This window comes from Lottia gigantea (assembly GCF_000327385.1).
Source record: "Lottia gigantea unplaced genomic scaffold LOTGIsca_7, whole genome shotgun sequence".
Lineage (NCBI taxonomy): Eukaryota > Metazoa > Mollusca > Gastropoda > Lottiidae > Lottia > Lottia gigantea.
This window is the reverse complement of record NW_008710370.1, coordinates 2,315,489-2,452,442: the sequence shown is the minus strand read 5'-3', so window position 1 is coordinate 2,452,442 and position 136,954 is coordinate 2,315,489. Positions and strand designations below refer to the sequence as shown.

At 34.1% G+C, this 136,954-nt stretch overlaps 8 protein-coding genes across 8 annotated transcripts; 3 read left to right on the top strand and 5 right to left on the bottom strand.

Moving 5' to 3' along the window:
• Positions 1 to 17,914: 17,914 nt before the first annotated feature.
• LOTGIDRAFT_155025 (hypothetical protein) lies at positions 17,915 to 35,667 on the bottom strand (the record flags this gene model as incomplete). Its single annotated transcript, XM_009065536.1, has 3 exons — positions 17,915 to 18,245; positions 35,335 to 35,388; positions 35,573 to 35,667. 3 exons carry the CDS (start codon positions 35,665 to 35,667, stop codon positions 17,915 to 17,917), a joined length of 480 nt encoding a protein of 159 aa, XP_009063784.1.
• A 2,012-nt stretch (positions 35,668 to 37,679) lies between these two features.
• Positions 37,680 to 56,989, top strand: LOTGIDRAFT_155024 (hypothetical protein; the record flags this gene model as incomplete). The annotated part of the gene is made up of 3 exons (XM_009065535.1): positions 37,680 to 37,696; positions 55,529 to 56,293; positions 56,350 to 56,989. 3 exons carry the CDS (start codon positions 37,680 to 37,682, stop codon positions 56,987 to 56,989), a joined length of 1,422 nt encoding a protein of 473 aa, XP_009063783.1.
• Positions 56,990 to 64,598: 7,609 nt separating this feature from the next.
• On the bottom strand, positions 64,599 to 84,515 carry LOTGIDRAFT_155023 (hypothetical protein; the record flags this gene model as incomplete). The annotated part of the gene is made up of 4 exons (XM_009065534.1): positions 64,599 to 64,935; positions 76,877 to 76,956; positions 82,962 to 83,099; positions 84,459 to 84,515. The coding sequence occupies 4 exons, from the start codon at positions 84,513 to 84,515 to the stop codon at positions 64,599 to 64,601; spliced, it is 612 nt and encodes a 203-aa protein (XP_009063782.1).
• A 9,234-nt stretch (positions 84,516 to 93,749) lies between these two features.
• On the bottom strand, positions 93,750 to 94,731 carry LOTGIDRAFT_155022 (hypothetical protein; the record flags this gene model as incomplete). The annotated part of the gene is made up of 2 exons (XM_009065533.1): positions 93,750 to 94,051; positions 94,242 to 94,731. The coding sequence occupies 2 exons, from the start codon at positions 94,729 to 94,731 to the stop codon at positions 93,750 to 93,752; spliced, it is 792 nt and encodes a 263-aa protein (XP_009063781.1).
• Positions 94,732 to 97,472: 2,741 nt separating this feature from the next.
• On the top strand, positions 97,473 to 99,596 carry LOTGIDRAFT_155021 (hypothetical protein; the record flags this gene model as incomplete). Its single annotated transcript, XM_009065532.1, has 3 exons — positions 97,473 to 97,642; positions 97,781 to 98,205; positions 99,433 to 99,596. The coding sequence occupies 3 exons, from the start codon at positions 97,473 to 97,475 to the stop codon at positions 99,594 to 99,596; spliced, it is 759 nt and encodes a 252-aa protein (XP_009063780.1).
• A 633-nt stretch (positions 99,597 to 100,229) lies between these two features.
• On the bottom strand, positions 100,230 to 102,452 carry LOTGIDRAFT_155020 (hypothetical protein; the record flags this gene model as incomplete). Its single annotated transcript, XM_009065531.1, has 3 exons — positions 100,230 to 100,447; positions 100,603 to 100,833; positions 102,314 to 102,452. 3 exons carry the CDS (start codon positions 102,450 to 102,452, stop codon positions 100,230 to 100,232), a joined length of 588 nt encoding a protein of 195 aa, XP_009063779.1.
• Positions 102,453 to 105,082: 2,630 nt separating this feature from the next.
• On the top strand, positions 105,083 to 105,664 carry LOTGIDRAFT_155019 (hypothetical protein; the record flags this gene model as incomplete). Its single annotated transcript, XM_009065530.1, has 1 exon — positions 105,083 to 105,664. The coding sequence occupies one exon, from the start codon at positions 105,083 to 105,085 to the stop codon at positions 105,662 to 105,664; it is 582 nt and encodes a 193-aa protein (XP_009063778.1).
• Positions 105,665 to 113,376: 7,712 nt separating this feature from the next.
• On the bottom strand, positions 113,377 to 125,785 carry LOTGIDRAFT_59292 (hypothetical protein; the record flags this gene model as incomplete). Its single annotated transcript, XM_009065347.1, has 2 exons — positions 113,377 to 113,457; positions 125,702 to 125,785. Coding segments are annotated over 2 exons (165 nt in total), but the record flags the coding sequence as incomplete, so codon positions are not given.
• Between the last annotated feature and the right edge of the window lie 11,169 nt (positions 125,786 to 136,954).

The following is a 136,954-nucleotide window of genomic DNA, read 5'->3' as shown; positions in this document are numbered from 1 at the left end:
AGTATCAACAGCGCAACAATCTTACCACCCTACGAAGAAGAATTCGAACCAGTTGATAATCTTCATTGGTCTCCAGAAACAGCAAACAGCATCTATTTGTTTTGGATACACCAGCTTCAAGCATCGAGTAAGTCTTTAAACTAATTACTGGGGATAAAAATACTGAGAGGCCACCGCTAGGCCAAACTGTAGTTAACTTGAGCCGCAAAATTCTCACACCCCTTCAGCATTCAATCTTAGACCGTGGACTTAAGTTTATTCCTACACCAAAGATAGCTAACTTGAATTATCTCCGACCATCCATTGAACGATTTCAACGAAATCTTAGCTGCACATATTTTTTTCGAAACCACCCCCCACGTGGTGCTAGAACAATGTTTATTCCTAAATCCACGTGGACACCCCCTCAGGCCGCCATCCATCCTGAAATATTGAAAGCATTTGCGAGTATGAATAGCCAAACAGTGAACCTTTCCATAACACACGAAAAGCCTAATCTCACACGAGTGGAACGTGAAGCGTTAAACTTACTTAAGAAAGACTATAGCATTGTTATTAAAAAGAGTGATAAAGGTTCATGTTGTGTCATTCTGAATAGGGAGGATTACGTTTCAGAAGCAGAGAATCAACTGAATAATCCTAAACATTATGCCATTTTACCGAAACCAATTTTCAAAGAAACTGCTAACATGATTAATAATATTCTTGCCGATTTAGTCAAAACTAGTTATCTCAAACAGAAACAATATGACTATCTGTCTGCCAAACCTGATTGCAAGAGACATTTGTACACTTTGCCTAAAATCCATAAGAATCCAACCAAGGAGTGGTTTATCTCGAATAAAATCCCTAAAAGCCGCCCGATTATATCTGACTGTGGTAGTGAGTCATATGCAGTGTCAGAATACATTGATCATTTCTTACTACCTCTAGCATGCCAACATCGCGCCTACCTTAAAGACACAACCGATTTTGTCAATAAAATAAAAAATCTTCGAGTTCCCTCTAATGCTATTTTAATTTCTATCAACGTTTCTTCTATGTATACCAATATCGATAACACTACTGGTTTAACGGCAGTTCGTAAAGCTTTTAATAAAAACCCAGATCCAAACAGACCCGACGATGCAATTCTACAGCTTTTAGAGATTTGTCTTAGTCGAAACGATTTCACATTTAATGGTAAAACATATTTACAAACTTCAGGGACAGCAATGGGCAAACGATTCGCCCCTTTGTACGCAAACCTTTTCATGGCAGAGTGGGAACGTGAGGTGTTGCCCCTCTGTCCATTTGACCCACTTTTTTACGCTTTTTGGATGACATTTTTATGGTTTGGACTTATTCTATCGAACAGTTTTGGGAATTCTTTGAAATTCTCAACAACCACCATCCTTCTATCAAACTAACCGCAAACGTGAGTGACAAAAGCATAGACTTTCTCGATACCACAGTCAAACAAATAAACTGGATATTAAAGTGTATTTCAAAGAAACTGATACTCATCAGCTCTTGCACAAGAGCTCCTTTCACCCAAAACATACCTTTTCTGGTATAATTAAGTCACAAGTTTTACGATTTCATCGAATTTGTACAAGATCTTCTGATTTCAACCAAGCCTGTACGATTGTTTTCTCAAAACTGAAAGAGCGTGGGTACTCTAGACGATTTTTACGAAACATAAAAAGTTCCACCTTAGCACAGATAGCAGCTAAAAACAGACTTTATGCCGAAGTACCTCCAGGTTTAAGAAGTGCTCCATGTTTGTCCAGTAGATGCAAAACATGTCCCTTTATATCAGAAACTCATTATTTTGTAAGCAACTCTACGAATAAAAGGTACCCGATCAAAGAACATCTAACATGTGAACATTCGAATGTAATATATTTAATTTCATGCAAGAAATGCCCCAAACAATATGTAGGAGAAACTAAGAATAATTTACGAACTCGCTTTAATGCTCACAGGTCAGACATCAAATTAAAGAAAGACAAGCCTGTTTCTAATCATTTCAACCTCGACGACCATTCAATAGACGATTTCACCCTAATCCCAATTTAGCGTATAGAAATTGACTTGCCCGAAGATGAAACTACCAAATTCCGTCAATCTAGGGAGGCCCATTGGATTGAGACATTGAATACAGCAAGACCTATAGGACTAAATATTCATCATAATGTAGGCATAGCACCCTTTGTTGTCCCGTTTAATACAACCAGCATTCGAGCAAGCAAGATAGTTCATGCCCACTATAAGAGCCTTCAAGAGAAATTCCCCCATGTCTATAAGCAGAAAATGATAGTTGCATATTCAAAAAATAAGAACATAAATGATAATATTGTTCATAGTAAACTAAAAACAATCAGTACATAACAGATACTATACTTCTCGCCCATTGGGCGAACACAGGGTTTTTTGTCCCTGTTAAATCTTTAATTAACGCTTATTGAAAATATATGTTAGGCTACCAGAAGATATCCCAATAATTTTTTCTTTTTCTGCTTCCACCTCCAGCATGACTAGTATTGCCTTCATTAGAAATGAAAAATACTTGATTTTGCTCACAGACGTGTATTGTTGTGAATAATTTGCGAAAACAAAAACCCTTCATTTCTGTAAGCATATTCAAATATTTGCAATACTTGAGAACTAATTCAGACTAGGCAAGCATGACATTCAATAGTTATACTGTAAAAAGTGTGCACTCTTCTGTAAGGGACACTTTTTGGGGTAAAAAAAACTGTATATTATACACACAAACATATGGTAAAAAAAATTGAAAAATCCATGAATTCCGTTTTTCAAAAACTTTCAAAAAACTATCTGCCAACCCTATATATCAGGAAAATATTTTGTTCCTGTATAGGGCCAATGTTCTGAAGTTGTACTGTATTGTACTTTAATAGGAATTAGTTACCTTTCCACTTGGGAGACCCAACTCTTTCAAACACTGCATAATCATCTTCTCTGTTTTTCCAGATGCAAATGTACGACTTATACTGGAATTAAAGCAAAATTCACAATTAGAAAGCCAACTTCCTATGCCCATAGGACAAGTTCTTTATAACAAGACAAAGATTCCAAATTTTTAATGCAATTTGTTCCAAACAATTTCTAACAATGGCCCATCGTAATACGCTCACCAAAGGCAGCCAATTCATCCAGGCAGTTAACAAAAACTATCAATAAATGAAATATTTCGAGGGTAACATTTTCTTAATGCACAAACTTTATTCAAAGGCTTTTTGATTTGATTTTTAACAAGTTTCGTCTTAATCAGTCCAGAATTCTGTCTACTGGAGTTACGAGCCAAAGATAGAAACATTTTCCAGAACAAGGGCAATTACCCATATTACATATTTTTTGCTTTTCAATAAGGTTCAGGTGATTCTTTAAAACCTGCCTTGAATGTGATTTTAAGAACAAGGGCAATAACTTATATTAAATACTTTTTATGTTTTTTTTAAATAGGGTACATCATTGAGAAGTAATTAAGAATTTCACCACATTTCATCTAAATCTGTCAAGAATTGTGCCTTCAAGACCTTTCACAAATTAAAAATTGAATGTGTTTTCAAGAACAAGGGTTCATGATAACAAGCATTGACACAAAATTTTAAAATCCATCAAAAAAACCACCTTTCTATCGTGTCAATTAAAAAAACCAAGTTTTGTCAAAATCTTGCAAGAATCATGCCTTTTAGTGTTTAAGAGTTAAAATTTAAAGCGTTTTCAAGAACAAGGTCAAAAACTTTTATGAAACATTTTCCGTAATTGTCAAAATATGTCAAGAATTGTGCCTTCTAAAGTGTTTACAAGCTAAAAATTGCATTCTCAAGAACAAGAGCAATAACTCCTACTAAATATTTTTCTATTCTTCTGATTTTCAATAAGGTCCATCCTTGGGCAGTTACAAACTCTCACACCAAATTTTGTCAAAATCCGTGAAGGATTGTGTCTTGTAGAGTGTTTACGAGCAATTGTGGACGGACGGACAGACTTGGGTGACGGCAATATACTCCCCCCATTTCATGTGTGCGTATTAAAAGGCATTACAGAATCTGCAAATGGTATTGTGAAAATTAATAATATCAATGAGTGAATGGGAATAGGTCAACATGTAGGCCTCTGCCTCTAGCTAAGCTGTTCTCAGTCTCAGCCTTGAACACAAAAACAAAATAATGACAGTAACAGTTTTCAAGATAGCTGGCAAGGTAACATACGCCCACTGACAGCTGTCAGAAATGATAAAACAGTCTTTAGCGACTAAAGTAGGAATTTTCTCATATTGAAGAAATTTTATTAGTTTGAATTCAATTATATATATATGTCAGTTATTCATGCTGATCTATTTCAAAAAAAATTTTAAAATCAATATCAACTAGAACCACTCGTGGTACTGACTGGGACTTTGCTCATGCGCCAATTTGCTAGAAAATCTGAAAATTTCGCTTTTTTGGAAGGTTGTGAAAGCGGAAGTAGAAGGAGAAGTCATTAAAGGTCAAGGTCACTAGATATGAGTCATCAAACTTTGAAAATACAAACATTATAAAACCGGAAGTTGACGTGGAACATCAAATATGAAAGTATTAATCTTTAGCTAAAGTCAATGACCTTCGATCCTACAAAGGTCAAGGTCATCAACGGTAAATGTTAAAAGTTGAAAATATGTAAAATTTAAAGCCCGTTCCTTTTTTTGAAATACGAAGCTGAAACAACTGACCTTTTGACACAAACTGGCTAAAAGGGTGAGGTAATTTTGTGCAAGGTCCTGTTTTGAACAGTTATACCCCTGATAAAGATAGCTTGCCAGGCAAGGTAATACGCCCACTGGCAGCTTTGATTTTGAATAAAAATATTTAGCAGTACAGTAACAATCACCAGTATGAAATATTCAACCTTCAGTCATACACTTCTTTTGAACTCTTTAGCGCTATACTGAAACTCTAGAAGGCAAATATTCAATCTTCAGCGTGGGACTGAAATATAAAACCAAGTTTGTCAAAATCAAGCAAGAATCATGCCTTTTAGTGTTTAAGAGCTAAATTTGAAAGCGTTTTCAAGAACAAGGGCAATAACTCATACTAAATATTTTTCAATTCTTCTGATATTCAATAGGGTTCATCCTTTGTTGATTACGAACATTCACACCAAGTTTCATCAAAATCTGTCAAGAATTGTGACTTCTACAGTTATTACGAGCTAAAAATTGAGCGCGTTTTCAATAGCAAGGGCAATAACTCATACTAATTATTTTTCGATTTTTCTGATTTTCAGTAGGGTTTATCCTTGGGTGATAACAAACACTACTGCCAAGTTTCGTCAAAATCCGTCAAGAATTGTGCCGTCTAGAGTGTTTACGAGCTAAAAATTGAATGTGTTTTCAAGAACAAGGGCAATAACTCATACTAAATATTATTGATTTTTCTGATTTTCAATAGGGATTATTCTTGGTTGATAACAAACACTCATGTCAAGTTTCGTCAAAATTCAACAAGAATTGTGCCATCTAGAGTGTTTACGAGCTAAAAATTGAATGCGTTTTCAAGAACAAGGGCAATAACTTATACTTAATATTTTAGTAATTGTGGACGGACCGACATGGGTGACTGCAATATATGCCCCCCATTTCATGTGAGCGTATAAAAATGTAAATAATAACTAATTTAACCCTAATGTGCCACGCCCACCTCAACTTTTTTGTCATTAGTTAATTCATATTCAAAATGTCTTGTTTCAAATTTCAAGCTTCTACATCTTACAGGTCAAAAAATATAGGTCAACAAAAGTCAACAAAGGTCGAAATCCAAAATTGAAAATATGGAAATTTTAAAACCCATTCCTTTTTCTGGAAATATAAAGCTGAAACAACTGACCTGTTAACACAAACTGGCCAAAAGGACGAGGTAATTGTGTACAAAGTCCCTTTTCGAAAAAAATATATCTGATGTGAGTTATGCCCCTGCCCCAAAATGTAAACAATTAGTAATTCAACCCAGATGTGCCATGCCCATCTCAACTTTTTTGCCATTGGGGAATTCATATTCAAATGTCTCGTGATGTTCAAATTTCTAGGTTCTACATGAAGATATACAAACACCAAGCTCAAAGAGACACATATATTGTAAAAGAACACTCAAATTTTAAAAAATATCGCAAATTTCAATTTTGTTTTAAAAAACAATTGTAATATATCACTGAAAAGCACATTATCCGAAAAATATATCCCTCTAGGTTGATTAGGTCATGTGGTAGAACAATTGAGTACTATAATTGTAGATGGTGATAGACGGGGTATTAAGAATCTAGATGGTAAAGAATTGGGTATTATAACTGTAGATGGTGATAGACAGGGTTTTAAGAATCAAGATAGCAAAAAATTGGGTTAATGAGAATCAAGATATGGCTTTGGCTGAAGTAGATGGCAAGGAACAAGGTATTTGTTTGTTATTTCCGTTTGTTATCGAAATGTCGATTCTTATTGTGGGACTTTGCTTTCAGCAAAGTCCCAGTTTGTTATCGAAATGTCCATTCTTTTTTTTTTTTTTTTCGAAATTTACACACCTTCCTGAGCCTAGACTGCAGTAGTTGCAGCAACCATTCAACTTCTCTAGACCTTCTGTAGTGGCAACGTGTTCCTTAAATATATATTGGGACATTTTTGCAAAACCGGAAGTGCCACAGTTCAACATGTGCAAAAAGTCGAAAATCGGCTCTAGAAGGCGTATTTTTGCATCGATTTTCTTCGGGTTTTCATTTTTACAATCTACCTGTAATTTCTGACCCGATAGCACTTGAAAAATTATGAAATTTGAAAATTCGTCGCTCATTTTTTTTGATCAAATTTTTCAATTTTTTTGCAACTTTTTTGCTTTTGCATCGATTGATCTGAAATTTAATATGCAAAGGGACATCACTAAAGCAAATAATATGTAGTTGTCAAATATTTAACTTTACTTCCGGTTTTAAACTGGGAATCAATTGAAAGTACAATCCACTTCCGGTCGGATAACTTCCGGTGTAATTAAAATAGGTCAACGAAATTAATGCTGATCGTAAGTAAATGCTATTACCAAAAAAACGAAGAAAATAAAATCCAGACCGGAAGTGATACTTTGGCCGCCATATTGAAAAAACACACTTTTGTAAAACTCAAAATGGGGCCTCAGGGTAAAAGTTGATATGCTCAAATTTGATGTGAATGTATTCTGCAATCGATTGCGCAAAAAACATTGGGAGCCGAATTTTGAATTTCGCTTTTGCTTTTTTGCAACTTCCGGTTGAAATTTTTTAAAGCTTTAAACGATCACACCATGTGACCTTGACCTTTGATGACCTTGACCTTCATAGAGTCAAAGGCCATTGACCTTGGCTATCATTTGATACTTTGACCTTTGACCTCCGACACGTACTTCCGGTTTTATAGCTATCCGTAAAAAGCCAAATTCGCAACTTTGGACTGCTCTAGCACGTGACCTAATTAACCTACAGGGTTAATTTTTTCGGTTTCCTAATGTGCTTCTCATGCACTTTACATAGATATAGAACAATTGCTTTTTTAAAGCAAAATTTGAGTTTTGTTTTACCATATTTGCGTCTTTTTGAGCTTGGTGTATGTATATCTTATGATCTATTTGATGTAGAATCTTGATATTTGGAATACAACTAGACACTTTGAATATGAATTCACCTATGACAAAAAAACTTATGTGGGCGTGGCACATCCGGGTTGAATTACTAATTGTTTACATTTTGGGGCTGGGGCATAACTCGCATAGGATACGTTTGTTAAAAAAGGGCCTTTGCACACAACTACCTCATCCTTTTGGCCAGTTTGTGTTAACAGCTCAGTTGTTTCAGTTTTATAGTTCCAAAAAAGGAACGGGTTTTAACATTTGGATATTTTCATTTTTCGATTTTGACCTTTGTTGACATTTGTTGACCTATATCTTTTGACCTGAATAATGTAGAAGCTTGAAATTTAAAACACAACATAACATTTAGAATATCAATTACCCTATGCAAAAAAAATTAAGGTGGGCGTGGCACATCTGGATGATAATACTCATTATTGATATTTTTGGCCAGGAGCATAACTCGCAAAGTATACGTTTGTTCAAAATGGAACTTTGCATACAATTACCTCATATTGTGAGCCACTTTGTCTTAGAATTTCGGCTGTTTCCGGTTCTTAGTTCAAAAAAAGGAACAGGTTTTGGAAATTCAAAATTTTCAATTTTTGACCTTGACCTTTGTTGACCTTGACCTTTGTAGGACCAAACGTCATTGGCATTGGCTATCTATTTGTACTTTCATATTTGCTGTCCTATGTCAACTTCCGGTTTTATAGTCGTGTGCAATTAGAAATTTTGATGACGTATATCTCTTGATCTTGACCTTTTTAGACCTTCTCTTTTACAAGATCAAAGGTCATTGACCTTGGCTATCTGTTGATACTTTCATTTGTGAGGTCTGACGTCTACTTCCGGTATTAGAATCTTCTAAAAAATGAAAATTTCTCAACTTTAGACTTGTTCTTGCGCTTGATCTAATTATCGTGGAAGGATGATTTTTTCGGGGTCTCTCGCAATTTGCTACATTTGCAAAGTCCCACTCTGTGCCACGAGTGGCTCTAGTTTTTTTTTTTTTTTTTTCCGTTTTGTCCACACCTTCCTGTGCTTAGACTGCAGTAGTTGCAGCAACGTTTCAAATTTCATAGACCTTCTATATAGGCGACGATGTGCATAAATATAAATTGGAACATTTTTGCAAAACAGGAAGTGCCACAGTTCAACATGTGAAAAAAGTCGAAAATCGGCTCTAGAAGGCGCATTTTTGCATCGATTTTCTTCGGGTTTTCATTTTTACAATCTACCTGTAATTTCTGACCTGATAACACTTGAAAAATTTCGAAATTGGAAAATTCGTAGCTCACTTTTTTCGATCAAATTTTTCGATTTTTTTGCAACTTTTTTGCTTTTGCATCGTTTGATCTGAAATTTCATTAATGTTAATAATATGGTACAGTCAAATTTTGTATGTCATTTCCGCTTTTAAACAGGAAAGGGTCTGAATTTCAAATCTACTTCCGGTGTAATTCATGTAGGTCAACAAAATTTAGCTGATCTTTAGCAAATAAAATTCTATGGCCGATTTTAAAATAAAATCCAGACCGGAAGTGATACTTTGGCCGCCATATAAAAAAAACACACTTTTGTAAAACTCAACATGGGGCCTCAGGGTAAAGGTTGATATGCTCAAATTTGATGTGAATGTATTCTGCAATCGATTGCGCAAAAAACATTGGGAGCCGAATTTTGAATTTCGATTTTGCTTTTTTGCAACTTCCGGTTAATTTTTTTTCCAACTTGAAACACCCACACCATGTGACCTTGATTTTTGATGACCTTGACCTTCATAGGGTCAAAGGTCATTGACCTTGGCTATCATTTGACACTTTGACTTTTGACCTCCGACATGTACTTTCGGTTTAATAGCTATCCGTAAAAAGCCAAATTCGCAACTTTGGACTGCTCTAGCACGTGACCTAATTAACCTAGAGGGTAAATTTTTTCGGTTTCCTAATGTGCTTCTCATGCACTTTACATAGATATATAACAATCATTTTTTTAAAGCGAAATTGAAATTCGTGATTTTTTTCAAATTTGAGTTTTTTTTTTACATTATTTGCGACTTTTTGAGCTTTGTGTTTGTATATCTTATGATCTATTTGATGTAGAACCTTGATATTTGGAATACAACTAGACACTTTGAATATGAATTCACCTATGACAAAAAAACTTATGTGGGCGTGGCACATCCGGGTTGAATTACTAATTGTTTACATTTACAGACAGGGGCATAACTCGCATAGGATGCGTTTGTTAAAAAAGGGACTTTGCACACAATTACCTCATCCTTTTGGCCAGTTTGTGTTAACAGCTCAGTTGTTTCAGCTTTATAGTTCCAAAAAAGGAACGGGTTTTTTACATTTGGATATTTTCATTTTTCGATTTTGACCTTTGTTGACATTTGTTAAACTATATCTTTTGACCTCTATTATGTAGGAGCTTGACATTTGGAACATAATGTAACATTTTGAATATAAATTAACCTATGCAAAAAAAATATTGAGGTGGGCGTGGCACATCCGGGTTAAATTACTCATTATTGACATTTTTGGCCAGGGGCATAACTCGCAAAGTATACATTTGTTCAAAATGGAACTTTGCATACAATTTCCTCATATTTTGAGCCACTTTGTCTTTGAATTTCGGTTGTTTCCGCTTCATCACAATAGGAACAGGTTTTGGAAATTGAAAATTTTCAATTTTTGACCTTTGTTGACTTTGACCTTTGTAGGATCAAATGTCATTGGCATTGGCTATCTATTTATACTTTTATATTTGCTGTCCTATGTCAACTTCTGGTTTTATAGTCGTGTGCAAATTGAAATTTTGATGACGTATATCTCTTGATCTTGACCTTTTTAGACCTTCTCCTTTACAAGATCAAAGGTCATTGACCTCGGCTATCTGCTGATACTTTCATTTGTGAGGTCTGACATCTACTTCTGGTAATTGAATCTTCTTAAGAAATGAAAATTTCTCAACTTTAGACTGTTCTTGCACTTGAACTAATTTTCGTCGAAGGTTGATTTTTTCAGGGTCTTTTGCAATTTGCTACATTTGCAAAGTCCCACTCTGTGCCACGTGTGGCTCTAGTCTATGTTTGTTTTATCTTGCCCCATATCGATATGATTTAGTCTGATCATAAGAAAAAAGGTATTTATATTGGCATTACAAAATTCTTGAAATGTGGGAAATTGTTGTTCTAGTACATTAAAACCATTATTGAAATTAGGTTAAACATGTTCCAAACAAGTCAGACAAACAGTATTTTTTTTTCTATACATTATTTTCCAACTGAAACATGGATATTGCATTTCATTGACGTAAGATTACCGCCAACATTGAAGGTTCTTAACTCTAAATGTATTTTTAGGACATGTGTGCCTTTGACAACAAATGCCAGTAAAAGAGGTGTTAAAATTTAGGAAAATAATTTTTTTTTATGTGTCTCTGATGGTTGTATGGATGGTGATGGATACATTCCGTCAATCGAGAAAGGTAATTATAACTACAGATTGTAGAAAGAACTTGTGATATCATTATAAACATGGTTGGAGCTTATCAGAGATTGCAGTCTTTTGCTCTTATATTTTTTAGAGATGTTCATGTTTTCCATTAAGCATTGAATGTTACAAAGTTCTGAAAGTGTGTGGAGCAGAAAATTTAGAATACATTTACTTTGATGAAGAAAATTATAACAATATAGAGCTGTGTCTACTGATGTTGTTTCATTATAGACCAATGAAAATGATTGAGCCATGAACAATTTTTGGGTGTACATTTTTTGGAATAAGTGTCTGTTTTTTTCTGTAAGCCCTTTCTCTTGTAACGTTCGAGATATTTATTGCCACAAGAGGGTTTAGTAAACAAAATAGTAGCGTTAGAGATATTCCTCTTATCTCCTCATGATCCTGTTTATTTTTAAGTCGAGGAATTTGACAATTATGATTTCATGATGAGGAGGATGCCCCAGTCGCAAAGGCAAGAAAAAATATATCATGTAAGTTATTTTGTCATTTTTAAGCTGCTCAGTTTACTTAAATAGATTGTTTTACTTTTTTAGCCTTATGTGTATCAGGGAAGGTTTAAATTTGCAAAATATACATTCTTCATTAAATGCCTGTGGTTCCTGCAATTTCAGAAAGAGTTCACCAGAAATGATGCAGCTCCTTGACTACAACTTACATTTTTTCACTTTTAACAGAGAGGAAGAGTTGTATCGCATTTGTGCAAATCAGAATACTGAACTTCCTTATCAATAATAAAATGATAAGTTCAAAAAAATTGGTGAATCAATAGCAGAAAAGCAACTGGAGTAATTTGATTTGCCAAATTTTTGCCATACTGTTCAAAACTTATCATTTTATCATTATTTAGGATATTCAGCATTCTGATTTGCACAAATGTGATACAACTTTTTGTTTCAGTTAAAACTGAGCAATATAAATCGTTAAAGAGTTATTTAAGGTAATAAGAATAAATCTGCAGAATTTTAGATAGAAAATCCGCCAATTGGTAATGGAATATGACATACATCAATACGTGATCTAGTCATGTGGTATTCTCATTTCTGATTAACTTTTTCTTGAACCACAGGAATTGGACAAGGAATTAGATGTGACAAATAGAAGCCAAAGGGTGAACACTATATAAGGCTAGAAATCTCTTTACAATCCGTTAAAAAGTTTTCATCATTCCAAATTCTGTCTAGTCAATATTTTCTGGACATGACTTACTGTAGGATGTCAAGATGTGTAAATTGCTGTTCTGTCTTTTAAAGTGTTGTACAAGCTTTTAAATATCATAACAGTCTAGTTTAGGATTTGATAAGGAATAATTTTAGCTTTCATTGTCTTCATGGCTTTACTGAATATTGAATAAAGTACTTGTACATATTGCAGGTGTTGGTACAAGTGTAACATCGTCAAAGGAAGAAATGATTGAAGTGAATTCCTTGTTCAAGGAAAATATATCAACAAATCAGACTCCAGGCATTAAAGAGTGTCTGTGCGCTAAAATAAAAAGCAGAGAGGTTGGTGGTACTTTGAACCTGAGAATTTGGGAAACAATCAAGAAAAAAGTGTGGAATATCATCCAAAAGAATAAAAAACTAGAGCCACACGTGGCACTGAGTGGGACTGTGTTACTGTGGCAAATTGCAAGAGACTAAGAAAAAAAAAAACTTTCTAGATTAAATAGGTCACGTACCAGAACTGTCTAAAGTTACGACATTTCCTATCTTTAGAAGGATGTGAAACAGAAAGTAGACGTCAGACATCAGAAATTAAAGCATCAGCAAATAGCCAAAGTCAACAACCTCTGACCTTGTAAAGGGGAATGTTAACAAAAGTCAAGGTCACGAGATATATGTCATAAAATTTTCAAACTGCATGCGGCTATTAAACCGGAAGCTGTCATTGGACTTCAATTATGAAGGTATGAATCTATAGCCAAGGTCAATGACCTTCGATCCTTAAAAAGGTCAAGGTCAACAAAGGTCAATGTCAAAACTTGAAAATATGGAATTTCCAAAACCTGTTCCTTTTTTTGAACTACAAGCCAAAAATGTCAATAATGAGTAATTTAACCCGGATGTGCCACGCCCACCTCATTTATTAGACATACCGGTAAGTTAATTTAAATTCAAAATGTTATGTTGTGTTCCAAATTTCAAGCTTCTACATCATACAGGTCAAAAGATATAGGTCAACAAAAGTCAACAAAGGTCAAAATAGAAAATTGAAAATATGGAAATTTTAAACCCGTTCCTTTTTTGGAACCATAAAGCTGAAGCAACTGAGCTGTTAACACAAACTGGTCAAAAGGATGAGGTAAATGTGTGCCTAGTCCATTTTTGAACAAATGTATCCTATGCGAGTTATGCCCCTGCCCTTTAGTGTAAACAATTAGTAATTCAACCCGGATGTGCCATGCCCACCTCAACTTTTTTGTCATAGGTGAATTCCTATTCAACATGTCTAGTCGTATTCCAAATTTCAAGCTGCTACATCAAATAGGTCATTAGATATACATAAACCAAGCTCAAAGAGACACATATATTGAAAAAAAACACTCAAATTAAAAAAAAAATCACGAATTTCAATTTTGCTTTAAAAATACGATTGTTATATATCACTGGAAAGAGCATGAGAAACACATTAGGAAACATTAGGAAAAAATAAACCCTCTAGGTTGTCAAAAGTTGCGAATTTGGCTGTTTTTGGACAGCTTTAAAACCGGAAGTACATGTCGGAGGTCAAATGTCAAAGTATCAACTGATAGCCAAGGTCAATGAACTTTGACCTTTTAAAGGTCAAGGTCATCAAAGGTCAAGATCACGTGTGATCGTTTAAGATTTGAAAAAAATTCAACCGGAAGTTGCAAAAAAGCAAAAGTGAAATTCAAAATTTGGCTCCCAATGTTTTGTGCGCAATCGATTGCAGAATACATACACATCAAATTAGAGCATATCATCATTTACACTGAGGCCCCATTTTGAGTTTTTTCATTATGTAGTCCTGCAATAGGAATTGGTGCGACTGGCCTATATAATTCAATGGAGTTATTATTGATAATGCGCTTCTAATAAATACAAGAGTTCGATTCATAAATTTCTTTTCTTACAAAAACACAAACAGTAAAAACCAAATAGGCTTAGGCCTATATATACATTGAAGTAATCAGGAGTACAGAAGAAGCGAATATACGAATGAAGCGATTAACAAATTTGTTGTTCTCCATAGTCTGAATTCCTAATTGCAAAACATCGAAAAGCGAAAGTGTCCAACGTAAAGAACTGTATTTTCCCACAAACCGGAAAACGTGCGAATTAAAGTCTCAATTATTTAGACACTATTTTTAGAATTGAAGGCAAAGTTCGTTTTGAACTCTACATTGGCCCTCTTAATTGTGTGTGTACAATACAATTAACTGTACTTAACTGAGAAACAACAACTAAGGTTTACAATTTTAACAAGAATATGGTTTTTAGAGTTGAAAATGCTATTAATAAAATGAAACTGCTAATCCTTATCCAATATTCCAAATATAATGAACATAATTATTATTCACATTAAGGCAATTCCTACTTATAGAAACATATAGAATATGAATTAACATTACAAAACTTAACATAAAACTGTAGTGATAACTCCTGTAACACTTATTAGAGATCTATATTGCCCAGGAATAAAGTACAACATAAAATATATGCCTTATCGGCTTCCATTAACATACATAATTTATGGATAGGGCGCTTTAAGGTAGAGTTTTTGGTTTTTAGCAACACTGACCGAACTAAACCATTTTTATCCATGTAAGTTTCTAAAACCATTTCAAGATTCCAATTATTTCTTACATTCCCTTCTACTAACAATACAATATCTCCAGTCTGAACATTTCTTTTCGTAGTCAACCATTTTTGGCGTTCTTGAAGGGATGGAATATACTCATTTAACCAACGTTTCCAAAAATGTTGCTTAAGTACTGCACTTGTCTCCAGCGTCTCTTAATGTAATGGTCGGATTTATCTGGAATAGTCACGGAAAAATCTCTTTTTTCAACACTAATTCCAAGAAGGTGATTAGGTGTTAGTACATCTAAGTCATCTGGTGAATCTGAAGCTTTAGTCAATGGTCTATTATTAAGTATAGATTCCACCTCACACAATAATGTTGCAAATCCTTCATCGTCATGTTGTAAAGATGCCAAAACCTTGCGTACTTGACGAATCAACCGTTCCCAGGCTTCCCCCAAGTGTGATGCCGAAGGTGGGATAAAATACCAATGAATACCATGGTGAATTAACTCCGAATTTATCTTTGATTGGTTCAATTGAAGAATGCAGGTTTTAAGTTCCTTATATGCACTAACTAGGTTACTTCCATTATTAGATCTAATCGAAAAGGGCTTGCCCCTCCTGGCCACAAATCTTCGAATAGCGTTTATGCAGGAGTCTGTGTCTAACGAACTGGCCACCTCTAAATGCACAGCTCTAGAGTTAAAACACGTAAAAATAACGCCATAGCGTTTTACATTTGACCTTTTATGACGTAACTCGAAAGGACCGAAGTAATCCATTCCAGTGTTATGAAATGGTGGATTAAGCGGATTAATTCGTTCTGCCGAAAGTTCAGCCATCTTCTGATGTAATCTCTGGGCCTTATATCTCAGTTACACATCTGGACAACTGCGACTTAATGGTACCACTAGCACCGATTATCCAATAGTTTGATCGAAGTCTAGACAATACCGAATTTTTACCCAAATGTCCAAATTCTGCGTGAATCTTTCGGACTAAAAGTTCTGATAGGCGTGAAAGTTTGGGTATAATAATCTGGTGCTTAGCGTTAAAGGTTAAGTCCACACACGCGCCTCTTCCACCTACTCGTAATAATCCTTTGGACACAAATGGATCAAGTTTTTAAGTGGTTGAATCTTAGAAATGCCATCACATTCGGAACTCATTAGTTTTAGTTGAATATTGAAATGTTTGTTTTGTTCATGTCTGATAATCAAACTTTCTGCACTTTGAATGTCCTCAAAACTTAACAATTCTGGTTTAAATCCTTTACGTTTAATTTTACTACAAAAGTTCCTAAAACACAGTTTCAGTAAGGCTATAGCCTTTAAAAGTCTATCGTAGTCCGAATAATGCTTTAGTAGCTTATCGAAAGGGTGATCAAAGTCATCTTTTGGATTAACAGTACACACACTGCGTTTAATATTTGGATCATTTTCTAACAGTGAAAAGTTATTTTGTGATTCCGACCAATCTGATTCTGGTGTTTGAAGAAATTGAGGTCCTTTGAACCAACGTTTCTGATCCAATAGCGATTAACAAATTTGTTGTTCTCCATAGTCTGAATTCCTAATTGCAAAACATCGAAAAGCGAAAATGTCCAACGTAAAGAACTGTATTTTCCCACAAACCGGAAAACGTGCGAACTATAGTCTCGATTATTTAGACACTATTTTTAGAATTGAAGGCCAAGTTCGTTTTGAACTCTACACATTATGGCGGGCGAAGTATCACTGTGGGTCTGGATTTTATTTTAAAATCGGCCAGAACATTTTATTTGCTTAAGATCAGCTAAATTTTGTTGACCTACATAAATCACACTGGAAGTTATTCAACCGGAAGTAGATTTGAAATTCAGTCTTCCTGTTTAAACCTTTAACTGCCAAATATTTTTTTAAGAAAATTGACATTTTGTGGTACCTTTTTTCAAAAGCATGTGGCTCCAAAACTGTGGGATGTAGGCACCAAGTGTCAATAAATAAAATGTTCAGTGATATATGTATGTTACCATGGAAATATTCATTTTTGTGATGTCATCATCTTTGACGTCAATGTGAGGTAACCTTGGCAACCATAGGTTCAAAACCTAAAATTAGTAGATTTTTGTTAAAATAACAATTTTCATAATTTTAGAAGTTTATGAATATTTGCATATTACCATGGCACTGTTTATTTTTGAAAAAACATGAGATCATATGGCAACAATTGGACTATTTTGTTTAATAAAGAAGATAATGTAGGGATAAAACATTTTCTTATCAACAAAATACAAGAAATACAATTCTTGTAAATCAACAAGTAAAGGAAGTAAAATTCAACAACTGTAAACAACCAATTAACTAATAAATAACTGATTATGTGTGTGTCAGCACAGGTTCTCAATATGTCACGTTTGTTCAATATAAAAATAATGAAGAAAGGATAAAACATTTTATCATCAACAAAATCCAAGAAGTAAAATTCTTGTAAATCAACAAGTACAGGATGTAAAATTCAACAATTGTAAACAACCAATATATAGATTAACTAATAAATAACTGATTATGCGTGTGGGTACTTCCATATGTTACTGAATACAAGCCATCTTGACATTTGTCTGAAAGTTTACTACATGCTCGATTTACTACAAACATGGTATTTTACATTTTCAGTAGCCAGACTCCGTAAGCTATTAAAAATTTTAAAAAAATAAATCTTGATTTTTTAGCTCAAAATTATGATCAGAATGTTATCGTGAAAAGTTTTAGAAAATTGTTCAGTTTTCTAAAAGTTATAAGTAAATGCAGTAATAAAGGAATTCTCTCTATTTACAATAATGCAAATCAAGAATGGTTTTACAATGTGGAGAAAAATTTAAGAATCCTCACACATGCACGGACAAGAAAAAACTTTGACATAATAATATTTGGAAGCTTTAAAATTCTAAACAATAATATTATAAAATCACATATTTGCATTCCTATCAAAACACTTTAGTGTAAATTCATAATCTGTCGAAATGACATTGTTTGAATAGTTTCCTAGTGTGATATATCTCATTACAAGGGGCAACACAAAGTCCGACACAACATTGTCTACATCTAAATTTGGTCTGCCTACGACCACCATTTATAGAACAATCAGAACACACAATACAGTCTGGGCGATCAGATGCTTCATCAAGCCAATGCCTTTCTACTAATCTTGATAATTTCTCTCCTAAGGCGTGTCCAACTTTAATTTTCTTTCTAGCAAAACCATCCAATAGTGAACAACAAATATTCTGTAAATACGACTTCAAATCCCTGAAAGGCATACTACCTCGTCTAACTGACCTGTATATAATGTGTGAATTTACCATACTGATACTCATAAAAGCGTTAAAAATACGGCTGTACCATTTTCTGGAACAGTGTGGAAAGAGGTAGGTTTTCATCCGTTGATCAGACGTATCCACACCGCCCATATAACTATCCATCCACACAAACTGGTTTTTTTATATTTCTGAAACTGGTCTCTGATTTTTTGCTTCGGATTTGATTAGGTATACAGTCATTGTTATGTGGTCAACATTGTATGCCGTTTCGTATCTCTCCGTGCACATGCTAATAATTTTCCACTCTTCATAAATACTGGGTCATCACCTTTTTGAAGATTCAAATTATTTGCTCTTAATTCGTGTGACATACCCTTCCTATTATAATTTACTTTTCCACACAATCCAGTTTCTTTTTCGGTTAGTTCTTTAGCCAATGATGGGCTTGTATAATAGCTATCCATATACGCTTCATGACTTTTTCCTGTATAAGGTGTAACAAGTTGTGTGACAATTTGATGTGTAGCTCCTACCTGTTCATGTTCACGTTCTGTAGATTTACCAGTATATAAAGACCATCTCAACACTTAGGCTGTAGCAGAAACGACAATACAAATGCTTTGTATCCATACTTATCAGGCTTGTTTGGATTACACTGAACTTAAGTGCTTCGACCCTTGAAAGCAATTGTCATTTCATCTAAAGACAGTGTCTGTGATGGATAAAACATTTGTTCAAACAATGGAATCACAGCATCAATGATTGGACGGATTTTAAATAGTCTGTCATGACCTGGTTCCCCATGTTCTATCTGGTTTTCATTGTTTACAAAATGTAGAAATGATAAAATGATTTGAAAGCGATTGCGTGGCATCACCTTGCTGAAACCAGGAGTTTCTGTTAACCAAAGCTGTGACCAATAGTCAACAATCCCATAGCAAGATGTAATCATATAAACGCCTTCATTTCAGGTATAGTTACATCATACTAGTCGCAAAAGCAGGATTTGGGGCTTAGAAAGTTACCATCTAAATATTGATGAGCATAACGATTGGTTTCCAGCACAAGAATATATTCCAAAAGTTATCGTTAAGAAATAATGACAAAAAGTCTATAGGTTCACTATTTTTCAGTGTTTCCTTTTAACCCTGCATTTTGTGCAAATTCAATAATCCCATCATCTTAAGGTATTCATTCAAACTCAGGGGTAGTTATTTTCTTCACACATTTACGACGTCCACCATCTGACAGCTTTCAGGCTTTGTGTTGACCGACACTTAAAAAATCGGCAACATCAGGAATTCGACTTTCATCATTATTTATATTTTCACCGTCAATATCAACCCTTTCCGAATCCGATGGCCAGTCCTCTTCAGAGGGCAAAAATTCACCCTCAGAGTCACTATCAGCATAGATATGGGTTATAACAGCTTCAACAATCAATTTTCTGGCCATTCTCGGACCATTTTACATCAAAATACAACCATTTTCAATCAAAAGTTGACCGCAATACATGACAGCAAAATTGTTTACATTGACGATTGCTATTTAGGCCATCTGCTGCGGTTGAATAGCCATCATTAGAGCCGTAAATTTCGTATCTATCTATATAGGATGTCTATGGTTATGACGCCATGAAAACTAAATTTCGCGACGTCTTTTCACAAATATTACCTATTTTCAATGAAATTGTTTAGGATTTTTTTCATAGAAGAAACATGCATGTTTTTTTGTCTACAAATTATCACCGATATCTAAATCTGATTATACATATATCAATACCATCTTTATAGCGGTAGTTTTGTATTGATTTAGAAATGTTGATGCAGCTGACGAGCCTAGGCTGTGTGCCCTGTGGAAAAATCAAAAAAAAAAAAAAAATTAAAACTGTTCCCTTAACAGTACTGATGCAGAGTGTGTTACAACATGAAGGTACATACAAAGGTGGACAGAAATTTAGATAAGAAATAAGAAATTGTAATGCGGATCAAATTTAGAATTGGATTAAACACATACATACAAAGTTTGATGAAATTTTTATAAGAAATAAGGAAGTTGGTAAATTAAGTGGGGGTATGCCTTTTAGGTGCTTCTGTAAGCTCAAATTACAGTATATCCATTGTAGAGCTTATTTATATATCATAACTGGACATAAAACATCAAACATATATAAAAGGGAATGTGTCTTTAAGATTAAAATGACAGAGTTGACAGACCGATGACAGTGTATTTAGACTACAATAATTGCACCATGTTTAGTGTATGGGATTTTGAATTAGCATGCACGGCATACATGTTATATATCACTAGAAAGCACAGGATCTCAGCATTATGAATCCGACAATAATATTGCCCTATCTCTATTAAGTCACCTGTAAGAAGGCTTTAAAGGTGTAAACTCAACTTTTAGTGACACCCATAAAACTGCAACCGCTGTAGTAAATATTAATTATTACTGTAAATATCAACATCATCCAAGGTACAGCTCTTGAGATAGAAGCGTTCAAAGTTTTAAGAAAATTGCAAAAAATTTTTTAATATGGCTTTGACATCATCAAGTGCAAATAAATATGCAAATTATGTTGGCTAGTTAAGCTTGTCAGTAATATTGTGCACAGCTCTCCTGCCAAAATTTAAGCTTTCAAATCCATGTCTATCCATAATTATCCATATTTTAGTGTGACTATGCTTTATGTAGAGCACATCTACTGAAATCGAAAGACAAAAGTTTTGTAAAAGGTTAAAATGAAAGGGATTATGCGATTTTAGTGCAATGCTAGTTCTTCTGAAGGCTATTGGTTGAAAACTGTAGCTTCTATAGTGCTCATGAGCACCTTTTGATAGGTTTGTATACGCCAACATTATAATGTGGTCGTATATTATTGTCGCCCCTGTCCGTCGGTCAGTCCGTCCACAATTGGCTTGTGATCGCAATAGAGACAACAGTTTTTATCTGATTTGAATGAAATTTGGTGAGATCATTTATATTTATGAGATCTTGGACAAGTTCAAATTTGACGATCTTTCGAAGAACGCGTTAAGAGTTATTGCCCTAGACTAATGAAAAACTTGGCTGTGAACACAATAGAGACTACAGTTTTCCAATTTAAATGAAATTTGGTGTGAAATAAACACTATTTCACTTTGTGTGTTCTTATGGGTAATTTTATCTTAAAAATTTTGATAAATTATTTTTATACATATTGATATATACATTGATTTGAAGCTGTGAATTTGCACATTATAATTCTGTTTGAATTTTTCCGTTAAGTTACAACAATATTATTCTGACCTAAAGCCAAAAATGTTCCAACTGTTACAGGTCAACTGTGTCATTTAACCAACAGTTACTTTATCACCAGATATAATTACTCTGCCAGGCTATCAAAAAATCTTTGAAAAAATATTGGGTCACCTTGTCCTTTGAACCTGCTGTTCTTGGCAATTTGCTCAACATTTAAAATGCCATTCAAATACCTTTGTTTGGTTTTCCTGATGATTGCCATAATTGACTTTGAAATGTAAGATCACCTATATATTTTCACAATTCCCAAAATTAGATAAGATCGTTTTAATAAGTAAACTATCCATTCCTGACAGCCATTTTGTGATAATAATATATTTCAATACAGTTCTCCAGTAGCTTAGCTCCTCCCACCAGGAAAATATTATATTGAGATCTATATAGAACTACACTTGATTGACAGCTGAATATTTCAACTTCAAGGGTGGTAATTTGGGAGAGAAAACAATATATAAAATGAAAGAACAAGATAGAGGTCAAAACAGGTCTGAATTTAAGTTTCTTTTTTTTACTGGAGATTTACTTTTAAAATTTTAAATTTTCTTGATTTTAGTCAAAAATTCAAAAACATACTTCAAGAGGGTAATTGGCAATGTTTTAATAGAATATAGGTCAGAATTATCTTGCTTAGGTTAAGGGAGATAACTATGTTTCAATTTCTAAAAGAAGTACCTTAGTAGATAATTGAGTGGATTATCAATATAGCACTTATACAGGTAATTAAGGGATTATCAGGATGTTAATCAAGTTATTGTAATATCAAGCAGTGATTGATGGCTTTATATTTCATTAGAGAGTTGCCATTAAATTTTGCATTTGACAAACATTAAAAGCCATGTAATGGCTAACCTATACTTGATGTCCGATAGAGGATATTGACTGTTGGTCATTTGAGCAGCCCCATCGGTCATGTCCAGCATATAGAGCCAAATCAACAGCCCTGGAGTACGCACTACACATATTCGATATTTTGCTGCAAATCACAAACTGAATTTCCAAATATATACCCAGTTGGAAGAAATTCGGATAAGAAATAAGAAAGTGGGTCAATTAAGCCGTGGGCGTGGTTCCAGGGTGCTTCAGTATGTTCAACTTGCATGACACCTTTTAATCCAACCCAGAACGTCCTTATAAACGCAAACTTAACATTTGTGCACTTCTGATAGAAATTGGGGAGATTATATATCTTTTAAGGCAACGGTGACTGTCGGTGGATTATAAACGCACAGTTACTAAAGAAGTCAAAACAAAATTTCAAAATTCTAAAAAGCGCAATTTTAATCAAAATACCAAGTGTTATATATCATTTGAAAGAATAGATTACGTATGTAATTTAGGTCACGTGACAGAGCTCTTCATAGGTTAAAAATCACATTTTCAATTGGCTGTAGAACTGGAAATTAATGACGCACAACAAAAGTGAAGATATCATCGGATATATCTAGTAGTGGGCAACAACTTTTGTTCAGGTTAAAAGGTCAACAAAGGGCAAATAAAAGTAATATGAGCCTTTGAAGTTTCAAAAATTGCTGTTTTCAGACGTCTGCAATATATATATTGTATATATCGGACATCAAAGATCAAAGTAAGAATGGTCATCCTAGTTCAATGACCTTTGACCATGCAAAAGTTCAAAGATAGCTTGCGAGGCAAGGTAACATACGCCCACTGGCAGCTCTCAGAAATGATAAAACAGTTTTTAGTGACCTGTGTAGGAATATTCTCATTTTGATTAAATTTTATTAGTTTGAATTCAATTATATATATATATGCCAGTTATTTATGCTGAGTAATTCCACAAAAAGTTTTAAAAAATCAATATCAATTACCCATTTTGACGCGTTTTTCTTAAGTCAAGGGAAATAACTCAAAAACTGTTCATCAAAAAAATCAAATTCAAACTTGTCCAAGATCTGATCAATATAAATGATCACACCAAATTTCACTAAAATCAGTTCTCTATTAAGTTCACAAACAAATTTTGACACGTTTTTCCTAAGTGAAGGCAATAACTCAAAATCCGTTATCAAATTTGAATTTGACAAAGATCTCATGAATATAAATCATCACAACAAATTTCATTCAAATTGGTTGAAAACTGTAGCTTCTATTGTGCTCACAAACAAATTTTGAATCGTTTTTACAATGTCAAGGGCAATGACTCAAAAACCGTTCATTGAAAATGCGTCGAGTTAGAACTTGTCCGAGATCTTATTAATTCCAATGATCATACCAAGTTTGATCAAAATTGGTTGAAAACTGTAGCTTCTATAGTGCTCACGAACACATTTTGATGTGTTTTTACAATGTCAAGGGCAATAACTCAACAACCTTTCATCGAAAAGCTTCAAATTGGAACTTATCAATCTAAAGCATCAAAATCAAGTTTTATCAAAATCAGATGAAAACTGTAGTCTCTATAGTGCTCAAAAGAAATGTTGACCGACGGACCAACATAAAAAGTATGTAATGATGACTTCAGGATTTGCCAAAGAATCTAAACAGGAAGGGGGAGGGGGGAGGGAAATAAATATTCATGTGGGCATATAAAAATGAAAATTGTTATAGCTATTCCCTCTTTTAAAGTAAAGAACGCAAAAAACTGTAATCTTATCACAAATTGTCTAAAGTAGTGATCTATTTTCATGCAAAATTTCTAAGGTAACAATTGCAAATATTTCATATGAAGGTAAATGCACACCGGATGTGGCACGCCCACTTCAAAAATTTTATTTCGTCTGTGATGAAGTGTACATTTTTAAATAACGTTCCAAATTTCAAGTGTTTACAATCATTAGATCATGAGATATTTGTAGTTATACATTTTTTAAGGCAATGGTTACTGTTAGTGGATTATAGACATCATGAATTTACGCACAGTTACTATAGAAGTCAATACAAAATTTTCAATTCTATAAGCCCAATTTTGATCAAAATATCAAGTGTGATATATCAATTTTTAAAAAGACCAATTTTTACCAAAATATCAAGTGTGATATATCAACAATAAGGACTCTAAGAATATGTAAGAAATTCTGTCGTATGTTAATTAGGTCACGTTACAGAGCTCTTCAAAGTTAAAAGTTAACGATGCACAACAATAGTGTAGATATTATCGAATAAATCTCGTCAGGAGCAATAACTTTTGTGCAGGTCACAATAATTCTTAAGGTCAAGGTCACTAGAAATATGCCTTAACAGTTATGACAATTAATAAAAACATGAAACCAGAAATTAAAAAAAATGCAAAAGCGAAATTCAAAAATCGGATACCACAGTTTTTTGCGCAATCGATTGCAGTTTACATAAACATCAGATTTACGCACATCCAATTTTATCCTGAGACCCCATTTTGAGTTTTATAAAAATTAGTCATATCAAGATGGCGTCTTAACCAATACTTCCAGGTCAAATTTATTCATTCCAAAATCTTTATAGGGACAATTATAATTAATTGCAAAAAGAATTTTTCAAATATCTACAAAATTCCGGAAGTTGAAATTTCAAGTTTGGAGAAGATTGACGTTAAAACCAGAAGGGATATCTAAATTTTGAAAGCAGATTTCTATTCGCAAACAAAATGTCTATCTACATGTAAATTTTCAGATTGATGGCAAAAAAATTGTGGAAGTTTAAAAAATGCTCCAAATAAAATCTCTAAAAGTCAGCAACAAAAGTCAAAATTTCTTAAAAAGCTATCTTTTAGACGTGTGTTACGACATTCAGGTACATACGAAGAAGGTCTTTTTCATTTACATTGATGTAAATACTTTTCTACCACTCTGAATGCAAATATGCAAAAGTGTGTGGAGTTTAAAGTATATTGACTAAGAATAAAATAATGTTTTGTCAATTAATAAAGACCAAGTTTGATGAAATTCAGAAAAAAATAAGAAAGTTGGTAATGCACATGGGCTCAACAAAATTCAATATTTCCATCAAATTTAGAATTGGATTATACACATACATACCAAGTGATGAAAATATTAAATAAGAAATAAGAAAGTTTGATGAAAATATTTAATAAGAAATAAGGAAGTTGGTAATGAGCATGCGCACAACAAAAATATATTATTTCCATCATACCAAGTTTGATGAAATTCAAAAAAGAAATAAGAAAGTTGGTAATGCACATGCGCATTTTCCAAATTCATTATATACCATGACAACGGCACTGAATCAGTGCACATCCAACCTTATACATCGATAAAACGTTGAGGTTTAAAGTCACAATGGGATTTCTTACCGAAAAGAAAAGCATGTAAACATTCAATAGTCAAAAGATCGTTTAAACCATTTACGGTTTGGTAGTGAAAAGACGCAGGAATTTGATACCATTCGGTACTAAAAGGTGTAAACATTCGGTAGTTGAAATTTTCAAATAGCTGTAAAGTTAAAAGTACAATTCACACAAAAATGAAAATATTTTTGGAAATGTCAGCATCTGTCAAGCTACCCCATTTATGTTCGGAGTGTACGTGATGCAGTGCTCCGGCACCTTAGATGGTTTTGTGAACTCCAGAAGGTAGGATAATGTTATGAACTCTATTTCAAGCCTTTTGGCAGTGTGGCTGATATTTCAGAGTTTTTGGGATGTGAACATTATCGGAGGTCTTTGACCGTGTTGCTGTTTACTCAGCGTTGTGGGTTGGGCTACAAACCGTGCAATATTTCTAGGATTCCTGCGGGATCCCAATCCGTCAGTTTTACAATTGGATGCCGCTCAGCTTTTTCCAGCCACAGAAGGCAATTTCGCAAAATACAGTAGAAACTGTATTAAGAGACCACGCAGGTGAAAATTCAAAAACGGTCTCTTACTGGAGGTGGTCTCTTATGAGAGAATTGAGTCGGCTGAAGCAATTTCATTCATTTTCTTCATTTCATTCTATGTATTAGAAATATACAAAATATAATATAACATTATAGATATTATTTACATTTTTTTAATTAGGAAATCCCAGGTTAATTTGTTGATTTCTTCATTGCCGGTGAACCGCTTCACACGTTTACAATCGGGAGAAACATTGCTTTCAAAATCCTCTATAATTTCTGCTTTACGCTTCAGAATTCCCTGAATTTGAGTCTTACCAACACCTATTTCATCAGCAATTTGTCAACCACTTTTCCCGGCTTTCGCCAAGTTAATGACCTTGACCCATTTTGTAAATAGCTGCCTTTTTATATCGATAATAGACTGACATTAATCATTAACAAGCTATAAAATTAATCCTTAGACCGATTAACGATAATCTCAATTCATCTCACCGATGTGTGAAACAACCTGATGTTTAATCAAGGGAGTAAATAAGTGTCATGGTCCACCCACAATTGCTCGTAAACACTCTACAAGACACAATTCTTGACGGATTTTGACAAAACTTGTTCTGAGTGTTCGTAATCACCCAAGGATGAACCCTATTGAAAATCAGAAGAATTGAACAATATTTAGTATGAGTTATTGCCCTTGTTCTTGAAAACGCTTTCAAATTTAGCTCTATACACTAAAGGCATGATTCTTGCTGGATTTTGACAAAACTTGGTTTTATTATTCAGTCCCATGAGCTAAGAACAAGGACAATAACTCATACTCAATATTATTCAGTATCGCCCTAAAGAGTTCAAAAGAAGTGTATGACTGAAGGTTGAATATTTCATACTGATGATTGTCACTGTACTGCTAAATATCTTTATTCAAAATCAAAGCTGCCAGTGGGCGTATATTACCTTGCCTGGCAAGCTATCTTTATGGATGTCGTAGTCCAAAAGTCGCCCCAGGAGATCAACCAATTATTATCTTTTTCTTTGTTGATGGCTGACTTGGCTCGGACTTATGGAGATGCTGCCTTTTTATTTTATGATTCAAGCTTTCGAACTCTTCGTCAAACGCGGCCAGTCCCTTGGGGCCAGATTCATTCAGACCTATGGCTTTGGGCTACAACACTGTATGGGCTGTACATGGTCCAATTGTAGAAACATGCATTTGTGCGTCGTGGTAACAATCACTCAGTGTTAAGTTGCTTTGCTTGCTTTCCCCAGGATTCTCAGTGGCCTCGCAGGGTTCAGGATAGTGGGGGGCAGTTAGATGCTTCCTCCAAAGGCACTGTGGGGGCAGATTTGAGTGCAAGACCACACCAATGTTGGGCAGAATTCGAAATATTCATTTCGTTGTGGGGGTTCAAAGAACCAACAAACTACCAACACCGGTAAAACCCAAATAATTTGGCTGAAGCCTTACAAGGCTATGATTTAGAAGAAATTTCTTTTTTATATTCTGGTTTCTCCCATGGTTTCATTATTCCCTATAAAGGCATTCGTGGTGTATCCCAACCATAGATCTTGCATTGAAAACATGGGAGTCCTGTTCGATAAAATAAATGTAGAGTTACAGCATGGTCGAGTCATGGGCCCCTTTTTGCATCCTCCTCTGCCGGTGTTCCCCTCTTGGAGTTGTTCCTGAGAGTGAGTTGGGGGCTTTAAGGCTAATCCACGATCTTTCCTTTCCTTTTGGGGCATCTGTGAATTCTGGAATTGATGAGCAACATACAGCAGTACAGTATGATTATTGACAATGTTGTACAGATCGTTTTGCTGGGTTTTTCTATTATATTTCAAGGACAGACATTTTACTTTGCAGATATGTGTCTGCCTATGGATCTTTCTTCTCGTTGCCAAACTTTTGAGAGATTCAGTTCGGCCCTGCATCGGATTATGGAGACAAAATTTAAAGCATATGTAAGCCATATGATTGATGATTTTTTCTTTGCAGGGCCGTCTGGATCTCCCAACTGTTTGGAAGCTTTGTCCAAATTTTTGAACCTTGCCAAGTATATTGGTTTTCCTATCAAGCATACAAAAACGTCATTTATGGATTAGGGGTTGACTCTATGGCTATGGAAGTTAGGTTACCACAGGAAAAAATTTTAAAGATTGCTGTTAAGCTCTCGTGGTTGAAATGCCAAGGGAAAGTTCGTTTGAAAGAACTTCAATCTGTGTTAGGACTTTTGAATTTCGCAACATCAGTAGTGGTACCTGGTAGAACCTTTTTAAGAAGGCTTTAAGACCTTACTCTCAATATTGTAAAACCGTTTCATGGGGTTACTTTGACTAATGCTGCCCACTTGGATATACTGGCTTGGAAGACACTTATACTGGAATTTAACAGACGGTGCATGTTTTTAAGAGATAGTTGGGCTGACTCTGACACCTTCAAATTGTACACTGACGAGGCCACCACTAAGGGATTTGGAGCTGTGTTAGGTTCGAATTGGTTTGTTGGCAGATGGTCTGAAAGTATGTCTCTCTATAGCATCAATGTACTGGAACTCTTTCCAATTGTAGTAGCAGTTGAGCACTGGGGTCATTTGTTGAGGAATCAAAAGCTTTTATTACTTACCGACAATGAGTGCACTGTTTTTGTAATCAATGACGCAACTTCAAAATGCCCCGCTCTTTTGAAACTTGTTCGCAGATTAGTTGTGGCCTCCTTATGTAATAACATTTTGTTGCGGGCGAAACATATTGCAGGGAAATCTAATTTAGTAGCTGATTGTCTTTCGCGTTTTTTATTTCAGGAAGCTCGTCAACATGCCCCTTGGTTAGACGACCAGCCTCAAAGGTTGTGCCAGGACCTCTTGCAAATCTAATTGTTACTGACTGATGTGCCTGGAAAAAGTTTATTGAGTTTTGTCGTTTGAAGTCCTTGTCTCCATCTTTTCCAATTGCGGAAACCATAATTGTCAACTTCCTTGCATTTTTGTTTGAGTCTGGATATGCCCAAAGTTCAATTACTTTGCACGTGTCAGTTTTAACCTATGTACAGAAGTCTGTGGGCTTTACCGAATCGTTGCATTCCTTTTTAGTAAAAAGTTTGCTAAGGGGGGCCAAGAAGATGCGGGATTCCACTGAAGCGCGTCTTCCCATTACCCAAAATATTTTAATTCGCTTGCTTCAGGCGGTTCCGCATGTTGTTGGCCTCTCTTCTTATCAATCTTTGGTCAAAGCAATTTTTTCCTTAGCCTATTCAGGGTTTTTTTCATCTTGGGGAGTTGGTGACTAAGTCAGGTTGTGTTAATGTAAATATTGTACAGGTTCAAAATGTTAAGTTTTTGTTTTCGTTATCTATTTTAAAAGCCATTGAGATATCACTTTATCCTTATAAACATTAGTGTTCTGATGCTCCGGTGCGACTTGATAAATTGCTCTTGTTCCATTTCCCCAATATCATGTGCTCTATGTTTACTCTTTGAGTATTTAAAAGTAAGTCTTCATGTAGCTGGGCCACTCTTTCAAGATGTTAATGGTCACCCAATAACTTACACTTTTGTGAATACTCAGTTGTCTAGACTTGTTGATTTTGTTGGGCTCAACAAATCGCATTATAAATTACACTCCTTTCGGATAGGAGCAGCTACTTCTGCCTTTGTATAAGGTTATTCAGAGGAAACTATCCGCAGAATGGGGAGATGGAGGAGTAATGCTTTTCAATCATACATTCGCATCCATTGATATAGTCATGTAGCTGGGCCACTCTTTCAAGATGTTAATGGTCACCCAATTACTTACACTTTTGTGAATACTCAGTTGTCTAGACTTGTTGATTTTGTTGGGCTCAAAAAATCGCATTATAAATTACACTCCTTTCGGATAGGAGCAGCTACTTCTGCCTTTGTATAAGGTTATTCAGAGGAAACTATCCGCAGAATGGGGAGATGGAGGAGTAATGCTTTTCAATCATACATTTGCATCCATTGATATAGTGCAAAATTATATCCGGTCTAGAGAACTGATTGGGAGACTGGAATTGTCATTCTGGCCAGTGTAGACTGGTGAGTGATCGTTCCTGTTTTCTTAGTCAGTCACTCGCACCGATTTTTCTATTTAATTTGAATTTTTCACGGTATTTCCCTTCTTGATTTCAAAGTTGGTATTAATTTAATGAATTAACATATTTATAAGTGGTTGTTTAATGTTATAAGTTCCTTTACATTGGAGGATATGTTTCTTGTGTTGGGCCAGACATTCCAATTGTATTCTTTGTATACAATGATGAATGTGTTTGGCTATTTACTATTCACGTGTTAAGCCCAAACACAAGTTTAGGTTCTAGACAGTTTATGAAATTATTCTAAAAAATTTCGTCATTTAATGTTTTTGAATAAATGACCTATATCCTCCAATGTATTCTCTTTTAATTGGGCTTTGGGACAAGAGGAGGAGCACAAAGAATTTGTCATTCTGGGCATTTTGAAGTTGCGTTTTGATTCCTCAACAAATGATCCCAGTGCTCAACTGCTACTACAATTTGAAAGAGTTCCAGTACATTAATGCTATAGAGAGACATACTTTCAGACCATCTGCCAACAAACCAATTTGAACCTAACACAGCTCCAAATCCCTTAGTGGTGGCCGCGTCAATGTACAATTTGAAGGTGTCAGAGTCAGCCCAACTATCTCTTAAAAACATGCACCGTCTGTTAAATTCCAGTATAAATGTCTCCCAAGCCAGTATATCCAAGTGGGCAGCATTAGTCAAAGTAATGAAACATGAAACATGAAACAGTTTTACAATATTGAGAGTAAGGTCATAAAGCCTTCTTAAAAAGGTTCTACCGGGTACCACTACTGATGTTGCGAAATTCCAGAAGTTGATATTTCAAGTTTGGAGGCTAATGACATCAAAACAGGAAGTGATATCTAAATTTTGAAAGCAGATTTTTGTTCGCAATCATAATGTCTATCTACATGTAAATTTTCAGATCGATCAGAAAAAAAAAAATGCTCCAAATAAAATCTCCAAAAGTCAGCGACAAAAGTCAAATTTTGAAATTTCTTATATTGCTATCTTTTACACATTAGTTCAAAGTAATGAAAAAAACAAAAATTATGATCAAAATAGATTCAGAATTAGAGAAAGATGTAATGAATGGTTAACGTCCTACATCATTTCCATTTGGGCGAAGATGAGTCATTGTACATTTAAACAATAACCCTAGCGACACGCTAGACAAGAGAGATAATTGAGTCAGATAGCCTGTGGTATGTGCAGTTTTGGCTAGGGAGCTTGACCAGAAGTTGACAGTATATTGACTAAGAACAAAAGAATGTTTGTCAATTAACTAAGACCAAGTTTGGAAGAATTCAATATTTCTATCAAATTTAGAATTTGATTTTTATACGCCCACATGAATATATCAAAATTTGTTTGTGAACACAATAGAGACTACAGCTTTCAACTGATTTTAATGAAATTTGGTGTGATCAATTATAATAGTGAGATCTTAGACAAGTTCGAATTTGACGATCGTTTGATAAACCTTTTTGAGTTGTTGTGCTTGACTTAGGAAAAAATGTGTCAAAATTTGTTTGTGAATACAATAGAGACTACAGTTTTCATCCATTTTAAATGAAATTTGAGATACACATCTTCAAATATTGAAAAAAAACATCTGGTTGTACAAAAAAGGCAAAGCCGAAAATCAATCTTTTGCTTCCCATGAATTGTAGACAAACATTTATTGTATCGTTTGATACCAAAATTACACAAATTGGATAAAAAATGGCTTCCGAATAGGAATTTTCGCAAAATGAGAATACATGTGTACAGGTCAGGAAAAAATATCTGGTGATTTGCCCTGAAAAATCTGGATATGGGTGAAAGGGGGGAGATTTTTCCAAAGCGCATAAATTCGTGATTTGAAACTCAAAATTTATTTTTTTTTTCTTTTCTAAATAATCCTTATGCCTTGTAAATTAATTAAATTTATCCTAGCCTACATGACACAGTAAAAATAAACAAACATATAATTAGGGATAGGCCTGTCCAGGCAAAATAATTCTAGAAATAGTGCCTGGTATTTACACTTAAGGGACCCAAAATAATTCAATATCTTCAGTATTGATTGAACCAAAAATAATGTCATGGTGAAATGATGTTTGAAAACAAGAAAGCAAGCATGATCCCAGCCCTCTAATTTAAATGGTACAGGTAGGACTACATCATACATGTAATACTAGTACCATATTAAAAAATCAGTAAGCCTATGTTCTGAAAGCATTATTTAGTAAACAATATGTACTGGTGATGTTACTTTTTCCAAAGGTGTAATTCATGACATATAGAATATCTCCAGTCGGATCATTAAATAATTTTCCTGCAACACTCTCACAAAGTATTGAACCAAATTTGCCACTTCCATTTTGACACTCTTGAGATAATGAAAGAACTGTAATAAGTAAGCCCAATGACGTCTATAAATAACCCGTTGTGCAGGCAATAAATGAATTTTTACAGGTTACAGTAAAATTACAAAACGTTTTTATGAACCGAAGTTTGAGTTTACATAACAATTAGACATCAGCTACATTCGTTTTATAGTAAAAGTAGGGCTACATTAAATTTTAGTATCTAGTTTCTAAACTAGTGTCCAAAAGAAACGATACCACCTGTTTGCAACGACATAAAAGAAAAACTAAACAATGCAGAAGTTTAGGATTGGTGTTATGCTTTTGAGAAATCCTTTCACAACATCTGTACAAAAATTTCATTTCAATAAAATCTGTACAACCAATATGACAAGCCTTTAAAGATGGGTGGGGTCGAAAAAAGAAAATTTCGTTAGAGCACTGATCACAGAAACAACGGGAAATGTCACACCACACGTCACAAAGTCAAGTCAATAGCGGGTATGTCCACCGTGAGCATCAATACATGCCAGAACACGCCTACGGACTGATGCCGTCAAACGTCTGATGACGTTGGGAGTGATTCGTTGCCATTCCTCGAGAAGACATCGTTCCAAGTCTTGGACGTTGATTTGGAGGCACACGGCAAAGTCGGATTTGCCGATCGAGGTGGTCCCATAAGTGCTCGATGGGATTCATGTCCGGTGAACATGCGGGCCATGGCAAAACCTGTACGTTGGCGTTGGCAAGGAAGTTCTGTGTCAATCTTGCTGTGTGTGGCCTTGCATTGTCATGTTGGAAAAGGAGTCTACGAGGCTGTTGCTGAATAAAGGGCACCACAACAGGCCGTAGGATGTCATCAATATAACGCTGTGCATTCAGGTTTCCACGAATTACGACAAGCCTCGTTTTGACGTCACCACATATGCCACCCCAAACCATTAAACCTCCACCTCCAAACGACCGGACCTGTTGGATAAAGTTAGGCGCCAAACGTTCACCAAATCGTCGGTATACAAGCTGCCGTCCATCGTTTTTGAAGATGAGGAATCTGCTCTCATCAGAGAACATAACACGTGCCCAGTCCCGCCGTTGCCAACGTCGAACTCGCCTGGTCCAGATCAGTCTGTTGTTCCGGTGTTGAGGCGTCAGGAGCGATCCGCGGTAGGGATGACGTGGCCGGATACCATACTGCCGTAGTCTCCTGTAGATGGTCTGTCGACTGATCCTGTGTCCCAGTGCTGTAGCCGCCGTGGACGTCGCTGTTACGGTGCGGTTCCTCAGGTGTAATACCCGGATGTACCGAACTTAATGGAGCGTGGTTACTCGTGGTCTTCCACTCCTGGGCCTGTCTGACGTCTGACCTGTCTGACATAACCGCTGCATCAACCTGGTGATAGTGATGCGTGCGCAGCCTGACGACGTTGACGTGTGTCGCTCCTTGTTGGACCATTCCAACGGCTCTCTCTCTCTCGATGGCTGTCAAAAGTGGCATATCTTGTGTTCTTTTTGTTGCTGTGATATCAACGTGTCTTATCAGCCATTTTATACAGTTTTTATGCACGTGCAGAACATGCTAGACAGGGAAATGTCACTTTCACGAAATTTACGTTTTTTCCCGGAAGTGATCACGTGTTCCCGGTATTTTTATCGACTATGCTGTGTTTGGGATGTGCAATACGAATTGGCATGTTTTCATATTAGACAATTCACTTAGTAAAAAACAATTTTGAAAATAAGTTGGTATCGTTTCTTTTGGACACTAGTTTAGTATTTAGTAGAATCTACCGGTTGTTGTTATAAAAAGTGTTTCACATGGGCTTAAAATATACACATTATTGGGTAAAAATAGATCAAATTTACCATCTTAATTGGGGGATTAATTAATCAGGCAATGATAAAATTAATAAGTGATGAGATTAACGCATGTTACCGGCAATCAAGTAATGATAGATATTTTGTTGATTTATGGTAGGACATTGAAAACGGTAGGTCCTGTGAAAATTTGGTCGGAGAAAAAACAAAAAATCAATTTTTTTCAACTGCCATCATGTGTTCATTGTTATAAGAAGTACAGAAAAGGAAACCTGAGCAAAATCACTCGATAAATACACCTACTAGAGCCCACACTCTGTTTTTTTGCTAACGTCGCTTCATGTTGCTCAGAAAATTTTAGTTTTACATTCAGTACACAGTTCACCACAAGTCAGAAAATGTGGTTAAATCCGTTTCCCCATACCTGTTGTTGTTTCCGAGAACTGAGATCTCGGGGTAAAGAAAAAAAAAACAAAGCAGGGCGTTAGAAGAATTGAATAAAATTCTGACATAAACTGTCACCTCTCACGCAAGCCAACAAATTATGATGCATTTCTATTAAGTCATGGGCAATAACTCAAATTCCTTTGATCGAAAATCTTGACTAAGATATCGTCATTATAAATGATAACACCAAATTTCATTAAATCGGATGAGCCAATTGTAGACTGGGGCAACAACAATATACGACCACATTACAATGTAGGCATATAAAAACCTCAAAAACATTAATTTGTGAACTGAATCAGTTAAACAAGAAACCTATACTATACAATTTCCATGAAAATAAATTTTAGGATTTCCTTACCTTCGAACTGGTATTTTACCACTTGGATTAACCATGAAACATAACTTCATCCAACTGAAATAAAGTGTAAATAATTGTTTAAGCTACATCATACATAAGGGCTGATTGACAACCTGCTTAATTTGCTTCTGCAAATTCCCAGTTTGTTATCGAAATGTCAATTCTATTTTTTCTTTTTGTGGGACTTTGCTGAAATTATCAAAATGTCTATTCTTTATTTTTTTCGAAATTTACACACCTTCCTGTGCTTAGACTGCAGTAGTTGCAGCAACCATTCAACTTTCCTATACCTTCTGTAGTGGCAATGTGTTGCATAAATATAAATAGGAACATTTTTGCAAAACTGGAAATGCCACAGTCCAATATGTGCAAAAAGTAGAAAATCGGACCTAAAAGTCGGATTTTCCGGTAGATTTTCTTCGGGTTTTTATTTCTGGAATCTACGTGTAATTTCTGATATGGTACCCGATTTTCCGTTTTAAAATTAAAAAATAATATTCCGTATGTATCAAAAGAGCTCCCGTATGTAAAATTTTGAAAAAAGAATTTTTAACGATTGTTTAGCTCTCATTTTTAGTTTCATTTTCATTTCTCTAAGCCTAGAATTTGGTAGCAGGAGTAACAAATTGCGCCCTATATATCAGAAATAGGAATGGCCGATGCAGTGCTAGAATTAATATTTGTATTTGTCTTTTTTACCAAAATGATTTTAGGTCACACCAGAAACTTATTTTGCCATACATGGTGTTTGATGTTGAGCCTGAAAACACTTCTAAAGATGTTTATGATCTGGCATCTGCAGGACAATATGGAAAAATCAGGCGGTGTCTTGGTTACACTTTCATTGAAAATTTCTCTGTGTGATGAACTGAAATCCAAGTTTGTGGACTTTTTGATTAACTTGCCTTCTCATTCTTCGTCTGAAGAACCTGTTTGTAATACTTCCAAAAGTGATAAAAATGTGTTCGATTTTATGATGGCATCAAGAAAGATATTATTTTATGTTTCCTGAAAAACCTACACCACCAGTCTTTGACAAAACCTTAACTGGACCTCAAAAACTATTTTGTGATGTGCTAGATTGGTGCAAAACAATTGATGATGGCTGGTCAAAAGACAAAAGACAAAAGAAATTTTGTGGAAGATTACAAATTTTTTGTGGTATGTCGATACGCACCATGACAAATTTAAAACAGCTAGTTGTGCCATACCAAAATGTTTTGAAGCCTTTCAAGGCTACAATCGTGTTATTGAGTTGCATAAGAAAGCGCCCACCTTGAGTGTGAGTAAGCTGGAATGTTATTCTGCAGATTTAACAAAATGTTTGAGCTTTCCATGTATGGTCGCAACACTGACACCTATTATTATTTTTTATTGTTATTTTTTACACCATAAATAAATACTATAAATTGTTATTTTATCTGAATACATTCAAAATCATCCATGCTGGAAAATTTTAATGGTACGAAGGGACTTTTTTTTTTTTAAAATTAAAAAATATTATATCGCACCAACCAAATCAATGATTATTAACTTTTAGAAATTTTTTTTTTAAAATTAAAAAAAAAATTTCGTTCGCTCGTACCTTTTTTTTTTCAAGAAATCCCGAAGAACAGAAAATTATTTTGGTATGGCCTAATCTAAAAAAAATTTGAGCAAAGACAATTCATGAACGTGAACAAAATGGTATAGTCAAATTTTTTACTTTACTTCCGGTTTAAACGGGAAATGGATTCTCACTTCCGGTTGAACTACTTCTGGTGTAATTAATTTAGCGCGACGAAACTTATATGAATCGATAGCCAAAGTTATTCCAAAAATCGAAGAATATAAAATCCGGTCCGAAGGTAATACTTTGGTCGCCATTTTGATTTTTCTGAAATGCGTCAGAATCTATTCAGGCTTATCCGATTTTGATGATTTTGGTGTCAAATGAAAGAAAATAAAAATTAAAAAAAAACTGTTGGAGCCGATTTTTGAATTTCGCTTTTGCTTTTTTGCAGCTGTCAGCTGATACTTTCATTTTCGACCTCCGACATCTATATTCCGGTTTTATGGATGTCCAAAAACAGCCAAATTCGCAAATTTGGACTGCTCTAGCACGTGACCTAATTAACCTAGAGGGTTGATTTTTTCGGATTCTTAATTTGCTCTTCATACTCTTTCTAACGATATATGACAAAAGTTTTTAAAAGCATAATTGAAATTCGTACTTTTTTGATATTTGAGTGTTTTTTACAATATTTTTGTCTCTTTGAGCGTAGTGTATGTATATCTTGTGACCTATTTGATGTAGAAGCTTGAAATTTGGAACACTACTAGACATTTTGAAAATGAATTAAATCATGACAAAAAAGTTCAGGTGGGCGTGGCACATCCGGGTTAAATTACTAATTCTTCAAATCTGGGGCAGGGGCATAGTCTACATTCGTTCAATAAGGGACTTTGCACACAAATACCTCATCTCTTTGGCCATATTGTGTTTAAAGGACAGTTGTTTCAGCTTTATTGTTCAAAAAAAGGAACGGGTTTTAGAATTTCCATATTTTAATTTTTTGACATTGACTTTTGATGACCTTAACGTTTGTAGGGTCAATGGTCATTAAGCTTGGTTATTGTGGGACTTTGCTACTGCATTGTTTTGCAAATGACTATTATTTTTTTTTTTTTTTTTTTTTTTTTTTTTGTCTACTTCTGGTCACGCTCCCCAGCCAAAACTGCACATGTCACACATTGTCTGACACTATTATTTCTTATACTTTGCATGTCACTACTGTTTAAATGTAAAATGACGCATTTTCTTCCAACCGAAAATGACGTATGACGTTAACCATTCATTACGTATTTCGAATTGCTGCTCTAATTCTGCATCTTTTTTTACCGTAACTTTTGTTTTTGTTCATTACTTTAAACCAATGACTAAAAGATAGCACTTTATAAAATTTCAGATTTTGACTTTTGTCGCTGACTTTTTTTGTTTTAATTTTAGCGTTTTTTTCAACTTCTACAATTTTATTTCAATTGGTCTAAAAATTTAATAGTAGATAAGCATTTTGATTCCTAACAAAAAACTATTTTCAAAATTTCGATATCACTTCCGGTTTTGACGTCATTCGCCTCTAAACTTGAAATTTCAACTTCCGGAATTTTGTAGGTATTTGAAAAATTCTTTTTGAAATTAGTTAAAATTGTCCCTATAACAATTTTGGAATGAAAAAATTTGAACCGGAAGTATTGGTTAGACGCCATCTTGATGTGACCAATTTTTGTAAAAATCGATATTAAGCTTCAGGGGTAAATCTGATTTGTGTGATTTTGGTGTCTAAAGAATCTGCAATCGATTGCTAACAAAACTTAGGAAGCCGATTTTTTAATTTTGGATTCGTATTTTTTATATTTCCGGTTTTATGTTTTCAGTAATTGTCAAAAATATTAAGGCTCATATCTAGTGACTTTGACCTTTGGTGACCTTGTGACCTGAACAAAAGTTGTTGCCCCTGACGAGATAAATCCGATGATATCCTCACTTTTGTTGTGCATCGTTAACTTCCGGTTCTACAGCCATTGGAAAATCACGATTTTTAACTTTGAAGAGCTCTGTCACGTGACCTAATTAACATACGACAAAAATTCTTATATATTCTTTGAGTGCATAAAATCTCCTTTTTGGTGATATATCATACTTGATATTTTGATCAAAATTGCGCGTTTTAAAAATCGAAAATTTTGTACTGACTTCTATAGTAACTGTGCGTAAAATCACGGTGTCTATAATTTACCGACAGCCCTAAAAAAAAGTTTAACTACGAATATCTCATGATCTAATGATTGTAAAGACTTGAAATTTAACAATGTAGCAGCATCACAGACAAATTTAAATTTTTGAAGTGGGCGTGGCACATCCTGTGTGCATTTGCCTTTACCTGAAATATTTGCAATTGTTATAACTCTCATAGTTTTCAATTGTCACCCTAGAAATTTTGCATGAAAATAGATCACTGCTTAGGACAATTTGTGATAAGATTACAGTTGTTTGCATTCTTTACTTTAAAAAAGGGGATTAGGTTTAACAATTATATAAATTTTCATTTTTGATCTTTAACATGAATGACCTTGACCTTTGCATGGTCAAAGGTCATTGACTAAGGATGACCATTCTTGCTTTGATCTTTGATGTCCGATATATACTTCCGGTTTTGCAGATGTCCGAAAACAGCAATTTTCGAAACTTCAAAGGCTCATATTACTTTTATTTGACATTTGTTGACCTTTTGACCTGAACAAAAGTTGTTGCCCCTTACGAGATATATCCGATAATATCTTCACTTTTGTTGTGCATTGTTAACTTCCGGTTCTACAGCAATTTGAAAATCGCGATTTTTAACTTTGAAGAGCTCTGTCACGTGACCTAATTAACATATAACAAAATTTCTTATATATTCTTAGAGTGCATGATCTCTCCTTTTTGGCGATATATCACACTTTTTGAAGTGGGCGTGGCACATTCGGTGGGCATTTACCTTTACCTGAAATATTTGCAATTGTCATAACTCGCAATGTTTGCAATTGTCATCCTAGAAATTTTGCATTAAAGTAGATCACTGCTTAGGACAATTTGTGATAAGATTACAGTTGTTTGCGTTCTTTACTTTAAAAAAGGGAATAGGTTTAACAATTTTCAAAATTTTCATTTTTGAACTTTACGTAAATGACCTTGACCTTTGCATGGTCAAAGGTCATTGATCTAAGATGACCATTCTTACTTTGATTTTTGATGTGCAACATATACTTCCGTTTTTACAGACGTCCGAAAACAGCGATTTTCGAAACTTCAAAGGCTCATATTACTTTTATTTAACCTTTGTTGACCTTTTGACCTGAACAATGGTTGTTGCCCATTACGAGATATATCCGATAATATTTTCACTTTTGTCGTGCTCCGTTAACTTCCGGTTCTACAGCCAATTGAAAATCGCGATTTTTAACTTTAAAAAAAAGGTCTATCACGTGACCTAATTTACATAAGCTAAAATTTATCTTTTGTCCTTATTACACGCAATCTATTCTTTCAAATGATATATAACACTTGGTATTTTGATTAAAATTGAATTTGAAAATTTTGTATTGACTTCTATAGTAACTTTGCGTAATTTTAACGGTTTCTATAATCCACCGACAGTCACCGTTGCCTTAAAAAAACTTTTAACTACGAATATCTCATGATCTAATGATTGTAAACACTTGAAATTTTGAACATTATTTGACATTGTACACATTATTACAGACAACACAAAATTTTTGCAGTGGGCGTGGCAAATCCGGGTTACTTTTACCTTTACCATAAATAATTCAAATTGTTATAACTCAAAAAGTTTGCATCTTTCACCTTCGAAATTTTACAAAAAATTAAAGCACTATTTGGGACAATATCTGATAGAGTTACATTTTGTTTAGGCCTTTTACTTTAAAAAAGGGAATAGGATTTACAATTTATAAAATTTTTATATTTTGACCATTTACATGCATAAACTTGGTCTTTAGAAGGTCAAAGGTTATTGATCTACGATATCCATTCATACATTTATCTTTGATGTCCGACATATATTTTCGCTTTTACAAACGTCCCAAAACAGCAATTTTCAACACTTTTAAGGCTTATATTCTCTTTTATTTGACCTCTGTTGACCTCTTGGCCGAAACACAAATAAATATACCTTTCCAAAAATATTTTCATTTTTGTTGTGCGAATAGAACTTTTAACTTTACAGCTATTTGAAAATTCGACTTTTTACTACCGAATGTTAACACCTTTTAGTACCGAATGGTATCAAATTTATGCGTCTTTTCACTACCGAACGGTAAACGGTTTAAACGATTTTTTCTACTATTGACATTTACATGCTTTTCTTTCCGGTAAGAAATCCCATTGTGACTTTAAAACGTTTTATAGATGTATCAGGTTGGATGCGCCATGCTTTGGTACCGTTATAACGGTTCTAGTTGTGGGACTTTGCTTTCAGCAAAGTCCCAGTTTGTTATCGAAATGTCAATTCTTTTTTTTTTTTTTTTTTTTTTTTTTTTTCGATTTTTACACACCTTCCTGAGCTTAGACTACAATAGTTGCAGCAACCATTCAACATTCACGAACCTTAGATATAGGCGACGATGTGCATAAATATATTTTGGATCTTTTTTGCAAAACCAGAAGCGCCACAGTTCAATATGTGCAAGAATAGATAATCGGCTCTAGAAGTCGTATTTTTCGGTCGATTTTCTTTGGGTTTGCATTTTTGGAATCTACTGTTAAAATCTGAAAGAATAGCAGTTTCAAAATTTCAAAATTCGAAAATTTGTCGCAGACATTTTTTGGCCGATTTTCAAAATTTTTGGACCATTTTTCAGTTTTTTTCGGACTAATCTGAAATTTTGATAAAAGATGCATGTCACTAATGTAAACCATTTGACGTATTCAAAATTTTTGCGTCACTTCCGGTTCAAGTGGAAAATCGATTTTCACTTCCGGTTGAATAACTTCCGGTGTGATTGAAATATTTCAACGAAATTATGTATATCGTTATTAATCTTAATTCTATGGCCGATTTTAAAATAAAATTTAGTCCGAAAAAAATACTTCGGCAGCCATCTTGATTTGATACTTTTTCATAAAACTCAAAATGGGGCTTCGGGGGGGAAAATGGGATTGGTCAAATTTTTATGTTGGTGTATACTTAAGTCGATGGCTACAAAAATGATTTTTGAATTTGACTTTTGCTTTTTTGCAACTTCCGGTCGAATTTTTTTCAATTTTTGAAGGCTTGTATCTCGTGACCTTGACCTTTGATGACCTTGACCTTAGTAGGTCAAAGGTCATTGACCTTAGCTATCAGTTAATACTTTGACATTTGACCTCCGACATGTACTTCCGGTTTTATAGCTGACCGAAAACAGTCAAATTCGCAACTTTGGACTGCTCTAGCACGTGACCTAATTAACCTAGAGGGTTAATTTTTTCGGATTCTTAATATGCTTTTCATGCTCTTTCAAGTGATTTATAACAATCGTTTTTAAAGCAAAATTGAAATTCGTGAATTTTTCAAATTTGAGTTTTTTTTTTACAATATTTCTGTTTCTTTGAGCTTGGTGTGTATATATCTTATGACCTATTTTATGTAGAACATTGAAACTTGGATCACAACAAGACAATTTGAATATAAATTAACCTTTGACAAAAAAGTTGAGGTTTATAGTTCCAAAAAAGGAACAGGTTTTGAAATTTCCATATTTTCAATTTTCTATTTTGACCTTTATTGACTCTTGTTGACTTGTATCTTTTGACCTGTATGATGTAGAAGCTTTAAATTTGGAACACAACATAACATTCAGAATATCAATTAACCTATGCAAAAGAAATTGAAGTGGGCCTAGCACATCCGGGTTAAATAACTCATTATTGACAATTTTGGCAAGGGACATAACTCGCAACGTATACATTTATTCAAAATGGAACTTTGCATACAATTACTTCATCCGTTGAGCCACGTTGTCTTAGAAGTTCGATTGTTTCAGCTTTATAGTTCAAAAAAAGGAACAGCTTTTGAAAATTCAAAATTTTCAATTTTTGACCTTGACCTTTTTTGACCCTGATTTTTGTAGGATTAAAGGTCATTCACATTGGCTATCTATTTATACTTTTATATTTGCTGTCTTATCTCAACTTCCGGTTTTATAGCCGTATATATTTAAAAATTTTGATGACTTGTATCTCGTAACCTTGACCTTTGTTGACCGTCTCCCTTTCATGTCAAATGTCATTGACCTTGGCTATCTTCTGATACTTTCATTTGTGAGGTCTGTCTACTTCCGTTATAACAATCTTCCAAAGAATTCTTCTCAACTTTAGACTGCTCTTGCGCGTGATGTAATTATCGTAGAAGGTTGATTTTTTTTTTTTGAGTCTTTTGCATTTTGCTACATTTGCAAAGTCCCACTCTGTGCCACTTGTGGCTCTAGTCTATTTATACTTTCATATTTGATGTCCAACTTAAGCTTCCGTTTTTGTAGTCGTATACATTTTGAAAGGTTGACGAATGATATCTCGTGACTTTGACCTTTGATGACTTGTACTTCCGGTTTTATACCTATCCGTAAAAAGCCAAATTCGCAACTTTGGACTGCTCTAGCACGTGACCTAATTAACCTAGAGGATTAATTTTTTCAGATTTTTTTCAGTAATATATAACAATCGTTTTTTAAAAGTTTTTTTTTACAATATTTGCGTCTTTTTGAGCATGGTGTATGTATATCTTATGATCTATTTGATGTAGAACCTTGATATTTGGAATACAACTAGACACTTTGAATATGAATTCACCTATGACAAAAAAAACTTATGTGGGCGAGGAATATCCGGGTTGAATTACTAATTGTTTAAATTTAGAGGCAGGTGCATAACTCGCATAGGATGTGTTTGTTCAAAAAGGGCCTTTGCACACAATTACCTCATCCTTTTGGCCAGTTTGTGTTAACAGCTCAGTTGTTTCAGCTTTATAGTTCCAAAAAAGTAACGGGTTTTAACATTTGGATATTTTCATTTTTCGATTTTGACCTTTGTTGACTTTTGTTGACCTATATCTTTTGACCTGTATGATGTAAAAGCTTGAAATTTGAAACACAACATAACATCTTAAATATCAATCAACCTATGCAAAAACAATTGAAATGGGCGTGGCCATCCGGGTTAAATTACTCATTTATGACATTTTTAACCAAGGGCATAACTCTTAAAGTATACATTTGTTCAAAATGGAACTTTGCATACAATTATTTCATGTTTTGAGCCACTTTGTCTTAAAAGTTCTGTTGTTTCCGCTTCATAGTTCAAAAACGGGAACAGGTTTTGGAATTTCAAAATTTTCAATTTTTGACCTTGACCTTTGTTGACCTTGACCTTTGTAGGATCAACATCACTGGCATTGGCTATCTATTTATACCTTTATATTTGCTGTCATTGACCTTGGCTATCAGCTGATACTATCCTTTGTGAGGTCTGTCGTCTACTTCCGGTAAGAATTTTTTAAAAAAATTTTCTCAACTTTAGACTGTTCTTGCACTTGAAATAATTATCGTCGAAGGTTAATTTTTTCGGGGTCTTTTGCAATATGCTACATTTGCAAAGTCCCACTCTGTGCCACGTGTGGCTCTAGTTGTGGGAATTTGCTTCTGCAAAGTTCCAGTTTGTAATCGAAATGTCAATTTTTTTTTTTTTTTTTTTTTTTTTTTTTCGAAATTTACACACCTTCCTGAGCCTAGTCTGGAGTAGTTGCAGCAACCATTCAACTTCTCTAGACCTTCTGTAGTGGCAACGTGTTCCTTAAGTATATATTGGAACATTTTAGAAAAAACAGAAGTGCAACAGTTCAACATGTGCAAAAAGTCCAAAATCAGCTCTAGAAGACGCATTTTTGCATCGATATTCTTCGGCTTTTCATTTTTACAATCTACCTGTACTTTCTGACCTGATAGCACTTGAAAAATTACGAAATCCGAAAATTCGTCGCTCACTTTTTTGTTTTTGCATCGATTGATCTGAAATTTTAAATTCAAAGAGACTTCACAAATGTTAATAATATGGTACATTCAAATTATGTACGTCATTTCCCGCTTTTGAACAGGAAAGCGACTGAACTTCAAATCTACTTCCGGTTGAATAACTTCCAGTGTAATTTATATAGGTCAACAAAATTTAGCCGATCTTAAGCAAATATAATTCTATGACCGATTTTAAAATAAAATCGAGACCAGAAGTGATACTTCGGCCGCCAAATTGAAAAAACACAATTTTGTAAAACTCAAAATGGGGCCTCAGGGTAAAGGTTGATATGCTCAAGTTTGATGTGAATGTATATCGCAATCGATTGCGCAAAAAACATTGTGAGCCGAATTTTGAATTTCACTTTTGCTTTTTTGCAACTTCCGGTTAAATTTTGTTCCAACTTGAAACACCCACACCATGTGTCCTTGACCTTTGATGACATTGACCTTCATAGGGTCAAAGGTCATTGACCTTGGCTATCAATTGATACTTTGACCTTTGACCTCCGACTTGTACTTCCGGTTTTATAGCTATCCGTAAAAAGCCAAATTCGCAACTTTGGACTGCTCTAGCACGTGACCTATTTAACCTAGAGGGTTAATTTTTTCGGTTTCCTAATGTGCTTCTCATGCACTTTACATAGATATATAACAATCATTTTTTTAAAGCAAAATTGAAATTCGCGATTTTTTCAAATTTGAGTTTTTTTTACAATATTTGTGTCTTTTTGATCTTGGTGTATGTATATCTTATGACCTATTTAATGTAGAACCTTGATATTTGGAATGCAACTAGACACTTTGAATATGAATTCACCTGTGAAATTGGGGTGGGCATGGCACATCCGGGTAGAATTACTAATTGTTTACATTTTGGGGCTGGGGCATAACTCGCATAGGATACGTTTGTTAAAAAAGGGACTTTGCACACAATTACCTCATCCTTTTGGCCAGTTTGTGTTAACAGCTCAGTTGTTTCAGCTTTATAGTTTTGAATATCAATTAACCTATGCAAAAAAAATTGAGGTGGGCGTGGCACATCCGTCTTAAATTACTCATTATTGACATTTTTGGCCAGGGGCATTACTCGCAAAGTATACATTTGTTGAAAATGGAACTTTGCATACTATTACCTCATATTTTGAGCCACTTTGTCTCAGAATTTCGGTTGTTTCCGCTTCATAGTTCAAAAAAAGAAACAGGTTTTGGAAATTCAAAATTTTCAATTATTGACCTTGACCTTGGTTGACCTTGACCTTGACCTTTGTAGGATCAAACGTCATTGGCATTGGCTATCTATTTATACTTTTATATTTGCCGTCCTATGTCAACTTCCGGTTTTATAGTCGTTAGCAATTTGAAATTTTGATGGCGTATATCTCTTGATCTTGACCTTTTTAGACCTTCTCCTTTACAAGATCAAAGGTCATTGACCTTGGCTATCAGCTGATACTTTCATTTGTGAGGTCTGACATCTACTTCCGGTATCAGAATCTTCTAAAAAATGAAAATTTCTCAACTTCAGACTGTTCTTGCACATGATCTAATTATCGTGGAAGGTTGATTTTTTCAGGGTCTTTTGCATTTTGCTACATTTGCAAAGTCCCACTCTGTGCCACGTTTGTTTTTTTTTTGTTCGCTTACGAACGCCCTGCTTTGTTTTCGTATTGATTTTTTTTTTTTTTTTTTCGTCTACGGCAGGCCGGTTTTCTCGGCAACGGCAACAGGTACGGGAAAACGGACTTCATGGCATTTTGTAACTCGTGGCTAATCACAGTTTAAATGTAAAACGAAAATTTTCTGAGCAACATTACGCAAAATTGCAACAAACGGAAAATGGACTCTAGAGGGCGTGTTTATCAACCGATTTTGATCGGGTTTTCTGCATCGTATTTCTTGTAACAAAGGACAAATGATATTAGTTGAAAATTTTCGATTTTCGAAAATTCGTTCCATACTTTTTTTTGCCGTAATAAATCAGAAAATACTATTTCGGTTGTTATTTGGTGGATTGTCTTGAAACTTACATGATGTAGACTACCAGCATAGTGGAATAAAAGCACGCATTCAAAATTTTTCTATCACTTTCGGTTTCGATGTTAGTACTTCCGGGGGTATCACTTTCGGTGAAATTGAGTTATGTCCAAAATAACATATGCACTATAGTACCAGCCTTAATACAAACTTACTAAACTAAAAAAAATCGCACCGGAAGTAACATGTAGGCCGCCATTTTCGTTTGCCTCATTTTGCAGAAATTGCTATTCAGAGGCCATTTATCATTCGATTTGCATAACTTTTGTGTCATACTATACGTTAAATGTCTGTCTACAAAAAATGGGAAGCATAATTTTGAATTTCGGTTTGACTTTTTTGTTTGAAGGCTTATAACTCACGACCTTGACCATTGATGACCTTTATATTGACCATGGTGATAAAGGCTGCCCTTGACCTTCTCATGACCTTTTGACTTTTGGAGTCAAACAACAACTTCTGATTTTATATGGGTCTAAATATGGTCAATTTGGCATTTTTGCAGTGCAGTATCTCAAACTCTCAAAATAGCGCCATACCACTTTCAGATTATTAATGCACTTAATAAATGGTTTCAATTCATGTGGCATTTGATGATGTCAAAGTCACATTAAAGGAAATGTTGCAATTTCCTTAAAACTTTAAACGCGTCTATCAAAGGAACTTGGCCTCGGATTACGTTGATATTTACATTAATGTTTACTATTGACTTCAGCTTTTACATGATGGTAATATTTTTTGTGTCCGACACGTGGTTTCGGTTTTATGGGTGTCAATAAAGTTGAGTTTGCATCTTTAAAGCGTCCTCACATGTGCCCTATAAGACGTAGAGCAATAATTCTGTCGGATTCAAAATGCTGAGATCCTGCGCTTTCCAATGATATATAACATGCATGCCTTACATGCAAATTCAAAGTCACATTCACTTAACATGGGGCTATTATTAGATAAATCGGCTAATTAGATTAACCTGGCTGTCAACCCCAATAGAAATCAAAGTTTCAGTTGTTTTAAAGATACCCTCTCTTTTATATTTTTTTAATAGTACATGTTTTACGTCCAGTTATAGTATATGAATAAGCTCCTTGGTGGATTGAACCATGTTTTACTGTAAATTGAGCTTACGGAAGCACATTAAAGGGATACCCCTACTTAATTTCCCAACTTTCTTATTTCTTATCCGATTTTCACCAAACTTGGTATGTATGTGTATAATCAAATTCTGAATCGATGCAAATATTGAATTTTTGTTGTGCGCATGCTCATTACCAACATTCTTATTTCTTAACCGAATTTCACCAAACTTGGTATGTATGTGTATAATCCAATTCTAAATTTGATGGAAATATTGAATTTGCGTTATGCGCATGCTCATTACCAACTTTCTTAATTCTTATCCGAATTTCACCAAACTTGGTATGTATGTGTATAATTCAATTATAAATTCGATGGAAATATTGAATTTTTGTTGTGCGCATGCGCATTATCAACTTTCTTATTTCTTATCCGATTTTCACCAAACTTGGTATGTATGTGTATAATCAAATTCTGAATCGATGCAAATATTGAATTTTTGTTGTGCGCATGCGCATTACCAACTTTCTTATTTCTCATCCGAATTTCACCAAACTTGGTATGTATGTGTATAATCCAATTCTAAATTTGATGGAAATATTGAATTTGCATTGTGCGCATGCGCATTACCAACTTTCTTAATTCTTATCCGAATTTCACCAAACTTGGTATGTATGTGTATAATCCAATTCTAAAGTTGATGGAAATATTGAATTTGCGTTGTGCGCATGCGCATTAATAACTTTCTTATTTCTTTTCCGAATTTAATCAAACTTGCTATGTATATGTATATTCCAACTATAAATTCAATGGAAATAACGAATTTTTGTTGTGCGCAAGTGTATCACCAAATTTCTTATTTCTTGTCCGGATTTCATCAAACTTGGTCTTTAGTAATTGACAAACATTCTTTTATTCCTAGTCAATATACATTAAACTCTAGGCACTTTTGGATATTTGAATTTAGAGATGCAGAAAAGTATTTACATCAATGTAATTGCAATAGACCATCTTCGTATGTATCTGAATGTTGTAACACGCCCTGCATCAGTACTGTTATTAGAACAGTTCTAGTTTTTTTTTTTTTGGATTTTTATACACCTTCCTGAGCTTAGACTACAATAGTTGCAGCAACCATTCAACATTCACGAACCATAGATATAGGCGACGATGTGCATAAATATATTTTGGATCTTTTTTGCAAAACCGGAAGTGCTACAGTTCAACATGTGCAAAACTCGAAAATTGGCTCTAGAAGGCGCATTTATGCGTCGATTTTCATGGGGTTTCCAATTTTAATATCCGGTGGCTAATGTCGACTAGATAGCACTTGAAAAATTTAGAAAATCGAAACTTTGTCGCAAACTTTTTGCGATCAAATTTTTAAATTTTTTGGCTACTTTTTTGTTTTTGCATCGATTGATCTGAAATTTAAAATGCAAATAGACATCACTTAAGTAAATGATATGATACAGTCAGATTTTTTACGTCATTGCTGATTTCGAAGTTTGGTAAATTTGAAGTCCAAAATCGAATTTGTCGAATAACTTCTGGTGAAATTTATCAAAATGAACGGAATTTCGTTTATGGATATAAAATAAAAATCTATGGCCGATTTTAAAATAAAATTGGTGTCAAATGAAAGAACATAAAGATTAAGAGAGATGGCAGGAAGCCGATTTTTGAATTTCGATTTTGCTTTTTTGCAATTTGCGATTGAATTTTTTCAATATTTGATGGCGTATATCTCGTGACCTTGACCTTTGATGACCTTGACCTTTAGAGGGCCAAAGGTCACTGACCTTGGCTATCTTTTGATACTTTGACCTTTGACCCCCGACATGCACTTCAGGTTTTATAGCTATCCGTAAAAATCCAAATTCGCAACTTTGGACTGCTCTAGCACGTGACCTAGTTAACCTAGAGGGTTAATTTTTTCGGTTTCCTAATGTGCTTCTCATGCACTTTACATAGATATAGAACAATTGCTTTATTAAAGCAAAATTAAAATCTGTGATTTTTTAAAGTTTTGTTTTACCATATTTGTGTCTTTTTGATCTTGGTTTATGTATATCTTATGACCTATTTTATGTAGAACCTTGATATTTGGAATACAACTAGACACTTTGTGCCCGTATACATTTGTTCAAAATGGAACTTTGCATACAATTACTTCATCCGTTGAGCCAGGTTGTCTTAGAAGTTCGATTGTTTCAGCTCTATAGTTCAAAAAAAGGAACAGGTTTTGAAAATTCAAAATTTTCAATTTTTGACCTTGACCTTTTTTGACCCTGATTTTTGTAGGATCAAAGGTCATTCACATTGGCTATTTATTTATACTTTTATATTTGCTGTCCTATCTCAACTTCCGGTTTTATAGCCGTATATATTTAAAAATTTTGATGACTTGTATCTAGTAACCTTGACCTTTGTTGACCGTCTCCCTTTCAATGTCAAATGTCATTGACCTTGGCTATCTTCTGATACTTTCATTTGTGAGGTCTGTCTACTTCCGTTATAACAATCTTCCAAAGAATTCTTCTCAACTTTAGACTGCTCTTGCGCGTGATGTTTTATAGTTATCCGTAAAACGCCAAATTCGCAACTTTGGACTGCTCTAGCACGTGACCTAATTAACCTAGAGGGTTAATTTTTTCGGTTTCCTAATGTGCTTTTCATGCACTTAACATAGATATAGAACAATTGCTTTTTTAAAGCAAAATTGAAATTGGTGATTTTTTCAAATTTGAGTTTTGTTTTACCATATTTGTGTCATTTTGATCTTGGTGTATGTATATTTTATGACCTATTTTATGTAGAACCTTGATATTTGGAATACAACTAGACACTTTGAATATGAATTCACCTATGACAAAAAAATTGGGATTGGCGTGGCACATCCGGGTTGAATTACTAATTGTTTACATTTTGGGGCTGGGGCATAATTCGCATAGGATACGTTTGTTAAAAAAGGGCCTTTGCACACAATTACCTCATCCTTTTGGCCAGTTTGTGTTAACAGCTCAGTTGTTTCAGCTTTATAGTTCCAAAAAAGGAACGGGTTTTAACATTTGGATATTTCATTTGCCACATTAGCAAAGTCCCACTCTGTGCCACGAGTGGCTCTAGTATTTCTTTGTTTCTGAAATTTTCCCTGTCTGAATTTTGGTCTATTTTACAAAGAGCACACAGCTTCAACTGTGACAGCAACATCAAATCTTAAAAACTGGTATTCTTTACTTTTTGACCATGTATGCCTTAAATGTATATTGGAACATTTTTGCAAAACTAGAAGTGCTACATTGAAACATGTGCAAAAAATACAAAATGGGCTCTAGAAGTCGCAAATTTCAGTCGATTTTCTTTGGGTTTTCATTTTTTGAATCTACAAAGAATATCCGAACTGATAGCAGTACAAAAAATTTGAAATTAAAAAATTCATAGCATACTTTTTTCAGTCGAATTTTGCAATTTTTGACTTTTTTTTTGCCAATTGATCTTAAAATTTATGTGTGTAGACAACTCGCCAAAAAAAAAAAAATGCCTTAATCAAAATATTTGTATCACTTCCGGCTAACTCGTGAAAACGACTTTAACTTCCGGTTGAATAGCTTCCAGTGTAATTGATATATCTCAACGAAATGTATGCTGATCAGTAGGCATTTTTAAGACAAAAAAACGAAGAAAAACAAATTCGGACAGGAATTTGGCCGCAATATTGATATGATACACTTTTGTAAAACTCAAAATGGGGCCTTAGGGTAGAGATGGATATGAGAAGTTTTGATGTATTTGTTAACTGCAATCGATTGCCCAAAATTGCTTGGAAGCCGATTTTTGAATTTCGCTTTTGCTTTTATGCAATTTCCAGTTGAATTTGTTCGAGGTTTGGAGGCTCATATCTCATGACCTTGACGTTTAATGACCTTTACCTTCATTGGGTCAAAGGCCATTGACCTTGGCTATCACTTGATGCTTTGACATTTGGCATCCGATATCTACTTCCGGTTTTAAGAGTGTCTGAAAACAGAAAAATTCGCAAGTTTGAACTGCTCTAGCATGTGACCTAGTGTTAATTTTTTCGGTTTCCTAATGTGCATCTTATGCTCTTTCCAGCGATGTATAATAATTCTATTTTCAAAGCAAAATGAAATTCGTATATTTTTAAATTAGAATGTTTTTCACAATATTTTTGTCTCTTTGAGCTTAGTTTATGTATATCTTATGACCTATTTGATGTGGGAGCTAGAAATTTGGAACACTAATAGACATTTTTAATATGAATAGAACTGTGACAAAATAGTTGAGGTGGGCGTGGCACATCCGGGTTAAACTGCAAATCGTTTAAATCTGGGGTAGGGGCATAACTCGCATAGTTTACGTTTGTTCAAAAAGGGACTTTGCACACAATTAAATCATCCATTTGGCCAGTTCGTGTTAAAATCTCAGTTGTGTCAGCTTTATAGTTCAAAAAAAAAGGAACGGGTTTTTGAATTTCCATAATTTCAATTTTTGACATTGACATTTGTTGACCTTCCTCTTTACAAGGTCAAAGGTCATTGACCTTGGCTATTCGCTGCTTTCATTTCTTGCTTCTACTTCTGGTTTCACAACCTTCTATAGAGATAAATGGCGTAACTTTAGACTAATCTGGCACGTGACCTAATTAACCTAAAAGGTTGATATTGTCAGAGTCTCCTGCAATTTGCCACATCAGCAAAGTCCCACTCTGTGCCACGTGTGGCTCTTGTTTCTTTTTTTTTTGGGTCGATTTTCTTCGGGTTTTCTTTTTTCGACAAGCATCTTTAGTTTATATAAGGGAGGTAACAAGAATTAGTGGGCATGGCAACTTAAGTACTGGTAACGTAAATCTGTCCTGGCCAAAAGCTTGAGGTACCAGTTGCTGTTGTGAATTCTTTGTGCTTAAAAATACAATATATTTTGATGCTGGGTATTCATCCTTTACAATATTTGAGTAACATAAATATTATCATTCACCAATCACTAGAATCTCTCACAATTGACCTTCGCTGTTTTTTTCATCTAAAATGCATTTTTGGCGACAAACTTTACTTTTCATTCAGGCAACAATCATTATAGATAGTATATGTTAAAGCTATATAGTCACAAGCAATCATTTTCATCATACATGCGCAATGTTTTTAAAATATAAAATGCATACGAGAAAATATTTTCACTGTTAAAGGATTTATGCTATGTTAGCTCTAGATTCTTCAAAACAAGAGCCTTGAATCGCAAATGTGACCTAACAAAAATAACATAAAAGTGGGTTTATCACAGGAAAAAAGGAAGAAATATAGCCAGTGGTATTTCATGCGTATTTTCTGCCAATCTTCAGAAACTCTCTAGAATGACTTCATTCTATATCTACTTACTTACATGTCAACAACATAGACCTTCAGACCTTTTCTCTTGTTAATATAGTAATGTTTTATTATAATTAATTGGACAAACTGTAAGCATGTTAAGCGTAATTCCAAAGAACTTCTTATACAGTTTTAAAATGATGACTGATCTACACAATCTTATCCTCCCTTTTTTAATAGCTCCTGTTTGAGTGCAAATTCAAACCCTAACATATAATATACCATTAAGAACATACTTGAATAAGCTTGCCGAAAGATGAAACTACCAAATTCCGTCAATCTTTGGAAGCCCAAATGATTTAGACATTGAATACAGCAAGATCTATTCACCATAATGCAGGCATAGCACCCTTTGTTGTCCCATTCAAAACAACCAGTAATTTAGCAAGCAAGATAGTTCATGTCCACTATAAGAGTCTTCAAGAGAAATTTCCCCATGTCTATAAGCAGAAAATGATAGTTCCATATTCAAGAAATCAGAACTTTAATGCCATTTCTGTTCATAGCAAACTAAAAATAGTCAATACATAACAGGTACTTCTTTACTTCTCGCACATTGGGCAAGTCTTTAATTTTTTCTAATTTCAGATCAGAACAGAAGAAACCCCAGAATTCAGACCCTTTATCCCAATTTCTCAATAAAGCATCTTTTCACTCTAGGCCTGTACATTCGGGAGAATCAAACCCTCCCTTCCCCGAAAGCTAACAATGATGTGAAAAATTTTAACAAGTAAAACTGAACATATTATGTACCATTAAAAAATGACTTGAATAATTGCCGATATTTTCAAATAATTTGTATGTGGCTCAGACTTTCTTCCCATGACATATCGACAACTTTTGCAAACTACCCCTTCCAGCATACACAACCCTATTTATTCTTCATATACTAAATGAATACAAACAAAATATATATAAATATTATATTTATTGATACAAGCGTGAGTGACCTTGCTGCTGACAAAAACTCAACTCTACCCATAAACACCAACAACCCGAAGGTATTAACTCGACCTATGCCGGGATTGAACCCTGGACCTTCATTTTAGCGAGCAAGCATCTTACTCACTGACCCACCTAATTTTACAAAGAAAGTATTAAATTTTACACACAACGTGAACAAAAATTTTAAATACAAATTTATTACCTGTTACCAGCTGCTTGGTCACCTCGCTGAATGACCAAACAAACACTGTCCTTAGTTACTTAATTGATACAACTCAAAATCAATCTCCCTTCATGGGAAATTATTTGCTGTCTAATTCGTACACTCAAAAGACAAATAATTACATTTTATTTATGTTATGAAAATCGTGTTGTATTTTGGGTGAAAATTGCAGGTCTCACTATTCGTGTTGACAAACTGCTAGGCCCGGTGACCTAAGAAAAAAAGAGAAATTCAACTATATTTAACAAGGATAACAACTTAGATTCACAGTTAAGGATCCTTCCTACCAGCTGGTGCTTGGCCAAAACTTTTGGCATCGATCTTTCCCAGATTATCTGTTCCCATTTAAAGAGATTGGAACCCAGAGCCACCATTTGCTCAACGTCAATAAAAATGACGAAATTTTGGAAAAAAAAACATATTACAGGCTTATTTGATGTAAAAATCTCTCCTCTTACGCATAAAAAATACCGTTTTCACCAAAATTATTTTTTTTTCTTGAATAATTGATTTTTTACTAACCCTACGTTACGGCATTATGCATGTTCACGTCGATTTTTTGCTCGAAATGGCCAATGTTTACGAGAATGTAACGTGCCGTACTTTCGATTGATCACAGCCATATTTATAATTAAGTGGAGCCTGAGAAGATAATAAACAATACATTATCACGCTGACAATGCGTGTTCAATCCATATTTGGAAGACTTGGCCTAATTTGTAGCAAGTGTTTACCAAAACAAATCCTGCCATTGGCCTGACTATAAATAGCTAATTTCTAAGCCAATCAGAAGGCGATACGTCATAATTTATGTGTGCGCGCATGCTCAGACGCGAATTCACGTCTTTCCTGAAGTCGTCTGGAAACTGACAGAAATCTTACAGAAATCTCGAATTTTAGCTAGATTTTACATGTAAAATGCCATCTAAAAATTTTCAAGCTTGAATAAGTTTAAAGGAAAGCGCTGGCGATCCAGAACTGTTCTTAGCGAGGTCAACAGATCGACTGATAAGTTAGAAACGTCGTTTGATGTTATTGTTAGTGGTGACAGCAGTGACCTAGATCTACATGACAAGGTGGTTGATAGTAATAATGGTGATAGTAATTTTCAAGAATCAGCTACTGAGAAGAAGTTCAGTAAGTTCCATCATGAAAATTTAGATGAAGAAGACTTGTGTGGATACAGGATTGTTGATGTTTCATTCTTAAAATCTTTAATTTCACAATTGCAGTGTCCAATCTGCAACAATAGTCTTGAGAATTGTGCCTTAGAAGAAGAAAACAACAGAGGTCTGTCTTCTAAATTTGATGTGATTTGTTCTGCTTGCCAGGTTGTTATATCTAGTGCCAGCACCTCCAAACGACTTAAAGATGCGAATGAATCCAATAGGCCTAATACAACAGGATTTGATGTTAACAGAAGGTGTGTTATGGCTATGAAAGAGTTTGGTGGTGGGAAAGCAGATCTGGATAAACTTTCAAAAGTGTTTGATATGCCATCAAGTCTCGGAAAAGAAGCTTTTACAAAACATCTAAAGAAGTTAGAAGCAGCTAGTTCTGAATCAGCTCAAGATCATCTTCAAGAAACTTCTAAACTTATACGTAAAGCGTACACAGAAGTTCATCCAGATTATGACGACGAGGATATCATTGATATTGATGTAGTTTCTGATGGAACTTGGCAGAAACGAGGATTTTCTTCGAAGTACAACGTAACAGTTATAACAGATTTGCTGACTGGACTTGCTCTTGATTTTGAAGTCTTGACAAACTACTGCGTTTTGCCAAGAACAAGATGGATAAATCTTCGATAGAGTATGGCAAATGGTTAGAAGATCACAAGAGCAATTGTCAAATCAACCATGTTGGTTCCTCTAAATCCATGGAAACTGAAGCCACCCTTAAGATGTTTAACCGATCAGTTGAAAAGTATGGATTTCGGTACACCCACTTGCTGAATGATGGTGATAGTAGTGTTTTTAGGCGCATCACAGCTCTTAATGACGGAAATGGACCATATGGTAGAGAACATCCCGTCGAAAATGAAGATTGTGTGAACCATATAAGCAAGAGAATGAAGAATGGTCTTGATACAGTCATAACCAAACTTAAAGCCCAGGGTGAACCGATAGATGGAAAGGGTCGACTTACCAAAGAAAGAGTAAAGGCAATTCAAAATTATTATGGAAGAGCCATCAAAGACAATGCTGGAGATTTAGAGGGTATGTACCGGAGTACTTGGGCCATTTACCTTCATTACTTTGATGATGATGAAAATCAGCATCACAGATGCCCATCTGGTCCAGAATCTTGGTGTTGGTACCAAAGACAGCTAGCTAGAGGTATATCAACACCTTCAAGAGGAGAGCACACCGCACCCCTACCACAACGTGTTTCATAAGCAATTTTGTCAGTGTTTGAGAAGCTATGTAGCAAAACCCTGCTGTCTGGTTGTATCAGAGGAGCGACACAAAATGCAAATGAGTCATTCAACCAACTGATTTGGAAACAAGCTCCAAAACATCGCTTCACTAGCTACCAGTCTGTTTGTCATGCTGTGAATTTATGCTGTATGGAATTCAACAAAGGTAGTACATCAGCACTCATAGTAATGGAGAAAGGCAGGACTAGTCCCCAGTTGTAATGCTGAAAACTTTTGTTTGAAAAGAGATGCTGAAAGAAAACGCCAGTAACTAATTCAAGGCACAGAGAGATTCAAGAAAATAAGGAAATCTAAAGAATTAGAATTTTTGAAGTCAGATCGAAAGAAACAGTCTAAAGAAGGTGCCAGTTATCTACCAGGGGGATTTTGCTCATGGGGTTTTTTTTTTCTTTTCTTTTTTTTTTCTTTTTTTTTTCTTCTCTTTTTTTTTTTTGCTTTTTTTTTTTTATATAGTTTTTAGATATTAAATCTAATAACATAAACTAGAGTGTTTTCTTACTTGTTATCTTATTCAGAATCCAATAACATGTGTTAGAAACTGGCAATGATAATAGCCATCTTACATGTTAATTATCCTGAATCAATCCTGTTTCTGCATTACCCTACTATGTCAACAAAGACTTCCAAGGTCCTGGACACATAAATAGATATTTGGAAAGCCTCAACTACCCTACTTTGACAACTTGGTCCTAGACACAGATAATATTATCTAAAAAGCATCTTTATTAACTATTTCAATAAAACGTAGAATGAATCATCTGCCTGTAGTGAAATAGAAAGTTATGCACAACTGCACACTCAAATGCACAAACTTATACACAAATGTACAATCCTCTTCACCTAAAATAACTACAAGACATGCCTTATTTTTTATGAATTAAATTACATTTTCAACAATATGCATAGAAATATGTACCATAAAGCTGTCGGCATAATAAATTGCTTAAAAATAGGAATGCGCCATAATGTGACTTATCTTTGATCTTCAAAAGCCATTATCTCCAATATGAGTTTTTCAACAAATGCCAAACTGGGGAAAGGTTTTTTGAAAAAACTATTACAGATAGCAAACTGAAATTTTGCATGTACCTAAAGTATAAAAATCTTCATACAAATAAGGAGTTTTGAAAAACATAATGCCATTTATTGCTGAGATATGGTTGCTATATCAACGTCACATAATCCTTTTTTTCGTTCTCTCAACTTCTATGAGCCATATCTTTGATTTTATTTTTCCAATTTCTTTAAAACTCCTTATTTGTATGCAGAAACATTCTGTTTTATGCTTCCAAAAATGTCAAGTCAATAATATGAATGCTTTCTGATAAATATGTTTCCTAGTATATAGCATAAATTTTCCCGTCATTTTTCATTGCCATAGTAACCATGATACCTATAGATCAAAACACCCTATTTTTTCAAATAGGATCATTGTAGGTATAATACCAATAAAATAATCCAAGATATGATGATCTCATGACCTTGACCTTTGATGACCTTCATATTTACTGTGATAATAATTTGTAACCTTGTCTATCGGATGACCTTTTGACTAAATTGGGTCTAAATATGGTCCATTTGTATACGCCCACATGAAATAGGGGGCGTATATTGTCGTCACCCATATCCGTTGGTCGGTCCGTCGGTCCACAATTGCTCGTAAACACTCTACAAAACACAATTCTTGACGGATTTTAACGAAACTTGGCATGAGTGTTGGTAATCAACCAAGGATGAACCCTTTTGAAAATCAGAAGAATCGAAAAATATTTAGTATGAGTTATTGTCCTTGTTCTTGAAAACGCATTCAATTTTAAGAACGTAAACACTCTAGAAGGCACAATTCTTGACAGATTTTAGCGAAACTTGGTGTGAATGTTCGTAATCACCCAAGGATGAACCCTATTGAAAATAAGAAGAATCGAAAAATATTAAGTGTGAGTTATTGCCCTTGTTCTTGAAAACACGTTCAATTTTTAGCTCGTAATCATTCTAGAAGGCACAATTATTGAGGGATTTTGATGAAACTTGGTGTGAGTGTTCGTAATCACCCAAGGATGAACCCTATTGAAAATCAGAAGAATTGAAAAATATTTAGTATGAGTTATTGCCCTTGTTCTTGAAAACACTTTCAAAGTTATTTGCTGGATTTTGACAAAACTTGGTTTTATTATTCACTGAAGATTGAATATTTGCCTTCTACAGTTTTCACGAGCAAAAAATTTAACACGTTTTCAAGAACACAGGAAATAACTCATACTCAATATTATTCAGTGTTGTGCTAGAGAGTTCAAAAGAAGTGTATGACTGAAGGTTGAATATTTCATACTGGTGATTGTTACTGTACTGCTAAATATTTTTATTCAAAATCAAAGCTGCTAGTGGGCGTATATTACCTTGCCTGGCAAGCTATCTTGAACCATTGCAGTGATGTATCTTGGTACCAAATATAGACATAGCAATAATTATTTTGATTTTGTAATGTAGATATGCAAAATGTCTATGTAACATAAAATAAAATTTCAAAATTGTTCAACATTTTAATCTTTTTTCTCGTGGCCTTCAACTGTCATGACTTAGGCAATATCTATCCACTGGTAGTTTCATTTTTCGTTTCCAACTTTATTTTCCAGATTTATAGGCAATTGAAAATGGCGCAAATTTAATGAGGTCAATGTTATAACCAGAATGTTTTTACAGAAAGGTAATCTTAGCATCGAGAGCTTTCCAGTGATTATAACATATATACCTTACATGCAAATTCAAAACCCCATTCACTTATCATGGTGCCATCATTGTAAATACCCTGTCAACACTTAAAATCTAATTAAAATCAAAATTCCAGATGTTCATTTTACAGACACCCTCCCTTTTATATTCTTTAAGTATGTCCAGTTATGATGAAGAAATAAGCTTTAAGGTGGATTGGATTGTTCAATGCTAGAAGTTAAGCTTATGTAAGCTCCTTAATGGCATACCCCCACTTAATTTACCAACTTTCTTATTTATTTTGGAAATTTCATCAAATTTGGTATGTATGTGTAAGATAGCTTGCAAGGCAAGGTAACATACGCCCACTGGCAGCTGTCAGAAATGATAAGACAGTCTTTAGTGACTAAAGTACGAATTTTCTCGTATTGAAGACATTTTATTAGTTTGAATTCAATTATATATATATATATGCCAGTTATTTATGCTGAGTAATTTAAAATCAATATCAATATAGCAAAATACAACTAATAATTAAATCACACAGTGAACTTTTGACACGTTTTTCATAAGTCAAGGGCAATAACTCAAACATAGGCAAGTTTCGCAAGCAAATACACCCACCAGCAGCTTGATAAAGAGCTAAATGTGAACTGTAAAACAAACTCTATATCGTAGCCTGTAGAGTGAGCATGAGCCAAAAAAGTGAAAAAAAAGCGATATCAGAGTTTAATGCGATATCCCTCATGAAAATCATCGGATCCTCACCAAATTTTATAGTGCACATCTTCATAATGATATTTACACACATACAAAAGATCAAAGTTTCCATTGAGAATTGTAGGCTGTAGAGTGAGCACGAGCCAAAAAAGTGAAAAAAACAAACAAATGCGATATCAGAGTTTTATGCGATATATCTCAAGAAAATCATCGAATCATCACCAAATTCAATAATGCACATCTTCATAATGATATTGACACACATACAAAAGATCAAAAGAATGTATGGAGAATCGTAGCCTGTGGAGTGAGCACAAGGCAAAAAAGTAAAGAAAAACGAACGCGAAATCAGAGTTTTATGCGATATCTCTGAAAAAAATCATTGGATCATCACCAAAATTCAATAGTGCACCTTTTCATAATGATATTGACACACATACAAAAGATCAAAAGAATCTATAGAGAATTGTAGCCTGTAGAGTGAGCACGAGGTAAATATGAACCGACGGACGGACCGACAGGGGCAACTACAATATATGCCCATACTTTGTGTTAAACAAATTTTGATGCGTTTTTCCTAAGTCAAGGGCAATAACTTTAAAACCTTTCATCGAAAGGTTGTCAAGTTTGAACCTGTCCAAGATTACACCAAATTTCATTAAAATCAAATAACGCCAGGCAAGGTAACATACCCCACTGGCAGCTGTCAGAAATGATAAAACAGTCTTGAGTGACTAAAGTACGAATTTTCTCGTATTGAAGAAATTTTATTAGTTTGAATTCATACATATATATGCCAGTTATTTATGCTGAGTAAATCCACAATTTTTTTTAAAATCAATATCATTAACCCAAATACAACAAATAATTAAATCACACAGCTCTAAGTCAACTCAAAAACCATTCATCAAAAAATTGTCAAATTTGAACTTGACCAAGATCTCCATTGGATTGAGACACTGAATACGGCAAGACCTATAGGACTAAATATTCACCATAATGTAGGCATAGCCATAAGCTGACTTTTTTCGATCAAATTTTGCAATTTTTTTGCAACTGTTTTGTTTTTGCATCGATTGATCTGAAATTTAATATGCAAAGGGGCATCACTAAAGTAAATAATATGTACTTGTGAAATATTTAAGTTTACTTCCGGTTTTAAACAGGGAATCAATTGAAAGTACAATCCACTTCCGGTCGAATAACTTCCGGTGTATTTGAAATAGGTCAACGAAATTTATGTTGTTCGTAAGTAAATGCTATTACAAAAAAACGAAGAAAAAAAAATCCAGACCGGAAGTGATACTTTGATCGCCATATTGAAAAAACACACTTTTATAAATCGAAAAATGGGACCTCTATGAAGAAATGGGCGCGTATAATTTTGATGTGTATGTAATCTACAATCAATTGCCAACAAAAACTAGGAAGCCGATTTTTGAATTTCGCTTTTCATTTTTTGCAACTTCCGGTTGAAGTTTTTGCAAGTTCTATCTCGTGACCTTGACCTTTGATGACCTTGACCTTTATAGGGTTAAAGGTCATTGACCTTGACTATCAGTTGATACTTTGACATTTGACCTCCGACCTGTACTTTCGGTTTTATAGCGTTCCGAAAACAGCCAAATTCGCAACTTTGGACTGCTCTAGCATATGACCTAAATAACCTAAAGGGTCAATTTTTTCGGATTCTTCATGTGCTTCCCATGCTCTTTCCAGTGATATATAACAATCGTACTTTTAAAGCAAAATTGAAATTCTTGATTTTTTCAAATTCGAGTGGTTTTTTACCATATTTATGTCTCTTTGAGCTTGGTGTATGTATGTCTTAAGATCTACTTGATGTAGAACCTTGAAATTTGGAACACAACTAGACATGTTGAATATGAATTCACTTATGACAAAAAAGTTGAGGTGGCACATCCGGGTTGAATTACTAATTGTTTACATTTAGAGGAAGGGGCATATCTCGCATAAGATACATTTGTTCAAAAAGGGACTTTGCACACAATTACCTCATCCTTTTGGCTAGTTTGTGTTAACAACTCAGTTATTTCAGCTTTATAGTTCCAAAAAAGGAACGGGTTTTAAAATTTCCATATTTTCAATTTTCGATTTTGACCTTTTTTGACTTTTGTTGACCTATATCTTTTGACCTGCATTATGTAGAAGCTTGACATTTTGAACATAGCATCACAATTTGAATATCAATTAACCTATGCAAAAAAAATTGAGGTGGGCTTGGCACATCCGGGTTAAATTATTCATTATTGACAATTTTGGCCAAAGGCATAACTCGCAAAGAATACATTTGTTCAAAATGGAACTTTGCTCACAATTACGTCATCCTTTGAGCCACTTTGTCTTAGAAGGTCAGTTAGTTCAGCTTTATAATTCAAAAAAAAGGAACAGGTTCTGGAAATTCACAATTTTCAATTTTTGACCTTGACCTTTGATGACCTTGACCTTTATTGGGTCAAAGGTCATTGACCTTGGCTATCAGTTTATGTTTCATATTTGACATTTTATAGCTGTCCAAAAACAGCCAAAGTCGCAAATTTGGACTGCTCTAGCTCGTGATCTAATTAACTTTGAGGGTAAATTTTTATGGATTCTGAATGTGCTCATCGTACTCTTTCCAGTGATATATAATGCAAAATTGAAATTTCTGAATTTTTGAAATTTCGGGCGTTGCACATTAGGCTTAAATTACTTATTATTTACATTTTTATCAGGGGTATAACTTGTATAAAATACATTTGTTCAAAACAGGACCTTGCATACAATTACCTCACCCCTTTGGCCATTTTGTGTGAAAAGGTCAGTTGTTTCCACTTCGTAGTTCAAAAAAAGGAACAGGGTTTAAATTTTGCATATTTTCAACTTTTTACCTTTACCATTGATGACCTTGACCTTTGTAGGATCGAAGGTAATTGACCTTGGCTATAGATTAATACCTTCATATTTGATGTTCATCGTCAACTTCCGGTTTTATAATATTTGTATTTTCAAAGTTTGATGACTCATATCTAGTGATGTTGACCTTAAATGACCTTCCCCTTAACATGGTTAAAGGTTATTGACCTTGGAAATCTAATCATACTTTCATATTTTTTGTCTGGCTTCAACTTCAGCTTTCACAACCTTCCAAAAAAGCAAAATTTTCTAAATTTTTTACTGCTTTAGCACGTGACCTAATTGGCTAAGAACATTGATTTTTTCAGATTCTCTAGCAAATTGGCTCAAGAGCAAAGTCCCACTCAGTACCACGAGTGGTTCTAGTTTGCTTTTGCTTTCATTTGGAAATTTCTCAAGAAGTGTGCATTTATAATTATGACCAGGTTGGTTAAAATGGGGGGCAATATGAGGAGCTTTATGAATCTTTTTCAATTTAATGTTGCTCCTATGTTTGTTATGTCTAATATTGAAGGGGATTATTGTCTGGCAAACACACTGAAACTGACATTTGTATAATCAATTTTATTTATAATATCTTTCTCCAGCAATTTACTTCATTACATTGTCTGTCTGATCGATGACCTTCTTTCATTGCCGCTAATATTATTTGTAATCTATTAAGTAATTACTCGTTGTTGTTGGGTAAAAACCGTTATACCTTGTCCTGATACCATATCTTCGATTTCGTTTATTTATTGTATGTTTGAATTGTCTTCAGCATACTCATCTGCTTAGTCAACTTCATATTCATCATCTTCATTAATAACTCTTATATATAGCTCAACTTCTTTCGATCTTTTTGTTTCGGATCCTGACTTTCTAATTGCATGTAGAAATTTTGAATATTCTACTAAGTCCAGATCATTTACACTTTTATGTTGGTTGGATTGAAAGATGGATTCTTTTGATTAATGAAGTTCTGTAAGATATCTTTTATTTCCACTTCTTCGTTGTCTTAATAATATTGAAATATGTGTTGACCGTCTTTCGGCCGCATAATTTGTCAATAATTGATTTTGAAATATGTATCTTTTTACCGTTATAAGTAATTGTTTTCGGTTTGCCACTATTAATTGATTCTAATGTTTTCCTGACTTAAGTTTCTGCCTTCATTTTTAAGGGTGTATTTTCAATTCAATTCTTATCATTCTTCTATCTGCTTTTTTAATTAAATGTTTTGCTATCTCCTTGTTTTTTTTTTTATATGGATGCTTATATTTACACCTGTTTTGAAAAGATCTTCTTGGTGAGCAGATAGATCAAAACAGAAGATTGGGTGATTAAGTGCAAAATCTACATATTCAAACTGAGGTGGATTTCCAAATAATTCACACATATTTTTATAGTTTCTATATAATTCATTATAATCCTTTGTGGATGGATTAATTGTTAAAGGTTGGTTAGGATAATTATCGTTGTTTAATCTTTCTTGAACTTTACAGATTACCGGATCTTGATTTTGGTTCAATGCCACTCTAAAGACATTATTGTTATTCGTCTGAGAATCTGGTAAGTTCCTGAAACCAAACATTAAATATCTTGCTGGTTTAATAGTATTGGTGATTAGCCAAGTAGTGGATTCTCTAGTTTAAGTCATGCTACCTACCGTGTTACGACGAAGAAAAGCTATTTCAATATCTTTAGTCAACTCGTTTCTACTTCGATTGAAAGAGTTATGACAGGTATATATAGCTGGAGATTCGTTATTTCTAATTTTGAATTTGAAGCATTCTCTCCAAAAAATATCTTATCATCATTGATTTCTCTTTGTAGATGAATTTTAGATGGTAACCCTATGGAAACCTTTCTGTGTTCCAATAGAGCGAATAATGGATATAACTTCCAATTTACATAATTACCCCAACTATTATTATCAATGGAATTGTTGTACTGATGTACTCGTTTTTCGAATCCATGGTTAACTGCATCCTACTCTTTTAATTGTGTTTCGAGCAATAAGTCTCATTCAAGCTTCATCTGCATCATTAGGAACATTTCTAACTGGTTCTTTTAAAACACTTCCATCACCAAATCAGGTAGCCATCCAGAAATAAATATTATGCAAATAATATAATTTGTGTTGCGCAGTTAATTATTTGTGCACATGCGCATAGCTTGGCCTATGTATAAGTAGTCAAATTCCCGCGTTTTACTTCATTCAAGTTTCTTCACACAGAGAAGAAAGTTGTTTTCTATCAAGTTTTTTATGGTCATCTTTCTTCCTAGAATCTGGTTGTTCGAATATCGCCGTTCCTTTTCTTCCTAGGGAATCGAGTAGGCCAACATATTTTCCGAATTACCAATTCAATATGCATTCTGCTAAAACATAATTTTAGTCAGTTGCACTTTGTGATAACAAGAATTCGCAATAAGATACGAAATGAAATTGTGTCAAAAACAGAATTTGGCTCCATTTCAAGGAAAATGTTCAAGGAATTGTTGAAAAAAATGTTCCCGTTAAAATAATTATATTTGGTTTGTCATATATTCGACATCTATCGGAATTTTTACATTGCAATCATCATCCGAATCTTGGATTGAGTTATGCACCTAGGATCGAATGACATTGCCAACGGTTGTGATGTGGAAGCTGTAGGCACAAAATTCTTGGATTTGGCAAGACAGTTAGTAGAAAGATTTGCAGTAAATGTGTCATGATTAGCCAGCTGTTACCATGCGACAGGTTGCCCTTTCCTGACTTTGTAAATAAGGTAAAAGATCTTAACCTTTAGCCATAGATTGGCAAATTGTGACAGAAGAGTTTCTTTTTGGATACTGGACTATGGTGCCCAAATAATCATATTTATTTACCGGACGGGGTACATTTCTCTTCAAGAGGAAACCATCTTTTCATGAGAAGCTTGAGGGATGCTTTGTTGCGACACATCAGATAGTATTGTAGACTGGTAGGTTTTAATCTAAGGCTGGCTGTCATGTGACCCATTATAGTTAGAACTATACACCAAGCCAGTGTCAATATTAAAGCTTTGGTTGCCCACAAAGCCAGTGTCAAGATAAAAGCTTTGGTTGCCCACAAAGCCAGTGTCAAGATAAAAGCTTTGGTTGCCCACCAAGCCTCTGCCAATATAAAAGCTTTGGTTGCCCACCAAGCTAGTTATTTAGGTGATAGTTCACCTTTGGGTGTTGTTCCTAAACGTGAACATTAACTCAGAGATAGATTCCATTTATTCTCAGGTTAATTATGATACCATAGACACTGTAGTAAGTCTTGTTAAAAAATCAGGCCATGGAGCCCTTATGGCTAAAACTGACATTAAAGATAGCTTGCGATGCAAGTTAACATACGCCCAATGGCAGCTGTCAGAAATGATAAAACAGTCATAAGTGACTAAAGTACGAATTTTCTCATATTGAAGAAATTATTCATGCTGAGTAATTCCACAAAATTTTTTAAAATCAGTATCAATAACCCAAATACAACAAACAATTAAATCACACAGCTCTAATCAAGGGCAAAAAATAACTTTTGACGCGTGTTTACAAAGTCAAGGGCAATAACTCAAAAAATGTTCATCAAAAATATCTCTTGTTAGAACTTGTCCGAGATCTTATCAATTCCAATGATCACACCAAGTTTCATCAAAATCGGTTGAAAACTGTAGCTTCTATTGTGCTCACAAACAAATTTTGACGCGTTATTCGTAAGTTAATGGAAATAACTCAAAAACATTTCATCGAAAATGCGTCAAGTTAGAACTTGTCCGAGATCTTATCAATTTCAATGTGCACAACAAGTTTCATCAGAATCGGTTGAAAACTGTAGCTTCTATTGTGCTCACGAACAAATTTTGACGCGTTTTTACAAAGTCAATGGCAATAACTCAAAAACTGTTCATCAAAAATGCATCAAGTTAGAACTTGTCCGAGATCTTATCAATTCCAATGATCACACCAAGTTTCATCAGAATCAGTTGAAAACTGTAGCGTCAATCCTGCTCACGAACTATTTTTAACAAATTTAAACACGTTTTAACAAAGTCAAGGGCAATAACTCAAAATCTGTTAATCTAAAATGCGTCAAGTTAGAACTTGTCCGAGATCGTATCAATTCCAATGATCACACGAAGTTTCATTAGAATCGATTGAAAACTGTAGCTTCAATCCTGCTCACGACCAATTTTTAACAAATTTTGACGCGTTTTAACAAAGTCAAGGGCAATAACTCAAAAACCGTTCATTGAAAATGCGTCAAATTAGAACTTGTCCGAGATCTTATCAATTCCAATGATCACAACAAGTTTCATCAGAATCGTTTGAAAACTGTAGCGTCAATCCTGCTCACAAGCTATTTTTAACAAATTTCAACACGTTTTAACAAAGTCAAGGGCAATAACTCAAAAACTGTTCATTGAAAATGCGTCAAGTTAGAACTTGTCCGAGATCTTATCAATTCCAATGATCACACCAAGTTTCATTAGAATCGGTTGAAAACTGTAGCTTCAATCCTGCTCACGAACTATTTTTAACAAATTTCGACGCGTTTTAACAAAGTCAAGGGCAAGAACTCAAAAACCATTCATTGAAAATGCGTCAAGTTAGAACTTGTCCGAGAACTTATCAATTCAAATGATCACACCAAGTTTCATCAGAATCGGTTGAAAACTGTAGCTTCAATCCTGCTCACGAACTATTTTTAACAAATTTTGACTCAAAAACCGTTCATCGAAAATGAGTCAAGTTAGAACTTGTCCGAGATTTTATCAATTCCAATGATCTCACCAAGTTTCATCAGAATCGGATGAAAACTGTAGCTACAATCCTGCTCACAAACTATAACAAATTTTGACGCGCTTTTACAAAGTCAAGGGCAATAACTCAAAAACCGTTCATCGAAAATATGTCATATTCGAACTTGACCAAGATCTTATCAATCTAAAGCATCACACTAAGTTTTATCAAAATTAGATAAAAACTGTAGTCTCTATAGTGCTCACAAGAAATGTTGATGGACGGACGGACGGACCGACGGACAGGGGCGACAACAATATACGACCACATATTCATGTGGGCGTATAAAAATGCTAAGATTCTTGGATTTTCAATTCCTTTGAATGGCAGATTATATTATTTTGCTGACATGTGCTTGCCAATGGGACTGTCTATTAGCTGTCAAACTTTTGAACGATTCAGTTTAGCTCTTCAATGGATTATGGAATCTAAGCATTCAGCACAAATGAGTCACATGATCAACGATTTTTTCTTTGTGGGTCCTTCTGATTCTTCCAAATGCCTTTTATCATTGACTTATTTTCTTAATTTGGCAGAATGTTTGAATGTTCCCATTAAATCGTCTTAAACAGAAGGTCCTGTAACTAAGTTAACCTTATATGAAATCGAGGTGGATTCCATTTCAATGATGATTCGCTTACCAAATGTCAAACTTGACAAGATTAGGTCTGCAATTAGAAATGCTATACAAAGGCATAAGCTTACACTCAGGGAATTGCAGTCACTTTTAGGTCTTCTATTGCACATTAGTAGTGGTTCCTGGTCGTACCTCTTCGAGATGTCTCTATGACCTGACAATTAATGTACAAAAATATTACTATAAGATTAGATAAACCAATTCAACTAAACTTGATTTAAAAATGTGGCTACAATTTTTAGAAGGTATCAATGGGGCTTGTATGTTCTTACATGATGAATGGTTGAGATCAGACACCTTACACTTATACTCTGATGCGGCTACAACTAAAGGTTATGCCGCAGTTTTTGGCAGTAAGTGGTTGTGGGGGGAATGGCCTCCAGCCATGCAACAATTGAGTATTAACGTCATGTAGTTGTTTCATGTAGTAGTTGTGCTTGCCTTAGAAACATGGGGACATTTACTCAGAAATCACAAGGAACTTTTCTTATCAGATAATGAATGTGTTGTTTAATTTTATGAACAAAGCATCTTCTAAATCACCCCACCTTATGTCTTTAATGCGGCGTTTAGTTCTGACCTCAACTAAGTTTAACATATTGATTCGTGCTGAGCATATTGCAGGCAAATCCAATCTGGTTGCTGATTATCTTTCCCATTTCAAATTTCAGGAAGCAAGGGCTTGGGCTCCTTGGCTTGGATGTCAAGCCTCAGATGGTGGATCCAGAATTACTGAAACTCTAACTAGTACTGCATCAATATTAATTTCTAACTCTCTAGCACCCAATTCGAAAGCGTCATATTTAAGGGCATGGAATAAATTTGTACAGTTTTGTGAAAACAAAAAAGTATCTCCAACATTTCCTTTGCCTTCAAAGCTTATCTTAAATTTCTTGGCAGATTTGTTTGAAGTGGGATTCTCTCCAAGTACAACTGCTTTACATACTTCAGTAATTGAATTTGTGCAAAAATCATATGGTTTTTTTAATTGCACTAATACCTTCCTGTTAAGAAATTTATTGAAGGGTGCCAGAAAAATACATGGTTTGATAGAATCAAGATTACCAATTACTAAGCCTATGTTGATCTGTTAATTGAAGGCTATTCCGACAGTTATCCAAGTTGAATTCCATCAGATCTTGCTAAGAGCAATATTTGCCCTTTCCTTTGCTGGATTTTTTTCGACTGGGAGAGTTGGTGTATAAGTCAAAAGCTTCTGCTTCAAATATGCTCCAAATCAAAGATGTTGAATTTGTCTTTTCGCAATCTGTCTTGCACTCTGTACAATTGAAACTAAGAAATTACAAACACAAAACATCTGTACATCCTGTTCAAGTGACTATTAATTGCATTTGCTCTAACTCTAAAAGTTTGATATGTGCGCCTTGTCTATTACTCAACTACATAAGATCATGTCCTCATACTTCAGGTTCCTTGTTTCAATTTATAGGTGGCAGTGAAGTCTCGTATAACTTTGTGAATTCTTCTCTGAAAGTACTTTTGCAATTTTTGAATTTGGATAAGGCTAGCTACAAACTTCACTCATTTCGTATAGGTGCGGCTACCTTGGCATTTCTGAATGGCTATTCAGAAGATCCCATTAAAATCATGGGGCAGTGGAAATCTAACGCTGTTCTGTTCGTTCATACATAAGAGTTCCCAATATAGCCCTGTAATTTTTCTGAAATATATCCACAATAGTTGTGATTTCAAATAACAAGGAATAGTGGTAGACTGTCCTGACAACTCTCCAAGGGTCAATTAAAAATATTAAGGAATAGTGGTAGACTATCCTGACAACTGTCCAATGAGACAATTAAAAACTAGGTTTAATGTTTTGAATAACAAGGAATAGTGTTAGACTGTCCAATGAGACAATTAAAAACTAGGTTTAATGTTTTCAATACTAAGGAATAGTAATAGACTATCCTGACAACGGTCCAATAAACAATTAAAAACTAGGTTTAGTGTTTTGAATAATAAGGAATAGTGGTAGACTATCCTGACAACTTTCCAAGAGGACAAATAGAGTATGGGTAGATTATCCAAATTTTCAAAGCAATTATAGTCCTTTTGTCTTAATTTGTTCTGGTGTGTTTCTCTTATGCTGTTGCTGGAAGCATCAGCATTTTTCAGAGAGATCATTAGATTAAGGGGGTCGTCTGGCATTTGTTTTTCTAAATGATAGAATTTAATGTGTTGGGATGGTGTGATCTGGGTTTGGGCACAACATCTTTGATGTGTTTGGCGTATTTTTGAAATCAGTATTATGCCCAACTTCCTAAGACATCACAGAAATATGAGTTATTTTATTATTTATTATCATTGTGTACATAATTTCATATTCATATATAATTTGTGTAAATTATCAATGATTCAATCTGAACTCTTATTCTGTTGTCATTAATAAATGACAGTTCACACCATCCTACTTTTGTTATTGACCCCCTTTTTGTAATATAGCATGTTTGTCTTAAGGGGGGGCAATTGGTACGGAGGAGACACAAAATGAATCAAAGTCTTTGGGATATAGAACTGTTTTCAGCATTGTATCGAATTCACCAGGGTGTTTTTCCGATTCTTTAATCTTTGAAAAAGCGTTAAGTGTTTGTTGAAGTATCTCATGGAATCCTTCTCCTTGTTGTTTTTCTAATCTCTTGTTTCTTAATTCTCTTATTTCATTAAATTCATTCATTTCATTTTCCTCTGATACAATAGAAACTAATGCTGGAATCAAAGGAAGTGGTGAAGGGGATAATTTGTTTTTTGAAAGAAAGTTAAAGTCATCATACATACTTGTATTTTGATGTCATAAATTTTCTGAGGTCATATTATCAAGAATCAAATTGCCTCCCACCATTTTATGATTTGAATCTTCTCTTGTTATGTGGTTTCTAAGATTGTAACGTCATAAACCTTATGGAGGTCATACTGAAATTTTAATTTTACTGCCTTCCACCATTTGTAGTTTGTTTCTTCCCCTGTTGAAGTGAAAACTTTTTTGACGAAACGTTGGGCATTAAAGGATGGTATTTGATGTTAAGTTTTATAATTTATTACACATTATAATGTGGGCATATAAAAATGAAGAACCAACAGTCACTGACTGTGCTATGGAACCCCACAAAATTTTTATTATCCTGACTGACACTAGAGACTTGTTTAACATGACATACCAGCCTTTGCTCTATTAAATTCTGTGAATGTCTGGATAATTTGGACTACCAGTAACATGACAGAAAACTGAGAAATGTTTTTGTGGGACATTGTTATCGAAATGTCCCTTTTTTTTTTTTTTTTTTTTTTTTTCGTTTTTTTACACACCTTCCTGAGCATAGACTCCATTAGTTGCAGCAACATTTCAACTTCTCTAGACCTTCTGTAGTGGCAATGTTGCTAATGAATATATTTTGGAACATTTTTGCAAAACCGGAAGTGCCACAGTTCAAAATCGGCTCTAACAGCCCCATTTTTGCATCTTCCTGCAGATTTTCATTTTTAGAATGTGTCTGTAATTTCTGATCTGATAGCACATGCAGAATTACGAAATTCAAAAATTTGTAAATGATATGTAGTTGTCATATATTTAATTTTACTTCCTGTAAATTTTAAATTTCGCTTTTTCTTTTTTGCAACTTCCAGTCGAATTTTTTTCAAACTTAAAACACCCAAACCACGTGACCTTAACCTTTGATGACCTTGACCTTTATATAGTCACATTTGATACTTTGACATTTAACCTCTGACATGTACTTTCGGTTTTATAGCTGTCCTAAAAATCAAAATTCTGAACTTTGGACTGCTCTAGCACGTGACCTAATTAACCTAGTGGGTTAATTTTTTTCAGTTACTAATGTGCGTCTTATGCACTTTACACAGATATATAATAAGCGTTTTTTAAAGCAAAATTGAAATTCGTGATTTTTTCAAATTTGAGAGTTTTTTTTACAATATTTCTGTTTCTTTGAGCTTGTTGTATGTATATCTTATGACCTATTTGATGTAGAACCTTGATATTTGGAATACAACTGGACACTTTGAATATGAATTCACCTATGACAAAAAAAATTATTTCGGCGTGGCACATCCTGGTTGAATTACTAATTTTTTACATTTAGGGGCAGTGGCATAACTAGCATAGGATACATTTGTTCAAAAAGGGACTTTGCACACAATTACCTTTGTTGACTTTTGTTGACCTATATCTATTGACCTTTATGATGTAGAAGCTTGAAATTTGAAACACAACATAACATTTTGAGTATCAATTAACCTATGGAAAAATAATTGAGGTAGGCATGGCACATCCGGGTTAAATTACTCATTATTGACATTTTTGGCAAGAGGCATAACTCGCAAAGTATACATTTGTTCAAAATTGAACTTTGCATACAATTACCTCATGTTTTGAGCCACTTTGTTGTAGAAGTTCGGTTGTTTCCGCTTCATAGTTCAAAAAAGGGAACAGGTTTTGGAAATTCAAAATTTTCAATATTTGACCTTGACCTTTGTTGACCTTGACTTTTGTAGGATCAAATGTCATTGGCATTGGCTATCTATTTATATTTATATTTTTTATTTGCTGTCCTATGTCAACTTCCAGTTTTATAGCAGTGAGCAATTTTAAAATTTGATGTCTTATATCTCGTAATCTTGCCCTTTTGTTGACGTTATTATCATACACGTGTAATCTACCAATGTTGTCGGGTTTCTACAGCATTTGCATGTTGTCCACCGCTCTACCGCTCTAATTTTCTTGATCAAATTTTCATGGGACCTACTGTTTTCAATGTCCAAATTCTCTACCATAAATCAACAAAATATCTATCATTACTTGTATATTTGATTGCCGGTAACAGGCATTAATCTCATCACTTAATAATATTATCATTGCCTGATTAATTAATCACCCAATTAAGATGGTAATTTGATCTATTTTTACCTGATAATGTGTATATTCTAAGCCCATGTGACGCACTTTTTATAACAACATCCGGTAGATTCTACTTTCGCTTTTACAATAAAATTTACGGTAGCCCTACTTTTTTACTAAGATAGCTTGCAATGCAAGGTAACATATGCCCACTGGCAGCTGTCAGAAATGATAAAACAGTCTTTAGTGACTAAAGTACAAATTTTCTCATATTGAAGAAATTATTAATGCTGAATAATTCCATAAAATTTTTTAAAATCAATATCAATAAACCAAATACAACAAACAATTAAATCACACAGCTCTAATCAAGGGCAAAAAACAACTTTTGACGCGTGTTTACGAAGTCAAAGGCAATAACTCAAAAAATGTTCATCAAAAATATCTCTTGTTAGAACTTGTCCGAGATCTTATCAATTCCAATGATCACACCAAGTTTCATCAGAATCGGTTGAAAACTGTAGTTTCAATCCTGCTCACGAACTATTTTTAACAAATTTAAACACGTTTTAACAAAGTCAAGGGCAATAACTCAAAATCCGTTAATCTAAAATGCGTCAAGTTAGAACTTGTCCGAGATCGTATCAATTCCAATGATCACACGAAGTTTCATTAGAATCGATTGAAAACTGTAGCTTCAATCCTGCTCACAAACTATTTTTAACAAATTTTGACGCGTTTTTACAAAGTCAAGGGCAATAACTCAAAAACCGTTCATCGAAAATGCTTCAAGTTAGAACTTGTCTGAGATCTTATCAATTCCAATGATCACACCAAGTTTCATCAGAATCGGTTGAAAACTGTAGCTTCAATCCTGCTCAAAAACTATTTTTAGCAAATTTTGACGCGTTTTTACAAAGTCAAGGGCAATAACTCAAAAACCGTTCATCGAAAATGCTTCAAGTTAGAACTTGTCTGAGATCTTATCAATTCCAATGATCACACCAAGTTTCATCAGAATCGGTTGAAAACTGTAGCCTCAATCCTCCTCACGAACTACTTTTAACAAATTTTGACATGTTTTTACAAAGTCAAAAGCAAAAACTCAAAAACCTTTCATCGAAAATGCGTCAAGTTAGAACTTGTCCGAGATCTTATCAATTCCAATGATCACACCAAGTTTCATCAGAATCGGTTGAAAACTATAGCTTCAATCCTGCTTTTAACAAATTTCGACGCATTTTAACAAAGTCAAGGGCAATAACTCAAAAACCGTTCATCGAAAATGCGTCAAGTTAAAACTTGTCCGAGATCTTATCGATTCCAATGATCACACCAAGTTTCATCAGAATCGGTTGAAAACTGTAGCTTCAATCCTGCTCACGAACAATTTTTAACAAATTTCAAGGCGTTCTAAGTCGAGGGCAATATCTCAAAAACCGTTCATCGAAAAGATGTCAAATTCAAACTTGACCGAGATCTTATCAATCTAAAGCTTCACACCAAGTTTTATCAAAATCACATAAAAACTGTAGTTTCTATAGTGCTCACAAGAAATGTTGACGGACGGACCGATGGACCAGGGCGACGGCAATATACGACCACATATTCATGTGGGCGTATAATAAAACGAACTAAGTGGATGTCTAATTCTTATGTAAACTCAAACTATGTTTCATAAAATCATTTTGAAATTTTACTGTAACCTGTAAACATTCATTTATTTACGGAAGCGTATTAGGGCCATTCATTTTTTTTTTTTTTTGAATTTTCAAGTTAGTAACTCGAATTTTCAAGTTAGTTACTTGAATTTTCAAGTTAGTATCTTGAATTTTCAAGTTGGTATCTTGAATTTTCAAGTTAGTATCTTGAATATTCAAGTTAGTATCTTGAATTTATTAAGTTGAATTTTCAAGTTAGTATCTTGAATTTTCAAGTTAGTAACTTGAATTTTCAAGTTAGTATCTTGAATTTTCAAGTTAGTATCTTGAATTTTAAAGATATTTACTTGAAAATTCAAGTTACCAACTTGAAAATTCAACATACTAACTTGAAAATTTTCAAGGGTTCAATACTTCGTGAAGGTGTTGCAGGAAAATTATTTAATGATCAGACTGGAGATATTCTATATGTCATGAATTGCACCTTTGGAAAAAGTAACATTGTCAGTACATATTATTTACTAAATAATGCTTTCAGAACATAGGCCTACTGATTTTTTAATATGGTATTAGTATTACATGTATGATCTAGACCTACTGGTACCATTTAATTTAGAGGGCTGGGATCATACTTGCTTTCTTGTTTTCAAACATCATTTCACATTGACATTATTTTCGATTATTTTGGGTACCTTAAATTGAAATATCAGGCACTATTTCTAGAATTAGAAGAATTAGAATTAGACAACCCTTCGAATGATTCAGAATATGAAGAAATATTACTTCTTCTTTTGTTGTTGCGTCGTCGCTGATGACGAAGAATATTTGTAAGTTCTCGTAAGCTATGCATACGTCAATGGCGATGATTCACAATTAGTCTAACACATGGGGTACTTAAGCGACTGATTAATTTTTCGGGCAATTTACTCAATTGCCTTCTCTCTGCTATCTCTGTTTTTAAATTGGGGGATCCGTACATCGTACAGGCATGGATATTCCGGCCATACGTCCACCAACTTGTATTCGATAATTGCTTTAGATACAAACTCGCATTCACCGATGGGCGCAGCCATTTTTGTTTGATCAGTTCAAAGTTGAAAGGTAAGAGCTTTAGAGTGCGTACACGGTAAGGTATTTTTCATTCGAGGAAAAAATTATCAAACACGACAGATAATTTCCTTAACGCCTCGAATGAAAAAAACCTCACGTAAACTTTGCGCACACGAGAGCTATGAGCTGAGCTGAGAGGCACGAATGAAATTTTGCTCAGCTGGGAGATCTCGTGTGCGCTAGCCTTTAAGCATGGCAAAATCGAGAGTAAATGTTTAATATCTATGAGTCAAATGATAGCCATTTCGTAATCGTGATCCTTTTCCCAAAAATCCAGTTGGTCTTCTATGACATTACTAGGTCACGTGAGGGCTGCCTAATTAAAGATTGACTCTGTTGCACAGCTTGATTGAAATACATAGAATCTCGTCAGTTTTCTATTTTCCTGTGTTACTTTTGAGTTTGTAATTTTCATGAAAAATACTTACTGTTTTTTAAGTTGAGTCATTGGACAAACATTATTGGCTTTGATGTTCAATGTTATACTTCTTAATCCTTCCACCCATACCTGCATAAAACAACAAAAAAGATATATTGCCATTTCAGGTAAACATACACCACCACAGCAACTTTGACTAATTTTTTAGATTCAGAGAAGCATAAAACTATCAAGTTTCCATTCAATGCTCAAAGTAATCAACTCCTTACTCATGACCACACTAAGTTATTTAAAATTGCAGTTTCTATTGTGTTCATAAACAAATTTTGATGTGTTTTAAGTCAAGTGCAATAACTAAGGTTCACTGATAAATCGGCCAATTCAAAATTATCCAAAATCTCGTTGATATAAATCAGATGACAAATTCTGACGCGTTTTGACTAAGACAAGGCAATAACTCAAATTCCATTCCTCAAAAAATCTTCAAATTCGAACTTTCTAACACTTCATCAATATATGTGATCACACTAAATTTCATTTAAATCGAATGAAAACTTTTATCTCACAATTTCAGACGCTTTTGACTTCAACTCAAGAGTCATTCATTGATATATCATCAAATTCAAAATCTCATCAATATAAATGTGAACACCAAATTTCATTAAAATCCGATGAATACTGTAGTCTCTAAGGTGCTCACAAAAAAAATTTTGACAAAGTTTTTTCTAAATCAAGGGCAGTAATTTGTCCATCAAAGAATATTAAAGTTTGAAGTTATTCAAGATCTCATCAATATATATGATCGGGCCAATTTCATTTAAATTAGATCACTATTGTTAGTGCCCTCATAAACAAATTTAGACGCGTTTTGACTAAGACAGCAGCAATAACTTGAAAACGGTTCATCGAAAAATCTTCAGGTTCGGACCAAGATCTTATCAATATAAACTGATTTCAACCTTCAAGAAACCAGCTCTCTATTGTGTCCACAAACAATTGTGGGTGGACGGACAGACAGACAGACAGACAGAGGCGACGGCTATATTATGTGGGCGTATAAAAATTAAAACTTGAAGACACATGCTCAGAAACATAAGGAAGTAATATTTTTCAAATGTTATTCATAAAGTCCTTCAATCAAATGTTTTTTTTTTTAAAATCGGCAATGACCATTTACTTTAGGATTGTCATTTCCATAATCTAATTTCAAACCTAAATATAACCGTTTTCTAATTTGGAAAGATTTTTGGAAGATAAATTGTACCCTTGTGAAGAATTTTCTTATCATAACTTGATTGATTACAATTATATTTAGGGAACAGTGATCGCACATGTCCATTAACAAGTTTATCACCTGGAGATCGACGACCAGTTAAAAGGTGTTGTACTATGGGCTAATAAAGCTAGACATGGATCGTCAGCATTAGCAATAGGCTCTTTAAATAACATTTTGACACTCTGACCTCAGCAAGGCCATTACTTTAAGGATAATTTGGACTCGATTGCCACATGATCAAACTGATACGTTTTTACAAAATGTTTAAAGATTTTTACAGAGCATCTTCAAAATCAGCAGATATTCCTGACCAATATAAACAGTTTTGACAGCGTTCAATTCCTAGATGACCTTGATGTATTTGTTCGTGCATATGCTTTATCGTCACACAAGAACAATAAGAGAATTTCCTTTTAATAAAATATGGGTAATTTCCTCTAGTAAAATATTTTTGTCCAACGATTTAGTTTACAATTTTTGCAGAGCACAGTCATTTTGAGTGTTTACCCTGATAAGATAGTATTTTTGAGAATTCCAGTTACACATTTCTTGCGATTGAGTTTAAGTTTAAGTTTCTAATTCTCTCTCAAGCGAACTATGATATCATCTTGGACATTTGCAGTTCCAGCTAAACATTCTATAATTTCCACAACATTTGCATGGATGATCTTCGGCACAGATAGAATCCTGAAAGGAGTCTTAGGAACTTGAGCCTGCCAAATGGAGAATTGATTACTAAATAGTTAGTACTCTTTTTAGTTCAGTTTAAACCGACTGGAAGCATCTAATTTATTGAAGAATTGGGCTCCAGACTTCGTAGCAAATATCTCTTCTGGAGTAGGCAATTGATAATGATGTCTTCCAATTGCTTTTTCAACAACCACATAGCTATTCATCCACTCAGTAGGCTGTGTCAGCTTATCTATAATATTGAGTTTTTCCATCCTTCGTATTTGTTTGATTTTGGAGAAGTGACGGTTTGATTCTCCCGAATGTTCAAATGCCAAGCGTGGAACAAATACTTTATTGAGAAATTTGGATCAAGGAACTGGATTCTGAGTTTTCTTCTGTTATGATCTGAAACAGGCTTGTTTCTCCTACATATTGTTTGGAACATTAGAGTTTTCACATGTTAGATGCATGGAGCACTCCTTAAACGTGGAGCACTCCTTAAACGTGGAGGTACTTCAGCATAAAGTCTGTTTTTTGCTTTTTTTTTTTTTCGTAAAAATCTAAAAAAGAGTACCCATGCTCTTATAGTTTTGAGAAAACAATAGTACAGACTTCAGAAGAACTTTTGCAAATCCGCTGGAATCGTAAAACTTGTGACTTAATTATACCAGAAAAAGGTTTTGTGTGAAATGAGCTCTAGTGTAGAGTTGATGAGTATCAGTTTCCTTTGACATACACCTTAATATCCAGTTTATTCGTCTCTGCTATGAAATCTCCTTTGAAGGTATTGAGAAAGTCTCTTTTGTGAATGACATAGGTGGTTAGTTTGATAGATGGATGGTGGTTGTTGAGGATTTCAAAGAATTCCCAAAACTGTCCGATCGCGTCTGTAAATAAGTGGGTCAACTGGGCAAAGGGTAATACCTCACATTTCCACTCTGCCATGAAAAGCTTTGCGTACGAAGGGGGAAATTGTTTGCCCATAGCTGTCCCTGAAGTTTGTAGATATGTTTTACCATCACTGCGACTGAAACAAATATCTAAAAGCTGTAGAATTCCCTCGTCGGTTCTATTTGAATATGGGTTTCTATTAAAAGCTTACGAACTGCCGTTAAACCAGCAGTGTTATAGATATTGGTATACATTTAAGACACATCAATAGAAATCATATTAACAATTTGAAGGAAGTCAAAGATTTTGATTTTATTGACAAAATCAGTCGTGTCCTTAAAGTAGTCCCCATTGAGTGTTTTTTTACAATATATGTGGCTCTTTGAGCTTGGTGTATGTATATCTTATGACCTATTTGATGTAGAACCTCATCCTTTTGGCCAGTTTGTGTTAACAGCTCAGTTGCTTCAGCTTTATAGTTCCAAAAAAGGAACGGGTTTTAACATTTGGATATTTTAATTTTTAGATTTTGACCTTTGTTGACTTTTGTTGACATATATCTTTTGACCCGTAAGATGTAGAAAGTTGAAATTTGGAACACAACATAACATTTAGAATATCAATTAACTTATGCCAAACAAAATTAGGTGGGCGTGGCACATCCGGGTTATATTACTTATTATTGACATTTTTGGCCAGGGGCCTAACTCGCAAAGAATACATTTGTTCGAAATGGAACTTTGCATACAATTACCTCATCCTTTGAGCCACTTTGTCTTAGAAGTTTGGTTGTTTCTGCCTCATAATTCAAAAAAAGGAACGGTTTTGGAAATTCAATATTTTCAATTTTTGACCTTGACCTTTGATGACCTTGTCCTTTATTGAGTCAAAGGTCATTGACCTTGGCTATTAGTTGATGCTTTCATGTTTGACCTCTGACATCTACTTCCGGTTTTATAGCTGTCCAAAAACAGCCAAATTCGCAAATTTTGACTGCTCAAGCTGGTGACCTAGTTAACTCAGAGGGTTAATTATTGTGGATTCTGAATGTGCTTATCATGCTCTTTCTAGTGACATATAAGACAAAATTGAAATTTCCGAATTTTTGAAATTTCTGTGTTTTTTAACAATATTTTCGCTTCTTTGAGCTGGGTGTATGAATACTTTATGACCTATTTGGTGTAGAAGCTTGGAATTCAGAACACGACGAGACATTTTAAATAAGAATTAACTTATGACAAAACAGTTGAGGTGAGCATGGCACATTAGAGTTAAATTAGATATAACTTGCATAGAATACAGTTGTTCAAAACAGGACCGTGCACACAATTACCTCATCCTTTTGGCCAGTTTGTGTAATAAGGTCTGTTGTTTCAGCTTCATAGTTCAAAAAAAGGAACAACTTTTGACATTTACCTTTGTAGGCTCAAAGGTCATTGACCTTGACTATAGATTAACACCTTCATATTTGATGTTCAACGTCAACTTCCGGTTTTATAATCTTTGTATTTTCAAAGTTTGATGACTCATATCTAGTGACCTTGACCTTAAATGACCTTCCCCTTAACATGGTCAAGGGTCATTGACCTTGGCAATCTAATCATACTTTCATATTTTATGTCTGACTTCCATTTCCGCTTTCACAACCTTCCAAAAGAGAGAAAATTTCAAAAATTTGACTGCTTTAGCATGTAACCTAATCTGCTAAAAACATTGATTTTTTCAGATTCTCTAGCAAATTGGCACATGAGCAAAGTCCCACTCAGTACCACGAGTGGTTCTAGTTTTAAATGGTTTTGATTAAGCTGTTCAACAACCATACTCTTTACAAACCAGATATTGTTACAATTATAGTCAATTCTATGAATTAGACCGACAATCGCTTTTTTTATTGCTCAATTCAAAAGATATGAATAGACTATTGTTCACTGACCTATTAAAAGTCCTTTCGAAGAAAATAACACTTGACAATTTTGTTTGGATTAAACTTCATATGTGATTTGACTTTTCTGATAGGATTGGTGGGAAGGATTTCATATATGATTTTGAAGGTGATGGTGAAATGTAAGTAGATATGTGGTTTTTTTTTCATATTATGATGGATATTGGGTGTGGACATAAAACGTGTATTATAATGGAGCTTTTACGTCTGAATTCCTCCAATATCAAAGCTCATATACTACTGACCCAACATTATAACAATTGATTAATTTTGATATCCTAGCAGGGTACTTATGAGTGATAAGGTAGAAGCGGGTAAAACGGCACAGTTGACCTCTCTTTTGCCAAACATTATGTTACTTCCGGTACCGATATATAAAAGACTTTCACTCAGGGGGAAATTGAGATCAGTAACACAGGGCGTGAAAAAAATGAATCAACAGCTTTGGTGATTAGGCTCGATGGAATACATGTTGTAAGGAACTTGATGTTGGTTTGGTTGACGATTTGTATTCTATTCCGCCCAAACGGATTAAGGATGTAAAGCTTACACAACTGAATTTATCAGATGATGAAAAAAGAAACAAAAGGAGAGATGATTCAAACTATCAGGTATAATTTTGGGCATGCATTTTTTATATTGTATTATAATGTGGTTGTATATTATCGTCACCTCTGTCCGTCCGTCCGTCCACAATTGGCTTGTGAACACAATAAAGAATGTTTTTATTAAAGAACCCTTGCTGGCTGTTTACAGCTTCAAATCTGTCCGACAAATAGCGACCAAAATAGCATATTTAGATTAATTTTTAGAAAAAAAAAGCATCAAACTAATTTGAGAAAATAAAATTTTTTCAACTGCCATCATGTTACAAGAAGTGCAATAAAGGAAACCTGAGCAAAATCGATCGCTCGCCAACTAGAGCCTATGTCGCTTCATGTTGCTCAAAAAAATTTTGTTTTCCATTTAGTACGTAGTTAGCTGTGAAAATGTGGTGAAAGTCGTTTTACCATACCTGTTGCTGTTTCTGAGAACTGAGATCCCGGGGTGAAGAGAAAAAAAAATAGTCATATGCAAAACAAAACTGTCATAAATGTGTTGCAGGTAAATTTCATTTTTGAGCTCACTGTAATCTGAGAGTAAATGCATGTACCCCATACTACTTAATGTAACCAACCTCCTCGGCACCCTGTGTATGATCGTTTCAAAAATTCATTCCAGGTGGCCAATGAAAAGTGAACATAATATGGAGGTATGGAGAAGGATTACAATATTCATATACATTGTAATGTGTGCTTATAACATGCTTTTTCAGAATTCAGAACTTTTAACAAACAAACAAAATTGTCAAACCTTTGCTGTATCAGCATCTCGAGCAATCATAGGTGTATAGGTAATATTAACTAAATCTAAGCCACTACATATTGTTACAGTACGAGATTCCAATGTTCCTAATCCTCTCTGTTCTAATTCACTGATAGCCTTCAGATCCTGAATAAAATTGAAACAAATATAGCTTTTGAAAAATATGATAAGATAGCATGCCAGACAAGGAAACATACGCCCAAGGATAATGTTATTGGAATTTAATGGCATTTTCATGGATATTATATTTGTAAACATACAGATTGGTACAAAAATATGGAACAAAAACGAAAAACAAAAACCTCAACAATTTATTACTAGAATTTGAATAAATAAAAGATATTTATGCCACTTCCAGGGTTATTGCCCTGTGAGTAATATAAGTAACTGCTAAATGGTAGAGAGCTGGATGAATTATTGATAGCTTTGAACTCGTGGATCCAATGTAGTTCTGTTCTACATCTTTCTTTGGTGGTTGTATCCAAATCAGCATCATGGTTTATGATTCTGATGATGTGAACCAGGAAACAATCCGGGCCAAGGGCGTGTTTGTTAAAATGTTTACTATATTCTGGCTATTCGATTGCTGTGTGTATCGGTTGGTTTACAAAATAAGTCGAATTCCAGGTGTTTAGGTCTTTGCTGTAAATGACCCAACTGTCAAGGAATGTGACAGTGAAAGTTCTGGAGTATTCCATTGTGAATTTGAGTTTCAATCTTTCTATATCACAGGTTTCGGTGATGAACATGTCTTCTATGTACTGTAGATTACGGTGGATCGTATGCGACATCATTTATTTTTTCAATTTTGAATTAAAAGATAGCTTGCCAAGTAAGGTAATATATGCCCACTGGCAGCTTTGATTTTAAATGAAAATATTTGGCAGTACAGTAACTATTACCAGTATGAAATATTCAACCTTCAGTCCTACACTTCTTTTGAACTTATTGAGGCGATACTGGATAATATTACCAATTTCATCAAAATCTTTCAAGAATTCGGCCTTCTAAAGTGTTCATTTGAACGTGTTTTTAAGAACAAGGGCAATAATATTTTTCGATTTTTCTGATTTTAGTTAGGGTTCATCTTTGGGTGATTACATACACTCACACCAAGTTCGATTTTAAATAGAAATATTTGGCAGTAGAGTAAGAATCACCAGTAAGAAATATTCAACCTTCAGTCATACATTTCTTTTGAACTTTTTGGGGAAGAACTGAATTTGTTTTAAATTTAGAGGAAGATGTCCCTTACCTTTTGTGAAAGTTTCAACGTGAAAAATCCAAGATTTAGGTCACAATCGATAAAATAATTCTTATACAGTTATTTAAGCATTTTAAATCCTGCGGCCTCCACTTTTACTGTTCTGGAAAATAGCGACTACCCAATTATGAGCATGTTGTTTTTAGATATCTATGATTATGAGAACTCAATTTTGATTAGACCAATTGAACCAATCAGCGATAACTACACATATTTCCAACCGGAAGTTGTGGTAGAAAATAAAAGTAGCGATCAACTTCATTAATTTTATTTCTCATTATTGTGATTTTGTGATTTTTGCTTTAATGATAATAATCCATAATTTACATTTAACAACCTGTACAGTACACAAACAAAGTTAATTTTTATATTTCTGATGAATAATTTGTAAACAAAACCTGCGCATGTCCGTAGCCTTGTTTTCCTTTTCCAAGACGCTAAGAAACCGTTCACGAGAAAACACCGGCCTCGTATCAATTGTAATAGGAAACTTCAAATTTGATGTTTTAAATGATTCCTCTGTGGCCAGGTAAATTTATAGAAACTATATAAAGGGTTTAGATATAGTTTCACGCATAATTAGCGTAATTCTTCACATTGAAAATTCACTGGTCTAGTCTTTGACTGTTGCATTTTGTTTACTTTAGTAATCCACGTTAGCACAAAAAAAAAATGTAAAAAATTGAAAATTTCGGCTGAAAAAATGAAGCGACAATATTTCGATATTCGCAAATTTTCAAGTATCAGATATTTTATCTATATTCCAAAAGATAGCTTGCCAGGCAAGGTAAAATACGCCCACTGGCAGCTTTGATTTAGAACATAAATATTTAGCAGTACAGTAACAATCACCAGTATGAAATATTCAACCTTCAGTCATACACTTCTTTTGAACTCTTTAGCACAACACTGAATAATATTGAGTATGAGTTATTGCCCTAGTTCTTGAAAACGTGTTCAATCTTTAGCTCGTGAAAACTCCAGAAGGCAAATATTCAATCTTCAGGACTGAATAATAAAACCAAGTTTTGTCAAAATCCAGAAAGAATTATGCCTTTTAGTGTTTAAGAGCTAAATTTAAAAGCGGTATCAAGAACAAGGGCAATAACTCAAACTAAATATTTTTCAATTCTTCTGATTTTCAATAGGGTTCTTTCTTGGGTGATTACAAACATTCACACCAAGTTTCATCAAAGTGATTACGTGCTAAAAATTGAACGCATTTTCAATAGCAAGGGAAATAACTCATACGAAATATTTTTCGATTTTTTCGATTTTCAATAGGGTTTATCCTTGGGTGATAACACACTCATGCCAAGTTTTGTCAAAATCCGTCAAGAATTGTTCCTTCTATAGTGTTTACAAGCTAAAATTTTAACGCGTTTTCAAGAACAAGGGCAATAACTCATACTAAATATTTCAATACGGTTTATCCATGGGTGATAACCAACACTCATGCAAAGATTCGTCAAAATCCGTCAAGAATTGTCCCTTCTAGAGTGTTAATAAACTAAAACTTGAACGTGTTTTCAAGAACAAGGGCAATAATTAATATTAAATATTTTTCGATTCTTCTGATTTTCGATAGGGTTTATCCTTGGGTGATCACAAACACTCACATCAAGTTTCAGCAAAATCCATCAAGAATTATGCCTTCTAGAGAGTTTACAAGCTAAAATTGAACGCGTTTTCAAGAACAAGGGCAATAACTCATACGAAATATTTTTCAATTTTTTTGATTTTCGATAGGGTTTATCCTTGGGCGATAACGAACACTCATACCAAGTTTCATCAAAATCTGTCATCAATTGCACCTTCTTGAGTGTTTACGAGTGTTTCAAGAACAAGGGCAATAACTCATAGTAAATATTTTTCGATTCGTCTGATTTTCAATAGGGTTCACCTTTGGGTTTATTACAAACAACCATACCAAGTTTCATTGAAATCAGTCAAGAATTGTGCCTTGTAGATTGTTTACGAGCAATTGTGGACCGACGGAATGAGGTGACGATAGTATATGCCCCCCATTTCATGTGGGCGTATAAAAAGGAAATACTTAGAAACATTTGTCATATACCTTTTATGAATATTACTGATGTCTTTCTAATTTAGACACATCAAAAGCTGTTGGTCTTGATGGTGTTAATGCTTATTTTCTGAACGTTGGTGCTAGTGCTATGAGCTATTTTCTCACTTTTATATTTAACCTGTGTATTGATAAGAATATTTTCCCAGATATCTTGAAGCAGGCGAAAGTATTGCCAATTTATAAATCTGGTAATAAATGTTTGGCAAGCAATTACAGACCCATATCAATTCTACAAGCTGGCTCTAAACCACTTGAAAAACATTTTCATTTCCATATCAACAACTATTTAACTACTCATAATCTTTTATATTCAAAACAATCTGGCTTTACAACAAACAGTTCCTGCCAGACAGCACTCACAAATATAACATAAAATATCTATGATTCACTCAATAATAGCATGCTTACTGGATTAATATTTTTCGATTTCCGTAAAGGTTTTGACATGGTAAATCATATTCTTTTACAAAAATTAAAAAAAATAAGTTTTCGAATAATCTTCTGGCTTTTTTAGAATCCTCCCTCCTTAACAGAAACCAGTGTACTTTTATTGAACAAAACCAATCAACATATCAATGTATAACTTCTGGTGTACCTCAAGGATCTATCTTAGGACCTTTGTTATTCAATCATTTTATAAATGATCTTCCACTTCATCTTACGTGTAACTGTGATTTGTTTGCTGATGATACTACAATATATTCATCATCTTTAGATATTTGCTCTGTAAACTCTGTTCTTCAATCAGAAACTAATAAAATCGTTCAATGGTGTCATGATAATTCTATGGTTATAAATCAATCGAAAACAAAAACTATGTTAATTGGCTCAAATCATCAATTAAAAATTCCAGGAAATTATCAACTATTAAATTCTCAAATTCAAAATGTCACAGCATTTAAACTATTGGGTGTTATTCTGGATCAAAATTTTAATTGGAATAAACATGTTAATTATATTTGTAAAATTTTAAATCAGAAATTATTTCAAATGCGCAAGATTAAACCTCTCCTTCCTTCAAACCTTATTTAATTATTCTATTTCGCTCATTTTCAGTCCCACATTGATTACTGCTCCACTATTTGGGATACTTGTAATAATTATTCTTAAGCAGCCCTTAATAGACTTCAAAGATAGCTTGCCAGGCAAGGTAATATACACCCACTGGCAGCTTTGATTTTGATCATAAATATTTAGCAGTACAGTAACAATCACCAGTATGAAGTATTCAACCTTCAGTCATACACTTCTTTTGAACTCTTTAGGGAGATACTGAATAATATTGAGTATGAGTTATTGCCCTAGTTCTTGAAAACATGTTCAATCTTTAGCTCGTGAAAACTCTAGAAGACAAATATTCAATCTTAAGCGCGGTAATGAATAATAAAACCAAATTTCGTTAAAATCTGTCAAGAATTTTGCCTTCTAGAGTGTTTACAAGCTAAAAATTGAACGCGTTTTCAAGAATAAGGGCAATAACTCATACTCAATATTTTTAGATTCTTCCGATTTTCAATAGGCTTTATCCTTGGGTGATAACCAACACTCAAGCCAAATTTCGTAAAAATCCGTCAAGAATTGTCCCTTCTAGAGTGTTTACAAGCTAAAATTTGAACACATTTCCAAGAACGAGGGCAATAACTCATACTAAATATTTTTAAATTTTTCTGTTTTTCAATACGGTTTATCCATGGGTGATAACCAACACTCCTGCCAAGTTTCGTCAATATCCGTCAAGAATTGTGCCTTCTAGAGTGTTTACAAGCTAAAATTGAACGCGTTTTCAAGAACAAGGGCAATAACTCATACTAAATATATTTCAATTTTTCTGATTTTCGATAGGGTTTATCCTTGGGCGATTACGAACACTCATACTTAAGTTTCATCAAATTCGTCATGAATTGCACCTTCTAGAGTGTTTACAAGCTAAAATTGAATGTGTTTTCAAGAACAAGGGCAATAACTCATACTAAATATTTTTCAATTTTTCTGATTTTCGATAGGGTTTGTCCTTGGGCGATAACGAACACTCATGCCAAGTTTCATCAAAATCTGTCATGAATTGCACCTTCTAGAGTGTTTACGAGCGTTTCAAGAACAAGGGCAATAACTCATAGTAAATATTTTTCAATTCGTCTGATTTTCAATAGGGTTCATCCTTGGGTAATTACAAACAACCATAATAAGTTTCGTCGAAATCAGTCAAGAATTGTGTCTTGTAGAGTGTTTATGAGCAATTGTGAACGGACCGACGGACAGACCAACGGACGGAGGTGACGGCAATAAATGCCCCCCATTTCATGTGGGCGTATAAAAATAGAACAACAAAATCAAATGAATGATCAATGTATATAACTGTAAAAAAAGTTCTACTGCTTTTGTGATTGTAGTTTTGTTGTTTTTGGTTCCTTTTGTATTATATGTTGTGTTCCTTTGAAGGGTAAAATTGTAAAAAGCCCAGGCCTAATTTTCACTCTAATAAAGATTTTATTATTATTATTATTACAAACACTCACACCACACTCACACCAAGTTTTGTCAAAATCTTTTAAGAATTGTGCCTTCTAGAGTTTTTACGAGCTAAAAATTGAGCGCGTTTTCAGGAACAAGGGCAATAACTCATAGTAGATATTTTTCGATACTTCTGATTTTCAATATGCTTTATCCTTGGTTGATAACAAACACTCATGCAAAGTGTCGTTAAAATCCTTCAAGAATTGTGCCTTCTAGAGTGTTTACTTGCTAAAAATTGAACACGTTTCCAGGAACAAGGTCAATAACTCAAACTTAATATTTTTCGATTTTTCTAATTTTCAATAGGGTTTATCCTTGGGTGATAACAAACATTCATGTTGAGTTTCGTCAAAATCCTTTAAGAATTGTCCCTTCTAGAGTGTTTATGAACAGGTTTTCAAGAACAAGGGCAATATCTTAAACTAAATATTTTTAGAATCGAAAAATATTAAGTATAAGTTATTGCCCTTGTTCTTGAAAACGCGTTCAATTTTTAGCTCGTAAACACTCTAGAGGAGACAATTCTTGACGGATTTTAACGAAACTTGGCATGAGTGTTCATAATCACCCAAGGATGAACCCTATTGAAAATCAGAAGAATCGAAAAATATTTAGTATGAGTTATTGCCCTTGTTCTTGAAAACGCGTTCAATTTTGAGCTTGTAAACACTCTGGAAGGGACAATTCTTGATGGATTTTGATGAAACTTGGCATGAGTGTTTGCTATCAACCAAGGATAAACCCTATTGAAAATCAGAAGAATCGAAAAATATTTAGTATGAGTAATTGCCCTTGTTCTTGAAAACGCGTTCAATTTTTAGCTCGTAAACACTCTAGAAGGCACAATTCTTGACAGATTTTGACGAAACTTGGTGTGAGTGTTCATAATTACCCAAGGATGAACCCTATTGAAAATCAGAAGAATCGAAAAATATTTAGTATGAGTTGTTGCCCTTGTTTTTGAAAACGCGTTAAATTTTTAGCTCGTAATCATTCAAGAAGGCACAATTCTTGAGGGATTTTGATGAAACTTGGTGTGAATGTTCGTACTCACCCAAGGGTGAACCCTATTGAAAATCAGAAGAATTGAAAAATATTTTGTATGAGATTTTTGTTCGCTATCAAAATAACTATCCACTTGTAAATTTTCAGATCGATCGAAATAATCTATATATTAATATATAAAAACGCTAAAATTAAAACAAAAAAAATCAGCAACAAAAGTCAAAATCCAAAATTTTTTATAGAGCTAACTTTTAGTTATTAGTATAAAGTAACGAACAAAACACAAATTACAGTCAGAATTAGAGCAGTAATTCGAAATACGCAACAAATGGTTAATGTCATTTCCGGTTAGGCCAAAATGCGTCATTTTACAATCATGCGAAGTGTAGTTTTAGCTGGCGATTGTGACCAGAAATCAAGCCTTTATTCTGCACCCATGCAAATTCTGGACAGAAGGACAGAAAGAAACTACAGCTGAAAATTGTGCTACCACATTTTGATGTGGACCTATAAATAATTTAAAAACTTACATTAATTTTAGGTGCTAGCCCAAGTCTGATATCATTAACCTGTGAACACTCAAGAACTTCACCTTCCTAAAACAAAATTCATTTAATTAAGTTATAAACAATCTTTCATTTCTGATTTAACAATTGCTTGCCTATCACGATATACCCACTTCTTTGATAAATTTTCAGTACATCTAGGGCTGTCATCAATCTGTGTCAAATCATACCAAAAATCGTCAAATTTGAACTTGACCAAGATCTCATCATTATAAATGATAACACAGAATTTCATTATACTTCATTATTTCACTATATTGTGTTCACAAACACATTTTGATGCGTTTTTACTAAGACAAAGGCAATCACTCAAAAAAAAAAAAAAGGAAAATTGTCAATATTGAACATGACCCAGATCTCATCATTATTTTCATAAATGATAACAATGAATTTCAATATAAAAACCGTAGTATCTAATTCAAATTCAAGGACAATAACTGAACAAAGGTTCATCGAAAAATCATCCAATTTGAGTCTGACAGAAATCTTATAAATTCCAATGATCACACAAAGTTTCATCAAAATTGATTGAATATTCTAGCTTCTATTGTGACCACAAACAAATGTTGACATGATTTTACTAAATCATGGGCAATAACTTAAAAATAGTTTATCGAAAAATCATCAACTTAACTGAGATTTTATCAATCCCAATGCTAACACCAAGTTCATTAAGATCGGATGAATAGTATAGTCTATTTTGCGCTCACAAACAAATTTTTACACTTTTTACTAAGTCAATGGCAATTACTTAAAAAATGTTCTTAAAAAAACTATCATATTCCAACTTGACCAAGATCTTATCATTAGAAATGATCACACCAAACTTAATTAAAAACTGTAGTCTCTATTGCGCTCGCAAACAACAGATTTATTGATGACATTTGGGCTCAGTCTACTAAATCATCAGAAGAATCTCATAAATTTTTACACAAACTGAATAATCTTCACCCCAAAATTAAGTTTACAATGGATATTGACACAGATAAAGTGAATTTTTTTAGATGTGAGAGTAATTAAAGAGGGTAACAGATTAGAAACTGATCTATTCTGTAAAGAAACAATACATTATTTCAATTTGCTAAACATCTGAAGAATTCTGGATATAAAGACCAAATTGTAGAAACTGCCTTTAGCAAAGCAAGGGAAAGATCATGCCTTGAACTGCTATTTCCCTGACACCAAGCAGAAGATGAAAAGAAAATGAAGATTATTCTATGGACTAACACCTATGACCCACGACAACCAAATCTACACAAGATAGCTTGCGAGGCAAGGTAACATACGCCCACTGGCAGCTATCAGAAATGACTAAGGTACGAATTTTTTTTTTATATTGAAGAAATTTATTAGTTTGAATTCAATTACATATATATATATGCCAGTTATTTATGCTGAGTAATTCCACAAAATTTTTTAAAATCAATATCAATAACCCAAATACAACAAACAATTAAATCACACAGCTCTAATCAAGGGCAAAAAAGAACTTTTGACGCATGTTTACAAAGTCAAGGGCAATAAGTCAAACAAGTTTATCAAAAATATCTCAAGTTAGAACTTGTTCGAGATATTATCAATGCCAATGATCACACCAAGTTTCATCAAAATCGGTTGAAAACTGTAGCTTCTATTGTGGTCACAAACAATTTTTGACGCATTTTTACAAAAATCAAGGGCAATGAGTAATTTTACAAATTTTGTTAAAATCAATATCAATAACCTAAATACAACAAACAATTAAATCACACAGCTCTAAAACAACTTTTGAAGTTTACAAAGTCAAGGGCAATAACTCAAAGATAGATTGCTAGGCAAGGTAACGTACGCCCACTTCCAGCTGTCAGAAATGATAACAAAGTCTGTAGTGGTTTAATATGTGAAACCTATCATCCGATTTTTAATAATTTCAAGCTTTACTGAGATCTCATACCAAGTTTCATCAAGATCATATAAAAAATGTAGTCTCTTTCAGGTCTACAAGCCAAATTAGATGCATTGAATTAATTCAAGTTCAGTCGATTGTTACCCATTTCAACTTGACTGAGATCTTGAGCCGATTTTGAACTGTGGCACTTCCGGTTTTGCAAAAATGTTCCAAAATATATTCATTAGCAACATTGCCACTACAGAAGGTCTAGAGAAGTTGAAATGTTGCTGCAACTAATGCAGTCTATGCTCAGGAAGGTGTGTAAAAAACGAAAAAAAAAAAAAAAAAAAAAAAAAAAAAAAGGGACATTTCGATAATGTCCCACAAAAACATTTCTCAGTTTTCTGTCATGTTACTGGCAGTCCAAATTATCCAGACATTCAAAGAATTTAATAGAGCAAAGGCTGGTATGTCATGTTAAACAAGTCTCTAGTGTCAGTCAGGATAATAAAAATTTTGTGGGGTTCCATAGCACAGTCAGTGACTGTTGGTTCTTCATTTTTATATGCCCACATTATAATGTGTAATAAATTATAAAACTTAACATCAAATACCATCCTTTAATGCCCAATGTTTCGTCAAAAAAGTTTTGACTTCATCAGGGGAAGAAACAAACTACAAATGGTGGAAGGCAGTTAAGATTAAAATTACAATATGACCTCACAAGGTTTATGACGTCACAATCTTAGAAACCACATAACAAAAGAAGGGTCAAATCACAAAATGGTGGGAGGCAATTTGATTCTTGAAAACATGACCTCAGAAGATTTATGACATCAAAATCTTAGATACAACATAACAAGTATGTAATGATGACTTCAAGAATTGCCAAAAAATCTAAACAGGAAGGGAAAAAAAGGGGGGGGTGGGGAATACACTAATATTTAGCAATTTTGAAACCTCCTGGTTTGAGTTCATTCAATCCATACGGCCATACAGAGTCAAGTCTATGAATCCGCAGAGTTTCTGCACTGTCTAATTTGCTTTTACTTTCATTTGGAATTTTCTCAAGAAGTGTGCATTTATAATCATGACCAGGTTGGTTAAAATGGGGGCAATATGAGGAGCTTTATGAATCAAGTCATGAAATAAGTTGTAAACCAAAAGATGTCCAATAATCTATTATTTGTATCATTACGATAAAGAATGGTATGAAACTACTAGAATGGTTCCAAAACATACTGAAAAAGAAAATATAGAAAAAGTTTATTCGCACTCTAATCCTTTTATAAGACATTATATCAGACGATCTATTAAAGGAGGAAGAGTTTCGGCAAATAGAAAAATATTTGAAACGAACAAAATGGATGAAATTTGTAATGTATTAAAGGAATTTACTTCACAAAGTGAAACTGAAAGTATTTCACAATAATACCAACCCTTAAAAGATAAAGATGGAGCCGTTAGATTATTGGACATATTTTTTCGTGACTTGGTTATATTTTATCAAACAACTTCCAAGACATAACGTATCTCTTTTAGCGTAAGGTTCCCATTCGTGTCTTAAAGATTCCCAGTTATCTTTGGTGTATTTTGCAATATTGATATCAGTGATCTTTCTCAAATTCATTGGTAGATTAGATGAATTACCCCATGCCGCCAAACTAGATGTTTCATGTTGATAGGAACATGTGAAATTAATATGTTGTAAATAATTATTATTACTTGTTATTTCTTTCTTTCTTTTCCATTTTTTCTGTAAATCTTCATCTGTGTATGGATTAGATAAAGGTAAAGATAGAATTCCTCTGGGTGTTTTTAAAGGGCATTGTGTTAGTTTTTTTTATATTTTTAAGCACGATCCAGTTATCAAAATTGCTACCGTTATGAGAAATTAATATTAATCTCTTTCTATCATATTGACCTAAATATTTCAACATTTGATCTATACAATCTGTACCTACAAATATTTCTACTATAATCATTAGTTTATCATAAAATTCTTCTGGAACATTATCTGCAGGATTTAAATCTGGAAAGAGATTATTTATTCTGTCTAACATTTTTCTTTTTTTTTTTAAATTAATTAACGTACACGCATAAGAAATTGCTTTACGCGTTTCACTTTCTGAATATGTTTCACAATCCCAAGCAAATAACCCAGCATCACTTATACTTGAAAACACGTTTAGTTTTAGAGGGGAAACCTGTGTTACTGCGTTATCGTCTCTACACGTTTTCCACACTTGTTCATAATTATCTTCTATTTCTTTAATACCCAAACTTTTTGTATTTCTTCTTAAAAGACAGAAATGCAAGTTGTGTAAATATAAAACCCAATCTAATTCCTCTTTTACAATTGTGGGGCGCAAATTTCTATTATTATGAGTATAAATTTGAAATGTAATATCACATTTCTTATTGAATTCATTAATTCTAGCAGATGTCATCACTCCTTTTCTATTTGCTTTTGAGAAACTATTCATGAAATTTTGAAATTCATTTGTTAAATCTTTGTTTAAAACATAATTTACAATTTTCACCTATATATTCATTTAATTTTTTGCTTAGTTCAGTTCCTCTTCCAACTTTTGATCTTTTAATTTCTTTAAAATTGTCTTTAAGTAAAAAGATACTTCCTGTAAAGTACCAATCAGAAGGGTCAGATTTTTCTTCCATATTTCTTAAGATAGTATGAAAAGTTTTGGCATTAAAACCAAGAAGTTTCATAAATTGTTTGTGCTTTCCATCTTGAAACATCTCTCCATCTGTTTCAATTTGTCCTTTAAATGTTAAAAATTTATTGGAAACAACCTTGATAATATTTGAAAATAACACGTTTTCTATGAATGTTTCATCATCATTAATTTCAATTGATTCATTCATATTTTTTATATATGCTTTTTTAATGATCTATTTTTAAGTATTTTTTTTTAAATTTTATTGTTGATATTTCCATCTCAAATTTTTCTAGAATTTCATTGAATTCTTCTAATTCTTCAATAGTTATGTTCTTATCTTCTCTTGATCTTTCAAAAAATATGAAAATATATGTATTTAAAATTTTTATAAGTTTTCTTTTTATAATAAGATTTCTGTTTTGATGTATAACCTATAGCAATCAACCCACAAGATGAAGTTTGAATAGCAGTAATTGTGGCTAATACAGTTGGGACAAGTACTGGAACCATTAATCCACCAGTTGCAGCCATTGCAACTGTTGTTCCTACTGTTAGAAGTACACTCAGTGTTTTGAAAACAGAATCAACTCTAATCCATCTTTTCTTACATTTATTATACTGTTCTAGTTTTCTTTTAACTCGTTTTTTTTTGTCTATCATATATTGTTGTCTAAATTTGAGTTCCATTTTTTTAAATTAAGTGAATTTCTGATAAAGAAAAAGATGGATATTGTTCAATATTTACAATAGGGAATCCTTTAATCTCTCTACCTCCTCCTATTATTTTTCGTTTATCTGTTATCATTACTTCGGGTGTATAAATAGTAACTTTTACAGATGCTAATGATATTTCTTCTTTCAAATCATTAATCTTATTTAGATGAACTGTAAAGTTTTTTTTTTCAATATTAATCTCTATACTACATCTACAAGTATATATACCACCAACTTCTTTATTACTATCTCCTTCATGACGTTCAATTATTGATGAAAATATTATAAATTCTTTATCTTGTTGACTTTTGTGAATATCAATTGAGGTAAATAAATCAGGATAATATTTTTGTACATTGAGTGAAAAACTAGTATTAACTAAATATAGTTTTGTATATTCAAAGTCTAATGTTCTTAAAAACGTATAACTCTTTATTGTGTGTGTTTTTAGTGGAGTTGGATTTCTAATAATGTTCATCCATGGTGAGCTTTCCGTCTTTAATATCATATCAAAATCACCTATTGAAAGAATATCGTTGTCATTGTCTGGTATTATTGACAATCTAAAGGTGTCTATATATTTTCCATTTGTTTTAATTTCATACATATGATTGTTGTTTTCATCATTAACTTCCAAATCTTTATATTCACATCTTTGATAAATTTGAAAATAGTTAGATGGATGAGAGAAGAAGATTGAATCGTTTTTAACTTTTACAGGAAAAAGAATTTCAATTAAAGATTTACATATCAAATATGTTTTTATCGTTTCCACTTATGAAAATACTTATATTTTAAATATAAATCCATATCCTTCCAACTGATATGTTGTTTCACCTGTAGGAATACGCTCAGTATTTCTCACACGAAAAACTGGAAGATTGAAATAATATGATTTTTTATTTTCCTTGAAATGTTTTTCTAATGTGGCTATATTTTTTTTCCTGTTTTAAAACTTTGTTATTAATAGTAGTTATCTGTTCTTGAATCTCACTATCATAAATATTTTGTATCAGTTGATTAATATTTGTTAGTTCTTTTTTTAATTCAGTTTTAAATTTAGTTTCTAGAGCAGTTGATTCCCGTTGCCATGTGTCTTCACTTATACCTGGTTTAATATTATCTATTAGTTGTTTAAGGTCTATTTTTTATTTTGCTATCTTATCTAATTTAGATAATAATAATTTTAAATTTTCTAATTGAGTTTTATCTACTAGATTGAGTAATTGTTTTTGAATAGTGACTATTTCACTATTATCATTAAGTTTAGTTTCTAATTCAGTTATTTTTTCTTCACTGGTTAATATTATCTATTAATTGTTTAAGATCTATTTTTATTGCTTTTTTATCTTATCATTTAAATTAGATATTAATGATTTTAAATTTTGAAATTGAGTTTTATCTACTACATTTAGAAGTTGTTGTTTAACACGTTGACTGCTGAAGCCATTTGATAGTCCCCACTTCCGTTGCCGGGCATTTAGCATCTATTTGGAATGTAGTAAGTATGAGTCGTAGTTTGGCAACATTTACAGACTTCTGTTTCGTTTGCACTTCCACGAGTCGTATTAAAGCAAAGCTTAACTCGCGTTGTCGACCTTGCCGTAATACGACTCGTATCATGGCAATACAATAAATGTTCTGTTAGTATTGCCGAACTACGATCTACAACCACCGAAGTTATGATAATGAATTATTATACTTGTTCTAATTTTAAGCCAATAAGAATTGCGCATGCGCTCTGAATTTGCTTCGCCACGTGTTAGTTGCCTTACCACGTGTACTTTGCCTTGAAAATGGCAGCGTCAAATGTTTTTAGCGCCAAAGAAATTGCTGACATTATAATGGAACAACCATCAACTGACGAGAGTGCTGAAGAATCTTCAGATACCACCACCATTGAAGATGAACTTTCTGATTCCAATTTTGGAAACCCTATGGTCTCCTCAGACTCAAATTCTTCAAGGTAAGTTTCATATGATTTTACGTCATGATATAGCCATGATGATATATGTAGATCAAGAATGATTTTAAGATACATAATATGGACCTAAGATTTCATTTCCTGGTATGGAAGTTTAGATATTGTTGTATTTCTTTGCAGTGATGGTGAAATGAAAACAACCCCCTGTGCACCAACAAGAGGTCGGGCAAGGGTTCGTGGTGGAGTGAAAGGAGGTCGCGGACAACATAGCATAACTCCCACCCGTGGTGGAGTGCGAACAAGAGGAGCCAAATGTGGAAGCGTTGTGAGGACGAGGGCTCTTGCAGGTGGTGACCCCAGGCCATTGTTAGAGGCTCTGGCGAATGGTGGTTTTGACGCTGATATTGAAAGTAATGATATAGATCATGTATTGGAACAAGAAGGTGATTCACAACAACCATTCCATACACATGAACCACAGACAATAAATGTCCGAAATGCTGAACCGGCCAAAAGGCAACATATATGGTCTGATGTAGCAAGTGGTCCTCCTATATTTCAATTTGATGAGCAATCTGGTCTTCTTGTGGAGACGCACGATGATAGTACAGGCGCATGTTTTGATTTATTTCTTACCGATGAACTCTTAAACTTAATGGTTGTTGAAACGAATCGATATGCTGGTATTGAAATCAACAAACAACGTCCGCTGCGACGAAAATCTAGATTCCATGACTGGAAGGAAACTAACACTGAAGAAATGAAACATTTCATAGCATTACTCCTTCATATGGGACCTGTTAACTTACCAACAGTGGAACATTATTGGAGCAATAATGCCCTATACAAATCCGTGTTTTTCAAGGGTGTCACAGGAAGAAATCGTTTTCAGCTTCTGTTCAGATTCTGGCACTTCGCCAATAACCGAGAACCATCTGATGATCGTCTTTATAAAATTAGACCAATGCTGGATAGTTTTAATCAGGGCATGGATAGAATATATTATCCCTTGAGGGAATTGTCAATTGATGAGTCCATGGTACTTTGGCGTGGTCGATTGATGTTTCGTCAGTATATCAAAAACAAGCGTCTTAAGTATGGTATAAAACTTTATGAATTGTGTGAGTCAAGAGGCTTAGTTCTTAGAATTCGTATATACTCAGGAACTTCCATCGAAGATCCTCATTGTCTAGGACAGTCTGCTGCAACCGTTCTTGATCTTTTACGAGGTTTTCTGGATAAGGGCCATGCTGTTTTTACAGACAATTACTATAACTCCATCGAATTATTCAAGTTGCTGTCAACACGCTCTACTTACATCTGTGGAACATTGAGAAGTGATAGGAAGGGTAACCCAAAAGAAGTTGTTAACAAGAAACTGAAGAAAGGGGAGGCTATTTGGAGAGAATCAGAAGGGGTCGCAGTTTGTAAATGGAAAGACAAAAGTGATGTGCTGACAATATCCAACATGCACTCCGTAGAGATGGTCGCAGTCAGAAATCGCAACGGAAAAGAAATCCAAAAACCAAACATAGTCAGAGATTATAACAGTGGTATGTCTGGGGTCGACAGATCCGACCAGATGCTATCTTATTACAGTGCATTGAGGAAAACTATGCGCTGGTACAAGAAAATAGGTCTTCATATCATAGAAGTTGCAGTGATGAACGCCCATATCTTGTACAATGACAAGCACTTGAAGAAAATGAGCCTTCTGGAATTCCGTGAGGCAGTGGTGATGCATCTAATAGAGGATCGTCTAACAAATGAACTGAAAATTTGAGCAAGACGTGGAGGAGTTGATGATTCAGCTGAATTTCATTTCCTTGAAGTAATCCCTCCTTCTGAGAAGAAACAGCGACCCACAAAGCCATGTCGGATTTGTTCACAGAATAAACAGAGACACGAAAGCCGTTACTTCTGCCCAGTCTGCAGAGAAAAACCAGCATTGTGCGTAGATAAATGTTTTAGGCAATATCATAATGAGAAAAACTGATTATGTAACTCATTGTTTTCTGTTTATGAGACAATTCGAAATAAACGCAAATGCTCTTTTGACAACTCTATCGTCCCTCATTGCCCACCCCTACCATACCCAATCGCGCCTACAAATATTCATGCTGATGCTTAGTCATGTTGAATTTATGATTAATAACAACATCCAGTGTTAAAAATCGCCAAAACTTTGAACCTTCCGTGTCAATAATAAGAATAAATATATTATAGATGAATTCTGGGGTTGGTATCTACAGAGTCAGATTTGTAAGCCCACAAAATAGCTTGAAACAACATTTTCCCGAAAAGTTTGTATTTTGTAGATTATATGGTGTCAGGTTCTGTTGCAGAACTATAAAACAAAGGTCTTTCTTCATTGCCGACGACTTTATGATCAATTGAAATTCATATAGCTAAATCCGAATATACTCGTAGTCGGCAATGGGTACTGAACCACTTTCCGAGTTATCTCATAGGTTGGCATTTAACGTGTTAATAGCATCTATTTCACTATTATCATTGAGTTTGGTTTCTAATTCAGTTAATTTTTCTTCACTTATACCTGGTTTAACATTATCTATTAGTTGTTTAAGGTCTATTTTTTGTTTTATCGGTCTATTTTTTGTTTTGTTATCTAATCATCTAATTTAGATATTAATAATTTTAAATTTTCTAATTGAGTTTTATCTACTACATTAAGTAATTGTTGTTTAATACCAACTCTTTGTTTTCGTATTTCACTATTATCAATAAGTTTTGTTTCTAATGTTGTTAATTTATCTTCACTTATACCTGGATTAATATTGGCTATTAGTTGTTTAAGATCTATTTTTTGTTTTGTAATCTTATCATCTAAATTAGATATTAATGAACTTAAAGGTTGTAATTGAGTTTTATCTACTACATTAAGTAATTGTTCTTCAACATAACTTTTCAAACTTGTTACTTCTTGTTGTAACTTATTATCATCAATAAAATATTTATTATTTATTTGTCGTTTGAAGTACCTTTCACATCGCCTGTTCTTTCTTTTAAATGTTCTTTATTTACTTTAATCAAATTTAATTGATCCATTAAATATTTCTTGTGAACAGCATCATAATCATTTTCTGGTAACTTTAAATTAGTTATGGTAAAATTATTCATATCTAAATCACCTTGAAGTTTGTCTCCAATTTGATCCACAAAGTAAGGTTTTGCTTTATTTATCCACGCTGTTGTGTTAGGTTTTTTAGTATCTAAAGGTAAAGAACCTAATCCAAATTTATTCGCCATTTTTATTAAGTTAAATTTATTATAATTTCTTCAAATTGATTTCCTAAACTCAACTGATAATAAAACCCAAAGTGAAAGTTGTCCACAAAATTTTTGACACGGTAATTGAAATTGAAATGTTGAACATTTGATTACTTTCACTAATTGCATTATCTCTTCAGTTGGTTCTAATCCAAAAGAATTGAAGAAATAAAAGTTATTTAAAGAGTCTTTGTATAAAGCAGAGTGATGAACTCCTTTTTGATCTTAAGTATATATATTTGTTTTAGCCAGAAATTTACCTTTCTTATATTTGAGATTATTTATTTCATCTCTCATACAATAATAAAACGGAGATATATTTAACTCATTTGCCCATTTCATAAGTTGAAAGATTGTAGTTGTATCGGTTCCGTATTTATCGAGAAAGATATTCATTTTAAAAGTCAGTTTTTTGAAGTTCGTTTTGATAGAACCTACCTATGATTTGTTCTTTGTCTTGATCGATTAATTCATATGTTGGAGGTGATGTGCTATTTACTTTATCTACGATAAATATTTCGTTTGTCCAAAATCCAACGTAGCCTTTTTCAAATTTGCTTTTATATTTGAAAATACGAACGCAATCTCCGACTTTAAATTTGGGTTTGATATTTAAATTGTTTATTTCATTTTCATAGTTATTTTGTGTGTTAATTGACTTTATAATATTTGGATTATTTGAGGCTTGTGTTGGTGTGACACCTATAGATGAATGAATTTTATTATTGTATTCATCTACAACCTCTGGTAATATTTTAAGCCATTTTTGGGATTTCAATTCCGTGAATTTTTTGAATAATATGTTTTTAACAGTTCTATTATAATCTACAGCTTTACCTTCACTATGTGTGCTGTAAATTTCAAATCCTAGAGATTTCATATTTTTGTTATAAAATTCACTTCCTTTATCTACCCATAACTTTTGATGTCGTCTGTCAGATTGTTTCATTATTGTTTCAAATGCGTGTTTGACTGATAAACCTGTTTTGTTTTTGAGAGGAATAACCCAAGTATATCTTGTGTACAAATCTATAACTGTTAAGCAATATTTATATCCTCTTTCGACTGGCATATTAATTAAATCTGCTGACCATATTTCATCTCTATTAAACACTTTGACTTTTATAAAATGTTTGTTTTTTCTAAATTCTTTGTGTATTTCATCTGCTATTCCCATATCCATTTTCATCTTTGCTTTCAAGAGTTTAATGATTAATGCTCTTTGAATTCTCTCTTTGAAAGTTGGATTTGAAATATTTTTAAGTTCGATTATCATTTGTTTGTCTGCTTCGTGTCTGGATGTTATGTTTTTAATTCTGTATAGTATGTCGTGTTTGAGCACTGCTGCGTCAACTCTATTGACTGGTTCTTCACCCGGTTTGGGTTTATCGTTTTGGCCTAATCGCAGATCTAACCTTGTACCTGGACCAGTATAATTATGACCAGGAAGATGTTTTTCTCCGGGGTATTTTGCCCATGGAAATCCAGGAAGAGAACTTAATGATTTTTGAATGTCAGAACCGAAATAAGTTTTAGGAGTTTGAGCAATTATCATTGACATTTTTATCTAATAATTCTAAAACCTTTTCCTTTTCTTTCTTGTTGTTCTATTCTCCTGTTTCGTAGTTCTCTTATTTGCTGTAATTCTTTCAATTCATCAGACTTTTTCACAGCATCGTTTATTTTAATTCCTGCTTTTGCAACTGACCCAAGAGCTTGCGTTTCAGAAGAAATAAGGGATTTGTTGATCGAGACAAAGTTGGCTACTTTTGGGATGAGAAATGTTCGAATTTGTGTTGTTTGTGTTTTAAAATTAAACTCATTCTGTTTTTAAATTAAAGTTAATTAAAGTTAATTTAAAGATATTATTGGCCTGGGATGCTTGGGGGTTGGTAAACTTGTACCCCTATAGGCACCAGATTTATTAACTGCGTGCATGGTGGGGTTGTTTGTTTCGTGGGCTTGCGGGCGCCGCGGGCAAAAGAGTAGTATAATTTATTGAAAGTGCCCCCTATCTATATACTCTTATACTACTGACTTTTTCCTTTTAATTGAATGTATCTGAGATCGTATAAAAAAAGTCTACCAAAATCAACCCTCGGAAAAAGGATTAATTCATGCATCAAAAAAGATAAAACCAACGAGGAGAATATGGCACCTACGGACCGCCATACATCATGAAGAGCTTGAAAAGGGAGATAATTCGTAGTGATTCTACAAGTGCCTTGGTAAATATTCAGAAACAAAACAACGAAAACGGAGCCATATTGCTTCATAGTATGTTGACTAATGCACATTTAACTGAATATGACGCTCCAGCGAAGAACAAACACGTCAAACACGACCGCTAACCCTATTCCTGTTTTTTAAAAATTCACCCAAGATTGTTCCATTTATTAGAAACATAATTATGTGAAAAATTATATCAAAAAATGGAAAACCAATCAAAAAAAAGTGGCCGTTAATAATTGAAAATGTAAGGAAGCTCATGAGTGACATTATGCGCACGTAATTTGCAATTCATTAAATTCATTGGGTTTTACAACAAATTTTGACTATATTGATGTCAGAATAAGTTACCTATTTCTAAAACACCCGATTTGGACTTTTTCGTCTTGAGATCGTTTGTTTTACTGTTTAAAGTTAAAAGTCACGAAATTCAAATAAACGATGCTGTAAGACCTTTTCCTTCTTTCAGAAGTATGGCAACCAGTAAGCTAAATATGGAAGATTGTGTCCTGTGTCATCAATCTCTCCAGAACGGACGGGATACTGTGACCTTACGACAAAAAGGTGGTAAAAGTATAAACGAAGCCAGCAAGGTAAGTGGTGACTCCATACTTACTGTTCCAGGTCAACAAGTACACCAAGATTGTCGGAAGTCATATATTAATCCAAAGTCTATTCTCCTAAACCAAAAGAAATCTCAAGATAAAGATACAGATTCCTTATTAGCATCAAAAGGAAGCCTGCGTTCCAGTTCTCTGTTTAATTTTCAACAACAGTGTCTATTCTGTGGTCAATCTACAAGACTGTCTGGAAATAAAAGAGGTCCTGATGTATTTCCATTTTGAACTTCAGATTTTGATAGTACAGTTATGGATATTTGCACAGACCGCAATGATGATTGGGCTGCTGAGGTGAAGGGAAGGGTGGAATATGCAGCTGATCTTTGCGCTTGTATCATCAAAGTTGAAGTGTTAATTTTCAAACCTACAGACATGTACCCAAAGAATTTTCCCCAGAAACAAAGAAACAGAGGACACCAGTTGGAAGACCATCAGCAAAAAGAGAAAGCTTTATATATGCAACAGAGTATTTGATACAGCATGACGATAAACAAATTACCATCATCGATCTAGTAAAGAAAATGGCAGAACATTGTGGGGAAGAAAATGCATATAGTATTTCACATATGAAGGTTGAATTATTAGAACATTTTGGAACTCGGATTGTAATATCGGAAATTAATGGAAAATCTCCAATACACTGCTAGGTCTATTCTCCAGGATTATTATGAAAATCAAACAAAGAGTAACACTGAATCGGAGACCAAATTAATCATCATGACAGCAGCCAAACTTCTTAAAAAAGATATACGTGCAATGGAAGCATCTAAGGACTGTTATACAGCGACAGAGAATTTGTCTTCTTTGGATAAAAACATCGACTTTGTTCTAGAATCTCTTCAGCTTCTGTTTCGGACTTTGTTTTCAAAAAATTCTGAATTACATGTAGCTTCCATTGGACAAGCAATTATACAAAACAAAGCAGTGCATTTCGCCTCTACCAATTGCACCATCATTTTGCATCTCGACTGCTAATTGATACCTTATCCAAGCTGGGATTTTGTTCTTGTTATACAGAAGTTCAGAAATTTGAGAAAGGCAAAGATCGTCCTATTACTGGATTAAATCTTGAAGGATGTCTACAATATGAAGCAGACAATGTTGATCATAATACTAGAACGCTTGATGGCAAAAATATGTTTCATGGTATGGGAAATGTAGCTGGCTTTACCCCTCGTATAGCCGGTTCCATCAAAGTTCCAAGACGGAATGTATCAACTGAAGAGTTGGTGTCATGGGCAAAATTAACAGTAAATATTATGTTAAAAAACCATCTGATCAAGGTTTTGCTGCATGAAAATATCAAGAACTTCGCAAAATAAGTGTTTTGGACAAAGTAGAAATGATGGACATCTTACATAGTGTGACCTGGCGTTTAAGAACACCTGCTCCAATCTGGTCTGGATTCATGCAAATGGTGAGCAAGGGAAATCATCCAGGACAATCGTCAATTGTGTTCCTTCGTATGATAGATATGGATCCTACAAACATGTCATGCGTCTATTCAACCATATACTTTGTCACTTCAGAGGCTTTATGTTATGGGACAACTCCAGTCCTGACCTTCGACCAGCCCCTTTATTGGAAAGCAATGGAGATAGTTTGCAACGAACATACTGGAAGTGATATAGCTGATGTAGTTCTGCGTCTGGGAGGTTTTCACACACAAATGAGCTTTCTGGGAAGCATAGGTCGTATCATGAGTGGGACAGGGCTACGAGATGTGTTCGAAACTATATTTGCTCTGAATGCCATATGTCATATGCTCAGCGGGAAAGCAGTAGCCAGGGCTGTGAGGGGAATTATGCTGGTGGATTTGGCTTTACATTCTCTTGTGGAACAGATGTTCCAGTGTGAATTCAGCGAAGAGTTCACAGAATATCCAGAACCCTTGCAAAATGTTCTTGCCTTTATGATAAGTTGATGAGTGAGGATTACAACAACAGTGAATCAATTGAATCGAATGAATCTCTTATTGAAATTTCTTACATGTCAGATTTGAAAGAGCAACTTCAGCGATCTAGGACATCATCTCTATGGATCAGTTTCTGTGAAATGATGGCGATTCTTAGACGATTTCTCAAGGCTGAAAGGACTGGAAATTGGGACTTACATTACTTACTCAGGAAATGTTACCATACTTTGCAGCATCTGGACATAACCTGTATACAAAATCTGCCTATATTTACCTCTCAAAAATGCAAAATCTTGAATCGGAACATCCGGACGTTTATAAACACTTTCAGGATGGTCATCACGTTCTTCGGCTTACAGGATTACAAAACGAGGGACTTGATATCTTACGCTGGAGGAAATTCACTTCAAAAGTAGGATCTGGGTACGTTGGCGTCCAAATCAAAACTCTGCCTCCAACCTCTGATGCAGCAAAATACCACAGCTTGAGAACGTATCTGCAGTGTCAACAATGAGTGAACAATGAACAGAGTCTTGATCCTACAGAATGGGGGTGGTATATGCAGGATGGGAAACTGTTTCCAGTCAAGTTGTCAATTGCACCAGCACCCGAACAGTTAATGAAAATGATCAAATGCAACTGCAAACTTAACTGTGATACAAGACGATGCACCTCTCGTAGAAATGGACTAGAGTGTTCAGCTTCCTGTGGGGAATATAGAGGAATAAACATTTTAAATTTTTCGGCCTTTCTTTGTGTATGTCCTCTATTTGACCTTGAACGATTATAATGAATTTAAGTGTTCCTCTGATACTTTTCATGCAGCAAATAGAAATTATATATCTAGACTGTTGTTTAATTTAAATATATTAGAAAGAAAACTGTAATAAAATAGAATTTCTGCCATCCTACAAATTTACCATAATACGAATATATGACATATATAGGCCTATATCTTGTGACCATGAGTTGATTTTGGTAGACTTTTTTTTCCTGAAAGCTAATATGGTATCAAATAACATAAAAGATGAATTAATTCTGTTGCAATTTTCTTGAGGTTGGCCTATTATTTTGACCAAAATGACCAGACTATTTATATGTAAATTTTTTGTTACTAATTGCTAATGCATTGTCTGTATAATAATTAAGTGCTAATAGGCTGAACTTTAATTGGGCATATCTCGGGGAAATAGTATTCCGATTTGGACAAATAAGGTGTCATTGGCTACCATTTGGAGAGCTCTATCAAACAAGATTAAAAAAAGTAACATTTTAAAGGGTTGAAAAAAATGTCCAATTGCCTAACAGAAGAGTTGTGATAAATTAAGAAATTCCATAAGACGCACCCATAACAGAAAATTAACATCATTGACGCCGTCAGAAATTACCCCCCTCTGACACTGTGAAGAAAAAGACAACCAGACGATTTGATAGAAAGAAGAAATGTGCCTGAAATGCTAAATTGGTTAAGTGGTCCACAAGATCATTCATCTTCAATGTGAGTTCAAGAACTTTATCAGATTCTGAATCTCAATTACTAAGCAAAGGGTTATCGTTTTGTCCAGTTCCAATGCTTCCACCTTCACTCTACATTAAGAGTGACTGGTCACCACCAACTGGCAGAGATGATGCATTGGAACTTTATTGCCTCATCCAATCTCAAACTGTGAAAAGTCACATAGAAAAAAGAATCCACGATAATCTAACAACGGAAGAAAGATTAGCATTGTCAGCATTAAGGAATGATACAGAAATTGTGATAGGTAAAGCTGACAAAGGAGGTGGTATCGTTATTTGGGACCGACAAGACTACATCAAAGAATGTGAGAAACGTCTTCAGGACGATTCAGTGTATCAGAAAGTAGGGAAAGATAATTTTAATGAGATCCATGATCAACTGTAAAATTGAATTTATTCATTGAAAATTGATGATAAAGAGAAAGAAGCTATCCTCCATAGACCAGTTAAGACACCAGCCCACTTTTACATTCTTGGCAAAATACATCAAGTTAAAACTACATTAGAAATTCCACCTGACAGACCTATATGTAGTCAGATAACAGCTCCTACATATAAGGCATCTCAATGGCTTGACTGGAAATTAAAAGAGGTAGCTCAGGATTACTGTCATGAAGTTGTCAGAGACACCACTCATTTTCTACAAAAAATCCAATCTCTCAACAACAGTTCTATACCAGAAGATAGTCACCTGCTTACTCTTGATGTTATTAGCCTTTATCCCAACATCATATCTGAAGGTCTTGATGCTTTGAAAGATGCTCTGGAGAAAACGAACAACATCAGTCTAGAAGAAACTAATAGCATTCTACAAGTTGCAGACTTTGTTCTGCACAACAATGAATTTGAATTCAATGGGAACTTCTTCAGACAGATATCTGGGACATCTATGGGGATACCTTTTGCAGTTACATATGCAAATATCTATATGACCTATTGGATGAATAAATTTTGGAATTCTTTATCTGAAAAACCAGACATATCTTGCAGAGATATTGATGACATTTGGGCTCAGTCTACTAAATCACCAAAAGAATCTCACAAATTTTTACACAAACTGAATAATCTTCACCCCAAAATTAAATTTACAATGGATATTGACACAGATAAAGTGAATATTTTAGATGTAAAAGTAATTAAAGAGGGTAACAGATTTGAAACTGGGCCCCGTTTCTCAAAAAATCGTATGTTTACGACTAATTCTGGTGTAAACTTATGAGTGGTCAAAGCTGTCGTAACTATCAGGTGGTAGAACCAAATAGTCTTTTTTCACAATAAATAAGTGTATTTTATGGGAAAAAAGGAAAATTTGACATCAGATTTGATCCCTGAGTGGGTTTGACTGAGCAGGAAATTGTCAAGTGGCACTGACCACCTTCTCAAATTTTCGTCTTCCTCTTCATTGAAAGCCGCCATTTTTTTCGCTTCGGCGATGACGTCAAAACATACATAACGTCATCATTATGTTTCATTGACGCTGGAAATCAAAATTTCGGAGCGCTTTAAATTGCAATGAACAATAAATTTGATCTTTTGAGAAACGCCATTTACGATCAAATCAACACTTACAACCTACGACTGATCGTAAGATTTTTTGAGAAACGGGGCCCTGATCTATTCTGTAAAGAAACAGCTAGCCACCACTATCTACCACCTAGCGGCTGCCATCCTAATCAAATCTACACAAGATAGCTTGCGAGGCAAGGTAACATACGCTCACTGGCAGCTGTCAGAAATGACTAAAGTACGAATTTTCTCACATTGAAGAAATTTTATTAGTTTGAAATCAATTACATATATATATATACCAGTTATTTATGCTGAGTAATTCCACAAAATTTTTTAAAATCAATATCAATAACCTAAATACAACAAACAATTAAATCATACAGCTCTAATCAAGGGCAAAAAACAACTTTTGATGTTTACAAAGTCGAGGGCAATAACAGACATAAAAGACACAGACATTTTAAGGACAAGCTACAGAATGACAGACATATTAAAAACAAGGAAAATCATTGCGGCAGGACGCAGGAATTAGACCTTGGGAAATTTATTAAGGGAAAACAAATTAAAACAGTGTGTAGAAAATGTGAATATTGGAATGTGTACCTTGTAATGAACCCAAGTGCAAAACTTGTGAAAAGATGAACACAACTAACACAATCACCAAAAGACACTCAAAATCATTTTTATATCAAAGACTCTTTAAATTATCAGAGTAATTTTGTTATATATTGTCTTACTTGTTAATTATGTCAATTTCAGTATGTTGGACAGACAATAACCCCCTTCAATATTAGACATAACAAACATAGGAGCAACATCAAATTGAAAACGGTTCATAAAGCTCCTCACATTGCTCCCCATTTTAACCAACCTGGTCATGATTATAAATGCACACTTCTTGAGAAAATTCCAAATGAAAGCAAAAGCAAATTAGACAGTGCAGAAACTCTGTGGATTCATAGACTTGACTCTGTATGGCCATACAGATTGAATGAACTCAACCCAGGAGTTTTCAAAATTGCTAAATATTAGTGTACGAACGCGATATCAGAGTTGTATCTTTCAAGAAGGTTTTATTAAATTGTAACCATGGATTTATTTAAAAACAATAGTACCTAAAATAGTCATGAGATTTATAGTAGTCTCTAACACCCAGACTTCTTCTATCTACTACGGGGATTGACCGATTCTTTTCTTTGGTCGCAGTTGAAAGCTAACTTGATTCATACGAGTTTTGATATTTTTCAACCGGAACTCAATATTTTTCACAGTTTTTTGGGTAGACAAAATAAAATAACTACTTTAACCAGAAAAATAGCAGAAGTTTGGGATCCCTGTCCTTGTATGCATATAGTAAAACCCTAACCTGTCACGACAATAACAATGAAATATTATAAAATAGTTTGCCAGGCAAGGTAATATACTGGCAGGTTTGATTTTGAATAAAAATATTTGGCAGTACAGTAACAATCACCAGTGTGAAATATTCAACCTTCAGTCATACACTTCTTTTGAACTCTTTGGAGTGATACTGAATAATAAAGAGTAAGAGTATGACTTATTGCCCTTCCTCTTGAAAACGTGTTAAATTTTTAGCCCGTGAAAACTCTAAGATAGCTTGCCAGGTAAGGTAATATACGCCCACTGGCAGCTTTGATTATGAATAAAAATACTTAACAGTACAGTAACAATCACCAGTATGAAATATTCAACCTTCAGCATACATGTGTAATCTACAGATGTTGTCGGTTGCTTTTGCATGTTGTCTATTGCTCTATCGGCGGGATACCCAATTTTACCGATTTTTGGTTTTTTTCCTAATCAAATTTTCAAAGCTCAAATTCACTACCATAAATCAACAAAATATCTATCATTACTTGTATAAATGACTGCCGGTAACATGCGTTAATCTCATCACGTAATAATATTATCATTGCCTAATTAATTAATCCCCCAATTACGATGGTAATTAGATCTATTTTCACCCGATAATGTGTATTTTAAGCCCACGTGACACACTTTTTATAACAACATCCGGTAGATTCTACTTTCGCTTTTTTAATATTTTTTACGATAGCACTACTTTGACTAAAAAACGAAACCTTCAGGTCTTCATAGTATTTTATACTGTCAGTGTCAATCTGTGAGGTCTATATTAGGCCTATATAACATAGACGTCGTTTCAGAATTATCGGTAGATTGTCATACGCGACTGGATGTCTAATTCTTATGTAAACTCAAACTTCGTTTCATAAAATAGTTTTGTAATTTTACTGTAGCCTGTAAACATTCATTTTATTGCCTGCATAACAGGCTTACTTATTACAAGTCTTTCCATTCTGAAGAACATCAAAATGGAAGCGGTTAATTCAGTTCAATACTTCGTGAGAGTGTTGCAGGAAAATTATTTAATGATCGGAATGGAGATATTTTAGATGTCATGAATTACACCTTTGGAAAAAGTAACATTGCCAGTACATATTATTTACTAAATATTGCTTTCAGAACATACTTATTTTTAATATGGTATTACATGTATGATATAGGCCTACCGGTACCATTTGATTTAGAAGACCTATGATCAATTTAATTAATTTACAAGGCTTAAAGCTTATTTTAAAAAAAAAATGAAAAAAGAATTAATTTGGAGTTTCAAATCACGAATTTACGTGCTTTGGAAAAATCTCCCGACTTTTCACCCAATCTCCAGATTTTTCAATGCAAATCTCCAGATTTTTTTTCCTGACCTGTACACATGTATGCTTCAGTCATAGACTTCTTTTGAACTAGTTATTGCCCTAGTTCTTAAAAACGTGTTCAATTTTTAGCTCGTGAAATCTCTAGAAGACAAATATTCAATCTTCAGCACGGTACTGAATAATAAAACCAAGTTTTGTCAAAATCTGGCAAGAATCATGCCTTCTACGAGTTTTTATGAGCTACAAATTGAGTGTTCAAGAACAAGGGCAATAACTCACACTAAATATTTTTGTATTTTTCTGATTTTCAATAGGCTTTATCCTAGAGTGATAACAAACACTCAAGCCAAATTTCGTTAAAATCCGTCAAAAATTGTGCCTCCTAGAGTGTTTACAAGCTAAAAATTGAACATGTTTCAAGAATAAGGGCAATAACTCTTACTCAATATTTTTCGATTTTTCTGATTTTCAATAGAGTTCATCTTTGGGTGATTACGAACACTCACACCAAGTTTCGCCAAAATCCGTCAAGAAACCTTCTAGAGTGTTTACAAGCAAAAATTTGAACACGTTTTCAAGAACAAGAGCAATAATATTTTTCAATTTTTCTGTTTTTCAATATGGTTTATCCATGGGTGATATCCAACACTCATGCCAAGTTTCGTCAAATTGTAATACCGGAAGTAGGTGCCAGACCTCACTAATGAAAGCATCAGCAGATAGCCAAGGTCAATGACCTTTGAATTTGTAAAGGAGAAGGACTAAAAAGGTCAAGCCCATTTTCTTGCTGTTGAGCAAGTGCACAGCCAAAACTACACATGCCACATATATACTGTTACGATTTCTCCCATTAATGTCGTGAATCTGATGAATGTTTTTTCACAAATTTTTTTTCAACTGGAAATGAAGTAGGACAAAAGCGATTTTTTCTAAATAACGACTCGAATTTTGATTCAACTTTTTTTGTTTATAAGATCGAGCTAATGGCTAAAGGATAGCAATTACAAAATTGAAAATTTCCACTTTTGATGCTGACTTTTTAGCTCCGATTTTTTAGTTTTTCATCCTTGGGTGATTACAAACAACCATACCAAGTTTCGTCAAAATCAGTCACGAATTGTGCCTTGTAGAGTGTTTACGAGCAATTGGACGGACAGACGGACGACCGATGGACCGACCGACAAATATGGGTGATGCCAATATACGCTCCACATTTCATGTGGGCGTATAAAAATGTTGAGGAATAGGGTATTAGAAAAAAATTGAAAAATTGGCTTATAATTAAATAACTAATGACTTAAAATAAATTGGAGTTTTGCTCGAAGCAATGCAAATATCTTCATGGCCGATTGGTAACGTGATATAGACCAAATTTTACCATTTAAGCCCCTTTTTAATGTAAGATTTCTTGACAACATTTTTATCATTTGGACTGAATCACTAGAAACTTTTTTGCAATATTTAGAAATACTAAGGAATCACCATCCTTCAGTTAAATAAACGTCGAACATTAGTGACAATAGTATGGATTTCTTGGACACTACAGTGTTCATCTGCGTTTGAAATACAGTACTGAATCTTTGGGTGGCGCACTCAGGACATTACTGATGAGTGAGGAGTAAGCACTGAACTCTGAACAAACAGGTAAACAAACAGGCTCTAGCGATTTCTTTCAGACCTTAATTTTGACCAACAATAGGCCTACTTACTAACTAACAGTTGTGTTTCACTACCCCGATCGAACCACACAAGGGTCTATAGGTTTTCAGTATTTTACAACTAGATTGGAGAAGTGATACCGAGATTGTGTGAATTACACAAGTGAAATCACTGCGCCAAGCCAAGTCCAATATTGAAAACCTATACACACATGTATTTGTGACTTTCATTACATACTGTTTTGTTTAGTGTTGATTGTTTGAAGGAAAAGAAGGAAACCCATCTTATGTCAAGTATATAATAAAGAAAAGAAATAACAATAATACTTATACATACTCTTCCATCACTTTTCCAATATATAAAGAATCCATATTCATCAACTTTGACCAAACAATTCACTTCTAAAGTAGATGTTTCCTATAACAATAATAGATTGCAAGACAATGTAACATACTCCCACAAGCAGCAGTAACTGCACAGTTCTTATTTTAATCCAAACACAAAACACACCTTAGAATCTGTCAGAATTAAACTGGCATGCAAAATTTTAATTATCAAAAACTAGTGCTGGTATGTTGGTGAATTGATTGCTATATGACATGCCACAATACATGTCTGGTATTATTTTGTTTAATTTCTCACATTATTCAACTTCTTGGAATGGGGACAAATTATTCATTATGATAGGCTTATTATTATGCCATGGATCCATGGCAGTCAAGGTAATATACGCCCACTGGCACTTTGATTTTAAACAAAAATATTTAGCAGTACCGTACAGTAACAATTACCAGTATGAAATATTCAACCTTCAGTCTTACACTTCTTTTGAACTTTTGGGGTGTTTCTGAACAATATAACCATGTTTTGTCAAAATCCGGTAAAAATCAAGCCTCTTAAGTGATTAGAAGCTAAAAATTGAATGTGATACTGAATAATATTAAATCCAGCAAGAATCGTGCTTTTTAGTGCTTACAAGCTAGAAATTAAAAGTTTGTTTTCAAGATCAAGGTCAATAACCTTTATAAAACATTTTTTGATTTTCAATAGTGTTCATCCATGGGTGATAACAAACACTCACAGCAAGATTCATCAAACTCTGTTAAGAATTGTGTCTTCTAGAGTGTTAACAGGCTATAAATTGAACGTGTTTTCAAGAAGAAGGGCAATAACGCATACTAATTAATTTTCACACCTAGTTTCGTTATTGTATGTATATCTATATATAACAATCGTTTTTTTTAAAGCAAAATTGAAACTCGTGATTTTTTCAAATTTGAGTTTTTTTTTAACAATATTTGCGACTTTTTGAGCTTCGTGTATGTATATCTTATGATCTATTTGATATAGAACCTTGATATTTGGAATACACTTTGAATATGAATTCACCTATGACAAAAAAACTTATGTGGGCGTGGCACATCCGGGTTGAATTACTAATTGTTTACATTTACAGACAGGGGCATAACTCGCACAGTTGGCCAGTTTGTGTTAACAGCTCAGTTGTTTCAGCTTTATAGTTCTAAAAAAGGAACAGGTTTTTTACATTTGGATATTTTCATTTTTCGATTTTGACCTTTGTTGACATTTGTTAACCTTATCTTTTGACCTGTATTATGTAGGAGCTTGACATTTGGAACATAACGTAAAATTTTGAATATAAATTAACCTATGCAAAAAATATTGAGGTGGGCGAGGCACATCCGGGTTAAATTACTCATTATTGACATTTTTGGCCAGGGGCATAACTCGCAAAGTATACATTTGTTCAAAATGGAACTTTGCATACAATTACATCATATTTTGAGCCACTTTGTCTTTGAATTTCGGTTGTTTCCGCTTCATAGTTCACAAAAAGGAACAGGTTTTGGAAATTGAAAATTTTCAATTTTTGACCTTGACCTTTGTAGGATCAAAAGTCATTGGTATTGGCTATCTATTTATACTTTTATATTTGCTGTCCTATGTCAACTTCCGGTTGTATAGTCGTGTGCAATTTGAAATTTTGAAGACGTATATCTCTTGATCTTGACTTTTTAGACCTTCTTTACAAGATCAAAGGTCATTGACCTTGGCTATCTGCTGATACTTTCATTTGTGAGGTCTGAGTCTGCTTCTGGTATTAGAATCTTCTAAAAAAAATGAAAATTTCTCAACTTTAGACTGTTCTTGCACTTGATCTAATTATCGTTGAAGGTTGATTTTTTCAGGGTCTTTTGCAATTTGCTACATTTGCAAAGTCCCACTCTGTGCCACGTGTGGCTCTAGTTGTCATTGTTTTTTCGCTAGTCAACACTCTAGCAGACACGATTTTTTACAGATTTTGATGAAATTTTGTGAAATTGTTTATTATCACCCATGGAGGAACCCCATTGAAATCAAAATATCAAAAGATTTTTAAAAGAGTTAATGACCTGAGCTTAATCAATTCCAAATTTAATGATGTAAAATATGGATGTCATTATAATAACTGACCATTTTTTACTTCAATCTTAAATCTCTTTGCTAGGGCATTCGTTGATTATTATTTAAACTTTCATATTTATCCTTAATGCCCTTAACAAATTAACATCAATTAATACATGAACTAATTAAGGTGACGGTTTAGAGAGACAAATTAACTATAGATTAACTACTTTGTGACTTGATTTTGATGCCTAATTGCAGTTTAAAGGGGTAGCTGTTTACCAGGGTTTATCTCCTATATATTATATAGTGATCTTTTCAAATGTACAATTTACAGAGGAATCTGGTTTAAAGAGGATTCGTTTTAGAGGGGTTTCAATGTATGAGTTATTGCCTTTGTTCTTGAAATGCTCTAAGGCACATTTCTTTAAATGTAAAGTACATGGGAAGCACATTAGGAAACCGAAAAAATTTACCCTCTAGGTTAATTAGGTCACGTGCTAGAGCAGTCCAAAGTTGCGAATTTGGCTTTTTACGGATAGCTATTAAACCGGAAGTACATGTCGGAGGTCAAAGTATCAAATGATAGCCAAGGTCAATGACCTTTGACCCTACGAAGGTCAAGGTCATCAAAGGTCAAGGTCACCAGATAGAACTTGCAAAAACTTCAACTGGAAGTTGCAAAAAAGGAAAAGCGAAATTCAAAAATCGGCTTCTTAGTTTTTGTTGGCAATCAATTGTAGATTACATACACATCAAAATTATACACGTCCATTTCTTCATAGAGGCCCCATTTTTCGATTTACAAAAGTGTGTTTTTTCAATATGGCGGCCGAAGTATCACTTCCGGTCTGGATTTTATTCTAAAATTGGCCATAGAATTTCATTTGGTAAAAATCAGCTAAATTTGGTTGACCTACATAAATTACACCTGAAGTTATTCAACCGGAAGTAGATTTGAAATTCAGTCGCAATCCTGTTCAAAAGCGGAAATGACGTACAAAATTTGACTGTACCATATTATTTACATTAGTAAAGTCTCTTTGCATTTAAAGTTTCAGATCAATCAATGCAAATGCAAAAAAGTTGCAAAAAAATTGAAAAATTTGATCGAAAAAAGTGAGCTACGAATTTTCGAATTTCGTAATTTTTCAAGTGCTATCAGGTCAGAAATTACACGAAGATTGTAAAAATGAAAACTAGAAGAAAATCGATGCAAAAATGCGCCTTCTAGAGCCAATTTTCGACTTTTTACACATGTTGATCTGTGGCACTTCCGGTTTTGCAAAAATCTTCCAATTTATACTTATGCACATCGTCGCCTATATAGAAGGTCTATGATAGTTGAAAGGTTAAGCACAGGAAGGTGTGTAGAAATCGAAAAAAAAAAAGAAAAAAAGAAACCAGATCCACAGGCTTCGCGAGGTTCTGATGCAGTGAGTAACAGTTTTGATTTTACGCTTAAAACTGTGCCGCAAAGTATCGTAACAGTAACATAATTAACTGGATATAGATCGCCCAAACGCAAAGCATATTTGACAGATCGCTTCAACTCACATTGCATTCAACAACAGTTGAAGGGAGCAAACTACCTTTATCGTTTAGACCACAAAAAAAAATTACAAGCGGAAAACCGACTTTTTCAAGATAAAATTCATCAATTTCAAATGGCGATAAAATCGTTAGTAAACACCGTACAATAAACGTTAATATACCATTGGAAAGATCTCCTCGAGAGCTATCAAAATTGTTCTGGTCACATGATCACCAATGGTCAAGGTCACGATATACGACCCTTTAAAGTATTCATATTTTTCAACCGGAAATAAATAAAAAGCAAAATCAAAATTCAAAAATAGGTTCTCAAATTTATTAGCAATCGATATTAGATACCATAGATATCAAATTTACACAAATTGGATTACACCCTGAGGTCCAAATTCGATTTATTGAAAATTACGCACAGTTACTATAGAAGAAAGTACAAAATTTTCAAATATTAAAAAGCGCAATTTTAATTGAAATATCTAGTGTTATATATCATTACAAAGGTCAGATGAACACTAGTAAGATTCAATAAGAATTTTTGGTGTATGTAAATTAGGTCACGTGTCAGAGCTCTTTAAAGATAAAAATCGTAATTTTCAATCCGCTATAAAACCGGAATAAACATTGCACAGCACAAATGAGTATATCACTAGATAGATATCATCAAGTGCAACAAATTTTGTTCAGGCCACAAGGTAACCAAAGGTCATGGTCACGAAAAAGGAGCCTTTGAAATTTTGGACATTTGTAACATATTGCAAAAAGAATTTTTGAAATATCTTCAAAATTCCTAAAGTTGAATTTTATAATTTAGAAGCGAATGACGTCAAAACCGGAAGTGATATCAAAATTTTGAAAATTAGTTTATGTTCGCAATGAAAGTGTCTATCATTCTGTAAGTTTTCAGATTGATCGAAATAGAATTGTAGAAGTTAGAAAAAAGGTTAAAAAACTCAAAAATTGGAACTGAAAAAGTCAGCGACAAAAGTCGAAATTGTCGATTTTTTCAATTGCTATCTTGTAGTCATTAGCGCGACTAGAACCACATGGCACAGAGTGGGATTTTGCTTATGTGGCAAATCACAAGAGACTCTGAAAAAATCAACAGCCTTGATTAATTAGGTCACATTGCCAGAACAGTCTAAAGTTATGACATTTCTGTCATTGGAAGGTTGTAAAATCGGAAGTAGACGTTAGACATCAAATATGAAGGTATTAATCTATAGCCAACGTCAATGACCTTTGATCCTTCCAAAGGTCAATGTTAAAAATTGAAGATATGAAAATTCTGAAATCTGTGCCTTTTTTTGAACTATACAGCAGAAACAACTGAGTTTTTGACACAAACGTGTGAAAAATTCATATACATACATATACACCAAGCTCAAAGAGACAAAAATATTTTAAAAGATAGCTTGCCAGGCAAGGTAACGTACGCCCACTACCAGCTGTCAGAAATGATAACAAAATCTTTAGTGGCTTAATAATGAATTTTCAAATAATCTTAAAATCATCTATAAGTCAAAACAAAAACCTGAAACAGTTCATAAAACTAGAGCCACACGTGGCACAGAGTGGGACCTTGCAAATGTAGCAAATTGCTAAAGACCCTGAAAAAATCAACCTTCCACGATAATTAGATCATGTGCAAGAACAGTCTAAAGTTGAGAAATTTTCATTTTTTAGAAGATTCTAATAACGGAAGTAGACGTCAGACCTCAAAAATGAAACTATCAGCAGATAGCCAAGGTCATTGACCTTTGATCTTGTAAAGGAGAAGGTCTAAAAAGGTCAAGATCAAGAGATATACGTCATCAAAATTTCTAATTGCACACGACCATAAAACTGGAAGTTGACATAGGACAGCAAATATAAAAGTATAAATAGATAGCCAATGCCAATGACTTTTGATCCTACAAAGGTCAAGGTCAACAAAGGTCAAGGGCAAAAATTGAAAATTTTGAATTTCCAAAACCTGTTCCTTTTTTTGAACTATGAAGCGGAAACAACCGAACTTCTATGACAAACTGGCTCAAAACATGAGGTAATTGTATGCAAAGTTCCATTTTGAACAAATGTATACTTTGGGAGTTATGCTCTTGGCCAAAAATGTCAATAATGAGTAATTTAACCCGGATGTGCCACGCCCACCTCAATTTTTTTTGCATAGGTTAATTGATATTCAAAATGTTATGTCGTGTTCCAAATTTCAAGCTTCTACATCATACAGGTCAAAAGATATAGGTCAACAAAAGTCAACAAAGGTCAAAATCGAAAAATGAAAATATCCAAATGTAAAAAACCCGTCCCTTTTTTGGAACTATAAAGCTGAAACAACTGAGCTGTTAACACAATCTGGCCAAAAGGATGAGGTAATTGTGTGCAAAGGCCCTTTTTGAACAAACGTATCCTATGCGAGTTATGCCCCTGCCTCTAAATGTAAACAATTAGTAATTCAATCCGGATGTGCCACGTCCACATAAGTTTTTTTGTCAAAGGTGAATTCATATTCAAAGTGTCTAGTTATATTCCAAATATCAAGGTTCTACATCAAATAGATCATCAGATATACGTACACCAAGCTCAAAAAGTCGCAAATATTGTAAAAAAAAACTCAAATTTGAAAAAATCACGAATTTCAATTTTGCTTTAAAAAAACGATTGTTATATATCTATGTAAAGTACACGAGAAGCACATTAGGAAACCGAAAAAATTTACTCTCTAGGTTAATTAGGTCACGTGCTAGAGCAGTCCAAAGTTGCGAATTTGGCTTTTTACGGATAGCCATAAAACCGGAAGTACATGTCGGAGGTCAAAGGTCAAAGTATCAATTGATTGCCAAGGTCAATGACCTTTGACCCTATGAAGGTCAAGGTCATCAAAGGTCAAGGTCACAAGAAATAAGCTTTCAAACATTGAAAAAATTCAACCGGAAGTTGCAAAAATGCAAAATCGAAATTCAAAAATCGGCTCCCAATGTTTTGTAGACTTTCGACAGCAGATTACATCGACACCAAAATTACGCAGATTTAGTTTATTCCTAAGGACTTATGTCGAATTTAAGAAAAGTTGGAAATCAAAATGGCGGCCAAAGTATCACTTCCGGTCAGAATTTTATTTTAAAATCGGCCATAGATTTATATTTTATATCGATCAATGAAATTCCGTTCATTTTGATAAACTTCACCGGAAGTTATTCGACAAATTCGATTTTGGACTTCAAGTGACTCAAACTTCGAAACCGGAAATGACGTAAAAAATCTGACTTTATCATATCATTTACTTAAGTGATGTCTATTTGCATTTTAAATTTCAGATCAATCGATGCAAAAACCAAAAAGCCAATTTTCGAGTTTTGCACATGTTGAACTGTAGCACTTCCGGTTGCGCAAAAATGTTTCAATTTATATTTATGCACAAAGTTGCCATTATCTAAGGTTCAAGAAAGTTGAATAATTGCTGCAACTACTGCAGTCTAAGCTCAGGAAGGTGTGTAAAAATTGAAAAAAAAAAAAAAAAAAAAAAAAAGAATTGACATTTCGATAACAAACTATTATCATCAAATTCAAACATGAACAATGTCTCATCGCTGTACACAAAAGGGCACTAACTCTGAAACTGTTCATCATCCGAATATTACCAATTTCTAACTTGATTGAGATCTCATCAATATATTATATGAATATCTAGTTTCATCAAGATCAGATAAGATAGCTTGCGTTGCAAGGTAACATACGCCCACTGGCAGCTGTCAGATATTATAAAACAGTCTTTAGTGACTAAAGTACGAATTTTCTCATATTGAAGAAATTATTTATGCTGAATAATTCCACAAAATTTTTTAAAATCAATATCAATAACCCAAATACGACAAACAATTAAATCACACAGCTCTAATCAAGGGCAAAAAACTACTTTTGTGTTTACAAAGTCAAGGGCAATAACTCAAAAAATGTTCATCAAAAACATCTCTTAGAACTTGTCTGAGATCTTATCAATTCCAATGATCACACCAAGTTTCATCAGAATCGGTTGAAAACTATAGCTTCTATTGTGCTCACAAACAAATTTTGATGCGTTTTTCGTAAGATAATGGCATTAACTCAAAAACATTTCATCGAAAATGCGTCAAGTTAGAACTTGTCCGAGATCTTATCAATTTCAATGATCACACCAAGTTTCATCAGAATCAGTTGAAAAATGTAGTTTCTATTGTGCTCACGAACAAATTTTGACGCGTTTTTACAAAGTCAAGGGCAATAACTCGAAAATCTCATCAATTCCAATGATCACACCAAGTTTTGTATGTGTGGTTTCAACCCATAAATTAATTATATCAATGTGGACAATTTTTCTAGGATAATCCCGTTTCACAAAGAACTGGAGGAGAATGTATTTTTACAAGATTTGTTGTTTTTCAATATATTCAAATCTTTAGATTGTTATTAAGGTTAGAACTTGTCCGAGATCTTATCAATTCCAATGATCACACCAAGTTTTATCAGAATTGGTTGAAAACTGTAGCGTCAATCCTGCTCACAAACTATTTTTAACAAATTTCAACACGTTTTAACAAAGTCAAGGGCAATAACTCAAAAACTGTTCATCAAAAATGTGTCAAATTAGAACTTGTCCGAGATCTTATCAATTCCACTGATCACACCAAGTTTCATCAGAATCGGTTGAAAACTGTAGCTTCAATCCTGCTCACAAACTATTTTTAACAAATTTCAACACTTTTTACCAAAGTCAATGGCAATAACTCAAAAACCGTTCATCGAAAATGCGTCAAGTTAGAACTTGTCCAAGATCTTATCAATTCCAATGATCACACCAAGTTTCATCAAAATAAGTTGAAAACTGTAGCTTTAATCCTGCTCACAAACTATTTTTAACAAATTTCGACGCATTTTAACAAAGTCAAGGGCAATAACTCAAAAACCGTTCATCGAAAATGCGTCATGTTAGAACTTGTCCGAGATCTTATCAATTCCAATGATCACACCAAGTTTCATCAGAATCGGTTGAAAACTATAGCTTCAATCCTGCTCACAAACTATTTTTAACAAATTTCGACCCATTTTAACAAAGTCAAGGGCAATAACTCAAAAACCGTTCATCGAAAATGCATCAACTTAGAACTTGTCCGAGATCTTATGAATTCCAATGATCACACTAAGTTTCATCAGAATCGGATGAAAACTGTAGCTTCAATCCTGCTCACGAACAATTTTTAACAAATTTCAAGGCGTTCTAAGTCAAGGGCAATATCTCAAAAACCGTTCAGCGAAAATATGTCAAATTCAAACTTGACCGAGATCTTATCAATCTTAAGCATCACACCAAGTTTTATCAAAATCAGATAAAAACTGTAGTCTCTATAGTGCTCACAAGAAATGTTGACGGACGGACCCACGGACATGGGCGACGACAATATACGACCACATATTCATGTGGGCGTATAAAAAACAGTAGTCTATCGTGCCAACAAGCCAAATTTGACATGTTTTTACTATGTCAAGGGCAATAAATCTGAAACAATTCATCCGATTATTACCAATTTCAAACTTGACTGAGATCTCATCAATACATACATGCAAACCAAGTTTCATGAAGATCGGATAAAAACTAGTCTCTATTGTGGCTACAAGTTAAATTTGACACGTTTTTTCTAAGTCAAGGGCAATAACTCTGAAACCATTCTTCCTATTATTACCGATTTTGAACTTGTCCGAGATCTCATCAATATATACAGTGGTGTAACCTATTTTTGTGGATATAAGGATTCAACACCGAATTTCGTCAAAGTTAAAAAAACAAATTTTTTTTTTATGTCTTAGATGTTTCCTCAAAATTGGTTTAATTCGATTTTCTTTATGAATCATTCACTTTGACCCATGTTTCATGAGCAACCAACTCAGCAACGGCGGCAGAATACATCACCTATTTTCGTGTACAATGTTTGATCTATAAATAAGTCTAGAAAAACACGTTGTATGGATACCGGGTGGAATAATTAACTTCGGCCGATAAAAAATGGTGACGTTTGGTAATAACTGAAATCCCCCATTTTGTATTTGTTAAAGTATACATTAAAACATTTTACCTTGCTTGAAACTACTGAATTCATTCTACTAGCTGATATTGTACAGAAAACCCATGTTTATCAAAACAAGCAAATGCGGAGGTCGCTCATGTAAATTATTAATCATTTCCGGAAATCCACGAAAAATAGGTTACCACGAAATTAGGTTACTTGACTGTACATGCATACCAAATTTCATCAAGATCAGACAAAAACTGTAGTCTCTATCATGCCTACAAGTCAAATTTGTCGCATTTTTAATAAGTCAAGGGCAATAACTCTGAAACCGTTCTTCGGATTATTACCAATTTCAAACTTGTCCGAGATCTCATCAATATATACATGCATACCAAGTTTCATCAAGATCGGATAAAAACTGTAGCCTCTATCACGCCTAGAAGAAATGTGGACGCACGGACGGACTGACGGACAGGGACGATGGCAATATACGTCCACATTTCCATGTGGGCGTACAGAAATGACGACTTTGCAAATGTAACAATTTGCTAAAGACCCTGAAAAAAAAACCTTTGACGACAATTAGGTCAAGTAGAAGAACAGTCTAAAGTTGAGAAATTTTCATTATTTAGAAGATTGTAATACCGGAAGTAGATGCCAGACCTCACAAATGAAAGCATCAGCAGATAGCCAAGGTCAATAACCTTTCAATTTGTAAAGGAGAAGGACTAAAAAGGTCAAGATCAAGAGATATAAGTCATCAAATTTTCAAATTGCATACTGCTATAAAACCGGAAGTTGACATAAGACAGCAATTACAAAGGTCAAGGTCAACAAAGGTCAAGGTCAAAAATTGCAAATTGTGAATTTCCCAAACCTGTTCTGTTTTTAGAACTATGAAGCTGAAACAGACCTCAGACCTCACAAATGAAAGCATCAGCAGATAGCCAAGGTCAATAACCTTTCAATTTGTAAAGGAGAAGGACTAAAAAGGTCAAGATCAAGAGATATAAGTCATCAAATTTTCAAATTGCATACGGCTATAAAGCCGGAAGTTGACATAAGACAGCAATTACAAAGGTCAAGGTCAACAAAGGTCAAGGTCAAAAATTGCAAATTGTGAATTTCCCAAACCTGTTCTGTTTTTAGAACTATGAAGCTGAAACAACTAATCTTCTAAGACAAAGTGGCTCAAAACATGAGGTATTTGTATGCAAAGTTCCATTTTGAGCAAATGTATTCTTTGAGAGTTGTGCCTCTTAACAAAAATAACAATAGTTAGTAATTTAACCCAGATGTGCAATGCCCACCTCATTTATTTAACATAAGTTAATTGATATTTAACATGTTATGCTGTATACCAAATTCCAAGCTTCTATATCATGCAGGTCAAAAGATATAGGTCAACAAAAGTCAACAAAGATCAAAATCGAAAAATTAAAATATCCAAATGTTAAAAACCCATTCCTTTTTTGGAACTATAAAGCTGAACCAACTGAGCTGTTAACACAAACTGGCCAAAAGGATGAGGTAATAGTGTGCAAAGTCCCTTTTTGAACAAACGTATCCTATGCGAATTATGCCCCTTGCCCCAAAATGTAAACAATTAGTAATTCGACCTGGATGTGCCACGCCCACCTACATTTTTTTGTCGAAGGTGAATTCATATTCAAAGTGTTTAGTTGTATTGTAATTGTAAGATATACATACTCCAAGCTAAAAGAGACACAAATATTGTAAAAAAAACTATCAAATTTGAAAAAATCAAGAATTTCAATTTTGCTTTATAAACGATTTTTATATATTAATGTAAAGTGCATGAGAAGCACATTAGGAAACCAAACTGTAAAAATTAACCCTCTCACGTGCTAGAGCAGTCCAAAGTTGCGAATTTGTTTTTTTTTGTCTTGTAGAAGGTCATGTCATGTCGGAGGTCCAATGTCAATACATCAACTGATAGCCAAGGTCAATGACCTTTGACCATCTAAAGGTCAAGGTCATCAAAGGTTAAGGTCATGTGGTGTGAGCGTTTAAAGTTTGAAAAGATAGCTTGCCAGGCAAGGTAATATACGCCCACTGGCAGCTTTGATTCTTAATAAAAATATTTGGCAGTACAGTAACAATCACCAGTAAGAAATATTCAACCTTCAGACATACACTTCCTTTGAACTTTTTGAGGCGATACTGAATCAAATTTCATGTGGGCGTATAATGATACTTTCAGATGAATTTTACTTAAACACATATCTGAGGAGGGGCACTTTTAAGCCCATTTTCTTGCTGTTGTGCGAGTGCACAGCCAAAACTACACATGCCACATATATACTGTTACGATTTCTCCCATTAATGTCGTGAATCTGATGAATGTTTTTTTCACAATTTTTTTTCAACTGGAAATGAAGTAGGACAAAAGCGATTTTTTCTAAATAACGACTCGAATTTTGATTCAACTTTTTTGGTTTATAAGATCGAGCTAATGGCTAAAGGATAGCAATTACAAAATTGAAAATTTTGACTTTTGATGCCGACTTTTTAGCTCCGATTATTTAGTTTTTCCTCTACAATTTTATTTCAATCAATACGACACCTGAAATTTATTACGGATGTGGTTCACTATACTCACTCTTTAAAACATGGCATTTTATAACACCTTATATACTCACCTCATCCCAACAATCAAATATACCTCCTTTCATAAGAGCATCTGGCACTTTTTTTCGCCAGTTAAACTCAAAAGGTTTGGCCATGGAAGAACAGGCTTTCAAATCAAAACTTATTTCTAAAAAAAATAACAGTAAATATATTATGATATTCAAATACACCCACATGGGCAGGCAAATGGTAAAAAAGATAAACCCAAATCCAATCAAGCAGTGGTGGCGCTAGCCTCCCAAGACTGGGGGTACAAATAGTGAGACAACTTTCGAAGTTGAATTTAAAATGCGCCAACTCTGTGGCGCCGTCTTTTTGTAAACCTCTCTTTGAGAGTCCTGAGAGGGTTCTCCCTCAATTTTCGAATAATTGAATTGATTTGTTACATTCTGACACATATTTTGGAGCGACAACATATAAAAATCATATTTATAATTTGTTAAAAATAAAGTGAGAATACAATTGGGGGTGCAAACTATGCAAATCCCACTCACCCCTGTAATCCAGTATGTAGTTGTTTCCAATGCAAAATGTAGAATTGTAACTTCAAGAAATACATTTCTCAAATTGTAAAAGTTCTATATTGGTAATTTTGAGATTGTTTTGTAAATGTACAAAAAGGGAGACAACTTTCGAAGTTGAATTCAAAATTTGCCAACTCTTGTTTCGAAAAATTGAATAAAGTATTTTAACTTTGTAACATTTCTCAAAATGTAAAAGTTCTTTATTGGTAATTTTGAGATGGTTTTGTAATGTTTGAACCTTAAAAGTGCAGAATTGTATAAGCTCAATGATGTAATGATGATGTGTGAAATGTCGATCAATTGTAGTTGTTCTACAACTTAAAGGAAAGGAATAACTGACTATTAAATAAAAGATTGGTAATATTCCTTGAGTTTAGGGCTTCATGCCGAGTCTTTTGGCCAATTTTCATGGCCGGCAGGTGGCTGTATACTATGGCAGGGGAAAGCGGTCAAATTCAAAACACAAATGTAACAAAATGCAATGCCAATCAATAAATTCAAGAAACCTCCAATACAAAATACCTTATACGTCTAATTCAAAAGACAAAATACAAGAAACCTCTAATACAAAATACATTTTACGCACAATTGATTTTACGATCTGAAATATCTAACATAAGCATTAGATGACATATCTCATGAACATTTCTCCACTGAATTATCTTCATTTAGGTCAATGTCAATGTCGAAGTATTTTCTGATCGACACAATAATTTTTCCCAAAATTAGGGGGTTACTCTTGTGGGGTTACAGTCAATATAGCCCAAAACCAAAATTGCACCAAGTCAAAAATGGCTCCAAAAGTCAAAATGGCCCCGAAAACTGTTCGGAAGAATTAGCAGGCTATTGACTGATATGTTTGCAAGGTATGAACAGTGTTAAGTGTGATATCACCATGACTCCAACTGAATACCAGGAGTTAGTAGCCAGTGGAGCTGAGTTTGCTTACACAAGTCAGAACTGCAAATTTTGTATACTTATCAGATTTAACACAATTTCTATTAACTGAATAGATTGTGATATGTTAGATAATGAATATCCATATTATTCAAGCATTTCAGAACAGTTCTTTCTAATAACAAACCAAATGGATATAAGGTCAGGTGAGCAAATGAAGATGATGCTGCTATGTTATGTTGTTATGTCCAGACGAAAGTAAGAAAAACTAGATCCACAGGCTTCGCGTGGTTCTAACACAGCGCGTAACAGTTTTGATTTTACACTTAAAACTATACCGCAAAGTATCGTCACAGTAACATTATTTACTACCATGATTAGGTAGTTTAAAGTCGAAGCATATTCAACAGATAGCTGAAAATCATGTCTTGTTCTCTAGATCGCCCAAACGCAAAGCATATTCATCAGATCGCTTCAACTCTCATTACATTCCTTATGAAGTCAATTTTGTGACCAACTTTGTGTATTGTTCCACAGAGCAATTCAAGTTGCATAATTTTGAAAAACATGTGCTCTACATGATGTCAATATTCCTTTACCTACTGTGTTAAACAACAGTTGAAGGGAGCAAACTCCCACAAATATCATTTATTGTTTAGACCACAAAAGACTTACAAAAGGGACTCATCGGGCTCTTAGAGATAAAATTCATATATTTCAAATGACGATAAAACCGGAAGTAAACACCGTACAATAAAAATGAATATACCATTGGATAGATCTCGTTGAGAGCTATCAAAATTGTTTGGATCACAAGGTCACCAAGGGTCAAGGTCACGATATACGACCCTTCGAAGTTTTTCATATTTTTCAACCGGAGATAAAAAAGAAGCAAAATGAAAATTCAAAACTTGGTTCTCAAATATTATTTAACAATCGATAGTAGATACCATAGACATCAAATTTACAGGAATTGGATTACCACCGAGGATCCATATCGATTTAACGAAAAAAATGCACAGTTACTATAGAAGAAAATACCAAATTTTCAAATATTTTATAACACAATTTTGATTAAAATATCAAATGTTATGTATCATTACAGATTGCCAATGAACACTAATAAGATTAGATAAGAATTTTTGGTGTAAGTATATTAGGTCACGTGACAGCTCTTTAAAGATGAAAATCGTTATTTTCAATCAGCTATAAAACCGGAATACTTATAAAAAATTTTTGAAAAATAAATAGATTTTATTACTTAATAATAATTATTACATCTTTAGAAAATTTTGTATACTTAAGAGATTCAACACAATTTCTATTAAATAAATAGATTTTGATATATTTAAGGAATGACCTGTTTATACATCAATAAACTGAAAAAATGTTCAGGTCATTCCTTATAATTAAATCAACTCAAATAATTGTTAAAATATTTATGTAATATAACAAAAACTTAAGGCACTAAAGGTTTGCGCACACGAGAGCTCCCAGCTGAGCAAAGCTCGCAGCTTTCGTCGGTTTCCCCTGCACACGCTAAGCTTAGACGTCTAAAAATAACTAGATCATGTGACATTCTCACATGACTTAAACAAATTGTCGGACATCTACAACCCTTCGAATGAATCAGAATATGAAGAAATTTTACTTCTTCTTTTGTTGTTGTGTCGTCAGTGACGAAGAATACTTGCAGGATATTCCGGCCATACGTCCACCAACTTGTTTTCGATAATTGCTTCAAATACAAACTCGCATTCACCGATGGGCGTAGCCATTTTTGTTTGATCACGTGATAGCGCATCCGCCCCAGTTCATAGTTGAAAGCCAAGAGCTTTTGGGTGTGCACACGGTAAGGTATTTTTTATTCGAGGAAAAAATTACCAAACACGACAGATAAACTCTGCACACATGAGAGCTACGAGCTGAGCTGAGAGGCATGAATGAAATTTTGCTCAGCTGGGAGCTCTCGTGTGCGCTAGCCTTAAATTGGAGCATAAATACATAAGATTTTAACATAACGATAATGAACTGATACTAACAATAAAGACGTCCTAGAGGACAGCCAATCAAAAATAAGTAGGCCACCTATTTATAGTCTACTTTCTACTATATGAAAGTTGACGGAGCGGCCAAATTGGAAGTTCAATTATTGAAAGACGAGTTCTAAGTAAGTCCAGAATTCATGATATTGTTGGAATTTTGAGTGTGTACATTTGAGGGAATTTAGAAAATACCTTTCTGATTTAGTGATGTGTCCATTTCGGCTCTGTTGACGTGGAACGAAATCGACGCCGTGTAGTGGCCACGTCAATCAAACTCAAAGATAAAAGTAATACAGTTTAGGGGCGGAGCTTATATTTTCATTCCGTTTACACAGATATAAACCGAATGCACGTGACCGCTGTTATCCAATCAAATTGCGTGATACCCTTTTAACAGAATCATGATTTAATTATTAGATAATGAATATCCATATAATTCATACATTTCAGATCAGCAGATGAACAAGATGTCATAAATTTCCCATGCTCTGAAAATTGTCTTTGCTTGGAACTTGATTGATCTATTGAGTTGTGTGGTTTTTAACAGAAATAGGGTAGACTCCCTCTTTACTGCTTGCAACAATTTGTAAAAATTAAGTCCCATTTCTCCAGTTTTGTTATTCCATCCTCTGTGTCAGCCTGCAAAATAACTACAAACATATAAACAACAACTTAGATTACAGCATTTCTTTTTGGGTGTTTAAAATTAGGAAGATAGTTTGCCAGGCAAGGTAATATACGCCCACTGACAGCTTTAATTTTGAATAAAAATATTTGGTAGTACACTAACAATCAACAATGAAATGATCAATCTTCAGTCATACACTTTGAACTTTTTGGGACAATACTGAATAATATTACCAAGTTTTGTCAAAATCCAGCAAGAATTGTTGACATAAAATATGTATGTTGTAATTCGCATGAGTTACCCGAAACGGAAAAGATACTTTGCCGAGAGATCGTGCCTGAACCGCACTTGGTAGCATGGCTGCTGCCATGTAAACATCATCAACTTATTCATCTATATGTTTGTGTTGTAATGTTACCTCAGGGGTTTTATGTATCGTCCTGTAAGTTTGTCATCAACTATGGTTTTCAAGGTAGCACAGCGTGGTTGTAGAGAAAAGCAATGTGTATAAGTGGAGAAAACTCAAAAGAATGGCAAAGAATGGTTACAAATGGTGGCTTTTTCTGGAAGCGTGGCAATAGAAAATGACATCTCAAGGTGGGTACAGAATTAGAGTAAGTAAGATTATTTCAGACAGTGACAGAACTTTCAAGTATAAAGCAAGGACCAGTAATTGCTTTATCTCTTCCGGAAAATGAAGGGTGCATTCGTCACAAGATGTTTAGTGAACTTGGCGCCAATGCTGGGAATAATTATCGAAAAATCTATTATCGCTCTTATGACATGTACCGATAATGATAATCGATGGTTCATTTCAAAATCGATTATCGCAAAAAATAACATAACCTCTGGTAATTCTGTTACATTCCTCCCGGGACCATAATAAAAACACGCTTTCGGCAGTCACGTAAACTATTTAATAAGCTAAAGTCTTTATTCTCTTATGTTCTTCCATTTCTTTGATTGTATATGATCATAACAAACATTAATAAAAAAAAATTCACAATAAATTAGTACAAACATTTGTTATTATACAGTGGTGTAACCTATTTTCGTGGATAAAAGGATTCAACACCGAATTTCGTCAAAGTTAAAGATAGCTTGCGTTGCAAGGTAACATATGCCCACTGGCAGCTGTCAGAAATAATAAAACAGTCTTTAGTGACTAAAGTATGAATTTTCTCATATTGAAGAAATTATTCATGCTGAATATTTCCACAAAATTTTTTAAAATCAATATCAATAACCCAAATACAACAAACAATTAAATCACACAGCTCTAATCAAAAGCAAAAAACAACTTTTGACGCGTGTTTACAAAGTCAAGGGCAATAACTCAAAAAATGTTCATTAAAAATATCTCTTGTTAGAACTTATCAATTCCAATGATCACACCAAGTTTCATCAAAATCGGTTGAAAACTGTAGCTTCTATTGTGCTCACAAACAAATTTTGACGTGTTTTTTGTAAGTTAATGGCATTAACTCAAAAACATTTCATCGAAAATGCGTCATTTAGAACTTGTCTGAGTTCTTTTCGATTTCAATGATCACACCAAGTTTCATCAGAATCGGTTGAAAACTATAGCTTCTATTGTGCTCACAAATTTTGACGTGTTTTTACAAAGTCAAGGGCAATAACTCGAAAACCGTTCATCAAAAATGCATCAAGTTAGAACTTGTCCAAGATCTTATCAATTCCAATGATCACAACAAGTTTCATCAGAATCGGTTGAAAACTGTGGCGTCAATCCTGCTCACAAACTATTTTTAACAAATTTCGATGCATTTTAACAAAGTCAAGGGCAATAACTCAAAAACCGTTCATCGAAAATGCGTCAAGTTAGAACTTGTCCAAGATCTTTACAATTCCAATGATCACACCAAGTTTCATCAGAATCGGTTGAAAACTGTAGCTTCAATCCTGCTCACAAACTATTTTTAACAAATATTGAAGCGTTTTTACAAAGTCAAGGGCAATAACTCAAAAACCGTTCTTCGAAAATGCGTCATATTAGAACTTGTCCGAGATCTTATCAATTCCAATGATCACACCAAGTTTCATTAGAATCGGTTGAAAACTGTAGCTTCAATCCTGCTCACGAACTATTTTTAACAAATTTTGACGTGTTTTTACAAAGTCAAGGGCAATAACTCAAAAACCGTTCAACAGAAATGCGTCTAGTTAGAACTTGTCCGAGATCTTATCAATTCCAATGATCACACCAAGTTTCATCAGAATCGGTTGAAAACTGTTGCTTCAGTCCTGCTCACGGACTATTTTTAACAAATTTCAACACGTTTTAACAAAGTCAAGGGCAATAACTCAAAAACTGTTCATCGAAAATGCATCAACTTAGAACTTGTCCGAGATCTTATCAATTCCAATGATCACACCAAGTTTCATCAGAATCGGTTGAAAAATTTAGCTTCAATCCTGCTCACGAACTATTTTTAACAAATTTCAACACGTTTTAACAAGTCAAGGGCAATAACTCAAAGATAGCTTGCGTTGCAAGATAACATACGCCCACTGGCAGCTGTCAGAAATAATATAACAGTCTTTAGTGACAAATTTACTCATATTGAAGAAATTATTTATGCTGAATAATTCCAAAAAGTTTTTTAAAATCAATATCAATAACCCAAATACAACAAACAATTAAATCACACAGCTCTAATCAAGGGCAAAAAACAACTTTTGACGTGTGTTTACAAAGTCAAGGGCAATAACTCAAAAAATGTTCATCAAAAATATCTCTTTTTAGAACTTGTCCGAGATCTTATCAATTCCAATGATCACACCAAGTTTCATCAGAATCGGTTGAAAACTGTAGCTTCTATTGTGCTCACAAACAAATTTTGACGCGTTTTTCGTAAGTTAATGGCATTAATTCAAAAACATTTCATTGAAAATGCGTCAAGTTAGAACTTGTCCGAGATCTTATCAATTTCAATGATCACACCAAGTTTCATCAGAATCGGTTGAAAAATGTAGCTTCTATTGTGCTCATGAACATATTTGAAGCGTTTTTACAAAGTCAATGGTAATAACTCAAAAACCATTCATCAGAAATGCGTCAAGTTAGAACTTGGCCGAGATCTGATCAATTCCAATGATCACACCAAGTTTCATCAGAATCAGTTGAAAACTGTAGCTTCAATCCTGCTCATGAACTATTTTTAACAAATTTCGACGCATTTTAAATAAGTCAAGGGCAATAACTCAAAAACCGTTCATTGGAAATGTGTCAAATTAGAACTTGTCCGAGATCTTACCAATTCCAATGATCACACTAAGTTTCATCAGAACCGGTTGAAAATTTTAGCTTCAATCCTGCTCACGAACTATTTTTAACAAATTTTGACGCGTTTTAACAAAGTCAAGGGCAATAACTCAAAAACTGTTCATCGAAAATGCGTCAAGTTAGAACTTGCCTGAGATCTTATGAATTTCAATGATCATACCAAGTTTCATCAGAATCGGATGAAAACTGTAGCTTCAATCCTGCTCACAAACAATTTTTAACAAATTTCAAGGCGTTCTAAGTCAAGAGCAATATCTCAAAAACCGTTCATCGAAAATATGTCAAATTCGAAATTGACCGAGATCTTATCAATCTAAAGCATCACACCAAGTTTTATCAAAATCAGATAAAAACTGTAGTCTCTATAGTGCTCACAAGAAATGTTGACAGACGGACCGACGGACAGGGGCGACGACAATATACGACCACATATTCATGTGGGCGTATAAAAACTGTTCATCGAAAATGCGTCAAGCTAGAACTTGTCCAAGATATTATCAATTCCAATGATCACACCAAGTTTCATCAGAATCGGTTGAAAACTGTAGCTTCAATCCTGCTCATGAACTATTTTTAACAAATTTCGACGCGTTTTAACGAAATCAAGGGCAATAACTCAAAAACCGTTCATCGAAAATGCGTTAAGTTAGGGGCGACGACAATACAAAATAATTAAAATTGGTTCATTTCCATTTTCTTTATGAATTCCTTCACTTTGACCCATATTTCATGAGCAACCAACTCGGCAATGGCGGCAGAATGCGTCACCAATTTTCGTATACAATGTTTGATCTATAAATAAGTCTAGAAAAACACGTTGTATGGATACCGGATGGTATAATTAACTTCTCTTAGTATTTATCTTTAATATCAATTCATTATAACTAGTGACAATTCTTTCAAAGGACCACGATTTTACAAAAAATAGTGACTGACAAAATAAGATACGTAGCGTGATTTATTGCTAAAAGTCACTGAAACAACATAAGAATATGGTCCACTTTGTGTTCCATAGAAATTTTCTGCCGACACGGAATGCGCTAGTTGATCACGTGACTTCATTTGTTGGACTACATTCTAGCAGACGACACTTGGAATTCCGATTACCGCTAGGGATTATAAGGAAATTTGGCCGATAAAAAATGGTGTCGTTTGATAATAAGTGAAATCCGCCATTTTGTATTTGTCAAAGTATACATTAATACATTTTACCTTGCTTGAAACTACTGAATTCATTCTACTAGCTGATATTGTACAGAAAACCCATGTTTATTAAAACAAACTAATGCGGAGGTCGCACAAGATCGCTCATGTAAATTATTAAATATTTCCGGAAATCCACGAATAATAGGTTTCCAAGAAATTAGGTTACTTGACTGTACGTATATATAATTAACTGAATACAGGTACCGATAGTCTTTCCCTTTATTTTTCACAAGATTGTAGTTGTCTCCCTTTTTTTTTATTAAGTCTAATTACGTAACGACAATGCTGATTGGATAATCAGTGCTGTTAATAAATAGAAGGCTAATCACAATTCATATAACAACGAGCTATAGTATTTTAGTCTTGGTTGTCAATAACGTTTGATCAGGTCAATTATGCCGATGGCGATATTGACGACAACTAATCTTCCAAAAGCTTTAAAACAAAAAGATTGGTCACATAGCGAAGAACATGATAATAAACACAATACACATACTAGCATCTAACACTAGCATTACATAAAAGTGGTAGGCAGCCTAAATAGGACTTGAAATGAGTTGACTTCCGGACCTAAAATTTGAGTATCAACATTAAGATTTTTATCGATTATTGATCGGAAATGCCTAACGATATATTGCCGATGATAATTTTACTGTACTATTTCAAGACCAGTGCTATGTGAGAATATTGGAATCGTGCTGACAATATCATTGTAATCTAAGATTATATATCAAAGAAAGGAGTGGGGTTGTCCAAGTTTAGATTTGTCTTTGATCCCATTGGATAATTTGCAATCTGATATCCAATGGTGTTAAATGGAGGGCCTATTGGCTGTAGACTGTGTTAGATCCGCGTTGGTGCCGAGTCGGTTGATTATTAAGTAGTCAAGATTTCGACTGGAATGTCTCGGTAAATGGAAGTAAGAGGCTACTAATGTGTCCCTCTTTGGATAGATAGGTTCACTTCTTTAGCATTAGCTTTGGCCGACTTGGTTGGTGGAAAAGTAGTCTCTTTGTCTTTTAGCCGATGTATTTTCTTCTACCACTGCGGTTATAAATTCAGAGTTTTGAAAGGGATCACAACTGCCCACGGGGGTTACAAAATTAGCCATAACTGGATCGTTGGCAGAGGTAAAATATAATACAAGAGATAAAGATTGGCTGTGCGACCAGTTATCCCTGATTATCAGTGACTAGTTTCGTTCGTCTACAGCCAATAGGCCCTCCATTTAACTCCATTGGATATCAGATTGCAAACTTTCCAATGGGATCAATGACAAATCTAAACTTGGAAACCCCCACTCCTTTCTTTGTTATACAATTTCTCCCACTGGGCGCTCCAACTTTAGATTTCCCCTTTAGCCTCCCCACCCTCTCACTTCCCAAACGATGTAAGCTCGTACATTTCCATTTACTGTTCGGTGTTGGACGGTACCCTCACTGCCCTGCACATGTCACTACACTTTTACGTCAAAATCGGGCATCCCACATCCAAGTTACCTTTACAGCCTGGTGGAGTCTTAAACCCTCCTACCTTGGAACAAACCAATCCAGGTACAGATCAACCCCGGTAAAAATCCACCCTGGTAACCCCGATACTTACTAACCCAGGCAACCCCGGTGAAACCCAAACCCCGGTAAAAATCCACCCGGTAACCCCGATACTTACAAACCCCTGCAACTCAGGTAAAACCCAAACCCCGGTAACCTTTCACCGGGGTCCATGAACAGTATAAATAGAACGGTGAGTCTGATCAGTCTGAAGAGTTCAAACACGAACGAAACTAGTCACTGATAATCAGGGATAACTGGTAGCACCGCCAATCTTTATTTCTTATATTAAGATTATATATCATTATATCATAAATATAATATAAACCCTATTAAACTAAAAAAATATGTACGGGAAGTAACATGTAGGCCGCCATTTTCGTATGCCTCATTTTGCAGAAAATTCCTATTCAGAAGCTATTTATTATCCGATTAGTGTACTTTTGGTGTCGAACAATACATTGAATGTTTCTCTACTAACAGTGAGAAGCAGAATTTTGATTTTGGTTTTGCCTTTTTTGTACGACAGAATGTTTTTTTTTTTCAAAGTTTGAAGGCGTATATCTTAATACAATGACCTTTGATGACCTTCATATTTACAATGATGATAATTTGTAACCGTTTCTATCTGATGACCTTTCCAGTGATATATAATATGCATGCCTTACATGCAAATTAATAATCCCATTCACTAAACATGGTGCTATTATTCGATAAATAGACTAGCTGTCAACTTCATCAAACTTGGTTTGTATGTGTATAATCCAATTCTAAATTGGATGGAAAGATTGAATTTTTATTGTATACATGCACATAACCAACCTTCTTATTTCTTATCCAAATTTTTGTTCACCTTTGTATGCATCTTAATGTTGTAACACGCCCTGCGTCAGTACTGTTAACAGTTCTATTTTTTTTTTCTTTAAATTTTACCTTTGCTTGTTTTCTAAGAAGGAAACATGCCACAGACTGTCTGTTAATGTCTTCTATTGAAAATATTGGACAATTATTTGTTTAGTGTAAAACGACACTATTTTGTCCAACTGGAAATGAGCTGTAAATAATGGCTTTTTTCAATTTTCTCAATCTATCAGCACTAATACAGAT